The sequence below is a fragment of the Nyctereutes procyonoides genome, unplaced genomic scaffold, assembly GCF_905146905.1.
Source record: "Nyctereutes procyonoides isolate TBG_1078 unplaced genomic scaffold, NYPRO_anot_genome, whole genome shotgun sequence".
Taxonomy (NCBI): domain Eukaryota; kingdom Metazoa; phylum Chordata; class Mammalia; order Carnivora; family Canidae; genus Nyctereutes; species Nyctereutes procyonoides.
Genome location: NW_026575125.1, coordinates 11,191,329 through 11,335,507, shown reverse-complemented (window position 1 = coordinate 11,335,507; position 144,179 = coordinate 11,191,329). Strand labels below are relative to the sequence as shown.

Here is a 144,179-nt window from a genome sequence, read left to right as displayed (position 1 = left end):
GGGTGAATGGGTGACGGGCACGGAGGGGGACACTTGACGGGATGAGCACTGGGTGTTATTCTGTATGTTGGTAAATTGAACACCAATAAAAATTAATTTATATAAAAAAAAAAACAATGTGTTCTTCTGGCCACTATTCTGGTTGATGCACAAGTACATTGTAACTAAAGACCTACTCCCTTGTTCAGGATTTAATGTTTAAACTTCTTAAAGAGTCACAACCTTCATTGAAAAATCTCTTGTCACACTCAAGGTTATAAATTACAGTGGTAGAAGAAGCTGTCAAAATGGTATGCTAAGCTGTTTGCAGGAAATTTAGTTGTGGCCAAGTGTCTTATTTTTTCCAGGCCAGAAATCTAAATTAATGAAATTGCTTTTTACATACATCAGTGAGAGGAAGGTCAAGAGTTCTCAAGTTTGATTTTTGTGTCTATCCCATAGGCTCTAACACTAAGGGGCTTTCAAATGGATTGAATTTGATTTCTTTTATTTTCCTTCAAATAATAAATGTTAGAATTGCTTGGTCAGTAGTTTAAGGAACTTAATGAAAACATTCTTACAGGCAATGTGGAAAAAGCACAAAGAATAGGAGAGAGAAGTCAAGCAATTTTCAAACAAGCCAGAGGATAGAACTCAAACCTGACAAGGAAATTCATTAGCAAATAAAGTTCCTTTCAGATATAAGAGGTAGCTGGCTCTATTCAGTCACCTACATTTTTGTTCCTTTCATCTTTAAGTCCAATATTTTCCAACCATATTCTGTTGATAATTCTAACTAAGTAAAAGAAGTAGAACCTCCTTAGTCTTTGTTCTTTTTTTTGGCTCACCTGGCTTAAATTATGAACTATCTGTCGCACAGGCCCAGGTATACTGTAAGAATTTATTAAATAATTATGGCAGAACTAAACTCATCTTTCTGAAATACCAGTGAAGTAAGTTTCTTTAATATTTTATCTTGTGATACAACATACAAAATGTGCATTAGACAACAAATATTTGGTTTGACAAATTACAGATCTTCCTCAACTTATCATAGGGTTATATTCCCAACAAGCCCATCATAAGTTGAAAATACTTTTAAGTCGGGCAGCCGGGGTGGGTGGCTCAGCGGTTTAGCGCCGCCTTCGGCCCAGGGCCTGATCCTGGAGACCCGGGATCGAGTCCCACACTGGGCTCCCTGCATGGAGCCTTCTTCTCCCTTTGCCTGTGTCTCTGCCTCTGTGTGTGTTGTGTCATGAATAAATAAATAAAATCTTAAAAAAAACTAAAGTCATTTTAAAAAAGGAAAATACTTTTAAGTCAAAAATGCATTTAGGGTGGGGAGATGGGGTAATTGGGTGATGGGCATTAAGGGGGGTATGTGATGTGAAAAGCACTGGGTGTTACACACAACTGATGAATTATTGAAAACTACATCTGAAACTAATGATGTACTACTATATGCTGGCTCACTGAATTTAAATAAAAAAATTCTAAAACAATGCATTTAATATACCTACCCTCTTGAATATCATAGCTTAGCCTAGCCAACCTTAAATTTTGCTCAGAACACACACATTAACCTGCAGTTGGGCAAAATCCTCTAACACAAAGCCTCTTTTATAATAAAGTATTGACTACTCGTGTAATGTACTGAATACTGTACTGAAAGTGAAAAGCAAAATGGTTGTATAGATCCAGAATGGTTGTCGGTGTATTGGTTGTTAGCCCTCGTGATCATGTGGCTCACTGGAAGCATGGCTTGTTCCTGCTGTCCAGCATCACAAGAGAATAGTGTACCACATGTTGCTAGCCTGGGGGAAAAAATCCAAATTCCAAATATGATTTCTGCCAAGTGCTTCTGGCTATCGTGCCATTGTCAAGTCAAAAAAAAATCACACATTGCTCCATTGTAAGTTAGGGACCGTCTGCATTGAAAAACACCAATGTGTCTTCCCTGCTGGTCAAAGCAGAATGACATCTGCCTCCTAGAAGGCCTCCACCTGTCTCTTCCTGATCATAATCCTGACCTACCCCTACTGGTGACCACTATCCTGACTTTCATTGTAGTGCTGTTTTGCTTCCTTTGAAGTTGTATGGCATAATTATTATACATATATTACTGTACTGAATAATGTTTAATTTTGGCCTCTTTTTGAAATAAATATCACTGGCTTCTTTAGCTCAGTCTTGTGTTTAAGATTTATCCATGCTGCTGTATGGAAGGGTAGTTCATTCATTTTCATGCTGTATAGTATGGTATGGATCTACTCCATTTGTTTATCAGTTCTGCTATTGAGTCGTTCTTGTTTGGGGCTTTCTACTAACAGTGCTGTTGGAAGAATTCTAGGGCATGTTTCTTGGTGCATGTGAGCATGCATTACATGCATGGGGTTGTGCCTGTAGGAGTAGCCAAAAATAGAATTGCTAGGTCATAGACAGTGCACACTTTCTGCTTTACTGTCAGACATTGTTCAGAAGTATACATCTTACAATGTATACTCCCATCAATGGTGCATAAGAGTTCTCATTGCTCCATACCCTTGTTAATATTTGGCAAAGCCATATATTGGTAAAATTTTGCCATCCTAATATATATGGATAATCAGATGTTTTATTTTTGTCACTCTGATCCATATGTAGTGGCATCTAATGGTGGTTTCAAATTCCATTTACCTAATAGCCAATGAGGTTGAGCACCTTTCCATATGATTTTGACCACTTGAATTTCCTTTACTGGGATGTCCCTGTTTGGATGGTTTTCCTGTTTCTCCCCTGCATTGTCTGTCTTTTTCTTATTCATTTGTAAAAGGTTTTATATATCAACAGGAAGGTTGATCTTTATCATCTAGTTCACTCTCACCAGAGGCTGAAGGCACTGAGTGTACATTTTATCTATATGTTCTTTATGGTATCACTTTCCTTGGTGATTCACAGTAGGATACCTGTAAAATTGAAAAAGATTAAGATAATGAAACTAAAATTTATATAATTTTTTTTAGGTAAGCTCTTTGCCCAATGTGGGACTTAAGCTCACGACTCTAAGATCAAGAGTTACATGCTCCACCAACTGAGCCAGCCAGGTGCTCCCTTGCTATTTTAATTTTTAGGCAGTTCTATTGTCAGTGTTTTCCTTCCCTTTTTCATTATTTGTAACAAGGTTACTTGGCAATAATTTTATCCCTTGAAAATCCCTATCAGTTGGTCCATCTTCTCTTTCCTAAAGACAAATTAAAGTACATGTTTCAATGGAACCACGTTTAATAGTATGCATAATATCCAAAGAGAGAATATTCTAAAGTGATTAGCACATAGCAAGAGCTCAGTAACACTAGTTATTAGACTCTATTTAAGAACAAATTAACATTACCTTCCTGAATTCTGATTCCTTAAAATAATAATCTGTATCTTGTTAAATTTCTGGAAATTAGAACTTTGATTAATCTGAATACTTTATTTCATCTAAAATACTACATATATGTACTCACATTCAAAATCTAGAAGAGAGGGGCATCTGGGTGGCACAGTGGTTGAGCATCTGCCTTTGGCTCAGGTCGTGATCCCGGGGTCCTGGGATCAAGTCCCACATCGGGCTCCCCACAGGGAGCCTTATTCTCCTTCTGCCTATGTTTCTGCCTCTGTATCTCTCATGAATAAATAAACAAAACCTTAAAAAAAGAACAAAATCTAGAAGAGAAAAATCCTTAAATTCTTTTATATCTGACTTATAAAATTCTATTTTAATACACCTTCAACAATCCTTTATCTTTGCAAATGTTCCTTGTATTTTTCCTCCTCTGAGCTCTATCAAAAGAGGAAGCATTTATCTGAGAACAGTATCAGTTCTCTAGAGGGCTTGGTTTAATATGGAACCCTACCTCCTGTGGTTACTAACAAATTGCAACAAGATATTCGCATAGATGAAGGCATAACTCAAATTTCAAGAAATTATAAATTTCTGTTCATTTTGTAACTCATCAGACTGAAAGCTTGTAAGATTAAATTAAAAAATTTCGTATTAGCTGTAGATGATAATTTTTGGCAACTATCCTTGAAGTTAAAGGATTCTAATAAAGAATATTTCTTCTCCTTTCTGAAGAATTTCTGTTTGCTTTAGACCATACTTGGGACAGAAAGGCACCAACGGCTCCAATTATTGATGTCTCAGTGGCCTTATTTGAAACTGCTAGAGGAAATTTAGGGACTCCAGAACCTCCTTCTTTAGCAGTCACATCTTAAGGTGCCCTCTTAGGTATTTTACAAAATGTAAATGTTCAGTGCTTTGATAGACACCATCAGTCTTAGAGCAGTACAGGATCCTTTCATCATACATGGTTTTTGAAAAATCAAAGGTTCACCATCCTCAATGTGAAGACCTATAAGGCTAACACCTAAAGTGCTTTAGGAACTTTTTCTAACTTATTGCTTTAGCTCTAGGGCACTAGATTTTTTATTTCTCTTTCTTTTCCGAGAACAAATTTTATAATGGTTTTAAATATTATATCCTCATACAAATTCAGCATGACACAAAATGTATAGGGACTTTTGAAAAGCTTGGAATTTGATGGGATCCATTCATCAACCTTATGGCAGTTGATGTTAACAGCATAACCTATATTTTCACTTGGAGCTGAAGAATATATACGGTGATTGTATTGGGCCAAACTCTAGTAGGACACAGACAATCTATTAATAAATGACTAAACTGTGAGAAAATATCTTTGCTGAATTTACATTACTATTCTAGGTTTAGATATGATTTTTGTAATCATGAGAAAAATGTAATGGCCCAAATTCTTCCAGTAGAATTCATGAATTACCAAATGAACATGGAAATGTAATATTGAGATTATTAATTAAGTAGGGATACTTTAAAAAAAGAAAACTAAAATTAGATATTTCATGGTAAATTAACTCCTACACCTAACTTAATAGCCCATATCAAGGTCTCTTTTACTAACAAGCAGAGAAAGGTTGCCTATAAAACCTACCCAGAAGGGTCCACATATTAAAAAGAAAAAAAAAGGGGGAGAAACCCTTCATGAGGCACAAGTATAAAAGTTAAGAGCACAGGCTCTAAGAGTCAAATATTACTTCGCTGGAATCTCAGTTTCTCTGCTTGGTAAGATGGGTCTTCAGGCAAATTATTGTCTTCTGTTATTTTTTTCAAAAATATTTTTGAAATATGATAGAGATGCATAAAATAATATTAAAACATCATATACTCATTTCTCAAAATAAACATATATTAAATTTTTACATGCTTTTTATTTAAATGAAACTGTGGGTATAAAACTGAAATCTCTGTTCCCTTCCCCAGGCTGTCCCTGTCCCTCCCTCTCCATATATAACCATTTAAATGATTTGGATATATATTCTGTTCAAAAGTCTATATTCTATAATAATATGCTTTGGGGGGACTATATGTAAAACAACTGGCTATATAAGAATTTGAGTTTGGCATCAAGGGAGACTTTTGAGCTAGTGGATCACAGCCTGCTGGGAAGAAGTAAACAATATAGGGGCTGATGTACAGGGGCCATATTTGGCTCACTTATATAATAATGAGTCAAAAAATAAAACAAAACCCTGTGCCCTTTTCCTTCTTTGTTCATGGTCTCAAAATTTTTTCCAAAGCGGTTATTTTCTACATAAAACCCTTTGATGGCTAAGAGCAGGACCTTTGGATTCAATCAGTCTGAGTCTAGTTCCAGCATTTTTATTCTGGCACCTTCTAGCCATGAAACCTTAGACAAGGTATGTAAATAGTTTATGTTTCAATTTTCTTGTTGGGAAAATGCAAATAATAATAGTTACAGGTCTGATGTAAGAAAGAAATAAAAGAAAACACGCAAAATACTGGCCTAGTGCGAAGAATGTAGTAAGCCCTCAATAAAACCTAACTATCATTATTTTTATTTTTGCATATATATATATATATATATATATAAAGTTCAACAATATGAAGCTGCCATTTTTGCTTGCCAATAATGGTTAAATATCATCACTTTCATATAGTTCAACCTAGTACACATCAGGAAAATCTCTTTGATCTTAGTACCTGGTGGTTTACCCTCCAGGGCTTTGACTCAGTGACCTGGAAACCAGCACCTGCTTTCCTAACTCTTGGCTACATTTATAATTCTTTGAACCTAAAAGCATTTGTCATTTTGTACTATTTCTTCCATAATTGTGGGCAAAGATCTTTGTGTCAAATACCCCCTGTGAGAAACTGGGCTTTTGCTGCCCTCATCAAGAGATGGGCAAACTATGGCCATGAGCCAAACTGGTTGCCACCTATTTTTATAAATAAAGTTTTATTGGAGCACAGCTATGCTTATTCATTTATGTATTGTCTATGGCTGCTTTTACACTGTAATGGTGGAACTGAGCAGCTGCAACAAATGCTGTTTGGTTCACAAAGCAGAAAATATTTACTCTGTGGCCCTTTACAAAGCTTGCTGACCCCTGGTCTAGACAAGTGATCTGCAAAATAGAGTATACCTCTCAGGGTTGGACAAGATGTTCTATTGTAGTGCAGGTAAAAGAACTGTACCTGTTATTCATGGTTATTTTTCCCTTTAAAAAATTCCATCTTCTAGTCTGTCATATATGGGCTCACACTGGCACCTCCAATTCCTTCTATCCTGTCCCTAAGATATCTGGAGAAAATACTGGCATCCCATTTGGGGGAGGAGTAGACAGTGGCCCCTCTACCTTCATTTTCATGCTGTCAGTGTATTGTGGAATAATGGACTTGACAAATGCCCATTCATTGTGTCTACAGATTGTATTATCTAGTGGTAACAAACTTAAACCCCCCAAATGGACAAGTGACTTTAAAAGATACTGGTAAACAAGAATATGAATAAGATAATGCTAATAATGCAAGCAACAGGGGGAAGAAAATGAAATCTGTATTAGTTAGGAATGAAAACCAATCAAATCGAATTTTAAAAAATCAGCTAAGAGAAATCCAAAATTTCAAGAAGATTACTTGAAATAAAGGTTCTCATGCACTGCGATTAAGAATAAAGCTCACAGCTTTGTAATATAGCTTGAAGTCTGGCATTGTGATGCCACCAGCTTTGATTTTCTTTTTCAGCTTTCCTCTGGCTATTTGGGGTCTTTTCTGGTTCCATACAAATTTTAGGATTATTTGTTCCAGCTCTGGAAAAATGTCAATGTACTATATGTTGGCTAATTGAGGACAAACATTATATGGTCTCATTCATTTGGGGAATATAAAAAATAGTGAAAGGGAATAAAAGGGAAAGGAGAAAAATGAGTGGGAAATATCAGAAAGGGAGACAGAACATGAGAGACTCCTAACTCTGGAAAATGAACTAGGGGTGGTGGAAGGGGGGATGGGGGTGACTGGGTGATGGGCACTGAGGGGGGCACTTGATGGGATGAGCACTGGGTGTTATTCTATATGTTGGCAAATTGAACACCAATAAAAAATAAATTTATAAATAAATTAGAAAAAAAGAATAAAACTCACATTACGTATCTGTTGTGTTTAAGATATTGGTAAATGAAAATATGAAGTACCCAACTAGCAAGACTTTTTAAGATCTATTTTATTTCATCTGTGTCATAATAGGTTTGCAAATTTGCTTTCTTCTTTAATATATGCACTGTATGCAAAATATATGTATATAATTTAATAAATATATAAGCAAGCATATAACAATAAAAGGTACTCAAATTTCCCTTTATTTCCGCCTTAGAGCTTTATATAATAAATGGAAACTGGGTACCATTGGTCCAGGCTCCTGGATGATAGAACTCCTTTGGTGAACTACAAGCAATGCCTGTATTCACCACCCTTTCTGTGGGTGCCCCTCTCTTTTCTTCTCATGGCTGGGCTTGTACATATAATCTCCTTGTTCATTTCCTAACTTGCTGAAGTCTCCAGGCCCTACCCGATGGTTACTGATTAATTTTTTAATTCTTAATGAATTTCCTCCAGGAGCTCTTAAATAACTCCAGGGGGAGAAAAAAAAAGCTATAGTTGGTTGGAAAGCAGTGTGTTACAATAGAAAGATCATGCAAGTCCTAGGGATATGCTGTTAACATAACACAGTTTTCCATCTAGCCCAGTGCCCACATGTGCCAATATATTTATGTCCCCAGCCTCCAGGATGGAGAACAGAATCTAGGGCAGCCAGAGACTACAGGTTGTTGGCCTCTGGCCAGAAGTAGCCTCTTCCTCTGGTTATCCCAGTTGTGCTTATAAATATCATTTTTCTACTTGTGTCATGATACAGAAAAAGGTTAGGAAGCAATTAAAAACCACAGGCAAACTCCATGACCTCATGGAGTTCGCATTCTCATATATAGCCATATATAAAATAATTTGCATAGTTATTATTTAGGATTACCTTAAGTAATCCTAAAGTAAGTGCTAAGAAATCATGTAATAAGGACCTAACCTATCTGGGAATCAGGAAAGGGGGTTCTTGGAAAATAAACTGAGAGCTACATAACGAACAGGACGTTTTCTATGTTGGGGATGGAGGATAGTGGAGTGAGAACATGAAATACCATGGTAAGAATTTTGAATTTTATCCTAAAAGCAATTGGAAACCTTTAAAATGTTTACACATAACCATATTTGCGTTTTAAGATGATATCTTTAGTGAAGTGATTGAAAGGGACAAATTATTTTTATGAAAGTCTGGACTGTTTTAGAGCCCAGCGCGAGGGTGGGATGATAGGGATGAAGCAGAGTACAGTGTCAGATGTATGACTGTCTGGACTTGGGATATGAACGTGAAGAAAGAGGTATCATGAGTGATTCCTGGGTCTCCGACTTTTCCATACTGGGTGGATGGGTGATGGTGCCATTCTCAGAGTGGGGACTCACTAGGATGAGAGAAAGAGCACATGCCCAGTTGGCAACATGTCAAGAATGAGATGCTTCTGTGACAACCAGGTGAAAATGTGGAGTTAGAATCAGGCATATAGATCTTTAACCTGGCTAGGGGGTGTACATGGATAAATCAAGCCAGAGAGTGAATGACACAGGTAAAAAATAGAGAGGAAGAATAGGGAGAAGCAAAGAGGAGGGACTAAGCTTCAAGGTCAAATAGAAAAGACAAGGGGAGTAGGAAGGACCATCCAGAGCCTTAGAAGTACAACCAACAAAATTGGTTTCATGCCAGCAACATGAAGAGGATACTTTTGGAAGGGAGTGGTCATCTGAGTCTAATGATGCCAGGAGCTCAAGAAGAATGGGAGCAGAAATGAATATTGGAAATAAGTGTTGGGAAATGAATAAACACTGAAGGAAAGTTCAGACAGAAGTCTATTCTAAAGGAAGAGGGAAAAACCTTCCTCGAACCTTTTTCTACCTCCTCCAGAAACTGCCCTCTTAACCTTCTTTTTTCCCAGATGAAAGAGACTTGATTATGAATCAAAGCTAAAAGAAAGGTCATTTGCTCAAAAGACAACTGTGTTCTCATGTTAATGTGATCTTATTCACATCAGGAGCACTGGTCCCCTCTAAATGGCTAGATTAGTGTCACCTGGTCCCTATGTAGGAAGGTAGGAAATGGGTTGGGATAGTTAAATAATAGCACATGCTTTCAAGTGTGTGTGTATTCTAATCCCACTTCTCTATGCATATCTTACATCCATTCACTATTCAGCAAATATTTATTGAACATTTACTAAGCGCCTAACTCTAACAGAAGCTCAGGTTACAGAAATAACCAAAATCAAGCCCCTAGCATAGATTCTTGTGAAGACAGAACGTACTCTGATTAAGATAATTTTATATATTAAATCATTATTTACAATAATGTAATTTTATAATGTAAAAATAAATAACTTTATGTAGGGTTAAGTGCTCTGAAAACAAAGCAGGGGAAAGGTGTAGAGAGACACTGAGGTGGCGGGGGTAGGAGCATTTGATAAGGGTGGTCAGAGACCTGAACTGTAAGAAGGAAGAAGGTAGCCATGGAAGGACTTGGGAAGAGAGCATTCCCAGAAGAAGGGTCATAAACATAAGTCTAAGAAAAGTGAGTGAATGGCAGCAGATAAGACCCATGTGATGCCCCAACCTGTGACATACCACATAAGGCACAATAAGGGCTTTATTACACATGCTACTGGAGGTGACTGGAGGGTTATTGGCAGGAAAGTGACATAATTTTACCCACACTTCATTATAAACCTTGCTTGGCTTTTGCCAGTAACATGTTTGCCATGCCGACTTTAAGAAAGGATCAGCTTTGTTCCAAGGATCTAGCTGTCATAACAGATTTTACATGGGGTTAGAGTCTTGCTTTGGCTATCGTTGGTGTACAAAGCAAGGTCATTGTTGAGTGCAGCCTTGGAGAGAGGAATTACAGTATATGACTCTATTGTGATCTCTGCCTGTTTTCCAACATCCACTGAAGGCAGGGGTTTAAAGGGTGACATGAGCCACAGGGAACTGCCGTAGTGGTTCTGTATCTCATCAAGGCAACAGAAGCACACCTGGCAGTGTCACGCTGTCCATCACCTTAGATGTACTAATTAACTAGTTGGGGGGAGTACTTTCACAATGTGTAAATATGTCAAGTCATTAGGATGCATATCACAAATATCCTACAATTTATTTGTCAGTTATATTTCAGTAAAGCTGGGGGAGTAAAAAGATACCCATCACCTGCTTGCTAGCTGACATGGAAGGGAGAGAAGAATTAAACATGGCACTGAATTCAACTTGAGATTGTATCTGAATTCCAATGAGGTCAAATCTACTCCAGAAGGGATCCCTGAGACTCCCAGGCCAGGTAGCAGGTGTTTCTTAAGAAGCTGACCCCTCACAAAAAGACACATAAATCAGTGGAGTCGAAATTAGTCTTGTGGTCTTTTGGCATGTGGAATATGACAGAACATTTGTAATCATCTCCCTCCCCGGTCTTGTTTTGTTTTATTCATTTTGCATCAAAGTTTTGCCTTTCACTTTATATAAATCTATTGATGGGGAAGGAGGCCTCAGCGCTGGCTTCTGGCATCACTGTGTGGCTTTTACAAGGAAACCTCATAGTAATTGTAGTAAAATTTCTTCAGGACAATTACTGGGCCTGGAAATGACAGACTGGGCCTAGAAACCTCAACAGAATGCAGAGAGGGCATGTGACCACTCTAAGTTCAGCCTAAGAATGCAGATGATACTTCTAAGCCCAAGGTTTCTGATTCTCCATACAGAGCAAAAGGGGATTCTTCTGGAACCAGGCTCAGGGATCGATGTGTGCTTACTGGTGGAATTATTCAGTTAGATGATGAACAGAGAATGCAGTGGGTGAGGGAAATGCTTGAGGGGCAATCTCCTATAGATTGTGCAGAAGCTCTTTGTCCATTGTGAAAGATGATGGTTGATGTTTCTTGAGATGTTTTGTTGTTCAACTCCAAGACTCTTTAAGGTTTACCAGCCTGATCAGTTTGTTGCCATGAATTGCTTCTCTTCTTTCCTGGAAGATAAAAACTGCACTTTAGTTCCAACAGTCCTGATAATAGTCCTGGAAGAAATGAGTTGTCTGAGTGCTCTGTGAGAAATCTAAAAAGACAAAGGGGAAGGGAAAGTAGGAACCCCAAGAACTAAAGCAGGCTTGATATGGCTTTTGCCCTGAGAGTGTCTGGTGACCCTCAGGTTCTGTTTTAGAGGCTGCAGGGGGCCCGCAGAACAAAAAAGAAAGCCTAGAGAATGCTGTAGTGGAGACTTTACTAGGAGAATGCTCCGTAAAGCTAGAACTCTGAAGAGTTTCACCCTTAGAGTTGGGGCAAACAAAAACTCAACTCATAGTTGAAACAGGTCAAAAACTTCCCTGCCTCCATCTTTTGCCCAGATAGGACTGGGGGAATTAGACACTTTGCTTCATGGAGTAGTATACAGCAGAGAAAATGAACACACTACAGCTACACGCACTAACCTGGGTAAATGTCAAACACATGACACTGATCAAAAAGCAGCAAGTCACAGAAGAATCCATGTATGATTCCATTAATGTGAAGTTATAGGAGACCAGTCATATTGGATTAGAGACCCACTGTATTCCAGTATGAACTCGTCTTAACTACAACAACCCTATTTCCAAATAAGGTCATGTTTGAGGTACTAAGAGTTAGGACTTCAGTATCTTTTGAAGGTTATAAGTCAACTCAACAGCATAGGATGGTCCCCCACTACAAAAGGATTATTTCGTCCAAACTGTCAATAGTGCTGCTATTGAGAAGCCCTGGAGTAGGGCAATAAAGGAAGCGTGGGGGCCGAGGGTGGGCTGCCCCAACATGGGTCACTCTGGCATGTGGGTTATTTTGAGCCGAAGGCACTTGAGATCCTGCAGGCTCAGAAGAAACATCCACCCCTCCCTTAATCACCCAGAAGAATCTAAATTGAAGAGTCTTTCCAGAATAAGAGTTCTTACCAGAGATAAATTTTATCTGAATAACCCATCTGTGTGACGGAGCAAACTTTTGTTTATCGGACATTTACTCCTTTTCATCTTCCTGTGAATTGCATTCCTTCCCTCTGAAGTCCCAGATGCCTACCCCCTTGTCCTTAGTTCGGGATGACGTGTAGACCTCATTGTGTCTGCCTATCTTTGGAGTCTCCAAGTCTGTGCAGATTCCCCCATACATACACTTTTAAATTTGATTTTCTCCTGTTCATCTGTCCCGTGTCAATTAGATTTTTAGTCCAGCCAGAAGGACTTTTGAGGGGACAAGAGTTCTCCAACAAAAGCAAAGAGGTAAATAACATAATTCTGAATACCTTTGGGAGGTGGGGGAGTAGAAAAATAGGAGACTAGGGGGCAGCACACAGGGCACCTCCAAGATCTTGGAATGTTGTCTATCTTCGGCTTGGTGGTGGGTACACGGATGAGCATTTTGTTATCTTCGAATATACTTATACGTTACATATGCTTTTTTGCCTGTATAATTAAACTTGCTCAAAGATAACAAAGTTCCAAAATTATGAGGATACACCTAAGCCATAAAGTGTAGAGGAAATTTAGCCTATTCTGGTACATGCATACATGCATTCCTTTAAGGTTTACATGAGGTTGTGTGCAGATGTGTTACTTGGGGTCTCAGCCAGGAGCAGTGGTGAAAAATAGACTATGGCTGGTGACTATGACTCCACTGGATTATGTGTCTTTCTGTGAGGGGTCAGCTTCTTAGACTATTTGCCCAGGTGTGAGCTACCCGAGGGCTTCTTGTAACTATGCCACATGTGGGGAAGGTTCCCCAGTTCTTGGGGTTCCCTGATTCAGCAAGATACCGGCTTTATCTGGCTGTAGTTTCATTCCTGAGAGAGAGGAGGAACTGCAGGCACAAGCATACCCTTCACCAGTGGTTGGATCTTCTCTCCCTGACCCTAACCCCACAGAGTCCAAGGGTTAAGAGCGTGCGATCTGGAGGCAGACTGCCTGGGTTTGCGTCTTGGCTCTGCCACTTGTGGGCTGGTCAAGTTAATCTCTCTGGGCCTGTTTTTGCCATTGTGAAGTGAAAATATTAATAATACTTAATAATAGGGTTGTTGTGAAGAACAAATGAGGTAATGTGTATAAAACGTTATAACAGGGGTAGCATGTGTTCAACGCTTCAGAATATTAGTTAGCAGCCGCAGCACTGTTATCCCTGCCTTGTCTCCTTGGTGACATTACTTGGACAGCGTGTGAATCTGTTTTCTCATCATTCTCATTCCTAAAACCAAGATAAGAAGTAGACTTACGCAATCCCCTTCACTTCTCCTTGCTGCTTCTTTGGCTCCCCGTATCTCTTCTCTTAGTAGAAGGGCTCTCCCAAGCCCAGGTGCAGCAATCTAGCAGCAGAAAGGCACAGAGAGAGGGATCCATGACGAGGAAGAGAACCTCAACTCCTCCACAAACACCTTGCTCCCCGGGATGGGATGGGAGCCACACTGTGTGTCCTTGATGACTAATGATTCTCTCTACATCTCCCCACCTTCTGCATCTCCACGAAGGCTGGAGTTAGGATGGTTGCAAGGTATATCGATTAAAATGTGGCTACTGAGGTGGGCACTCGACGGGATGAGCACTGGGTGTTATCCTGTATGTTGACAAATTGAACACCAATAAAAAATAAATTTGTTTAAAAATAATAATAAAATGTGGCTACAATGAATCACAAAAACGTGCAATGGCACAAACACAAAGCAAGGGTATTTCTTCATAAAGTCAAAGAGAGAGGTGTTCCTAATCAGCAGCAGGAAGTTCCCCTTCTGTCTTGTGGCTCTGCCACCTGTGACACGTGGCTTCCCAGTTGCTGTGTTCATCGGCACCAAGTTGGCAGAAGGGAAAGTACTTGAAAGATCACATAGGGAGATACTTTTACGGGCCAGGTGTGCATGTGACACACATATTTCAACTTACATTCCGCTGGCTGAAATCCAGTCACACGGCCACACGTAACAGCCAAGGGGGCTGAGGTAGGCCAGGAAGATGATGGGATTTGGTGAACAGCTAGCATGGGAAGCAAGAAGGGAGTGTGTCATCGGATAACCTATGCCCAATGTGAATCACAGTTTACAGAATTGGGGGGGGGGGATGCTCGATTACCTGGCAAATCATTTGCAAGGTTTAGCCCCACGCACATAACGTGGAAGAGTATCCCGTCTGCCGAAAACGGATCTCACCAAGTGATGCTGAAGCAAAGGGTTGCTGAGGGTTGGCCGGATCCAACAGTCCATCCAGAGGGGCACAGTATGCTATTCTAGAAGATCCTGGAGCCGTTCACGTAGTGAGGCTAGGCAAGAGAAATGAAGATTTCAGCTGTTTCTGGAACTTCCTTGCTTCCTCACCAGAGACAGGATATTAACACTCTCAATGGTGCCGATTAGCAAATATTCTCCTGAATTTTCCGGTACTTGCCAGGAGTCCAGGCAAGCGGCAGAGTCGCAGCGCAGCACAACCTTCCCAGTCATTTTGCTACTTTTCTTACATGTGAGATCCACTGCAGCAGCAGCACATCGAGGAGCTGGTCCGAATGCAGACTCTCGGGCCCACCGCAGATTGCGTCAGAATCTGCGGTTTAGCATGATCCCCGGGGAAAGTCTATGCAATTGAACGTTTCAGAAGGGCTGCGTTAGAACACCAGCTCTTAAACTTGGCTGCACTATGGCATCACCTGGGAAGCTTAAAAAATGCCGATGCTTGGGTCCACCTGCAGAGATTCTGTTGTAATAGGTTTGGGCCGTGGCCCGGGCCTTGGGACGTGCAAAAGTTGCTCAGGTGATGCCATCTTCCAAATAAGTGTGAGAACTACCACTTTCAAATGGCCACCTCTTTCAAACCAAAGATTCCTCCTTGGTCAGTGTGGGCACTTGTTTATAAGAGTGTCCCAGCATCTGTCTGATATCTAATCCAGCAGTCTATACCCATTCACCTTAAACTCAGAAGGATTAGGAGTACTATGTGGACCCGGGTCAGCAGAGTGGCAGCTATGGTGTCACAGCTGGAGGCTATGTTTTTGCAAAAGGCTTGTGCAGGTAAACACACGTTTTGGTCCCCCCCCCCCCGCCCAAAGGCCACTACAGGTAACCCTGAGTCCTCCCCCCCTTCTCCCTGCTTGGCACAGGCTTGGATAGAAAAGTTTCCAGTGGGTTTTTTCCTGGTCCCCTGTATCATTTTCACAGAACATGCAGTTGGTGGGAAGGTCTGATAGGAAACAACCCCATATTTCAGTTTTGAAATCTGCACGGAAATAGATAACTTTATTGGCATTTCCCCCCATCTGCTCAAGGACATCCTGTGGGGTCTAATTGTGGTGTCTCTTGGATCAGATGGCGGTCCCTGAATGTGGGGCAATGACCGGGTGGGGAGAGGCCAGTGGCAGGAGGTGGACAGATTCACCCGAGGCAGAACAGAGATGAAAGTTTACTGAACACAGCTTGAGGGAGCAGAGGAGAGGCTCTCTGCCCTGACCTAAAGGGAAACTACCCTTAAAAGGAAAAAAAAAACATCCTGCTATTATCCACCACCCTGAAAGGAGCACCCCCCACCCTTTCCCATGTAAAGAAGTATCTGCTAGGTAGATGAGCACAAGGACAAAACCTGATTGGGTGACAGGTGCACGGAGGGTTAATCAGATTAAAACAGCCCGCCAAGAATCACTTAAAGCCCTGAGACTTAGAACCTTCAACGGCAACCTCCTGGGTCCCCTCCCTCTTCTGGAGCTTTCTACTATGGCCCAATGAACTTTGCTTTCCTGCCCACCACTCTTTGGTCTACCTCTTCATTCTTACGGGTGACCGAGAACTGCGGGCAGGAAAAGAAAAGCAATCCCACAACACTAGCAGAACCGTGGCTCACATATGGACTCAGAACCAGCAATAATTATTATCCCCTGGGAAATTGCCAGGAACGCAAATTCCACATCCCACTCCACGGAGGTGGGGGGGGGTTGACTAACCCTGCAGGTGATTGTGATGAACGCTCAAGTTTAAGAAATGCTGGCCTAGGGATCCCTGGGTGGCGCAGTGGTTTAGCGCCTGCCTTTGGCCCAGGGCGCGATCCTGGAGACCCAGGATTGAATCCCACCGTCGGGCTCCTGGTGCATGGAGCCTGCTTCTCCCTCTGCCTGTGTCTCTGCCTCTCTCTCTCTCTGTGTGTGTGTGTGTGTGACTATCATAAATAAATAAAAATTAAAAAAAAACTTTAAAAAAAATGCTGGCCTAGTGGTGAAGAGCTTAATTCAGGAAGCAAACCAAGTCCTGCTACCTTCTGTCTAGGTGACTTTGGGTAAATTTTTCAACCTTTGTGAGCCTCCGTGTTTGCATCTATAAGTAGTAACAATAATACTGTACCTCTTCTGTAGAGTTGCTGTGAGTTTCATACGTGATAATGCAAGAAAAGTAATTTTCAGGCATATAGCCAGTGTCCTGTGGACGTTGATCATCGTTACTTGCTATTTCTTGTTTAGGTAAGTAGGTAATCTAGGTTTTTATAAACAACGTCCTATTGAGCACATTCTATGTGCCAGTGGACTTGTCTTAGGTGAGACCAGTGCAAAGTAGGACAAGACCCTACACTCATCCACAGCACATTCCTGATCTACAGAATCAGGAAAAGCAGAGTTCCTAACGCAAGGAAATAAGGGTTGAATGACCTTCCCTTTGGGGAGCCGAAGGAGTGTGGAGAAGAGTGGGGAGAGGCATACAGGGTTTGGTTATGTGTATATATGGGGTGGTGAGGAGCAGAGTATGCCACCCCAGAATATGCCTCTTGGGCATAAGGATTATTTTGAGCTGATTATTTCAGGAACCAGCAGACACTGGAGGAGTGCTGAAAGCCAAGCAGAAGTTCCACTTGGTGAAGGACACTTAACGCGGATAAGGGAAATCTCCCTTTGTGAGGGTGTCCCCTGCTCTGTACCAAGGAGGGAGGGTGACTAAACCTTTAGAAACTCTTATCAGTGGAGAAGGCGCTGACTGAAATCGGCAGAACAGCCCTGCCCTTGTTACTGTGCCTTGCCAGCTAACCTCCCAGAAACTCTCCTCCCCGCTCTCCTCCCCCACATCTTTTGTCTTTAGCTGGGAATGCTATTTAAGGTGGCGTCCTGGGCCCTTTGAAGGGAGTTCCTTGTTTTTTTCTGGGTTTCTCCCACCTACAGAGAGGTCTGCGTGTTATTAAACTTCTGTTGGTTTACAGATGGAAAATGTGTTCCTACCCTACTAACAAGGCCTATAGCAGAATCTGGAAGCAGAAATTCCAATCCTGGGCCAGCCCCTTCCCCCAGCACTTGACTGTGAACCCCCCACCAAGGGCCCTCCACTTACTTCTGGGCATTGAGCTCTTCAGTATAAAATGAGTGGCCCAAGAACAGCACGGACTGTCCTCCTTGTAGAAACCACTTTGGGGCAGCAGGCTTGAGTGACAGGGACCTGGGCAAGGCAAAAGGGCCCACAGCGACCACCAGGCTGAATGCAGAGAGGCTCATTAGGTGACCTACCTCAAAATAGCCATAACCCTAACTGACCAATGGTCTACTTATAACGAGGCAGTTTCCATAAAAGGAAAAATCCCATATGTCTGCATACTCCCTCTCTCCCCCTCTAAGTATAGCCCCCCACCGCCCCCCTCCTGGCAGTCTCTCCTCTGCTGTCCTGCCCACTGCTCCCTTGCCCTGTTTTCAATAAATTTCCATCTCTTTTCTCTGCCTCAGGTGAATTCTTTCACCACCTGCACCGCTGCCCCCCCCCCCCGTCCAATTGGGACACCCCACACTCCTGGTAGGAGGGGGAATACCTAAGTTTTAAGACTCAAAACATTATCAGCAGATGCTGTAACCAAAAGACTAATCCAAAGAACAGACACATTTATAGATCAACAATATTAAAACAAATGTGCAACCGGGACTGTTGCGCAATAAGGAATTTGGCTACACTTTGTTCTCGTAGGTCCTGGGAGGTAACTTTGAAGCCCTCAGAGTTTCCTGGCAGAAATGTCTGTTGCCCAGGGTGGGCCCTTGGGCCACACCTGTATTTATGCTAAGGCCATGACTCAGTATGGGGGCCAATCATGTGATTAGATTGGCCAGTGATTAGAAGGCTGAGGCTGTGAAACCAGGTGATAGGGGACTGGCCTTCCAGCAGGGGCGGGGGCTGCATATTGAGTTCAGTTCTGTAGCCTAAGTATTGAGGCCCCAGGCTGGGCAGCCAACCGGTGAACTTCCGGCTTGGTGATGTGGGGGTGGAATGATTTTCTCCTCTTCCCTGCTAGGTTCTTTGGCCTAATAAATTGACATAAGACAGATTAACAGGAGAAAAACAAATTTTGTATATATGAGATGCCTATAAAAGTATGAGACCCACAGGGCAGTCAGGCAATTAAGACTTAAATTACCCCGAGCCCAGGAAAAGGGCCAGGGTGCGTGGCTACAAAGGGAAGAAAGGCCAATCACAGGAAGGGAGAGGAGATATTTGGCAAACAAAGGCTGCCCCATTCAGATGCCTTTTCACTTAGGAAACTACCTCTGGCAAGAACTCTCCTTTCCAATATAAATTTAGGCAGTTGGGAAGGAGGTGAAGAGCTTTTCCCGAATCTGCTAGGTTCTGACTGCATTTAGCTCCAAGTAATCCTTATATCAAAGTGACATGCTTTGGGATGGCAAAAATCTCCCCTTCAGGGAACACCTATGTGTGCCAAAAGGGTGGCATTCCCTGATTTCATGGGGAGAGGTCACCATCGTTCAGTGTTTGAGATCCTCTCAGACCTTACCCTAGGTGTCTGTTCTTTTGCTGGTCCTCATTGTACCCTTGACAATAAAACTGTAATCATAAGTGTAGAAGTTGCCTGAGTTCTGTGAATCATTCCAGTGAGTTATTGAACGTGAGGGGGTAGTGGGAATCCAATTTGTAGCCAGTTGGTCAGATGTGCAGGTGGCTTGGGGACCACCGAACCTGTAGCTGGGATCTGAAGTGAGAAAAGTCACGTGTGGACTGTGTCCTTAACCCACTGGAGTCTGCACTAACTCCAGGTGGTTAGCACAAATGTAGAGACAAAACCAGTCTCTTCCTGGGGCCCGTGGAGTTGATGGAAACTCCAGAGAGACAGAATTTGCATGTCTGTAGCCAAGCCCTGTTTTGCTTTGGTTGTCTACAGCATACAAGGGTGGGGAATCTTGTTCATAGACTCAGAATGAGATAACGGGGGAAGGGTAAGATACAGACAATGCAGAGCTTCCCATTGAGGCATCAATTCCTTTACATGTTTACATGAAGAAGAAATGGAACTCAAGATGTCATTAAATCCATTTTTCTGCATCTAGGAGAGTCTAGGTAAAACCAGTCCTGGCTGACCACTAAACAATGGCCAAGTCCCACATGTAAATCTTCAGGGAAGACAAACTCCCCCTCCACTGGCACCACATCCTAACATCACAAACCTCTCAACTAGGAAATTCTATCAGATGTGTAATGCAGCACAATCCCATGCACCCGGTGGTCATTAATAATAATGTATTAGTGAATAAATAACCAAAACTCTCCTGCTCAGTCTCGCAAGGCTGATCTGTCCTCCATATAAAAGACGAACATCTCATCCACAAAAGAATATTCCTTCATCTTCCCTGTCTCTTCCCACCCCCAACACACACCACTGCTTTCTGCATTTAGGGTTTGGTATTTCCCTTTATGTTCCCAACAGGCTTTCTACATTATTTGTCTTGTTTTGCTGTCAGCTGCTGTTTTGCATGTGAAACCAGAAGTTCCTGTCACACAAGTCCCATCACGGGCCTCCAGAGTCAGCATCTTCCTTGTGACTCCAAATCCTGTGCTAACTTGACCCACGAGGGATCTGAGTATCTACAGAGAAAGAGGTACTTGGGTTTAAGTCCTCAGTCATGTGTAAGTCCTCTTTTAAGGTTTAAAAAAAAATCCCAGAGTTATCCTCAGAACAGTGGCTCTCAGAGTGTCGTCCCTGGACCATCGGGAACATCTTCTTCTGGGAACTTGTTAGAGATGCAAATTCTCAGGCCCCACCTCAGACCCGCAGAGCCGGAAACACTGGGGGGGGGGATGTTTTAGCAGGCCCTCCAGGGGATTCTGATATGCACTGAAGTGTGAGAACCACTTGTACGGATTTCTTTTAAGTTTGCTAGAATTTGAAACAGTCCAGAAAAGCCAGTGTGTATGATAAAACACAGTTGCTTCTCGTCTGTTTCTGGACCTGATCTGGATACACAGCTTTGCAGGCAGAGTCTCCTGAGCCTTTAGGCTGAATATAACAGAACTGTGGGACTCCCCGGTTTAGTGAGCTCTTTACAGGACAGACTGTCCCTTGCGTAGGACACGAACCACACAGAACCCACAGGAAGTTGAGAGATGCCAATTTTCATTCTGAAGCACATTTTCATTGACTACCTATCACCATCGGCCTGTGGAAAGAGGGTCCAGTGGGCTCAGCTGGACAAAACCACCACAGCGTCTCCCAGGTGTTTTCAGTGTTTGCTTCTGTAAGTCACTTGGCCCAAGAAAATCTGGGGCAACAAGCATTCGTCCTGCCTGTTCTTCTACCATTACCAGGGTCCAGAGGGCCCCTGTTATATTCCCTGCTAGTGACACCCCCTCATCAGAGTGACTCGTCTTCTGGCACTCATCCCTTTCAGCAAGAGGATGGACTTTTAATCATAGTGCAAAGCATATGATTCTTTTATGACACTTATTTAAACTCCTTTTCCAAATCTCCCTAAGGATTGCTGCCAGGAGTGGTGGTTTCCTTCAGATGCTCATTTTGAAACTGAAAGTGCCCTCTGAAAGGGTGGAGAGGGTATTTTAACTTGGAAAAACGTCTTCCACTGTCGTGGAGTCTGGAAATGATTGCAAGCAGATATCTTCAAGACAAGGCTGTATAATTATGCACATCTGATGAAAATGGCAGTCCGCAGGTGGCACGCTGCTTTGGAGGTGTGATCACAAACACCAACTCCCTCAGGAGTTAAGGTAGAGGCAGTTAGTACTTAAATTAGTTTATCTTTAATTTGCATTTGATGAGGGTGTAACAGTTTGCCCACCAGGAGGTAGAAAGTTGATGAGTTGAGAGTCACTGTTTTGCATAAGAGCTACTTTCCATTCTGCACATCTGTAGGACTGGCAGGGCCGCGAATTCTGCATCGTTCACACAGGAGACTGTGGTACACTGTAGGGGCCTTAGCTGTGAGAGGGGGTGATCTGAGTTTGGAATACAGCTTTCCCAGTAACGATTCATCTACAAACATTCTCCTTTGCACTTGAAAACACTTCACCGTGTCGTAGGAGTCCTTAGCCTGAACATAAGACACATTCTGCACGACTGCTTACCTCGTGGACTATTTTTGTTAGGATCTTTTGGCACAAAGTCAGTTTCTCCTCACTAAATAAAGTACCACTTGAGCCAGTGGTTTTCAAATTTAGCTGAACATTCGAATCAGCAAGGACTCTAAAAAATCTCAATGCCCAGTTTGCACCCCAGACCAATCACATCAGACTGTTTGGGGGGTGGGGCCCAGGCCTTGGTAATTTTTTTTAAGCCTCCAAGAGATTCTAATATGCAGCAAATTTTAAGAACCACTGTCTTAGGCAATTTACATGGCAATTGGATGGGTGGTTAGGAAAGGTCTTGGGGGCTCAGAGTAGATAAATCCCTTTTTGTAGGGGAAAGGAGATACTGTGCTGTGCACTGGTAATGGTGCTAGGTGGGAAAGTTTCCCAGCCCTAATAGCATATGAAGTAATCAGCGATTTTTGAGAAACTAGATGGGACTCTCCCCAGTCTCCGACCTGTCAAGTTTTCCTCCTATTAAAGCATTCAGTCTTGAATCCTAAATACCTGTGTGGCAAAACATAGCTGATGTCTCTGTTAAAGAGAAGGGAGGATGAATGCCTAAACTCGTGCTTTTCAGTCTTGACTACATGTTAAAAGTACTTGGAAAGCTTTAAAAATCCCTGTGACCTAGGCACACCCCCCAGAACAAAGTCAGGATCTTTGGATATCGGGCATCAGGATATCCAAATTAAAAATCTCTCCCCTGGAGGGTGGGGGGCACCTGAGTGTCTCCCCCCACATCTCTCTCTTTAAATAAAACCTTTTAAAAATAAAATAAATCTCCCCCAGGTAATTCCAACGTGCAGGTGAGGTTGAGAGCCAGTGGCCTAAAACAGCGATCCTCAAATTTCCATCTCTATACAGGAGGAAAAATAATCTCCCCCATCCTTCTGTGTTCTTAGCAGATAACCCTTGTAATAAAAGACCAACAAAAGAAACACAAATACAAGTTTATTAACATGTATATACCTCATGTGTATATGGGAGATAGTCCAGGAAAATGAGTAACTCCTCAAGATGCTCACCACCTTAAATACCATCTTCAACTAAGGATAAAACAAAGAAAAGTGGGGAGGGGGCCAGTAATGAGAGATTACCAAGAAAGGCAAGAGGGGAAAAAAATAGGAGGTCTTATGGTACAGATCACCACCTCTTCCTTTATTGGCTGGAGAAGGGCCCATGGGGCTGACTCACTGGCGCTCATAATAAAATTCCTGACTGACCAATTAAGACTGCATTTCTTAAATTAGGTACTGAGCCCTGGTTTAGGGACTTGGCCTAAGTGATGCCATTTTGGACTTGTGGTTTTCTTTTTAACACCTTCTAAAAGATTGAAAAGTTAATGCGGGAAGGAGAGAGGTTATAGGAAGGCAACACAATTTCATCTACCCGATTAATTTGCCCAAATCTGTTCTTTCCAGTGAATAGTAATAGTTGAATCTCTGGCTAGATGCTGGAATAGAAAACCTCCTGAGAATAAGCTGTATTCTCTTATTTGGGGATTGAGTGTGAAGATAACCCTCAGTCAGCCCAAAGTCAGCACCTTCCTTCACCTGCCTTCAGGCTCTGTTTTATAAATTCCTATTAAGCTAGATTCTTTGTCCTGGAAGAATTGTTCTTAACCTTGGCTGCACATTAAAACCCTGAAAGAGAGGGAAGAGGGGGAGATTTTAAACTCTGAATGCCCAGGCCACACTCCAGACCATTTTAAATCAAAGTCTAAAGGAAGTAGGGGAATGGGAGGAGATGGTGTTAGTACTTAGTTAAATTGAAACTTGTATCTAGATCATTGTAAATCCACATGCACTCGTTTTAATTTGCATTTCCCTAATGGGTAATGATACTGAATATATTCGAATTAATTGCCATGTATGTACCTTCTTGGTGAAATATTTACCCATACTCTGACTAGATCATGTATTTTTCGCTGTTGAGTTTTAGCATTCTCGGGTTGTCTAGATACTTCATTAGATAAGGGGTTTGCTAGTGTTTTCTCTAATGTAGCTTATCTTCCCCTCCTCCTACGGGCGTCCACCGAGCTAAAGCTTTTAATTTTGATGAAGTCCCACTTGTCCATATTTAATCTTATGAGTTCTATTTTTGGCATAAAGTTTAAAAATTTGCTGCCTAGCTCTAGATCCTGAAGATCTTCCCTTATGTTCTTCTTAAAGCTTTACAGTTTTACATTTAAAACTGTTTAAAAAATAATTAAAATAGGTGATACAAACTTTAACACTTCAGAAAGTAGACTGTCTTGTTAAGTTGGAACAGAGTTTTGGAGAACTGCCTAGTGGGGCAAAAGGCAGAAAGCTTTTCTAGGATAAATAACAAAAGACAAATTATGTTTGGCTGGGGCCACATAGTCAACCTTGTTTGGGGTGAGAAAGCCCCAAGTTGGCTTGGCACGTGGGGATTGGCTGACTGGATATACTGCATGTTTGGTCAAAGGGAGTATTTACAAGGACATGAAAGTTATCTAACTTCTGATTTGCTGATGTGGCGACCTGGGCAGGAGCATCTTCATCTTGGGCCTAGAAATTTATTTCAGCAAATCTACAATCCATTTTGGGTTAACTTTTGTATAATATGTGGCATTTAAGGTCTAGGTTTTTGTTGTTGTGTTTGTGTTTTGTTTTGTTTTTGTTTTTTGCCTATGGATATCCAAACATCAGTATTTTTTTTAACAGTCCTCCAAGGTGATCTCAATGTGCAGCTAAGTTGAGAACCAGTGGCCTGCTGATTGAAGGACACATGTGTTAGAAATCTGAACTCTGGGGCACCTGGGTGGCTCAGTTGGTTGAGCATCCAACTCTTGACTTTGGCTCAGGTCATGATCTCAGGATTGTGAGATCGAGCCCCGTGTCAGGCTCCACGCTGGACATGCAGCCTGGTTGATATTCTCTCTCTCTCCCTCTGCCTCTCCCAGCTTGCTCTCTCCCTCAAAAAAATAATAAAAGAAACCTGAATTCTAAGGTCTTGAGAATCACAATAAGATTTAAAAAGAATGACAGAAGTGTGTGCTTTTAGAACATCATTGTCCAATGGTGTGGTTATATAATATATACGTTAGTATAATATTATATAGACATATGTAATTAAAAAATTTTTAGTAGCCACGTTAATTTCACCTATTTTTAATTTAATTTTAAGAATATATTTAATCTGGGTGCCTGGGTGGCTCGGTTTAAGCATTCAACTCTTGGTTTTGGCTTAGGTCATGATCTTGTGGCTGTGGGATTGAGCCCCATGTCGGACTCTGTTCAGTGCAGAGTCTGTTCCAGATTCTTTCTCCCTCTCACTCTCAAATCAAATCTTTTTTTTTAAAAAAGAATGTATTTATCCCAGTGCAGCCAAAACTTATCATTTCAACTTGTAATCAAAACATACTATCATAAATTATTAATGAGAACTTCTGCTTTTTTTTCTGGAATAAGTCTTGCAAATCCTTTGTGTACTTTACATTTATAGCACACCTCAGTTGGGCTCCCCACATTTCAGGTACCCAAGAGCTACATGCGATAAGTGGATACCCAATCCAAAAATACAATTTTAGACAAGAACAGTCTTGTTCCCCACCCCTGTTCTTTCCATGTTTGCTGACTGAACATTCCTGTACAATTTCTACCTGGTACAAATGGAGGACTACTCATTTCAAACAATATAGGCTGTATTTAGAAAACTTGGCTTCTGCTTACAGAGGGATGAAACGAATATCTTCTAGACAAATGCACTCAATGTGCAATGTGCTGTCATAAATATTTACGTTGGACTGACAGTGATGGGCCCAGAGCCCCGGAGCATGATGTCTTCCCCCTATGCTTTGACTCTTAATCTTATTTTCCCACCACTAAAGTTATTAAATTCGCATGAGTTTGCATGCTGTTCTAAATTCATGAGGGCCTTGTTTATCGATGGAGGTGTGCAGCAGTTGGGGGGGGGGGAACAAGGTAAATTTTATATGCTATTATTTAAACTGTCTGAGGAGCAAAGAGCTTGCATAAGACTAACTTGCATTCCACAAATGGAAGCACACCATTTAAATAAGTGTACCCTTCGCCAGATGGCACAGACTAGAACAGAGTTTCTCATTCTCCTCACTGTTGACATTCTGGATTGTACCACTCTCTGATGTGGGGAGCAGTCCTACACACTGTGAGATATTAGGCATCCTTTCTGGTCTCTAGTATCCACATATTTCACAGGTATGACAACCCCAAGCGTCCCCAGACATTGCCAAATGTCTCCTGGGAGCCAAAATCATCCCCAGTTGAATCACTGGGTTAGAATGAAATAGATTATATATGGTTTCTTTTTGGGTTTTTTTGGGGGGCCTAATTTGATGTTTTATAGGACTAATTGCATTCAAGTGGTTAAAAGATAAACTGAGGCATATTAAAATTTTTTGGAGTTTATCTGAGCAAAAATTGATTTGAACCAGGCAGTATCCAATTTGGCAGATAGAAAGGAGCTCTGCGGAGCAGTACAAAAATCAAAGACTTTTGTAGGCAGAGGGGAGTGGGAACAAGGAAATTACACTGGCAAAAAAGGTTAGTTATTGCAGGGTTACTTCCCTTCGGGGATGGCATGGGTCAATCAAGCATTATCTAACTAGTGCTGACCAGATGATTCCTGATTGATTTGTTACAGAATGATCTATCATAGCTGTTAACTCGGAAAACAAACAGGTGAGCCCTGCCTGGCACTGGCTTGGCCAACTGCTCTGTCATGGGGAATTCTGAGAGGGCTGATCAAATAGAAAGCGTAGCTCCTGTCCGGGTTTGCCAATGCTGTTGCCCAACAAACTCGGATAAATTCATTGCAAAAGAAGCCCAGAACTCAAGAGACAAGGGTTTGGGGGAAAAGAGATTTCTTTCAGGTCCTGACATCTGGGGGAGATGGCAGGCTCAATCCTTAACAACTGATCTCTCCTGGCAAGATGGGCACCTAGAGTTTTATAGAGAAAAAGGTTCAGGGGGTACATGCAAGAGAGCAGACAGGGATCATGTGATCATGGGCGAGGAAGGGGATGGAATGTGGTCTTCTGGCGTTCTGTTGCTTGCAGGGCTTCTCTGGCCTGGTGGTTAGAATGGTATAGTCATTGTAAAATATCTTTGTCAATGCCTCAAGAAAGTTCAATAACACATAAGAACATTTGGTTTTAGTTAGAGCACGAATTAAGTGGTCTTGTCTTTTTTCTGGTTTTAACTGTTGGGGTCTATAGTTGAGCAAGAAGACTTGCTGACAGATTGACTAGTTTAAGATTGTTTCTAGGAGAGCTGAAACTTTTTAATTAAGTCTCCATTTGGTGATCTAAGACTTAGCATAAGTTACTCCATTTTGGGCCTGTTGTCCTGTTTCTTCGACACTTCAATATTATGAAATATTCAACTCGTTTGTTTTCCTCTTGGAGGGGTGGGCAGAAATTAGGTTTGTAAAAGTTCATGTGACATTGGGGGAGGACCTCTCTTTTAATCGTTGAGACAATGGCACTCTTGGTTTTAGGTAATGGTACTATGGACTCCTCAAGACACAGAAATAGGACAGATTCTCACCTAATCTTTGATAGTAGATTTATCATTGAAATAGACTTCTATTCTCTGTTTGATGAATTCCTATTCCACCTGTGAGGCCAACTCAACTGCCTCCTCTTTTGTGAAGACTTTGCTAAAGTAGAGGAGGAAAAAATTTCTCTATTTCTGTTTTAGGTTCTTTGGCTGGTCCAATAATTGACAGAAGGCAGATTAATAGGAAAACAAATTCTTTTATTTTTATTTTTATTTATTTATGATAGTCAAACAGAGAGAAAGAGAGAGGCAGAAACACAGGCAGAGGGAGAAGCAGGCTCCATGCACCAGGAGCCCGACGTGGGATTAAATCCTGGGTCTCCAGGATCGTGCCCTGGGCCAAAGGCAGGTGCTAAACCGCTGCGCCACCCAGGGATCCCTGGAAAACAAATTCTATATCTAGGAGAGCCCTGTTAAAAATAGGAAACCCGACGTTGGTCAGGTAATTGAAACTTCTATAACACCCTGAGCTAAGGAAAAAGGATGCAGAGAGGGAGAAGGGCCAATCACAGGAACAGAGAGATCTTTGGAAAATAAAGGCTGGCCTGTTGTCCAGATATGTTTCTTAGGTAAAAAAGGTATCTTTTATAATACCTTTTTTCATGGTACAGGGCCCCTTTCTTTTCTTTTTAAGAAATACACATATTTTTATTCATCTATTTGACAGAGAGCACAAATGGGGAGTGGCAGAGGGAGAGGGAGAAGCAGGCTCCCCAGTGAGGGATCCCAGAACCCTAGGATCATGACCTGAGCCCAAGACAGATACTTAACTGACTGAACCACCCAGGTGCCCTCTGGTTCCCTTTCTGATAAGAATTTAAGCTGCTAAGGGGGGAAGTATAAAGAGATTTTCATGAATCTGTTGGGTTTTGAATGCCATTAGCTCCAAACACTCATTATGCCAAAGAAACATATTTTAGGGTGGCAAAATCTGTTCCTTTCACTAATGTCCCAAGGCAGAAAAATGACTTCTTGATCAGTGGTGGTCTTGCTTTTTGCCAAAGTTCTGCTAAAAACGTCTATTCATGATTATAGTCATCCCTGCATAGTGAGTGAATGAATGAATGGTTACAGGTGACATTACAGGTAGAAGCTGCAGGTTGAGGCACAGCCAACTCTGGTTAAACCAAGAAGCATGTGTCGTGTACACACAGACAATGGACAGACCAAAAGTAACTAGTAAGTAGGTGCTTGCTTGGAACATTGCCAAGAAGCTCTACAAAAAATTTTTAGAAATTAATGGAGGATTAACACCATCATAAAGGGAACTCCAGAGACCAAAGTAGTTATGAAAACCGTCATCAGTGCAGCTCATACCCTTAAGTAAACTGGAATCAATATTGTGAAGTTCTGTGATCAGTGATTTGTGAGATGTATAAATTGACATTCAAAGTGAGTGTCCTTTACCATCAAGAATCTTTGAATAAAAAGTTACTGTATTGATGCTGAAATACTCATTTACACAAAACATGACACTACTGTCACTGGACTGAAATTTTATAGTTTTACTTGAGCTCACTGCACACCCAGGAGAGGTCTAAATTCTCCGAGTGGGTCTGCTTGGCTAAATTGGAATCTTTGGAAGAATCATATATCAATTCATTTCCACCTGTGATAAAGAACAGGCTCCCAAACAAGCCAAATGTTGCTTTACTAAGTACCAAAGACAAATGCAATTTACCTTTAAGAAGAAATACTCAGTTCAGTGGATCTCCAACTTTAAGGCACTTAAGAATTTCAGATACTAACAAGCTTCCTGATTTCCTGAAGGGTTTGGATCTGGGGGCCTGAGTGAGGCTGAATAATTTGTTTTTTAAATAAACCCTATAGATACTATGGCAATAAATAGCTCAGTAAATTGCAGATGCTTCACTTCAAACACCAAGCTCTTTGCAAAGGAAATGCTAAAACCGAAGTGCATTGTTGCTTCAAATTTGGAGGAACCTGCTTTATTTTAAAGATTACTTCCTTAGCATGCATGCCTTTCTGTATCTTCCTTGCTTGCTTCAAGAACTAATTTGCTAATTAAACTCCAATAAAATTTTTTTTAAAAAAGACACAAAAAGAACTAGTTTGCCTCAAGAAAATACCTACAGAAACATGAATGAATGAATGAATGAATGAATGAATGAGCCATGTAAATGTTTCTGATATGGGCTGGCCTATAATCATTGCTGGAGAGATAATGATGAACTTTAACCCAATGGTTTTCAACTGGGGGTGATTTTTGCCCCCAGGAACATTTGGCAATGACTAGAGACAGTTTTGGTTGTGACATCTTGGGGAGGGGGTGTCATTGGCTTCTAGTGAACAGAGGCCAGATGCTGCTAAACATGCTACAATGCAAAGAATAGTCTCTCCCAATGAAGAATGATGCAGCCCAAATTGTCAATGTTGCCTTGCCTTGGTGGAGAAACCTTGGCTACATAATGGAATTATCTGGGAAGTTTTAGAAAATTCTTTTTTTTTAAGATTTTATTTATTTATTCATGAGAGACAGAGAGAGAGAGAGAGAGAGGCAGAGACACAGGCAGAGACACCGGCAGAGGGAGAAGCAGGCTCCCCGTAAGGAGCCTGATGTGGGACTTGATCCCGGATCCTGGGATCATGCCTTGGGCCGAAGGCAGACGCTCAACTGATGAACCACCCAGGCGTCCCTGACCTGCCATTTTCATATGGGGGCTGCTAAGCTTCAAATGGTGCTGATGACATGAAGAAAAGAAGAGGAATAGGAAGGGGGGAAAGGAGGAGGAAGAGAAGGGAGGGGAGGAAAAAAGGGGAGGAGGAGGAGGATGAAGAGGAAGAGGAGGGGAGGGGGAAGGGTGAGGGAGGCAGCTTAAGACTTCCCATCCAGGGCTGAACAGCAAAGCCAATCCAGATTTTGTCGTTTAGTCTACCTTGAACTTCAGTTCCCACCATGCCTGACAAAGACAAATAGGCAACTAGTGATAATGAGAGAGAGCACAGTACAGGATGTCCTCAGGGGCTTCCCAGGGAGAGACTGCATGGTTTTGCAGTTGATGGTTTCAGACCAAACTGAGGAATCACAAAGGGGGTGGTGAATAGGGGGGTGAGTGGAGAAGAACAAGAATGTAGGCTTCCAATGCGGGGCAAATCTACAAATACCAACTGACCACTTAATCTGTGGGAGGAACAAGGATTGGTAAAATGCAGTCTGAAAGACGTGGAACTTCATTACCTTAGTCACCATGCTGTGCTTCTCATGAAAACCCTGAAAGTACCCAAAAGTACCCAAATGATAGCTTTTGATTTCCTACTCTACTTGAATTTCTTGTTTACGTGACTTTTAACTTGCAAGAGAGGAAGGTTGGGTAGGATTACAGCTTCTGGATTCAGTGTGCTTGAGTTTAAAGCTTAACCCTACTGCTCACTACTTTTATAACCTTGACCAAGTTCCATAACTCTATGTGCCTCAGTTTCCTCATGTGTAAAGAGGCAACAATGATAACGTTTAATGTATAGGTTTGTCACCTTCATTAAATGATATATTGGGGCACCTGGATGGCTCAGGTCATGATCCCAGGGTCCTGGGATTGAGTCCCATGTCATCAGGCTCCCTGCTGAGCAGGGAGTCTGCTTTCCCTCTCCTTCTGCCTCTCCCCGCCCAACTCCTATTCTCTCTCATTCATCCTGCGCACTCTCTCTCTCTCACTCTCAAATTTTTAAAAAATCTTTAAAAAATAATACCAGGGAACAGCAAGAGAAGGAAGATTATTTTTAAGATGGCTTCAGTAAAGATTGCAAAGACCTCATTTATATAAAAGAACTTCAGGAAATATGTTGGGTTCAATTTAATTATTCACATACAGATATTAGCCCAGTTGCCAATGACCATATTTATCTACAAATAACCAGTTTGAATGAAGAAATGAAGAAAAAGGATCAAGTCATTGAGAACTGAAATTAAATAATTTCTAGTAGCAATGCAAACAAGCATAAGCAACAGTAGATACACTGCTTCATTTTTTTCTTCAGCAAAACTTGTGAGAGCCTATTTACGTGTGTTTGAAAAGTTATTTTCCAAAAAAAAAAAAAAAAAACAACTTGAACAGCAACTTCAAGTCCAACAGGAAGAGTTTTAATTTAATCCTATAGGAGATGGTGGCCAGAAGGGTCAGCAGAGAAGTTTTTGTAATATGAACATCTCCGCATTGCTTTCAAATTAGTCCTAACACACATTCCGAATGCAAGATTGAGAAAAACTGATGAAAGGGGAAAACAGGCATGAGACTCTGTTGCGGCAGAATAATCCGATTGTGCTTCTCTTTTTATTCAGCCATTAAGGAATCAAGGATGTTAGGAGGAAGAGGGAAGAATCCTTAACCCTAAGAAGAGCAGAAGGTTATTATTAAATCTAACTATGTAAGCATGTGAGCGAGCATGTGGCTTTTCTGTTTGTGGTTCTGATGGGAAGAAGCAACTCATCAGCTGAGAAGAGGCAAAAGAAAAATAGTCTTTACCCATAACCTGGTTTCAGATTCTGGGTTTAGATCTTTAGATCAGCATTTCTCAACCTCAGCACTCTTGCCATTTGGGGCCAGATCATTCTTTGTGGTGGGGGCTGTCCTATGGATTGTGGAATGTTGAGTAGCATCCCTGGTCTCTACCTACTGGAAGCCAGCAGAACCTGGCCCAATTCTCTGCAGCTGTGAGGATCAAAACTATCTCTAGACGTTGACAAATATCCCCTGGGAGGCAACATCAGTCCCAGTTGAGAACCACTGCTTTAGATGGTCTGACCCAAATTAGAAGATTTTGAGCTGTGCTTCTTGAGTTATCTGTAGGGAGGAAGAGTTTTGAAAAAATTTCTAATCTGTTGTGAACCAATACATTTTGAAGCATGATAAAAGTGAAATATTTTTAAAAACTAAAGTAACAAAAAGGCATAAAATACAAACGACTGTTTTTATGGTTGGTGTGAAATGAAATACAATTATTCTGTAAAGTTGGTGAAAAGGTTTCCAATTGCTTAGTCTCGATTTCTGTACTTCTCTCATGTGGACCAGTAATGAAGAGTAGATGGGCCCAGTCCTCAGAAACACTAATTTGGAGGACATTAGACTTAGAGAAAGAGAAAATGCATTAAATCAAGTAATCCTTGCAGCCTAGTAAGAAATAGTCCTTAAGTCTTTATGTTTCGTATGTTCAGCTCTTGTTAGCTTTAGATTATATGATTTGGGTCAGCTTTCATGGTTTTCTTGGTGACTTCTATTTAATTTTTAAAAGAAGTAAATGCCTGTTGGAAAGCATGATAATTTATAACTATGATCCATGGAAAAGCTGGCCATGGAGACTCCAGCTAAGGGACAGCATTTGGCTTGTAGATAGTGCATCATTTCTTTGATTCATTCATCGATTCATTTAACATGTATTTGTTCAATAAACTACTGTGGCCCAGGCCCTGGGGATCCAAAGATGATGAGGGAGAAATTCCACCCAGGAGGGAGGGTAGTGGCATACAGAACATCTTCCCGGAGGAAGTGATATCCACTGGACCCAAGGTATGGATAACAATCCCCCGGGTGAAGCAGGAGAGGCTGAGATCATGTTTCAGACAGAGGGTGCTTCATGGGAGACAGCAGTCAGTCATGACCCTTCAGGAAAATGAAAGTAAAACACAGAGCTGGGTGGAGAGAAGGAGGCAAAAGATGATGCTATAAAAATAACAGGAATCAAATCATGAAGCCCTTCTCAGTTCTTGCCAGGCCAGGTATGATGCCAAGACCAGTAATAATGGCATCACCTGGGAGCTTTCTGGAAATGCAGACTCTAAGGCCCTATCCCAGATAGGGGACTCTGCTGATAGGATAGACTCTGCTGAATCAGAGTCTTCATTTTTACAGGAGCCCCAGGGGATCCATAAATTCAGTAGAGCCTGAGAAGCACTGTTTGGAGACATATGAAGGCTAAATTTTTTATTGGCACATTTATCTTGAAAGATATGGTTAATTATTATAAGGTTTTTAGGCCCTGGAGGTTGGCTAAACCAATATCCCCTGGAACTCTTGCCTGCCTTTGCAATAGGTCCCAGGTGATGAGCATGTAGCTCAATATTGGCTTTTCTAGACTCCCTTGCAGCTGTAGAAGGGGTGGAGCACCTCACTGGCAATCTACTAGGGTGATTTTTGAGAAAGCTACTGCTTTCCTGATTAAAATAGTAGGTATGGCCAGCAGATCCTTTTGCCATTTCTTTCTGTCTTTAATGGGGATGTGATTCCTGGAGCTATGGCAGCCATCTTGGTTATAGGAGAAAGGCCAGTGCTAGCCCCGACTTGTTGGGCTGTGGAACCTAAGCCAGAAGATGATTCCTCCAGATGGCATTTGTTTTTTTGTTTTGTTTTGTTTTGTTTTTTGTTACTTGCAACTGAAAGCACTCCTATGACTAGCCCAGAATGGCAAATCATTAATACAGCTGTTAGTATTATGTTTGTACATAAGTAAAATTCAAAATATTTGCAGAAGCAAGATATACCTTTACTGCCTTCTCCCCTACAGAAAAATTCAGCAGTATGCAGCCTAGGCTAGAATGGTAGTTAACCACAAAACACCAGGAACTCTGTTTGCTATCTTTGCCATTCTTTTTTTTTTTTAGATTTTATTTATTTGTTTTAGAAATAGAGTGCAAGCAGGGTGAGGAACAGAGGGAGAGGGACAAACAGACTCTGCTGAGTGTACAGCCTGACACAGGGCTCCATCCCACGACCCTGAGATCATGACCTAAGCCGAAATCAAGAGTTGGGCACTTACGTGAGTCACCAGGTTCCCCATCTTTGCCATTCTTCCTGCAGGACTTCCATCCTCATGATAGTTGTGGCAATTCTGCCCAGAACATCTGCACTCCAGGTCAATAGGCCACTTACTAATTGTTAAGAAACCTTCCTTGAAGTCCCACACCTCACTTCTACATACAGCTCATTGGCCAGGTCTTGTTACATGTTTACACATTGCTGCAAAGGGGGATGTAGTTTTGTTTTGTTTTTCTGGTTTGCCATGGACTAACCTAAACATCAGAACTCTATGCCAAAGTAAGTGAGACAATAGATATTTGATATCCATATTTTTCTGGAAGATGCCACCATAATTAGATTTGCATATCAGGAAGATCCTTCTAATAGTATTGAGGAGAGCAGGTTGTGGGGAAAGAGGACTGGAAGTAGGCAGACCAGTGACGAGGCAGATGAATACTGTAGGAGTTGGCAAACTATAGACCATAAGCTGGTCTGATCAAATCTGGCCCGCTAATTATTTTTGTAAACAAAATGATATTACAACATAGGAAGGCCATAAACTTAGATATTGTTTATGTCTGTTAGAGATGGAAAATCATCTTCCCTTTAATCCTGAGTTCTTGGCTGAGAACACTATGATCAAACACAGATTAAGAGGAGAAGAACAAACAGTAGTTTCATAAGAGGTACACCTCTGTACACATAGGAGAGATGCAGGAGAACTGAGTAAAACTCCCTGAAATAGCCCAAACCACTAATTTTTAAATTATTTATTTATTTATTTATTTATTTATTTATTTATTTATTTGTGAGAGAGCGAGCACGCATGCATGTGAGCAGGGGAGAGGGAGAGAGAGAGAGAGAGAGAGAGAGAGAGAGAGAATGAGAATCTCAAGCAGACTCTGTCCTGAGTATGGAGCCTGACACGGGGCTCAGTCTCACGACCCTGAGATCATGACCTGAGCCGAATCCAAGAGCCAGATGCTTAACTGACTGAGCCAACCAGGTGCTCCCCTCCCCACCGCCAAGCCACTACTTTAAATACCAACTTCAGCTAAAGACAAAAGATTGAAGTTTGGGAAGGAAGCCAGTTATGGAAGGTTACCAGGAAAAGCACAATAAGCAATGGTCAGATTTTGTTATGCAGATTTAAGTCCGTGCCTTCTCCATTGATAAGAGTTTCTGGAGATTTGGAGTTACTCATCTCTTCCTAGTACAGAGAATGAGAACTTATAAATGGTGATTTCCTTTATACAGTAAGTGTCCCTGAGGAAAAGGTCTACATCCGTGTTTCCCAAGATTGTCCTGTGTCTACTGTTGCTCAAAAAATAATCAGCTCAAAATAATCCTCCCATCACAGAGGCACATTTGAGGGTGACAAATTCTGTTCTTCTCCAGCTGCATTCTGTCTATGACAGCAGAGTTGAGTAGTTTCAACAGAGACACTCTGGACTTATAAACCCTCAAGTGTTTACTCTCTGGGCTTTGACAGCAAAAACTTGCCAACTTCTACTCTAGAGGAACAGCAAGCCAGGTTTGAGAGAGTGAGCAATTTCAGATGACCTCAAGAAGGTAGAAAAGGCAGGTATTGTTTGATGTCAGGGATTAGAGGCAGAGTAGGGCTCTGGCTTAAGTGGACAGAATGATCCTGAAGTTCTAAGCAGTGCCTGGATCACTGTCTAGCAAATACAAGTTTATTTGTATTAAATTGAATCATAGTCGAACATTAAATTATAGTTGAACATACAATATCATGTTAGTTCCAGGTGTACAACCATAATGATTCAACATTTATATACCTTATGAAATGCTCACTACAAGAAGTGTAGTTACTGGCTGTCACCACCGAGTGTTATTACAGTGTTATTGACTATTCCCTATGCTTCTCTGTGACTTTCTTATTTTATAACTGGAATTTTGTACATTTGATCCCCTTCTCCCCCCTGGCAGCCTGGTAGTGGTGTGGGTTTGGGTTGGTTTTGTTTTATTTTTTTAGATTCCACATGTAAGCGAGATCATATGATATTTGTCTTTCTCTTTCTGAGGTATTTCACTTAGCATAATGCTCTCAAGGTCTATCCATGACAAGGTTTCATTTTTTATGGCTGAATAATATTCCATGATGTATATATATACCACGTCTTCTTTATCAATTCATCTGTTGGTAAATATTTAGGTTCTTCTATGTCTTGTCTATTGTAAATAATGCTGCAATGAATGTAGAGGTACACATATCTTTTTGAACTGGGGTTTTTGTTTTCTTCAGGTAAATACCCAGAGATAGAACTGTTGGATCATATGGTAGTTCTATTTTTAATTTTTTGAAGAACCTCCCAGTATTTTTCATAGTGGCTACATCAGTTTACCTTACCACCATCAGTGAACAAGGAATTCCTTTTCTCTACCACTTGTTATCTCTTGTATTTTTGATACAAGCCATTTTGACAGGTATGAGGTACTTTCTCATCATGGTTTTGATTTGTATTTCCCTGATGATCAGTGTTGTTGAGCATCTTTTTATGGACTTGTTGGCCATCTGTATGTTTTCTTTGGAAAAATGTGTATTTGGATCTTCTGTCCATTTTTTTAACTGTATTATCTTGGCATGGACTTATATGAGTTCTTTATATATTTTGGATATTAACACTTTATCCTTAGCAAATATCTTCTCCTGTTTCAGCGGGTTGCTTTTTTGTTTTGCTCTTGGTTTTCATCACTGTGCAGAAGCTTTTTAGTTGGATGTAGTCCCAATTGTTTACTTTTAGCAAAACAACTTAATATAGGAAGATTCTTTAGAGACTTCAGGTTTATCATTATTTGTAGTCCATAAACTAAAGAACCAGAAACAATAATTTAGGTTTTGAGATCTTAGCATTGATGAATAAAAATGAAAGGGGAGCAGTGTCCATTTGAAAAGGAAAGAGAATGAACATGGAAACATGAAGTGTCTGTAACATGTCAGACATGGAGTGTCTGTAACATGTCAGACATTATGCTAGAAACGTATTTATGCCATTTGTAATAGCCAGTGATAATTCTTTGTAATTTTGTTTTTTGATGTTTGGTTAAACATATTTTTAAGGTATCAAATAAGAAATTATATAACATAAGTTATAATTTGTTTCTATATATTAAACTTTTTAATAAAATTTTAGTGATATTGTAAACTAATTCCAATTTCTAAAAATTGGAAAAGAGAAAAAATGGAAAAAAACCATACTTTATTTACCATTAGATACAACTGCCATTAATTCAGTATGTTTTCTTTTTATCCTCCTCCCTCATCCCAAAAGATTAAACATGAAGTTTTAAATTATATTTTTCATATGCTTATATGTAGTTTTTTCACTTAAATATTTCACATTTTTTGTCACTATATGTTCTTTATATCATTTTAGGTTTTGTTAAAAAAAATTCAACTGACTAAATTTTTAAAATCTTACTGGCTTTTTTCAATGGTTAATGAATGGCAGCATCTAGTCTAGTAGAAAAGAGCTCCAAGAAGCTACACAAAATGAAAGACTTTTACAAGCAGAAGAAAGTATAAGTGAACCAATGTGAGTTCGCTCCTTGATGAATCACAGGCCAGATGGAGTGGTGCACAAAGTAAATTTTATTTGCAGCAAATAAGGGTATCACTGGAAGTAACTTCCAAAGCCAAGACTCCCTTAGCGAGGATAGATGGGTTCCTGGGGCACCTAGGTGGCTCAGTGGTTGAGTGTCTGCCTTTGGCTCTAGTCATGATCCTGGGGCCCTGGGATCAAGTCCTGCATCAGGCTCCCCACGGGGAGCCTGCTTCTCCCTCTACCTATGTCTCTGCTCTTCCTCTGTGTCTCTCATGAATAAATAAATAAAATATTTTTTTAAAAAGGATAGATGGGTTCCTTTTATTTAGGGTTAGGGTGAATATTTAAATAGGGGATCCTTGTCATCATATGTAGAGGCAGGCATAAGTCTGCCCATGCACATTAAGGAAACATGCCTATACATACACTGTATGTTATGTAAATGAGGCTTGTGCTCCTTCTTGGGTCAAGATTTTAGGTATGTATGTATGTTTCAAGTTTTTATTTAAATTCTAGTTAGTCAACATATAATGTAATACTGGTTTCAGAAGTAGAATTTAGTTGTAACACCCAGTGCTCATCACCTATTTAGCCCATCCCCCACCCATCTCCTTGCCAGCAACCCTCAGTTTGTTCTCTGTAGTTAAAAGTATCTTATGGGGGATCCCTGGGTGGCTCAGCGGTTTAGCACCACCTTCGGCCCAGGGCATGATCCTGAAGATCCGGGATTGAGTCCCACGTCGGGCTCCCTGCATGGAGCCTGCTTCTCCCTCTGCCTGTGTCTCTGCCTCTCTCTCTGTCTCTCATGAATAAATAAATAAAATCTCTAAAAAAAATAAAAATAAAAGTATCTTATGGTTTGCCTTCCTCTCTTCATTGGCTTTTTTCTTCCCTTTCCCTTAGGTCCATCTGTTTGTTTCTTAAATTCTACATATGAGTGAAATTATATAGTATTTATCTTTCTCTGACGCACTTATTTCACTTAGCATAATACACTCTAGATCCATCCACGTGGTGGTAAATGGCAAGATTTCATTCCTTTTGTTGGCTGAGTAATGTTCCATTGTATACATTATACCACATCTTCTTTATCCATTCATCAGTCGAGGGACATTCGGGCTCTCTCCATAGTTTTGCCTACTGTTGATAATGCTGCTATAAACATCGGGGTGCATGCACCCCTTCGGATCTGTATTTTTGTATCCTCTGGGTAAATGCCTAGTAGTGCAATTGCTGGTTTTCATAGGGTAGTTCTATTTTTAGCTTTTTGAGGAACCTCCATCCTGTTCTCCAAAGGAGCTGCACCAATTTGCATTCCCACCAACAAACAGTGTAAGAGGGTTCCCCTTTCTCCACATCCTCCCCAACATCTGTTGTTTCTTGAGGTGCTAATTTGAGCCATTCTGGCAGGTGTGAGGTAATATCTCATTATAGTTTTGATTTGTATTTCCCTGATGATAAATGATGTTGAGCATCTCTTCATGTGTCTGTTAGCCATCTGGATGTCTTCTTTGGGAAAATATCTATTCATGCCTTCTGCCCATTTTTTAACTGGATTATTTGGTTTTGGGGTGTTGAGTTTGATAAGTTCTTTATAGATTTTGGATACTGACCCTTTATCAGATATGTCATTTGCAAATATCTTCTCCTATTCTGTAGGCTGCCTTTTAGTTTTCTTGATTGTTTCCTTTGCTGTGCAGAGGATTTTTATCTTGATGAAGTCCCAAAAGTTCATTTTTTGCTTTAGCTTCCCTTGCCTCTGGAAACGTGTCTAGTAAGAAGCTGCTACAGCTGACGTCAAAGAGGTTGCTGCCTGTGTTCTCCTCTAGGATTTCAGTGGTTTCCTGTCTCATATTTAGGTTTTTCATCCAGTTTGAATTTATGTTTGTGTGTGGTGTAAGAAAGTGGTCCAGTTTTTCTTCTGCACGTCCTTGTCCAGTTTTCCCAACACCATTTGTTGAAGAGACTTTTTTTCTGTTGAATATTCTTTCCCACTTTTTTGAAGACTAGTTGATCATATAGTTGTGGGTTCCTTTCTGGGTTTTCTATTCTGTTCCATTGATCTATGTGTCTGTTTTTTGTGCCTATACCATACAGTCTTGATGACTACAGCTTTGTCATGTAGCTTAAAGTCCAGAATTGTGATACTTCCGGCTTTGCTTTTCTTTTTCTTTTTTTTTTTTATTTATTTATGATAGTCACACACAGAGAGAGAGAGAGAGGCAGAGACATAGGCAGAGGGAGAAGCAGGCTCCATGCACCGGGAGCCCGACATGGGATTCGATCCCGGGTCTCCAGGATCGCGCCCTGGGCCAAAGGCAGGCGCCAAACCGCTGCGCCACCCAGGGATCCCTGCTTTTCTTTTTCAAGATTGCTTTGGCTCTTCGGGGTCTTTTGTGGCTCAATACGAATTTTAGGATTGTTTGTTCTAGCTCTGTGAAGAATACTGGTGGTATTTTGATAGGGATTGCATTCAACGTGTAGATTGCTGTGGGTAGTATAGACATTTTAACACTATTTGTTCTTCCAATCCATGAGCGTGGAATGCTTTTCATCTCTTTGTATCTTCTTCAGTTTCTTTCATAAGTGTTCTATAGCTTTCAGAGTACAGATCTTTTCCTCTTTGGTTAGGTTTATTCCTAGGTATCTTATGGGTTTTCTGCATTTGTAAATGGGATTGATTCCTTGATTTCTCTTTCTGTTGCTTCATTATTGTTGTATAGAAATGCAACAGATTTCTGTACATTGATTTTGTATCCTGAGACTTTACTGAATTCATGCATCAGTTGTAACAAAATTTTGGTGGAGTCTTTTGGGCTTTCTACATAGAGTATCATGCCATCTGTGAAAAGTTTACGTTTGGCTTCTTCCTTGCCAATTTGGATGCCTTTTATTTCTTTTTGTTGTCTGGTTGCTGAGGCTAGGACTTTTAGTACTATGTTAAATAACAATGGTGAGCGTGGACATCCCTGTCTTGTTCCAGGAATAAATCCCACTTGATCGTGGTAAATAATTCATTTAGTGTACTGTTGCATTTGATCTGCTAGTATCTTGTTAAGAATGTTTGCATCCATGCTTATCAGGGATACTGGCCTGTAATTCTCCTTTGTAGCGGGGTCTTTGATTTTGGAATCAAGGTAATGTTGGCCTCATAGAATGTGTTTGGAAGTTTTCCTTCCATTTCTATTTTTTGGAGCAGTTTGAGAAGAATAGGTATTAACTCTTTAAATGTTTGACAAAATTCCTCTAGGAAGATATCTGGCCCTGCTTTTTTGTTTGTTGGGAGATTTTTGATTACTGATTCAATTTCTGTGCTGGTTATGGGTTTGATCAAATTTACTATTTCTTCCTGCTTCACTTTTGATAGTTTATATGTTTCTAGGAATTTACCCATTTCTTCCAGATAGCTCAATTTGGTGGCATATAATTTTTCATAATATTCACAATTGTTTGTATTTTTGTGGTGTTGGTTGTGATCTCTCTCATGATTTTATTTGTTTGGGTCCTTTCTCTTTTCTTTTTTGATAAGTCTGACTAGAGGTTTACCATTTATTAATTTCTTCAAAGAACAAGCTTCTGTTTTCATTGATGTTTTACTGGTTTTGTTGTTGTTTTTAAAATTTTATTCATTTATTTATTTTAGAGAGCGTGAGCAAATGGGGGTGGGGGCAAAGAGGGAGAGAGATTCCTGAAGCAGACAACCTGTTGAGTGCAGAGCCTGATGCAGGGCTCAATCCCAGGACCCTGAGATCATGATGTGAGCCAAAATCAAGAGTCGATCGCTTAACTGACTGTGCCCCTTTGTTATTGTTTCTATATATATAATTTATTTCTCCTCTAATCTTTATTATTTCCCTTCTTTTGTTGGCTTTAGGTTTCATTTGTTGTTCATTTTCTAGCTCCTTTAGGTGTAAGGTTAGATTGTATATTTGAGATTTTTCTTTCTTCTTTAGGTAGACCTGCATTGCTATATACTTCCCTCTTAGGCCTGCTTTTGCTGCATCCTAGGGGTTTTGAATTATTGTATTTTCATTTGCTTCCATGTATTTTTTTTATTTCTTTAATTTCCTAGTTAATAGGATGCTCTTTAACCTCTATGTATTTGTGGTCTTACTAATTTTTACTTGTGGTTGACTTAAGCTTCATAGTCAGAAAATGTGCATGGCATGATCTCAGTCTTGTTGTACTCATTGAGTCCTGATTTGTGACCCAGTATATGCTCTACTTTGGAGAATGTTATGTGTGCCCTTGGAAAAAAATGTGTATTCTGCTACTCTAGGGTGAAATGCTCTGAGCATATTTGTTAAGTCCATCTGGTCCAGTGTGTCATTCAAAGCCATTGTTTCCTTGTTGATTTCCTGCTTAGAAGATCTGTCCATTGCTTTAAGTGGGGTGTTAAAGTTCCCTACTATTATTGTATTTTTATCAATGAGTTTGTTATTAATTGATGTATATATATTTGGGTGCTCCCAAGTTGGGGCATACGTATTCACAATTGTTAGATCTTCTTGATGGATAGACCCCTTTATTATGATGTGGTGCCCTTCTTTATCTCTTGTTAGTCTTTGGTTTAAAGTATAGTTGATCTGGTATAAATATGGCTTCTCTAGCTTTCTTTTGACATCCATTAGCATGATGGATGGTTCTCCGTACCCTCACTTTTTTTTTTAAAGATTTTATTTATTTATTTATTAGAGAACACATGAGCAGGGAGAGGGGCAGTGGGAGAAGCAGACTCCCTGCTGAGCAGGGAGCCTGATGTGAGACTCCATCCCAGGACCCTGGGATCATGATCTGAGCTAAAGGCAGATGCTTAACCAGTTGAGCCACCCAGGTGTCCCCCATCCCCTCACTTTCAATCTGCAGGTGTCTTTAGGTCTAAAATGAGTCTCTTGAAGGCAGAATATAGATAGGTCTTTTTTTCTTAAATCCATTCTGATACCCTATGTCTTTTAATTGGAGCATTTAGTCCATTTACATTCAGAGTGATTATTGATAGATACAAATTCAGTGCCTTTGTATTACCTATTAAGGCATTGTTTCTGGAGATTTCCTTTTTCCTTTCCAGTCTTTGTTGCTTTTAGTCTTCTTTCTTTTCCCACTCAAAGAGTCCCCTTTAGTACTTCTTACAGGGCTGGTTTTATGGTCATGAACCCCTTCAGTTTTTGTTTGTCTGTGAAATTCTCTCACCCTCTATTGTGAATGACAGCCTCACTGGATAAAGTATTCTTGGCTGCATATTTTTTCCCATTTAGTACATTGAATATATCATGCCACGTTTTCTGGCCTGCCAAATTTCTGTGGATAGATTTGCTGCTAACCTTATTTTTCTTTCCTTGCAAGTTAGAAATTTCTTTTCCCTTTCTGGTTTTAGGATTTTTTTCCTTATCTCCCTATTTTGCAAATTTTACTACAATATGTCTTGGTGTTAGCTGACCTTTGTTGAATTTAATGGGAGTTTTTTGTGCTTCCTGGATTTGGATGACTGGTGCCTTCCTCAAATTAGGGACGTTTTCAGCTATAATTTGCTCAAACATTCTGCCCCCTTTTCCTTTCTTCTTCTGGGACTCCTATGATATGAATGTTATGCTTTATGGAGTTGCCAAGTTCCCTAAGTCTACCTTCATAATCCAGTATTTTTCCCCTCTTCTTTTCAGCTTCATTATTTTCCATAATTTTATTTTCTATATTATTTACTTGTTTGTCTTCTTCTTCCATCTTTGTGGTTATTACATCCAAATTGGTTTTGCATCTTGGTTATAGCATATGTTGTTTCAGCATGACTAGTTTTTAGGTCTTTTACCTGTGCAGTAAAGGACTCCCTGGCATCTTCTATGCTTTTCTCTAGCCCAGCTAGTATCCTTGTGATTATTGTTTTAAATTCTGGATCAGGCATATTATTTATATTTGTTTTTTTTATTTATAATAGTCACAGAGAGAGAGAGAGAGAGAGAGACAGAGACAGAGACACAGGCAGAGGGTTGTTTTTATTAGATCCCTGGCCGTGATCTTTTCTTCCTCTTTCTTTTGGAATGAACTCCCCCATCTTGGCTTTTTGTGTAGGCCTCTGTCATCTTCTCTGTGTTAGGAAAGCCTGTTATGTTTCTTGCTCCTGAGAGTAATGGCTTTATTAAGAAGAGGTCAAACTGTCCAGGGCCTGGACCTTCAGGTAGCATTTCTGGTGTATGCAGTGTGTACTCTACTGTTGTGTTTTGGCTACTCTTGCTCTCAGGGCAGTCCTCTGCAGAGAGTTTCTCCCTGCCTGCAGTGGAGAGTGTTTGGACCTTGTTCAGTGTGTGGCAAGTTTTAACTAGGTGTGCCTTGGTCTGCTTGTCTAAAGAGACTAGATCCTGTTTCCACTAGAGCTGAAGCTTTGCAGCATTTTTTGGTCAGTAGACTTGGTGTGTGTGTGGTGTGTAGACCAGGGTAGGTGGTGCTGGTCTTCTGGGGGAGTGGTCCGCTGCTAGCTCTGGCTCTCAGGCATAATTGCTCTAGTTAAAAAAAAAAAAAAGATACCTGCAGATCACAGGGGGTGGGGCTTGGTGTAAGTGGCTCAAGGCTTCACCATGGATGTTGTGCTGCTCCCTGAAGTCTGTCCTTGTTGATGGGCAGGGTATAAAAATGGCTTCAGCCCACTCTTACTTCCCTGGAGAGAGGAGTTTGTGCCCAGCCCTCCCAGGAGAGCAAACCATTTCCCCTCATGTGTCCTGGGCATTCCTCAGATCCCTGCCTTTACCCTGTCCATATCTGGGCTGTCTGCCCACCCAGAACATGGTGCTCCTGTGTTTTATCTCGGGCATGCCAGCTGAGTTTCAAATTTCTAAATTTTAGGGATCCAGTGCAGCACAGACCTGTGCTGATCCTCTGAGGAGGGTGTTGCCATATTGTGGCTGGTGCTGATTCATCTGAGAAGGGCAGTTGCATGAATGAGCAGGGGCTTGGAGTTTAGAGTAAAGCACAGCAAAAAGCCAGTGTCCAGGTTAGCTGCTCTCAGCAGGTGTCTCTGCCACTGTGCTAGGGAACAGGGCAGAACAGTGGTGCCTGCCAGCTCTTCTGTCTCCTGAGAGGCAATGCCACCTCTCCCAAATGCACTCCAAGAATGAGGACCCAGGGAATCCTCAGACCAAGCTGTCTGCTCCTAAGCCTCTGCCCTCCTTCTCCACAGGAGCACTGCTATGCCCAGCAAGCTCTGCACCTGCCTTGGTGCAAACTTCTAAAACCTCAGTCTTTGAGCTCCATTGCTTACAAAACCCCACAATCATCAGCCCCTCTCTTCCCAATCAGTGGTTTTGGAGGAGTGTTTTTCTTGTGTAATCCCCTGTGGGCGGCTCCCTGGCTCTCTTGCTCTCCCCCTCTCCACCCTCTGTGTGATCAGGGCTCCCTTTCCTCCATAGCACTCACGATTCTGTTCTCCCTCACATCACATCTATGCACCTCCTACCTTCCATGATGTGGTCTCTTTTCTCCCTCTAGTTGTAAAGTTTGTTCTCTCAGTCCTCAGATTGACTCCTTGGGTGTTCATAATGACTTGAGCAATAGAGGTCAGGTCTTGGGGCCTAGCTGATGACAAATCCGTCCTCTAGTTTTATCGGGCTCATTCTTGTGGGGCACAGCGTGAAGGTCTATCTTCTGTAGCTACTTCCTGCTGGACATGGACGTAGTCCTAGGGATCAATTGAGGTGCAGAATTTTACCTCAGCTAGTTTTAGCTATGTCTGCGAGTTACCAAGTTTAACCCCAAGGGGCTCATATCCTTGTGTTACTACCATTTGTAGTTTCATAGCCTCCATGTATTTGGATACATGATAGATACAGATTGTACCAGACAGTTAAGTATACAAGGTCTAAACCGCAATAAGAGCAGTGGAATTATTAGTGGGCCCAGGAAGGGGAGAGACCATGTCATACTAGGTAAAGCTGTTTTAGTAGCCTGCCAGACGTCATTGGGCGATCTTCTTTTTTGATTAAACATATATAGCCAGGCTGACTGGTCAAAGATTTTTTAAATATCTATTTCCATTTCACTTCAAGTATTAATCCAGGTGCAGCATGAAGTATTCATCACTGTACATACCCCTCCTCCTTCTTCTAATAAGTAGTCAAGAGCTAATGGGTTGTGCAGCATTATGTCAGCTAAAGAGTTTTGGAAAATTTTTAAGTTTTTGAGAACGTTTTCTGTATTTTTAGCCAAAGTTTCTCTGGCATCAGTTAGGTTCCTTAGAGCAACTTTATGACATATAAAACCTCCTCAAGGGGCAACTAGTCCAACAGCCAGTCCAACACCAGCCAGAATCAGTCCTAGGGCTCTTATTTCCCTATGCAAAGACTGAGTATGATTATCTATGGTAATTCCTCTGGGGCTCATTAGACCCAAAGTACATTGTCAAACAAATTGGACATCATCAATGCATACATAAGCCACAACAAGAAGGGGGGAAATAAAAGTTCCAGCTGGTGATGAGTCCCTTGGGAGTTTATGACGGGGTGATCCACAAAGACATACCCTGAGGATACACTGGCTATGTGGGCCTCTTTTGAGTTAAGCCAGTTAAGCAGTGTGGGCCTCCTGCTCAGAGTGCCTTCGCATGCAGGAGACAAGGGTCCATTACAGGTAACTACAAAATTTACTTGATTCCAGGTCATCATTCTAAATGCCTTGGGTGGTAAATAAAGAAGCTCCCCATATCCCCTAGGCTTGGCAGTCCTGTTCATGTTCCACATTGATTTTTTTGCATGTCCCGGAAGTACTGTGGTATTTCTTTACTGGATACCAATGGGTTTCTTTTGGAGAACAATTATCATTAACCTTAAAAGTAAGAGGAAATATAGGAGTTGGGTCTTGGCTGTCCTTACCTATCTCAGGAGTGCATGGGTAGCACAGCTTTTGCTTTGAGGTGCAATTGAAGTGTCCTATTCTTTTCCTCTCTGTATCATTAATAACTAGAGTAAGATGGATATGCTGAATTTCTCTGTGGGAATGGCTTAATTATATAGTTGTGGAGGGGGAGTTTTCAAAGGATTGATGGGAGCTCATGATGAAGTTAATGTTACGGTCATTTTGTGTCAGGTGGAATACAAGCCACCCAGTTTTGGTTTGTGGGTGCTGGTGACATATACAACAGTTCTTTAGTTTGTTTTTCTTTGCTATGATCCTACTGATATTTACTAGGGAATTCAGCTTTCAGGGATGCTTTAGTGCGTCTATGCTTTCTCACATTTTTAGGATAATAATGACTAGGACTAACATCAAGGAGGTATTCATTTTATTTATTTTTTAATTTAAGAATTTATTTGAGAGAGAGTGTGTGTTGAGTGAGCGGGGAGGAGGGGCAGAGGGAGAGAGAGAATCTCCAGCAGACTCCCTGCTGAGCACAGACCCTGACATGGGGCTCCATCCCAGGACCCTGAGACCATGACCTGAAAACAAGTATCAGATGCCCAACTGACTGAGGCACCCAGGTGCCTCAAGAAGGTGTTCATTTTAAAATCAGACCAACGTAGAAGTGATTAGAACATGATCTATTTTGCCATATATTAACAATAAGCCATGGCACTGATTACTCAACAGTCACAGAGAGAATGATTTAATCTATTTAAGGGGCCTGGAAGCCAACAATAAAGCTGAAGAAACCAGAAAAGCAGAACTATAGCATACAGATAGAGATTATTATAGTTTAAATTTGACAGCCTGTATTTAATGAGGCTCTAACCTTGTGAGTGTCTCTGGAAAAGAAGTTTCAAGTCAGCCAGTGAGTGGCTCCCAGGGATATTTGTTGCCATCTGGTACTGATAGCCCTTCTTCCTGAGCCTCTGGTGTATGTGCCTTTTTACTCTAGTATGGTAGATCCATGGTACAATTCTCTCTAGTTTTAAGGAAGAGTGTGTGGCTAGTAGTACTAGGCTGGGCCCTGTCCATACAGGGTATAGTTTGTCCTGGAGTGACCCATTTTTCTGTTTCAATGTACACCAAATCCCCAGGTCCATATGAATGAAGCTTAATTTCAGGGGGCAAAAATTTTTGTATTTGTTGAGTGTACCCACCACCTTTTGGAGATTAATTATATGCTTAATATTAGAGAAATCTCTGGAGGTGAAAAGGAGTCAGAGACATTTGGAAAGGGCCTCACAGAAGTCATTTCAAATGGGCTGAGCTTTTAGTTTGCCCTTTAGGGCAACTCTCTCATTCTAGTGAGAGGTGGTGGTAGTAACTTTAACCAATTTTTCCTATGTTTCCTGGCACAACTCTGCCAGGATCTTTTTTAGGGTTCTGTTAGCACATTTTCTCTTCCCAGAAGATTGAGGCCTCCAGCAGGCTGTAACGTCAACTTGACTTTTCAGGCCTTCGCTACCTCAGAAGTAATTTTGGTATGAAGGTTGGCTGGCCTGTCACCATTTTGGATTGGCCTTGGCAATCCAAATCGAGGAAGTATGTCTTTTTTTTTTTTTTTTTTAGATCTTCATTACATTATTAGCTCTTTCTGTCCTACAGGAAAAGATCTCAATCCATCCAGTAAATGTGTCAACAAACACCAAAAGGTATTTAAACCCTCCAGAGGCCGCTGACATTACAGTAAACTCTGCTTGCCAATCCTCCCTTGGCGTCATCCCTTGGATTTGAATTGCTCTAACTAGAAGGGGTAACGGAGGTCTGAGTTTATATAACATTTGTCTGGCAAAAGGCACATGCGTTTGTTATTTTTCCCGATTTCTTTTATCTCTGGGGTGCTTGTAATCATCATTAACCATAGGTATAAAAATTCTTTACTGAAATGGGTTGAGTCATGTGCATTCCTTTTTTTAAGATTTTATTTATTTATTCATGAGAGACACAGAGAAAGAGAGAGAGAGAGAGAGAGAGAGAGAGGCAGAGACAGAGACACAGGCAGAGGGAGAAGCAGGCTCCATGTAGGGAGCCTGATGTGGGACTTGATCCCAGGTCTCCAGGATCATGCCCTGGGCCAAAGGTGGTGCCAAACTGCTGAGCCACACAGGGATTCCCCGAGTCATGTGCATTCTTAAGGAGGCCCTGGTAGTCTGCTTAGGTACCTAGATTCTCCCATGGCTGTCTAGCATCCATTCTCTATCAGAGACCAGTGATAGCCCTATTTTACATCCTCTTCTATCTCCTCCTGGGTGTAGGTTGGAATAAACTTACATAGTGGTAGAGAGTAAATTAGCGGTAATTACAAACTCTCTCCAGGCCTGGCAGTGCTTTTTGTGGCTGCATCAGCTAAATTATTTCCCTTTGTTACTTTTGAATGTCCTTTCTGATGGCCTCTACAATGAACCACTGCCACTTTCTCAGGCTTATGTACAGCATCCTAGCAGCCTGTGGATTCCCTTGCCATGTTTAATTTATCTATTCTTGCTATAGCAGTCCTCTTTCCTTCCATGGGCATGAATTACGGAGAAAGCATAATTAGAATCAGTGTAAATGGTTAGCACCTTGTCTTTACCCAGTTCTAATGCTCTGATTAGTGCAATTATTTCTGCCTTTTTGGCTGAGATGCTTGGGGCCAGTCTTTTATCCTTTACAAGAGCATTTAGAGATTCTACTGCATAGCTTGCCTTTTTTTTTTTTTTAGTTCATTTCCCATAAAACTGCTGCCATCTATAAGCCAGATAATTTCTGCATTGGACAGAGGTTCACTCTGAAGATCTTTGAAGCTAGAGTAAATTTGATCAAGTACTTCATGATCGGGGAGCAGGATGGTAGCTCTATTAGCATGTCCTGATGTTGTGACATTCTGTTTGGGGACAGCCACGGATGTCCTTAGGTTTCCAGAAAACTAGAGACCTGATTTGGGGTCCAGTCATAGGTTGGCTCATAGTTTTTATAAAGAGCCATGTGGCTGCTATAGCTCTTAGGCAAGGGAGCCAAACCCTAGCCACCCTAAGTCCGGTTGTTTAGAAAAACAAGCGACTGTTCCTTTTTCAGGGCCATGGCATTTGGGTTAATACCACTGAAACTGTTCCTTGCCTTTCTTTTTTTAAGATTTTATTTATTTATTCATGAGAGACACACACAGAGAGAGAGAGAGGCAGAGACACAGGCAGAGGGAGAAGCAGGCTCCATGCAGGGAGCCTGATGTGGGACTGGATCCCAGGACTCCAGGATCACGCCCTTGGCCAAAGGCAGGCGCTAAACCACTGAGCCACCCAGGGATCCCCTATTCTTTGCCTTTCTTGTTCGAATGTCAAGTGATGACTTTATACCAGAACATATTAAACCTTTAGGGATTTCATATAATTTCTGGAACAATTAAAGCATTTACCCATACAACACAACCTAAGGCATATCCTCATTTGTTTGACAATGTTTCCCATGTAATTTAACATAGCAGGTAAACAGGCCTCATCAAAAGACTTCATTTATTTTTTCCATTTTTCATTTTTCATTTTAATTCCAGTAAACATACAGTGTTATATTAGTCTCAGGTGTATGATACAGTGATTCAACAATTCTCTGCATTTCTCAGTGCTTATCATGATAAGTGAGCTCTTCATCCCCATCTCTATTTTTTTCCTTTGCTCATTTGTTTTGTTTCTTAAGTTCTACAAAGGAGTAACATCATATAGTGTTTGTCTTTCTCTGACTTATTTCATGTAGTGTTATACTCTTTAGCTCCATTCATATTGTTGCACATGGCAAGATTTCATTCTTTCTTAGAATGGTATATACACCACATCTTTACCCACTCATCTATTGATGGACACTTGGGCTGCTTCCATAGTTTGGCTATTGTAAATAACACTGCTAGAAACACAGGGATGCATATATCCCTTTGATTTGGTATTTTTGTATTTTTTGGATGAATATCCAGTAGTGTGATTACTGAATTGTAGAGTAAGTCTATTTTTAACTTTCTTTTTTTTTAAATGTATTTATTTATGATAGTCACACAGAGAGAGACAGAGAGGCAGAGACACAGGTAGAGGGAGAAGCAGGCTCCATGCACCGGGAGCCCGACGTGGGATTCGATCCCGGGTCTCCAGGATTGCGCCCTGAGCCAAAGGCAGGCGCCAAACCGCTGCGCCACCCAGGGATCCCTATTTTTAACTTTCTGAGGAAACTCCATACCATTTTCCACATGGCCACACCACTGCATTCCTACCAGCAGTGAAAGAGACTTCCTTTTTCTCCACATCCTTGTTAACACTTATTTCTTGTGTTTTTGTTTTTAGCCATTCTGACAGGTGTGAGGTGATATTCATTGTAGTTTTGATTTGCATTTCCCTGATGATCAGTGATGTTGAGCATCTTTTCATGTGTCTCTTGACCATCTGAATGTTGTCTCTGGACAAATGTCTGTTTATGTCTTCTGCCCACTTTTTAATCAGATTATTTGTTTTTTGGGGTGTTGAGCTGTATCAGTTCTTTTTTTTGTATAAGTTCTTTATATATTTTGTATACTAACCTTTTTTTAAGGTTTTTTTTATTTTATTTATGATAGTCACAGAGAGAGAGAGAGAGAGAGAGGCAGAGACATAGGCAGGGGGTGAAGCAGGCTCCATGCACCGGGAGCCCGATGTGGGATTCGATCCCGGGTCTCCAGGATCGTGCCCTGGGCCAAAGGCAGGCGCTAAACTGCTGCGCCACCCAGGGATCCCTGTATACTAACCTTTTATCACATGTCATTTGCAAATATCTTCTCCCATTTAGTAGGTTGCTTGCCTTTTAGTTTTGTTGATTGTTTCCTTTGCTATACAGAGTTTTTTATTTTGGTGTCGTCCCAATAGTTTATTTTAACATTATTTTCCTTCAAGAGATCTAACTAGAAAGGTGTTGCTATGGCTGATGTCAGAAAAATTACTGCCTGTGCTCTGTTCTAGGGTTCTTTATGGTTTCAGGTCTCACATTTAGGTCTTTAATCTATTTTGAGTTTATTTTTGTGTATGATGTGAGAAAGTAGTCCAGCTTCATTCTCTTGCATGAAGCTAGCTGTCCAGTATTCCTAACACCATTTGTTGAAGAGACTTTTCCCATAAATTTGGTTTGCTAGTATTTTGTTGAGGATTTTTGCGTGTATATTCATCAGAGATATTGACCTTTAGTTCTCTTTATTTGTGGTGTCTTTATTTGGTTTTGGTGTCAGGGTGATACTGGCCTCATAGAATGAATTTGGAAGTTTTCCTTTCTTTTCTATTTTTTGGAGTAATTTGGAAAGAATAGGTGTTAGCAGTTCTTTAAATGTTTGGTAGAATTCACTTGTGAAGCTGTCTGTCCTGGAGTTTTTTGTTGTTGTTGTTGGGAGTTTTTTGATTACTGATTATCGGTGTCATTGCTGATAATTGGTCTGTTCAAATTTTCTATTTCCTCCTGTTTCAGATTTGGTAGGTTATATGTTTCTGGGAATTCATCCATTTCTTCTAGATTGTCCAATTTGTTGGCATATAATTTTTCATAATACTCTTATAATTGTATTTCTGTGGCATAGGTTCTTATTTTTTCTCATTTGTGATTTTGCTTATTTGGGTGTTCTCTCTTTCTCTGTCTCTGTCTCTCTCTCTCATGACTCTAGCTAGAGGTTTACCAGTTTTATTGATTTTTTTTCAAAGAACCAGGTCTTGGTTGCATTTATCTGTTCTATTGTGTTTTTTTTTTTTTTTTTAGTTTCTAGATCATTTATTTTCACATTGATCTTTACTGTTTCTTCCTTCTGCTGGTTTTGTTGTTCTTTTTCTAGCTCTTCTGGTGTAAGGTTAGGTTGTGTGTTTGAGATTTTTCTTCTTGAGGTAGGCCTGTATTGCTATAAACTTCCCTCTTAGAACTAACAAAAGACTTCATTTAGAATTCAAATCTTGAGAAGTTTTTTAAAAGCCTCAGAAGGTTTTAAAGGGCATGCCTAAATAGGATTACAGTGTATAATAAACTTTATATTTAATCAAGATAGCAATAAGAGATATTACAGAAGGTATTATAGTTGTGAGCAAAACTTAGCTCCTTTGATATTAAGAAGTGTTTTGGTGCTCCTAAGTAATCAAAGACGTGATAAAGACAAAACATAGAAACTTTGGCTTTCTGGACAGATAATGAATAGGAAAAATAAAACTTTCTTTATAATTCCTTATTAAGAGCATACCAATAATTCAAGAAAATTTTGTCTTTTTATTAATTTTTTAAATATTTTATTTATTTGTTCATGAGAGAGGCAGAGGGAAAAGCAGGCTCCATGCAGGAAGCCCGATGTTGGGACTTGATCCCGGGAACTCCGGGGTCACCCCCTGAGCCAAAGGCAGACACTCAAATGCTGAGCCACCCGGGCATCCCAACTTTGTCTTTTTAATAGAGCAAAAAGCAGAATTTCAATTTTATACCATTGTGCTTTTAAAATCCATTCGTTTCGATCTTACTCCTGACCACACATAAAGTTCTTTTCTAAAGCTTTTCATTCACAAACCTACAACTCTTTACATTCAGATATTGTCCTAAGCCTCTTTGTCTAAGTAATCAGTTTAATTTTAGGACAAAGTTACGTACTTTCCCTCAACAAAAATGTATTCCCATTCCTTATATCTTATCAAAAACACATCTAACTTTTCTTACTTACAGAGTTGCTTCCCTTATTGCTAGCGGTCTCAATTACATTTATCAGAATTTTTACTTTGAGAATCCTTAGTCTCAGTGAAAATTAACTAGTAATCAATTGCGAATTACTTGTTGTACCAGAATTCTTTAGATCAACAAATGAATATATTTCACAATTTCTACAAACATGCTTTATTCATAAGACAACTTTCAATAAAGCATAAAACATGTTCACTAACAGACTCAAGTGTCCTGTTTCTCTGCAACAAGAAGCCAAAAGCAGACAAACCTACATTCAGTAACCGATGCTTTAGTATCCGATCTTATTTGGAAAAGACTTAAGTATCCAGTGAATTCAACCCAATTTATCATTTTATTTAGCAAAACTTCAAAGTTTCAGGTTACCAAACCTTTTGAAAGTTGTTTAAAAGTTTACCTACAAACCACTTTTATCTATTCAGTGTACTCGTTCTTCGCCATTACCCATGAAAATTTCATGGGGCTGACAAAATCAACCATCCTTTTCAGTCATTTTTGCTGACAAACTGCAGTAGATACAACGTGGATGTAACTAATGAATTCAGATAGAATAAAAGTGTAATAGTATATTCGATATTGATAACTCCAAGAGACCTGTCTATTTTAATTAACCAAAGATTATCCCAGATCATGTGAAGCTGAAGAACATTTGGGTTAGCTTTTATCTTCCTCAGTTTTAAAATGACCAGTGTTTTACAACTGCTTGTCTTTTAACCAATTAAATAGAGCTCTTGCCCGCTTTTAGTACATGCTCCCAGCTGCTGCCTCCTCTGTCCAGGTTTGTAAGGGAAGGAGGAGATACACAAGGACCAAGCAGATGGGCTGGAGATTTAAACAGGGAGCAACAACAAACAGACCAAACAACCAAGTAGGACAGAGATTTCTTTTCAATCTCCCACGCCCTAGACTAGTCTGTCTTAGATCACTCCCATTTCGACCAGGTTGGAGCATCCAAGCCCCTGAATAATACCTGGATTCTTTGATCTTCTGTCACCTGGGGATGTCTAGATTTGACTCTGATGGAGTGTTCCGTGCCCCAGAGTGTTTACCAGAGGGGCCCTGTCAATTCTCCAGAGCATTCTGTTATGCCATCTTGCCTAGACTTCATGAGACAACTCTAGTTTTACCTCTAAGAGCTGTGCCGTGGACCTGTTGTAACTTACGGAACAGAAATTCTTCTGAGTAAAAGTAATCAGAGTGGCCATGGGATTTCCGGTGAGGACAGAATGCCAGGCTGGCAGTCACAAGTACCAAGAAGGGAGAGTTCCCTCCAAAGAATCTACCCCTTAGCCCCATTAGCTTGAATGGGTTAGCCTGGGTGAGCTGCCATGGCCCATTGCTCCATCCGGTGAAAACCAGAGCCAGGGGATGGAACTTCAGGATGACTGTCTCATCTGCGTCACTGAATTTGCTACTGAACCAACATGAGTGGGTTCCATGGTGAGTCACAGATAAACTAGAGTTGTGGCACAAAGTAAACTTTAATTTGCAAGAAATAAGGAGATCACTGGCAATAACGTCCAAAGCAACAACTCCCTGAGCAACAATGGATGAGTTCCTTTTATTTAGGGTTAAGATGTATGTATGTATGTATGTGTGTGTCTGTGTATATATATATTTATATTTTATATATAAGTAAATAAATATATGTATTGATTTATTTATATTTTTAAAATTGGAGTTCAATTTGTCAACATATAGCATATTACCCAGTGCCCATCCCTTCCAGTGCTCCCCTCAGTGCACATCACCCAGTCGCCCCATCCCCCCACCCACCTCCCCTTCCACTACCCCTTGTTCCTTTCCCAGAGTTAGGTGTCTCTCATGTCCTGTCTCCCTCACTGATATTTTCACTCATTTTCTCTCCTTTTCCCTTTATTCCCTTTCACTATTTTTTGTATTCCCCAAATGAATGAGACCATATAATGTTTGTCCTTCTGTGATTGACTTACTTCACTCAGCATAATACCCTCTAGTTCCATCCACGTCGAAACAAATGGTGGGTATTTGTCATTTCTAATGGCTGAGTGATATTCCGTTGTATACATAGACCACAGCTTCTTTATCCATCATCTTTTGATGGACACTGAGGCTCCTTCCACAGTTTGGCTATTGTGGACATTGCTGCTATAAACATCGGGGTGCAGGTGTCCCAGCGTTTCACTGCATCTGTATCTTTGGGGTAAATCCCCGGCAGTGCAATTGCTGGGTCGTAGGGCAGGTCTATTTTTAACTCTTTGAGGAACCTCCACCCAGTTTTCCAGAGTGGCTGCACCAGTTCACATTCCTACCAACCGTGCAAGAGGGTTCCCCTTTCTCCGCATCCTCTCCAACATGTGTTTTTTCCTGTCTTCTTAGTTTTCCCCATTCTCACTGGTGTGAGGTGGTATCTAAGATGAACATTTAAATAAGGGATCCTTGTCATCATATGTAGAAGTAGGCATAAGGTTGCACATGGCCTTAAGGAAACATGCTTATACATACATTGTATATTATGTAAATGAGGCTTGTGCTCCTCCTTGGGTGGAAATTTTAGTGTCATAATGGGGTGGGGATAATTGTCGGTCATTTTAGAGGTTACTCCATGGTCCATCTGTGTAGTCATGGGTCAGGGGTTATGCTCAAACTGGTCTAGGTGGTCTGGGCTGGCTGGAGGTCTTGTCAGAGCAGTCACTATTGCTTGAGGAGTGGTTTTGGTTTCCATTTGCCTGAGTTAAGAAATAAGTTATAAAGAAGAGCTTAAGGAAAAATGCGTGACAAAGGTCGGTGAGTATAAGCCAGTGGGCAATAAAGGTCAGGTCTTGGGGTCTAGGTAGTGAAAGGAGTAGGATTGAGGAAGTTATACCAGGCAAAAAAAAAAAGAAAGGAAAGAAGAAAGAAAAAGAAAAAGAAAGAAAGAAAGAAAGAAAGAAAGGAAGGAAAGAAAGAAAAAGAAAGAAAGAAAGAAAGAAAGAAAGAAAGAAAGAAAGAAAGAAAAAGAAAGAAAGAAAGAAAGGCGGGTTGGTTATTGCAAGTTTACTTTCCTTTAGGGGATGACAGAGGTGTCTATCAGGAAGTTTACCTAACTAGTGCTGAGCAGGCAATTCCTGATTGCCTGGTTTAAGATTCCATTTCTGGGAGAACCAAATTTGTAATGAAAGTTCTTGGTTTCATCATGTGTTGGCTTAGCATAAGCACCCCCATTTGGGTTCTGATGTCTTGTTTTTAACAGTTCAAAACCATTCTTAGTATTTATGGGAGGTGCCTGGATTTGCAGGCATATGTGATTTTCAAAGGTCCCATATTTCCATATCTGAACAGATGAATTTCTGACATAATATTCTGAACATCCTACTGTCTACTCAAAGGGCTTTTTGAACCAAGAGCCCTTTCCAGTACAACCCAGCACTTTTGTCATTTGAGAAGAGGGCATCTAATCTTTGTGTTGGCAGCAAAGCCTGAGAGTGGCTGCTTTTGTTCAGTGACTCTTTGTGGAATTATTTGTAGAAGCAAACTTGCCCTTTTGTTCTCACTTTACAAGTGGCAGGCAAAGTTGTTATACTACACAAAACAACTCTTCTTTCCCCATCTGCTTTCCAGTGGCATTTCTTTGGGTCTAATCGTAATCTATAAGCCCTGCCCTTTTCTCCCATCCTTGGAATCCTTGGTAGTTAGCCCTAGTTTCAAGAATCTTTTTTTTTAATACAAAATAGAGGAAAACAAGTTAGTAGAGTTATGATTTAGCTAACGGAGCTAAATAAGAAACTGTGATTTCACAGATCCAGCAAAGCAAAATCCATTTAATTAGCACCCAAATGAAACTTACTCACTTAATAGGAATGATTGATGGGAGAGTTTGGGTAGTATTTTCTGTTTCCAAGGACCATCCTGTTGTGTTAGGAAGCTGTAAATGGCACCTGTTGACGTGTCTTTTATATGTGCCCTGGAGAGCTTCAGGATGTTGAATAATTGGTCCCCAGAATAAACTCTCTTGTGCTAATGGTTTTCAAACATTAAGTGAATCCATTAATTCTCAGTGGAACATTAAACATCTGAATTAGTTTTGCAAAGCTAAATATCAAAGTGATTTTTGACATGAGAATAAACATAGAGCCATTTATTACTAGTGATCACACCAGCAGTTCTAACAACTGAATTCTGCCAAATAGAGATTAGGGCACACCCAGCATTTTTGACTGTGCAAGATGAACCATGCACAGGGGTATGCTCCTGACAGTATGTAAGTGGGTTAATCATTAATGTCCTCAAGACCCATGTTAGGGATGTGTTATGGTTAGTGTTTTAAGCTGTTTGCCCTAAGGCATATTTGCTTCTTCATTTATTTCACAGATATTTATTGAGTGCCTCCCCTGCTTCAGATGCTATACTTCCAGGATGAGTTTTTGTTAGAATAAGATCCGTTATTTTCCACATAAGCCTCTTAAAAATGTGTCTCCCCTATCATCTCAATTCTACAAACCCTGCACTCTAAACAGTACACTTCATCAGCTAGCTCCCAGCTCAATACATCTATGCAAGTGGGAAGAAAAGACCGACCAGATCTGCACTCCAGTTTTTCCCACCCTGGGGACACATCAGGGAGAAATGACCTGAGCAAATCTTATAGATTTGCTAGTTGGAATTCTTGGTGCTATTTGCTAATAGGGAGTTCTTACCTATGGAATGTTTTTACCAGGATGTACTAGGTTCATGTAGGATTACTTAAGGTAACTAGCCCTGGAATTTATGGATTTCTGGGTCATGACCAGTTGGAAAATGTCAGTATCATCCTTTAATTATCAAAGTATAAAATGAAGAAGTTTCATTACAAAATTATCTCCTTTTGTGTAAGTGATGCTTCATATATTAAATCTGGGTAGGGTTGCCCCACCTGAAAGCTGTGATTCCCTGAGGATGGAGACCACATCTTATTCCTCTTTGTGACACTGTGCCCAGGATAGCATATAGCATCTAGAGAACACTCAATATTTAATTCCTTTTAAAGAATATGCATACATAACACAAATGGCTACAAACCATTTAGTTAGCAAAATTCACAAAAAGATCATACAGCTCCTAGTCACAACTGTTGGAGCCAAGGGGATGATGAATAGTAAAAAAAAAAAAAAGGGGGGGGGTGAGTGAGGGGAGGCCCTTAGGAAAAATGACTTTGGAATAAAAGGTAGGAGTCCTTCAGATCAGTGCTTTTCAAACTTTAATGTGCATATGAACCACCTGGGGACCTGGGATCTTGTCTACGTGCAACTTGTGATGCAGCAAATCTGGGATAGGACTTGAAATGGTCTTTTCTAACATTTCTAAAGCCTTGTTAGCCAACATATGGACTGGGCGTTGCAGCATCAGCATGACCTAGGTCGTTTGAAATGCAGACTCTTCGGCCCTGTCCCAGCCTTTCCTAACCAGATTTTGGCTCCTTTTTCATTGAATCCCTGATTCCTTTGAACACACTTTGAAAAGGTCCAAGGACTCCTTATTGATTTCTCTTTAAGGTTACCAGGCTCTACTTCAAAAGTGGTCTTTTTTTGGTGCCTCTGTCTCCATCATAATCAATTGGCTTTTCTAAGCTCATTGCTAAGGGGCGACTGAGCAGATTTCTGTCCTTGTACCTATCTGAAACCATAAAACTTTGAACCTTTAGTCCATTTGATTCAAGCCATGTTTGTTTAGGGGCTGCCTGGCAAATAGTCTACTACTATTATGCACGCTGTTTACTGGAGGACAGGAAAATACAATACAAAATTTATAACCTGTGGGCAATAAAAAGAATTTCACCATAATCAAGTTAAAATATTAGATTCAGTAGGTATAGCAAGTTGTGCAGGGGGTAAATAAAATGCATTTATATATAGATAACTCACAGAGTCCTCTTTCTCTCCCCTAAGAATCTAACAAAACTGTGTCTTGATTTTTAAGCCATGAAATGGAAGGGTTAATAGGTACAAGGGGCCAAAGACCAGTACCAGCTCCACTGAAACTGAAAGATGTAAGTGAAGAAGAAAACATTACTGGCATGAAGTGAGATGCTCAGCAGAATTTCTGTCTTCAGAGAAATACCAAGATGGAAAAGAAGACTCAAAAAGGCAATGCCATTAACACAGAGAAGCAGGCTGAGATGAAAAGGATTAAGTGCAGTTATATCCAAGTCTGCCAGCACTTAGGAAATGCCATTAATTTTAAACTTACTTACATTTAATGTCTATAACAGAGTCCCCTAAATTAGGATTCTCATAATGCCCCCTGAGGTCTTCTTGGATTTACCCTTAGTGAGGGAAAGCCAACAGAGGTGTGTTTCCTGGAGGTGATAACTGCCTAGGGGTCATGAGTTAGGCCCAAAGCTATGTGTAGTTTGGCTAAAATCCCGCGGAGCAGAGGGCTGATGGGCTCTCCTGAGCTTCCATCCAAGTGAGTTGCAAACACGTTTCACATATTTAACTGATCTACAGAAAGGTAAAAGGCAAACATTGGGGCAGGCAGGGATAAGAAGGGAGGGAGAGTCAGACATAGGCAGTCTGGCTCTGAGTAAAATACAAACTAGCTGTAAGGAGTAAAATGGAATGTGGAAATGCGAATCCACAGACGGGTCTTTGAGATTGAAGGCAGCTTTTAGTGAAAATACACACTCTGCCATCTTTAATTAACTTTACAAATGGAAGTTAGGGAGAATATGAGGAGCTATACTGAGCTTTATCAGTAAGTACTCCCTCCTTTATTTACAAGTGTCCTGGCATTTGAACTGCGAAAGACCACCTTTGGCTCCAACTTAAATTTCTGTCGCAGGCTGTGCTTACAGGATCCTTTCAATGTGCATTAAAACTCCCAAACACAGTGTTTTCCAAGGCGTGTTCTCAGGATACTTAGTCCCAAAATATATTGCTTGAGAAGGATTCCATGTTTTTTTTTAAAAGATTTTATTTATTTATTCATGAGAGACCCAGAGAGGGAGAGAGGCAGAGACACAGGCAGAGGGAGAAGCAGGCTCCCTGTGGGGACCCCAATGCGGGACTTGATCCCAGGACCCTGGGATCACGCCCTGAGCCAAAGGCAGACACTCAACCACTGAGTCACCCAGGTGCCCCAGATTCTGTGGTTTAAATGATTGGGGAAATACATAATATTCTCAGATTTGTTATGCATATCAGTACACTCAAGATTCTGAGAAATTCTGTGGGGGAAAATTTTATTTTTAACATGGTGTTCCTCAAAATGATAAGACAATAGAAACCTTTTGGCCCAGAGTAAATGATGGAATTAGTAGTCTGAGGGATCTCCTCTGGGAAACGCGCCTGTAGACAGAGCGAATGGCACTTGAGAGCCCCTGTGGCGTGGTATTGGTGAAGCTGTAGTCCTCTCTGCTGTGATGTAAGGAGGGTAAGAAAAACTGAGAGAAGCTCCCTGCTTATTCAACATTTGGGTGAGCCCAAACACTCTCCTGCTCCAGTGAGTCCATGACAAATGACAGAAGGAACGTCTTTGCAAGGCTTGAAGAGAAAATGACCCTTCTGATGTACAGTTGCCAGCAGGGATGCAGGCCAGCTCTTCTAGGTTCTTTGGAAACAGTCACCATCTCTTCCACTGGATATTTTCTCTACAGCATCGAGTTATTTACTTTGCCTAAGCTGTGTTTGATAAATTTTAATTCACTGATGTATACGGGGGGGGGGGAATCTAGAAACAAGGAAGGGAAAGGCTAGCCTAGAACTTGAGAATAGTCTTTAAAACAAATTTTTTTTAAGATTTTATTTTGAGAAAGAGTTTGTGCAAGTGTGGGTGAGGGCCGGGCAGAGGGAGAGAGGGAATCTCAAGCAGACTCCATGCTGTGTGTGGAGCAACTTGGGGCTCAATCTCACCACCCTGAGATCATGACTGGAGCCAAAATCAAGAGTCAGACGCTTAACCGACTGAACCACCCAGGCACCCCCAGAGGAGGAAGTAATTGCTTCTCACCAGGTAGGCTCCAGCCGTGTGGCAGGTATGTGCTAGGTGCTGGAGAATCAGTGGTGAATACTATCCCTTCCCTTGTGAGGTTTATAGTCCAATGGAGAGAACAGTGTTAATAAGAATCACACAAGTATCTGAATACAAGCTGTAATAAGTGTTATGAAGAAAACGTGCTGGTATCATGGGAATATCTTTTTTTTGAAGATTTATTTATTTATGATAGATATATAGAGAGAGGCAGAGACACAGGAGGAGGGAGAAGCAGGCTCCATGCTGGGAGCCCGACGTGGGACTTGATCCCGGGACTCTAGGATCGCGCCCTGGGCCAAAGGCAGGTACTAAACCGCTGAGCCACCCAGGGATCCCCTATCACGGGAATATCTAATGGAACCTAACCACATCCTTTGAATGAGAGATACTTTTTTATTTTTTGTTGAGGTATAATTGACATAAAATATTAGTTTCAGGTATACAACATAGTGATTCCATATTTGTGTATATATAGCAAAATGATCACCATAGTAAATCTAGTTAACATTCGTTATCACACAGTTACAATTTTTTTTCTGGTGATGAGAACTTTTAAGATTTATTCTCTAGGGGTTCCTAGGTGGCTCAGTTGGTGAAGTGTCTGCCTTTGGCTCAGGTCATGATCCCAGGGTCCTGGGATTGAGCCCTGCATCAGGCTCCCTACTCCTTGGGGAGCCTGCTTCTCCCTCTCTGCCTGCGGCTCCCCCTACTTGTACTTTCTCTTTGTCAAATAAATAAATAAAATCTTAAAAAAAAAGATTTACTTTCTTAGTAACTTTCAAATATGTAGTACAGTGTTAATTAAAGCCACTCAGCTATATTATATCCCCATGACATTTATTTTATAACTGGAAATTTGTACCTTTTAACCCCCTTTACTCATTTTGCCTCCTCCATCCCCCCACCATCCACCTCTGGCAATCACCAATTTGTGCTCTGTATCTATGAGGTCAATTTTTCTTTGTTGTTGTTTGGAACAAATGATGAGCTAAGAGTCACCATGAGGAGGTGAGGCAGGGAGGTTGGGATAGAGAATTCCAGGCAGTGGTGGGACCTGTTCCATGAAAAGGAGGTATATGCAAAATGACCTCCGATGGCTGAAAGAGCAATAAGACTGAAGAAAAAGGCTGACAAATCCAGCTTGACAAGAAATGGCTTACTAAGGGGATTTATAGATAGAAGCACATATTGGGTGGCAGCAAGACAAGTAGATCTATACAACCTCACTTCCCATAAGACCTGCTTTTATAGCCCTAGAGGCTGTGGAGCAGATGCTAGGATACCATGTAGGAGGATAATGTTTGAGAATAGATGAGTGTCCTAGTCATATCTCCAAGGCAGATCAGAAGGGTATATATACTTAAGGATGTGCTTAAATAAAGGAAAGAACATGGCAATGGGGCTGTGCTTTAGAAGGCATTAGGTCAGAATGGTCAGCGTGGAGGATTTCATCAAGATGGTGTTAGTTTGATTCATATAGGACCAGACCATAAAGAGGGAGAGAGGGAGGAAGGTGAGGCTATGAAGTTAGGCAAGATCCAGATCTTCCAGGAGCTGGTAGGCCAAATTAGGAAGTGTAATCATGGGCTAAGAGCCATGGAAGCCGCTTGAGGGTTTTAATCTGGGGAGTGGTATGATAGGATGTGCATTTTCAATGAGTACTGAATGTCCGTGAATGCCACATAGAGAAAGGACTGCAGAGAGCCAAAGGGAATGTGCAAATATTGCCTGGGAGATTGTTGCAGAAGTCCAGAGAGAGATGCTGTGGGTTAAAGAAGGGGAGTGGCAGTGGAGAAGGAAGAGAAACGCAGAGTGGAGGGCCCCTGTGGGGTCAAGGGTGAAGGTCAGGTTTCTAGCTGGTATCAACGAATGGAGGGTGGTGCTGTTCATTGAGATGAGACTGGAAGACCAGGTCTGGGGGAAGATTGAGAGTTGTTTTTGACATTTTGTGATGGACATCTGGAACCGCTCAGTTGACAGTGGATATGTACGTCTAGACTTAGAACAAGAGGTCCAGTTGGAATGTCCAAGGCTTAATAGCTTACCAATGCTAATTGCAGCCCTGGATACTGGGGAGATCACCTATGGGGAGAAAGGAAAGGGAGCTCAGTTCTAATATTAACATCTTAAAGATGGTGGAGGAAGATAAGCTAGTAAAGGACACTAAAGGGTGTTAGTGGGAGAAGAAAAGCAGAAACCTGGTAGTTCATATAGCTAAACGCTGCCGTAAGAACTCACTTCAAATTCCAACTGAAGAAGGCCCATTGAATGAAGTGACAAGGAGGTCATTGTTGGACCTTCACAAGTGTTGTTTTTCTGGAGTGATGGGAATAGACCCCAAATCGGAATCACATAACAGGGAGCGAGGTGGAAGTGGAGATGTGAGGACCCTTCCTAAAGATGTTTAAGAGGGAGACCAGATTTCAGTTTGAATTTGGCTTCAACTATGTGAGAACCTTATTTATAGCTGGCCCTCAACTCGTAAAATCAAGAGGGTCTTTTCCACTCAATGTAAGTAGAATGGTAGACGTGAATGTTTTGGGGTTTTTTCTTTTTGCTCCTTCTCCTTTCTCTCGTGCCTCTTAAAAGAATCTCGCTGATAGTGATTCTAGTTTTGTAGACACAATATATGTATTTATTCTACTACACCCCCTTCCCGAATAAAGGCAACTTAATATTTTATCTGGTATTAAAATGAAGAGTTGGACTCACCAAGAGAAGAGTTACTATGTCCATCTCTATTGTGGCAACTTCCTCATGAATTTTCAGGGGAAATTCTGAGTATAGTCAGTTTTACTCTAAGCACTGACTTCAGATATAACTCCTCTATAAGATACACCTCCACCTTTAATGACTAAGCTCTTAAGTAGTTTAAGTGATCCCAGCGTAGTAAACACTGAATATGAAAGGAAGCTTTGCTTTTTATATCCATTTCCTTTTACCTTACCTTTTTAGCAACTTATTAGTTCAGCCACATTAAAAAAGTTAAATTTTGCGAGACTGTCATACTATTGTTACTGCTCCTAATAATAACCTCATCCTTCTTCACTCCCTTAAAAGGAAGTAGCTTGAGTCTTGGAGTTAGAAAATTGGAAAAGTACCCAAAACACATTTTTGACATTTAGTTTATGACTGAGAACAGTGATTTGGTATTTGACTCAAGTTGTTCAAGCATATTTGCCTATGAGCGGGCAAAAGTAATCCAGGGCAAATCTAACTGCAAATAGTAATTGTACTGAACAAATCTGTATGCTAGTATTAGAGTGAGGGTTTGGTGCAGAAAAGGTGGAGGAGTATTGGAGTGGGAAAGACAAGTGATTCACTTCTTTTTTTATCATCCCTGATCTAGCAAAAGGGGCCAGGCATAGTATTAGTAATTTGGAGGTTTCTTGCTGTCAGAAACAAGAAGACCTACACAGACAGAAGGGGAAATCAAGTCTGATTTTGTGAGGCAATAGCAAGTCCATGGAGGACCGTTTTAGATGACTTCCAAAAACTAGTGACATTTTTTCAACACACACACACGACCTCACAGCTCTAGAATGATCCACTCCTTGGGGGGTTAATGAACAAATGTGAAAAATACTGGTTATGTACTTTCCCTTAAGTTTATTGACAAAAGTTTGAATACATGTGTGCGCTGAAGCTATGAGACTGGAGAAAGCCAACTGGGATAGAGACCTACTGTCTCCATGCCTGTCATTCGGAGCTTAACACAATTCTGAGCTATTTTCTTTCATGTGTGGGGCATCTGAATTCTAAGCAGTCATTTAGACTGGATGAAGTTGGTTTAGTTTTCTGATTTTCTGTTCCCCGATCTGCAAAATGAGGGGCCAGATTGGATGAGCTTGCAGATCCCATGCAACATACCCTGCATAACCCTCTCCCCTTGAGTGGGGGGCCAGAGCTAGTGTCTGACGGGCTAGCACTCTCATCATCTAAGTTAGCTTATACAGCAGAAGGGATTTTGCAGATGTAATTAAGGTTCCTAATCAGTCACCTCTGAGCTCATCAGAAGGGAGATTGTCCTGGGTGGGCCTGACCTAATCAGGTCACCCCTTAACCGGGCCCTTCCTGAAAGAGATTCTAGGTGAGAACAGACATGTTGTGAACTGCCTATAGAGGAGGCCATTTAGCAAAGACCTGGGAGTGGCCTCGAGGGGGTGAGAGCGGTCCCCAGCTGATAGCCAGCAAGAACTTCAGGACCTTAGTCCTACAGTCTCAAGAAAAGGGATTTTGCCAGCAACCTGAAGGTACTTGGAAGTGGATCTTGATCCACTTGAGCCTCCAGGGAGATGCAGGCGGCTGACAGCATCATTGCAGTGTTGTAAGACCTTGAGCCAAGAACCCAGCCCCACTGTGGTAGGTTCAACATGTGCAAACTGAGATAATTTGTGTGGTTTTTCAGGTGGTAGATTTGTGGTCATTTGTTACATGGGAACAGAACACTTAAATGCTCTGATTTTATTGAACACAAGACTCCTTGAGGTCACTGGACTGTGGTTGAGACAACTCTGAGCCACACAGCTAGTGGGTGCCCTTCTCTGGAGTGCTAGATACACCTCTCATAAGGCTGAGGGTGCCCGCCAAAACCCTCCATCCAAGTAGAGAGTACATCAATCAACCCCTAGGTTTCAAACCTTTCTTAAAGTATGGTCTGTAGCTTAAAATACCAAGAAACTTACTTTCCCAGCCAAGGGTCTTGAGGGGCAATTGTGTCTTTTCACCTCTGCTTCTCTTTAAGGACTTTGTCTTCTCTTTTCCTCTCCTGCCATTTGGTGAAGGTAAAGTTCTCAGACTGTCCTTTGGACATTTTAAATTATCACTCAGATTGGCCACTCTCGGTGGTTGTAAAACAGATAAGCATTAGACTTGGGAGACGAGTTCAACTCTTGGCTCTGAAAGCAACCAGCCACATGACCTAGGGACAGAGAATTATTTCTCTGGCCCTCGGTTTCCTTAGGTGTAAAACACAAGACCTTATTCCATATTCCCAGACTGTTCAGGACAGAGGCACATGGAGCAACTGGCAGTTTGAAGGGCCACTCAAATTCTCCCTTCAGAAAGACTTGAAAATGTGCACCTATTTTGCCCCTATGGGTCAAGAAGTTCCTCTTCTTGCCAGTTGAACCAGTTGTCTCAAATACTTTCACATATGTAGGAGATTAGTTTTATTTTGCATGGCAGGGGACACCAGCGGAGAGGAAGAGAATCTTTAGACATTACATGGAGGTAATTTTACTCAATGGGAGGGCAAAATTATAAAGATGTGAAGGATCCTATGTGATATTTTAATTGAATTGTTACAAATTTAAGGGAAACTTATGGGTGGAGTATTGCAAGATCAATTCTGTGTGTGAGCATGTGCATGAGTGTGCAAGTGTGGCGTTTTGAAAGAGTGTGGGTGCAATGGTAGAAGGAAACATCTGACCAAGTGTTCTTCGGAAGGGATACTCCTTCACAGGATTCAAGGCAGCCTTCTAAATTATGCCCCTTTCCCTGGGCACTAGAATTAAGAGTGGAGTAGTAAGAAAGGCAAGGGTAGGAGTATAAAGTAGGGGAAGTTTGGAGAACTGATGATTGACTTTGAGTGAGGTGGGATATTCAGTAAGATCAACCCAAGTGTGGAAATTTCTAAAAAGCTGGGATGGAAGGTGGCAGGGGCAACAGCAGCAAAGCAAGGCCAGCCTCTGTATGGCTGCTTAAAGTGCATTATTTCCCCTCACTCTAACACTCGTCCTGTGCAGCACTAGGATTATCAGCCTCAGAGATGAGGAAACTGAGGCCCAGGGAGTTCAACTAACACTGCTGTCACACAGGTAGCAGGTGGTTCAGAGGGCAGCTGCATCCCACTGGCCTTACTACAGATCCCTCACTCCTAACCACCTTTGCCTCCAATGGAATGGATGGGACAACATTCATTCTGTCTTTCCGGGGCAGGAAGAGAAGAGGAGCCCTATGCTTCTGGGGGCTGGTGGTGCCGTGACATCAGTGAACTTTGAGTTGTTGGTGCAAACTTAGGGGAGGAAGAGGAAGATGGGTGCCAAGGAACCAATCCTACCCTAGCTGGAACTTTCCCCACAGGAGCTTTTGTTTTCTAGAAAATTCTTTTAGGAAAGGGGGGCCCAGCCTCACAGTCCTAGGTAGATGTGGTGCTTCTTGGTAGACTATCATTTTGTCTTTGTAGCTCTATTCTGAGTTTCTCATCAATTTGTATTTCTCCTTCTTTATCAGTTTAGAAGATGGACCTGTCGTGTTCCTTCTATTTTTATGGAGTGGTAGCTGCCCTGTGGGAGCTACCTTCCAGTGGTGGTGTAGGGGGGACTACACCAATAATCCTCAGGCCCCTTCCAACCATACCTACAGCCTGTGGGTGCTTTCCATGGGGACTTCCTTCCATGTACCCAGGAGCCGGGTGGGATGTTCTCTCCACAGCCTGCTTCCTGCTGGTACCTGGCAGGCTGGAAGGTATACTAGGGTTGAGGGGACTTTGGGCAATTCTCGGGAAGGTTCCATGATGGAGCCTCCAGTCATGACAGTGAGTCTGGTGTTAAGTTTGGGGAAAACGGAGAGCTCCAGTGAAGAGTAGCTAGACTCTGACTGGGGTTGAGGAGAAACGGGACACACAAAGGACAGGTTCACCTGATAAACACAATTGTAACTCTGGAAGCTTACAGCACTGTCCTTATAAAAATGCAAAGCAGGTCCAATAGAAATTAATGTGATCTTTGAAAGGTCAGAGTGTGCCTGAACATTGATTTTTTTTTAAGATGCTTTATCAATTAGAGACCAGAGGTTTTTCCTGATGATATTTATTTCATAAATGTAATTATTTTTCTAAAACATATTAAAATAGAAAACATGTACTTTTGATCAATTATACAAAGAAAATACCAATATAGTAATAAAAATACTGAAAATATATGAAAAGCACCAGAATATTAGAGAAATTACACTGGCAACAATTCTAGCAATATATTTTTTTTTTGCAATTGTACAATAAAGTGCTATTAAATCCAGTCAAAATTAGTGGCAAGATATAAAACAGTTATGGTATTGTTATGAAATTTGAGGCTAGGTTTAACCGCAATTGCATTTTTAGGCTACTTTTCAGATCAACCTAATGCTATTCGATTAATATTTTCATGGAATGTCTATTAATTTCCATCCTCAAGTGAAAACAATCTAAATCTAAATGTTGATCCTTGGTAATCTGGTCATGAACAGCTAATGACAAGATAAAAAATAAAATTATTATCAGAGTCCTCAAAGTAATAATCATACAAAGTGTGATGAAAGAAAATCAAAAGACAGTAAAATCAAATGTAAATATGTGATTAGGGCAAGAAAAAAGTTTAGATGCCTTTGATTTTAGAGTTAGTTTGCAGTAATCTTGCATAGGCACATTTAATAGACACACAGACATTAACAAGATAGGTTATTAAAATCAAACTGGCCAGGTATCAGGGAAGAACAATTTGGCGAGTCAGTCATTTTCATAGGAAACATTAAAGGGACACTGTTAGGACTGCACACTTCCAATTCTGACCAATGATTTCCATTCGTTTGCCAGGGAACAAAAAAACAGACACAAATACTTTGGGATTAGAGAATATTAAAGCCGGAAATGTAACATATAAGGGGAGACCGCTGTGCACACACACACAGGGAGATAGTACAGGTAGTACTTAGGGTGTATTGAAGTCATTTTCACGTCTGGAGGTGGCAAACTGCAACAGAAAAACCCAAATTAAGACAAAGTATCAGACCAGTGTCCTTTTAAGGTTTTATTGCTAGGCCAATTTTGAAGGGATTCTATTGATCTCCTTCTTCACAACTCCATTCTGGAATCCTCAGCTGCTCCAGATGAAAGCCGCCAACACTACACTTCAGAATAAAAAATTCTCCAAGCATGGCTCAATCAAAACTCAACATTTATTTAACAGGCAGACTTGTTTTTCTTTCATATCCAGTAGATTTACACGTGAACCAACACGGACTGAAACTGGCTGTATAAATGAGAAAACAAACTCCTTTCATTCATCTCTGCCCCTGCAAGTCGTTATCATTTTAGGAGTTTTAGGGATCACCCTTGGGATTACTGGGACAAGGGCAGAGTGTCAAGCAAGTCAATTAGCCCTGGCCTGAAGGTGGTACACATGGATCATGAGTTCTACTTTTCACTCTGAAATAGAGACTTGACACTTGATTTTTGATTTTTTTTCACGCTTATAGATACTCTAGCCTTTTGTCGAGTTTCCTTCTTGTGGCTAATTTTAACGAGGAATGGAAATGTAAATGCATCTCAAAACCAAACTCTTCAAAGAAATTTTAACTCCTTTCATTTAGAAAAGAGTTCGGGTGAAGATGGTACGATGGAGGAGTAGGCCTTTCTGATAAATGAGACAGATGGATCTGTGTCCAGCCACAGTGAGCAATGTGAAACCATGTAAAAAAAGACTGGAAGGTGGGACCCGAAGGATTTTTCTTCTCCACGTCATTAACAGAATTCAAAGAAAACCCAACCAAGCATAGTTTCCCAAACTCTACCTAAATGTGAATGTTCATTAAAAAGTCCAAGATTAATAAAAGGCAGACTGTTAAGGAAGACAGATAAGAAACAAAGGCTAAAGGTGGTTTGGCATTAAATAGTTTTACATACCCAAAGAATATTGACTAGCATCTGGAAGTAATTCTCAAAATTACAAAGTCATGTTTACAGAAATTACTCTGTATGTTTTTTTCCCCAATATACATGTTCTATATACATAGTATAGAAAAGCTAGTAAGTTGGCTCAGCTATAATGATTTTGTCATTAAAAAAAAGCAGATAACGTTTTTTGGCTGCGAGAAAGCTTGTTACTTACACTTTTCAGCTACTGTATATATATATATACTTAAACTTGAAAAGTAGTCAAATCAAAAGGAAAAAAATAAATTATATCTAAAGTATTAATTTACACACGGATATGTCTTGACATGGCTAACTACAGCTATAGTCTCTTATAATCCATTTCTCCAGTGTTTCCTTATGCTAACAGACTTTATTTTCAAGACATGGATTTGTTCCCCTCTAAGTGTTGCACATTTCCTTTCAGGAAGTACAGATGTGCGACACTTTTATAGTAGCATGAAGTCCTGGGTCTTTTTCCCACTAATGAATGAAAGAGCCATGTTTGCCACTGAATGCCACTTCTTTAACTGTACAACAAATAGAAGAAAGAGATGACAAAAGCAAGCAAGAGCATTGTTAACGAAAGCAGCAGCTGCTGGAACCAGATACAACGCTGAACTTGGTCTTCAAGCTTCCTATTGCTTTCTAGTAAACGATTGAGCTAAAGAGGGAGAAAAGGATGAAAGAGTCATATCAGTAAAACAGTACATGAATCATGTGAACAGCCCATAGGGATATTAGAAATCTAAACATTTCCAGGATGGGGTCCGTCTACCCTGAACAGCTGGGAGCTGGAAATGCGATGAGGGATCATATTTGTTTGGTGAGCAGACGTGCACCCACTTACTCTTGTTTCGGAAAGGTCTACTTTTCTAGTTGAGCAGGAGCAAAGCGATCACCTCCCGGAGGTACCGAAAGCAGCTATTCAGAAAGAGAGCCCCTCCATCTGTTTCAAACTGAAATGGTACCCCTTTCATGAGATCGCATTCTTTGCTACTCCCGCAAAGCACCAGACCTTGCCCAAATTAAAATGGCCAGAGCTTTTACAAAGTTAATAGATCTCCAAAAGTCATTTACCACTTACCGATTCGGATTTGGCTTCCCTTCACAAAGAAAAGAGCATTTCTGTCATGTCTATGCCAAAGGACTTCCTTACATGAGCGGGGAAAAGTGGATTTCTGATATTGGTTAGCATGAACCACTTTGTTTTAGTTAGGGAGAAAGAACACTTACCTGTAGATAAAGATCCTCACTGGTTTTATCAGACATGTTAAAAGCACTGTCTTTTAAAGTCAGGGTGGTTGGTTTACTGCTCTCAACAATATGGCATCTTAACCTATGAAAATCCAAAGGAAACAGAACTTAACATTTTTAATGAACTTTTTTATAGAAGTGAACTATAAAATGAACCACAGAAGTTTATGTAACCGAGATGAGAGCACTCCTCCTTCTCCTCAGATACATGTAAGGTAGCAGCTCAGTGTGTATTTATCTTGGAAGGGGAGCAGAATTTGCCACCCCAAAATATGCCTCTCTGGCATAAAAATTATCTATGAGCTGGTTATTTTTTTAAGAAACAGCAGACCTAAGAAAAGCTCTGAAAACCTTTATATTTATAAGGGAAGGAAATGTCCATCTGTAAGGATGTCTTCCTCTCCGTACCAGGAAGAGGGGATGACAAAAGTCTCTGGTCCCTTCTCCGTTAAGAGTTCTTGATCTAGATCTGCTTACCGATCTTACCCTTGTTGGCTGTAATATTTCCTGCCTCCCTTACCCCCCAACATCTTGTCTCAGCTGGAGATGGTGTTCAGCTGGAGGTGGTGTCTTGAGCCACTTTGGGGAGTTTCATTGTTTTCCTGGGTATCTCCCATGTATACAGGAGCTAGACATTTTATTAAACTTCTGCTTTGTTCCTATTAATCTGTCTTTTATTACGGGGGTGGAGGGTGCCTGCCAAGAACCTAGCAGGGTAGATGAGAAATGGTTTTTCCTCTCCTACATTTTGGCAACCTACGATGGGACCTGCTGAGATACTGTCCTCGCCTGGACGCCTACAGACGGGATCCTGGAAAACTAGCAGAAGCTGGCAAAGGTAAGAATTTGTAGGAAAGTCTGCTTTCCTGGATCTCACTCTAGTGCCAGGTCGAGAGAGAAAGGTAAAGATTTCACCTTGTCCCTTCCTTGCCAAATTTAGGTTAGCAGAAGGAAATAGGTCAAATGAGGTCTTCCTTTCATCATGTTCTAGGTCTTGAGAGCTGGGTTTTGTGACCAGCAAGAATATTCTTTTTGGTCTCTTTCAGCTGGAGGATGCATGTGTCCATAGGCATCCAGCACGTGGCTGACCAGGCTGGGGATATTGGAGGCACAAGGTGATAGGAGCATCCTCTTTGTCCAGCTGTGCCAGTTCTCAGGGTAGTTTGTCATTAGGGGCCCAGTCTGTGAGGGGTCTTTGTCATCTCAGCTTTTGTTGTCATTAGTGCTGGAAAAGTCCAATCCAGTAAGCACTTCCCTGATGCCATGGATTACAGGGTCTTCGACTGTGTGGGAAATTAGAGATATCCTTTTCATCACCCCATTCTTACCACTTGTGGCAATGGAGGTCTTTGCTTTCTTATGCCAACTCCCAGGATCCTGTCAGGACTGCATCTTTTGCAACATCTTTGGGGATGCCTCTTGTGTCCATGGCTACACCATAAAAAGGCCTATTGGCTTGAGTCGCTATTGAGATTAATATAAGACCCTACTTGTCAATGCCAGATAATGGATCTTTTGAATGGAAAAGCTGCTATGTTTAAAAAATTTTGAGAGAGCTCTCATCCTAAACCATAGTCTTACTGATATCTCTGGAAAGGCCAAATTGAAAGGAGAATATGAAGGAGTATGGCTGCTAGCCTGAGGGACTTCCTTAGCAAGATGAAATTATGAAATTCTTTGTACCTCCCTGCTCAGAAGATATGTAGCAAACTGAGAAAAGAGGTAAGAAAGATTAGTGGCCATTCATTCACCACTCACAGGCACTGTGACTTGCTGTTAATAAGGGTTGTTCTCTCTTCCCATCCATGATTATACTGTAGTTCTCAGACAAGCCACATGCCCCCCCACACCGAGGAAAAACTCTTCTTATCGGAAATGACCAGAATTTATCCTAGGCCCTCTTAAAAATATTCAGGAAGTGGATCAACTGAAGGCTGATGTTTGGGGGCTGCTAGAAGCAACAGTACAGCTCCCCACTCTGCCCATAAAGGCCTTTGTTGAATACTTTATAGAAACTTTTTAAAGGCATAGCGCATTAAAAACCCTGAAGCTTCAGAACACAGAAATCACTTCATTTCCATCTTAGTTGGAAATCTGCTACTGATATAGAGCAAATTGAAGAAAGTGTAGTTGTATAGGTGGTATCGATCCCTTGATACCATTCAGGCTGCGATGGAATTGAGTAATTAAAAGCAACTGTCTTTGACTTGCAAATCTTTACAAAACCAGAATAACAGCACTGGAAGCAATTCAAAAATCCACCTAACCTTACTAATCCTAAAACCTCTCCCAGTTATCTCAAAATACATGTAGGTATTGTAGAAGATCAGGATGCTGGACACAGAACCATCCTGTGCTTAAGAAAAAGAAGGAATACAGAAATAGTAATTCCTCTAGATATCTGATAATTGGCAAATATACCCCCAAAACTCCTTGAGACTTTCTCTGTGCCTTTGAGGTATGAATTTTCTACCCTATCTTCTCTAGGACTAGATAGCTAGCTCTTTGAAATACAAACTTTAGGGAAGTGATTCTCATCAGAAGGAAAAAAGGGAGTTATTTGGGAATTTGGCAAATGAAAACAAAAGTAGTAAAAAGCCTTTAGCCATCTGAGCAGGTAAACTAATTCCAACTGCCAGAGGTTTGTGTTACTGTACTTGATTCATGGCTGAAATTTTAGAGCTATAGCTGAAAGGTCTCTGTGTCTGCATGTTTGTATGTGTCTATGTATATGTATGTTACAGATGTGTATTCTTTACCTCCAGATAGTATTACAAAAATTAATTTGTAAAAGCTCGGATTGGCTTAAAGAAAAATAAGTACTTACCAAATTAACTATCCCTTAAACCTCTTATAAATATAAAAACCAACCTAAGTGTCTTTCAAGTTCATGTGATATAGATTAATCCTAGGTAAAATAAAAGCTAAGTTTGTTGGTTCAATTAAAATAGGCATGTCTTCAAAGTTATCCATATTAGATATAATGCAGACATGCAACTTTTTTTTCTACTGGAGTTTACTATTCAAGCAGTTCATGTTATCTTGGATACAAAATGTGTCAGCATGAAAAACAGCTTGGGATGATGGCTGACTGATGTTTCATGAAGCCATCATGAGTATTCAAGCATAATTGTTGGAAACAAGTGATTTGGATAGATCGAGGTTGGATAAGAGTTTTCAGGTAAACTCAAATATAGTTAAAAACAGGGTTTCAAATCTCTTTGGTAACTTGAAGCTTTAGTTTTGCTGAGTTAATCCCATTTATTTCCACAAAAGATAAAATACTGAAATGTTCATTACTGAACATAGGTTTATTTACTTTTGGCCTCTTACTACAGAACAACTAAAAATATTTAGTCTGTTAGTAAACATATTTTGTGCCACGGTGAAAAACTGTACTATGAGGAAGCCTATGCTTCTAGAAATTACGTATTGATAAATTTGCCAATCTACAGAATGCTGGTTTTAACTGACCACAACTGCTTGCTTATCACTTGGTTTTCACTAGAAATTACAGTTTCTAAGGGTTAAGAATTCTTTTTTTTTAATTTTTATTTATTTATGATAGAGAGAGAGAGAGAGGCAGAGACACAGGCAGAGGGAGAAGCAGGCTCCATGCACCGGGAGCCCGATGTAGGATTCGATCCCGGGTCTCCAGGATCGTGCCCTGGGCCAAAGGCAGGCGCCAAACCGCTGCGCCACCCAGGGATCCCTAAGGGTTAAGAATTCTAATTCATATATGTAATTACTAGAAATAATAATGGAAACAACTAACTCCATGTGCAAGAAAAGAAGGATGTGTTTTTGGCCAAGGAGAGGTATGAAGTATGCACACATATTTTCATTAAGAGGAATGGAGGTAATTTTGTCTTAAAGTAAAGCTGGTTATTTCAGAATAGGGAGGAGAATAAAGGACCAAACTAAATGTCTCTTTCCAACTGTCTATATCCAAACAGAAAATTCCACTTTGTATTAGTCAACCGGGCTAAAATTGAATGAATTTGTTATAAGGGTTATAAAAAGAAGCTTCAATATCAATAGTGTACTTAAACATTTCATCTGCTAAAAGGACAACCTTTTCTTGGACTATCAGTCAGCTACTGATAAGAGATGGTGAGAAAGTTTTTCTTTAGCTTTTAAGTAATCTGCCTTGAAAGCAAAGATGGTGCGTTTTATCAAAATAATTTCTCATGCTCCACGTTATCTTTATCATCAGGTCTTTGACTGCTTAGCTCTTTTAGTCTTCAGCAGACTATTTTCCTAAATCTTACAACTCTGTAACTTTCTGTATGTGCCTTTGATATTTTATTGTTACTATGGTTAAGTGGGTAATTAAGTATTATTTCATGATGATTTATGATTCCATTTAGTCAAGTGTCTAAAACCTCTTGACATTTTTGACAAACCCCAACTCAAATTCTAAATAAAGTCTGTTTTGATCTTTAACTATCTCTGGAATTTTTCAGAGGGCCTCTGGAACATATCAAAAGATTTGTGCTCTCTTCTTATAAAGAGATATAAAACTAATTAGGCTTACTTGCTATGTTAAATTACATGGGAAGCATTGTCAAGTAATGCTACACCTTCTTTGGATTATATTTGTATAGATAAGTGTTCCAGAAATTGTATAAAATTCCTAGAAATCTGTTATGTCCTGGTGTAATGTTCTAGTTCTTATCTTACAATGTTGTACGTTACAGAAATAACCAAATTTCCTTGTGAGAAGCATTACAATGAACTCTCATCAGATCTGTAACCAAGGCCATTTTTAAGTCTTTTTGTGTTTTACAGAAGCTATCATCCTTTTGCAAATGTGCTTCATCTTCAGAGATTCCTGGAAAGGACTCTGACAAGTACTCCAGAAAAAAGGTTTCTAATAACTTCCAGAACTAATAAAAAAAAGCAGCATTCAAGCAGACCAAGAATTAATGACCTGAGATTGAATGAACTGATGACTATACTTTTTATTGCTTGTTCTTTAATGTTTGGTTTTCCCAGATTTAAGGAAATCTTTTACTCTCTTCTCATAAGCTATCTATGACTGACAGCAATTTGGTAAACTATACCTTTGTAAGCAGAACTGAAACAATTTTTCTCCCTACCTGATTGCTCCAAAATTCAGAAACCCTTAGTATTTCTTCATGGAAAGAGGTTTTTTCTTTTGGCATAAGGATCTGTTCTCCTTGTAATAGGACACAATTGGAAGCATGGTTTTATTACCAAGGCTTTGACTGGAATGTCATATTTGAAAAATGATGTGCATATGACCAGACAGCTATAAGGAACTAAGATTGACAAGCCTTAACCTGTATCTGCGTTCCTTCCTTCTTCCTGAGTAAAGCTGATCCCTGCTTCAGCTTTCTCAGGAATTTCACTATCAATGATTTACTTTGTATAGTTGGCTTCTCCCATTGAAAAACCTACACCAAACAATCCCTCTGTCAATACCACATTCTTCCTTCCTCCAAGCCAAACTTCTAGAATAGAACCTGGCTCCTGCCAACTGAAAATGCTCTATATGAGGTCAGTGATGACCTCCATGAGGTCACAAAGGGCTGCTACTCACACCTCACCCTTTATGACTGGCATGGCAGCACTTAGTAGCACTGGTCTCTTCTTTCTTTGTGAAACACTCTTTCCTAGACTTGGATGACACAGCTCACCTACTGGTTTCCCTTCTGAGTCCCTACCAGACTGTCCTCCTGTGGCCACTAAATACTCCTCCAGGCTGGGTCTTTTTCCCTCTCTTGCTGGGACAACTGAAATAAAGCTCGTCTTCCCAGGTCCACACCTGTCCTCCTCCCATGTGAACAAGCTTGCAAACAGTGATCTTGTCAAACGTGAATCAGGTCAGGTCGATGCTCTCCCACCGGCATTACCATGGTGACCAAGCTCCTCCTCTGGGCCCTGCCTGCCTCTCCAGCTTTCTTCTTACCCTGGATCCTTTCATCTCTGTGTTCCTTCTTTTAATTCCTTTTGAAGATTTAACTCAGCCACGACTGTTACAAGGTTGCCCGTTGCCCGCTTCTCATTTATCACGGGGGACAAAGAACTACCTACCTCCCAGGGTCATTTTAATGACAAAGTGAATAACTCGAGGTAAAGCACTTAGACCAGTGGGGGCTTGCAGCGAGCACTATTTGTGCTAAGTACTATCACTCTTTCACCTGTGTCTGCTTACAGTCTGTTTTCCATACAGCCCCCAGAGTAAGCCTTTAAAAAAAAAAAGCCAAGTCACTTCCTCATTTTGCTTAGCACCAATTAATAGTTTTTCTTCTCAAAATCAGAAGTCCTCACTATGGTAATCACCCGCCTTCCTACTGCCTCTTTGACCTTCTCTCTCATGTTGTCTCCACCCCTCCTTACTGGTTTCAAGCTACATTGACCTCCTTGCTGTTCCTTACACAGACCAAGCACACTCCTTTTCCATTTGTGGTTCCTGCTACCTAGAAAGCATTTTTTCCAGTTATCTAAGTGGCTTACTTTCTCTTTCCCTTCAGGACGTACAAAAATGCCATCAGAGTGGCCATCCTTAACTACCCACCATTGAGAATCCTCAATCTAGGCACTATCGCCATTTTAAGCAAGATCATTCTTTGTCTTGGGGGGCTGTCCTTTCCACTGTGGGATGTTTAGCAGTGTCCCTAGTCTCTGATAGAGGCCAGAGTACCCCATGGCCCAATTTTGATAATGAACAAGGTTTCCAGACATTGACAAGTGTACCCTGGGAGACAGAACTAGCACACTCCAAAATAAAACAATACAGACTTCTCCTTTCTCCTTTTCTATATATCTTTATATGCACATACATATTTGTTTATGGCTATATAGTTACAGGATTTTCCCCCTAATGTATCCCAGGTATTTTTCCATGAGAACAGGTAGATTTCCCACACTTTGGAATAGCTGCAAAGTACTCCTGCACAGACTCAAGTGCATTTGACTATTGCTTCACTGGTAATCACTAGGTTCTTTCCCATTTTTTACTAGTACAAACAATGCTGCAACATACACTTTCTAGTACACAAGGTGAGTGTTCCTGCAAAGGCAACTGCTGGGACAGATCCATGTTTGTAATTTTGACACATCCAGATTTTTGCACTGGCCTGTAAGCAAAGCTGCTACTAGCAACCTCCTTGAGGAAACTGCATATCTCATTCATCTGCGCACCCTGGAGCCCTGCAGAGCTTGAGGCTCAGACTAGAAGCCTAAACGCCTGCCAAAATATAAGAAGGAAGACAGGCACCTCCCTAGTCCATGCAGGTAGATTCTCTCTCTCTCTCATTCCTCCCATCACATTTGAGTCTGTGAGTAGAAAGCATACCTATGCTCCATCACTTTGTTTCTTGGAACTTCTTTCCAGAACTGAGTCAATTCTGCGGGGCCCGTACCAGATGACTGTTCCATTTCTGCAGCCATTATCAGAAAACGGTCTTGGGCAGAGACTGTTAAACCTGCATTCCAAAAGGGTAACTTATATAAACAAGAACCTTTGCAAAGGGCTGGACATATGGTTTAAGGCATTATTCTAGAAAACAATGGAAAAAATATGGAACTACCTTAAAAAGGAAAAAGTTTTTCTAAAAAGGATTTTCTAAAAAATTCAATTTCAACTGGCATGAATCGAAACAATTTTATGTGTTAAACCATTTTTCCCATCTCATTTTTACACGAGAAAACAGATGCCTAGAGTGCAGCGAGGTGACTTGTTGACACTAGTCCAGCTCTAATGACTCATTACCCAGCCCCAGGTACCCCAGCACCCTGCTCTGAGGCCATCGGGCCAGCACTCACCCCCATGGGGAGACACAACTATATCAACTGAGGCTCCAGGGTCACAACTGCTGTTGCTTGGCTTGACTCTGTATTTTTCTGGAGCAGTTGTTCGCACCTGTTTTATAAATAGAGTAGTCATCTAATAATTAATAACATAATAAAAATGCTTCTTGGGGGTAAATAGCTTGAAAATGAGTTTTTAAAAATTAACAGTGATTAATAAAGTCAACAAAACAACCATGGTGGTTAGGCAGAGAACGTATTTTTCCCCATCAATAGGAGAACATCAATCTGTTTTAAAAAAAATACTTGTAAGTCCAATTGTCACTTAGCCTTCCTTTTAAATAAATAAAATTATGAAATAGCCTGTCTGGTAATTGCCTAAATTTAATAATACAAATTCAAAAAACTATGTACAAAGGACAAATTATAATAGCATTCACAAATTAAAACACACTAGATATTCAAAGAATATCCAGAGCATCCTAGTGGTTAAATCTAAATTAGATGATTTAAGAAAATAATACCTACAATATGGGGCAGTGGTAAACTGAGTGGTTAGGTTAGTATCCAATATAAACTATGTTCCAAGCTACATCATACAGTTTTTATTGTTTTATTTTTCACTGTTATTATGAATCATTTATATAATGACGAGTGATTTTCCTTGGGTTTTTATTTACAACCAACATTAAAGCCTGCCAATTACGGCTCATTAAAGATTGAAATACAGATCCCAGGGAAAACTGTCGATAAGCTATGCCATGTAGTCAAAAGTAGAAGGCAGTAAAACGTGCCTAAAAATATCATAAATAAAACCACTGTGTAAGTTAAAAATTCTCAATCTTTTCATTAAGATATGTCTAAAATCACATCCCCTGTCAGATTTCCACGTAGGATTTATTATATCTTTCAGATATTTACCTTAAATGCCACGACATTTTTCGTTACATTTGTCAACACTATCAAAGTTTTCTTCTCTCCAGATTCTGTACTTCCAAAATACAGTTCTTCCGCTGGGCTAGGTGGTGACAAAAATATAAGGCATTTGTATTATTCAGAATAAATGACAATCTAATCATTAGCTGGAAGAAAAGTATTCAGTTAGTATTTTCTGCTCATTTGTATAAGGAGATTTCATCAAAAAAAGATTACAAAACAACTATCTTATATAATTTGTGTTTTAATCTTACAAATTCATTGCATGCTGTTTAAAAGTCCTATGGTTTTCCCCAAGAATCAAAAGCAAAACAGGAAAAGGGTAGGAGAGAGAATTAGGAAGATTCTGAATTAGCCTATCATCAGCACCATCTTGAGGTGCATTTAAACTCTTTGGAAGGTTATAGATAATCAAAACAAAGAAGAAACAGCTGCTTCAACTTTAATTACAAACAATTAGAATGGTGCATAATTTTATACACCAACAGAAAAGTAGAACTTAAAATGAAAGGTAGAGATGTACTTAAGTCAGAGTAATTCCTTACATAATTCCTTAATAATAAAGACTTCTAAGTAATAGGGAATACGAAAAACACAAAATTTGGGGTGGGAAATATCTGTCAAACAGTAAAATCAGTGAACCCAAAAATGCAAATTTTACTGGCTACTGTAGTACTTATGACATAAAAACTACAAGATGGAGGCAAAGTTTGCGTAGTTCGGTTACATTAGTCAAATTGTATCAGATGCCTCCAAACAATGGGCAGAACAGTGTTTTTGTTTTAGATAAAAAGGTGAATGCTTCACATTGTCCTTCACTTTGAGAGTATATATATATATATATGTTTATTTTATATCAGGAATGGCTGCATATCAGAGACATTCATCTGGAGGACACAGATTTTTAAGGATGTGCTTTCCAGGGAGGGCTTTGCTCAATTTTGGACAAATTAGCATGGTTGCTGGCTTCCTTTTCAAACCCAATCTGAAATAGACCACAGAAAAGTGAAAGTGGTCATGAATCTCAGTACTGTTCTCAATACCCAGCACAAAAACCATGAAACATTCTGGGGAAACAGACGTTGGTTGGGTCCCTGTGCCTGTGTAGCAGGAGTGCTGCGACTTTTTCCTGGGGACAGAGGAAGGGAGTGGCAGAGCCAAACTGCAGCCCTAAAAGCCACCCTACTCTACTCTGGCTTTCTCCCTAGCCAGCTCTTCCAGCCAACCCTCAACATCTATAAGCCAAGACCTATGGTTTTGACAGGCTTCCAATGAAAAAACAGTGCATCACTCCTAAACCAATAAAGGGGAAAATGGCAAAGAAAAGCCACAACCAACAGAATATGTATGTATTGTCCCCTGCCTCCAGCAGCCCCCATAAACACACACATACACACAGATGGTAGAAATAAATCCAAATACATCAGTAATCAAAATATATGTAAACAAACCAGTCTTATCAATTAGAATATCAGATTTTTTAAAAAGTCTGGCTGTATTGTTCCTAAGAGTCATACCTAAAACAGTTACACAGAAAGATTTCAAGTATGGGATGGAAAATGATACATTAGGTCACAACTAAATAAAGTTGGCATAGCAATATTAACGTAAGGCCATACAGATAGCCTTTACCAACGAAAAGCATCATTAGTGAGAAAGAGATCTTTACATAATGATAATTATAAACGATCCTAAATCTTAGATTGAGTAACCCAGAAACAAAAATAAACATGTGCTGAAATCTGGCTTTGGTAAAAAAAAAACAAAAAACAAACAAAAAATCCTATTTTTCTAGTTTAGCTTTTAGAAGGTCAAACTGATAAATGTTTAGTTCAATGTCTTTTCTGGGATCCTCAAACCTGAGCAAGTCAAATAGTATCAGTAAAATGAGAAGAATTTATGTCATTCAGATTAACTGTTAATATATGAATATTCACTTTTATTACCTGATATGAAATGAGGGCCCTTTAAACACATTTAATGGAATAAATAACAAAAAGGTAGCTACAATATCTATTATGACTGGAAGCCAAGGTGAGTCTTTGGATAACCTTTAATTTTTGTACTTCCACAGTTTGAAAAACAGTACAGAAGTTTTATTAATTTTGCAGTTCCTTCAAGATAATTGAGAGATTATAAAAGCATAGCTAACAAAATCCTCAACTATTATTACCTGATGTGTAATAGGGGCCCTTTAAACACACTCAATGGTTTTTTGAAAGCTTTCATTTTGGAATCAACCTTTTCATTTTCTTCAGCTTTGGAAGTATGTTCACTCACATTAATCTAAAAACCAAAAAAAAAAAAAAAAAGAAGAAGAAGAAGAAGAAAGAAAAGATAAAGAAATTTAGTTTCATGCTGACAGCTGGGCAGTTCATTAGGTCAGAAAGCCAATATTATAGTAATTCAATCCAAATTATGATCTTTAACATATGTTTATCACACCTAAATTATATATTGAACATATATGAACATGATCATTAACAAAGATTTGAGTGCATACTTAAATCAATCACTACAGAAAATATAACATGGTCTCTCCCTTACAGTCTTTAAATTCGTTCTACATATTAATCTCTCTATCAAGCCCCTAATGACTTGTAAAAAGGTAACTGTTCTTTCATAACTGAAATAGAGGATGTAGATAAAAAGTTTTAACCTAATTTATTTTATCTCAGATAAACAATACTTTCACAAACAATTCCCTCAAAGTGCATTTTGCCTATTTTTACACAAATGCATGAAATAAGCCTTTTTATATAGCACAGTGACACTGCTGGTTAGCTAGTTCCATTCTTCTTCTTTTTATAGACAAAGATGTGGTAGGACAGCAAGTTCAGTGAATTGCTCAAAACTACCTAGCTAGTTATAGAACTGTGCACAGGCCACAGCTTGTGACTCAATTTCATTTTATTGTGAAAGTTACCTTTTTTAGAAGAGTTGTTTGTTCTTCATTAGAAACGGTTTCCAAGGTTTCTTTGCCATCACTTTCTATATCTTCTTTACTTGAAGCTTCATCCTCACTGGCAATAGGCCCATTTTCACACAAGGGTGTCTGGAAGTCATCATCTACTAGTGGTGGATAGCTATACTTAAAAGGATCCTAAGAGAAAGGAATTTTATAACAGCCTGCTAAGAGGTGGGTAGAGAAATAATTCTCTAAGTAAAATTAAAACCCACTCTCCTGGCAAATAACAAACAAATAAAAAAAAACCCAAAACAAAAAGAAATCCAAAACACACACAAAACCAAAACCTAGACTTAATTAGTGAAATTTTTAAAAAAGGAAGCATTTCAAAACAAAAAGGGAAAGAGCAGTAAATGGTGTGGACAACTGGCTAGCCATCTGTAAAAGAACCAACTTGGATCTTTAGTTCATACTTTGCACCAAAAAGAATTTCAGATGGATAAAAACTTGGAAGTGTGTATTATTTCTTTTTAAAGTTTTTTTTTTTTTTTTTTAGTAATCTCTACCTTCACTGTGGGGCTCAAGCCCATGACCTTGAGATCAAGAGTAGCACACTGTTCCGATGGAACCAGCTGGGTGCTCCAAAAGTGTGTATTTTTAAAAAACCATATAAGCTTTTTTTTTTCTAAAAAAAAAAAAAAAGCTCCAGAACAACACATAGATGGATTAAAAAATAGAAGACAAAACACAAAACCTAAGTAGTGAAGATGTTTCTAATCATAGCACAAAACCTCACAGGCATAAAAATATTGGTAAAAATTGAGCACACTAAAATGAAACATTTCTGAATTGCAAAAAACAAAACCCAGCCATCAACCAACCAACCACAATGCTCTGCCAAGAAAATCCCTTAAAAAAAAGCAAAGTTTTTTTTTCTTTAAAGCCACAACTGGGAAAATCACATACCACATGTATCAGAAACAAGACAGCTTTTGTTAATATATACAAATCAACATGAAAAGAATAACAACACAATAAAAAATGAAAGTACAATTCACAGAAAAAGAATAGACTACATTTTAAATCATAAAAAAATGCTCAACATCACTTACAATAACAGATGCAAATTAAAACCACAGTATTTTTCGTCCAAGACTGGCAAAGATTACAAAAATGAGAGTATGTGGTGTTGGCATGGATGTGGTTCAAGTATTGCCACACATTATTGGGAAATGAACACAATCTCTTTAGAGGGAAACTGGCAACGGCTATTAAAATTTCAACTACAAATACCCGTTGACCTGATGATTTTAACTTTAGGAGTTCATCCTCTACTTACACTGCTGCACTCATGTACCAAGATTTATTTACACGGATATTTACAGAATCACTATTAATAATGGCAAGAGTAGGAAACAACTAATAGTTCTTCAAAAGAGAATGGATTAAACACATTATGTCACATCCATATAATGGAATATTATGTAATGGTTTAAAAAATCAGGTAGACCTCTAAGAATCAGTATGGCATAACCTAACAAGAAATGATGTAGAAAAATCAGTATAACAACATATGTGGTACATGATCTATGTAGAAAAAAATAGAGTATCTCCAGGAGCGAAAACTTGGAAACAGTGACTGATGGCAGTGAGCAGTAACCTGGGTAGGGAGACATACTTTTCATCAAACTGTTGTAATTTTCAGTCTTTTGGTACTGTTTGCTTAAAAACAAAAAAATTGTGTATGTATTATTTTGGGGAAAAGTTATGTTAAAGAATAGTAGTCCTACTACAATTCTGAGTACAGTCCTGAAAAAATATACCATTAATGACAGCGAAGGGAGATAATATTTTCTACCCCTAAAATAAAACTAATTTTTACTAGATGCCATTAATTTTAAGATATAACAATACTATGGGCAAATTATTAAAAGCAAATCAGTCAAATAGCTCACTTAACTTGAGGTAGTACCGGAAATGAACCATACTGTGTTTTTCTAGGTTAAAATATAAAACTTCAAAATAGGAAAGTTGCAAACTTCAAATTAAAAATACTGGTTCAAGTTTTTTCTAATGAAAGAAAACAAAAGAATATACCAAAACTTTTTATTTTGCTAGTCACTTGAATCTGGTTGAATACAATTTTACCAGATGGACAGTACAGGAAGTAGGTTGTAAAAATGAAACAACTGAAATATTATCAATCAAGTTAACCCAAAGCATACCAAATCCATAGGTTTTCACAGTTTATTAGAAAAATCATTATCACAGTATGTTTCATTGTTATGTAGTATTAAAAATTTATTTTATTTTTTTGGTATTAAAAATTTAACACATAACTTACTTATTCCTGGTCTCTTATTTGTAAGTAGTGAAACCATTTAAAAAAAACTTGATAATATGTTATCCTTTAAAGTGAAAAGAATGTTCAACAGTAAACAAACAGAAGCAAAATAAGGCACATAAAAATCAGTAACTGATGGTTACAAATTAGATAATTGATGGTTCATCTCTAGATACAGAAATACTATGTACCCACAAATAAAACAGTTTGTCCTGTTGATTAGGAATGATCTCTAAGACATGCTGTAAAGAAAAAAGCAGGGTGTATAATGGTGTGAAAATACACTACTTGTTTAAAAGAGGAGGAGGAAGAGTTACATATATTTTTGCTTATGTGTCTTACATATGTACTGTAGTGCTTACATAGGCAATACAGATCCACGGAAATAAATATAAGAAATGGAATTGGGGATAAAAAAAAGAAATGGAATTGGGGAGACGAAGGGAGTGATTGGGATAGCAGACTTTTTACTGATTATTTGTTTCTGAATATTTATACTGAATACTTTTCAGCTTAGAACTATGTAAATATAGAACCTACTCAAAAATGAAATTTAACAACTTGAAAACTTATATAAAAATGTCTATAGTGGTGTTATTTTGGAGTATCTATGATCTCTCTTTGGATGTTAAGATATTGCTTTTTCTTTTTTCCTTGAGTAAAGAATACAGCCTAATGTGCCATGATCCAATCTTATTTTAGAAACATATTTCAAGGACTATACTTACAGTTCCACCCATGTGGGGAGGCAGGTATTCTACGCTGACATAGTCTTGGACTTCATTTTTACTTGTAAACTTCAACAAACTCACTGCTTCTGGGCCAAGCCAGGATTTCACAATTTTGAAAGCAGCTGAAGAAAAAAACAGTCACTTCATTAAATTCATTCTCTTTTGCAAGTAATTTATTGTATGTGCTAATGTAGGTCTTCTGAAATGAGTTTGGGCTAAACTGTTCATATATATCTTTCTGTGGTACGATAATTAACATTCACTAATTCCTATAGGCATTTACACTGTGACTATCTGTCATGGGTTTCAAATGTCCCATCAAGATTCAGGAAGATTAAATCACCTCGATGTGCATCAATAAACGTATCAAGGTTTTGGCTTCTGTACATATCTGTCAATGATCCCCACTACTAAGATTCCCAGACACAGAATCAAATAGCACTGTGGTTTGAGGAAGAGTCATTTTTCCTTACACTTCTGATAAACCTCCAACCTGAAAACCCTTCTCAAGTAGGAAGTCAAGAAGAGAAGAAAGTAGCCCTCCTCGTTGTGGGTTTGAGCTGGACTCAAACTTCATCCTAACCCCTAAACTTCTCTGCCTTTCTCCCAAGCCCTGCAGCTTATATAATTGTGAGGAATTTATTTATGGAATCTACAAGAATACACTGTTACCAAACACAGCTGTTTAGTAATTACAATCTTGTTCTTTCATGCTATTCTAATTTATACTTAATTTTTTAAACCTTGTTTCCATTCTGACATTCTAAACACATTTTAAAGAAATTAAGAGAGGAATCCTACATTAAATTTGCAAAAGCATCAATGAAAAAAATCAGGAAATAAAACAGGATGATAAAAATTAAATAGTGGTTCAGAAAACTGCATTTTTACTTTGGCTAATTATGCTTGAATTTTACATAAGATTTATTTTCATTAATTTCAATTTTAAAAGTCTGTGAGTTGACATGTTTGAAGCTATGCTACTTGAATTAGCTAAAGTGCTAAATCTTATTTTTTATAACAGCTTTATTGAGATATAATTTACATACCATAAAATTCGCCCTTTTAAAGTATGCACATCAGAGGTTTTTAGTGTCTTCAGACAGTTGTATAACCATCACCACTATCTAATTTTAGAACATGTTCATAGCAGCAAAAAGAAACCCCTACCTATAAGCAATCTCTCCTTATCCTCCCTATCCTATTCCCTGGCAACCACTAATCTACTTTCTGGATTTTTCTATTTTGGATATTACATATAAATGCCATTATACAGCCATGCTTTTTTTTATTGGCTCTGTTCACTCAGTATGTTTTCAAGGGTCATCTATCATGTAGCATGTATCAGTATTTAATTCCTTTTTTAAAAAAACTTTTTATTTATTCATGACAGACACACACACAGAGAGGCAGAGACATAGAGAAGCAAACTCCTCACAGGGAGCCCGATGTAGGACTTGATCCCAGGACCCCGGGATCATGCCCTGAGCCAAAGGCAGATGTTCAACCGCTGAGCTATCCAGGTGTCCCATTTAATTCCTTTTTATGGCTGAATAATTTTCCATTTTATGGATCTACAATGTTTATCCATTCATCAACTGATAAACATTTGAGTGCTTTCCACTTTTTTACTATTATGACCAGTACTGCTGTAAACATCTGTGTACAGGCTTTTGTGTAAACATATGCTTTCAATTCTCTTGGGAACATACCTAGGAATGGAATTGTTGAATTATACGGTTATTCTATGTTTAACTTTTTGAGGAACTGCCAAACTGCTTTCCAGAGTGGCCATACCATTTTATATTCTCCCCAGTAATATATGAGGATTCTAATTTCTCCATATCCTCAACACTTGTTACTACCTTTTTTATTTTAGCCATCCTAGTTGGTGTGAAGTAGTATCTCATTTGGTGTTGACTTGTAGTTCTCTAATGACTAATGATGTTGAACATATTTTTATGTGTTTATTGCCCATCTGCATATCTTCTTTAGAAAAATGTCTATTCAAATCTTTTGCCCTTTTTAATTGGACCATTTGTCTTATTGTGCTGTAAAAGCTACTTATATATTCTAGATGTAGGTCCCTTATCAGATGCATGATTTGTAAATACTTTATTCCATTCTAAGAGTTGTCTTTTCACCTTCTGGATGGTGTCCTTTGAAGTAGAAATTTTAAATTTTAATGAAGTCCAATGCATCTATTCTTTTCTTTTGTTGCTTGTGCTTTTTGGTGTCCTATCTAAGAAACCACTGCCTAATACAAGGCCACCAAGATTTATTCCTATGGGTTTCTTCTGAGTTTCAGAGTTCCAATTCTTACATTTAGGTCTCTGATCTATTTTGAACTTATTTTGGTATATTAAGGGAGGTAGAGGTCCAACTTTATTCTTTTGAATATGGATATTCAATTGTCCCAGTATCATTTATTAAAGAGACTGTTCTTTCTCAAGAGAGATCTTGGAAGACAGTGGCAGAGTAGGAGGACCCTAAGGCTTGCCTCGTCCCACAAAGAGAACTAGATAATTATCAGATCATCCTAAATGCCCCAGAAATTGAAGACTGGCACAATAATCTCCACAGCTAAAAGTAGAGAAGAGGCTACACTGAAGAAGGTAGGAAGTGCAGAGACGTGGCTTGGGAGAGGAATGGACTGTGGCTGCTGCAGTGGGGAGGGAGCCTTGGTCATGGAGAAGGGCAAGAGATAGGCTAGCACACAGGGGAGCACGTGGGGAAAACAAATCCCCATAGCAATTGGCTTGGAAAATAGGAGGGCCTGAATTTTGTGAGTGTTTGCAATCAGCAGGGCTTCAAGCCTAGAGTTTTAAAGGTCAGTGTGTGCTTGGCTCTGGGAGAGCTCAGAGGACATTGAAGCTATTCTTGGAGAGAAGGCAGGACAAATAGCCCACAGACATACAGTATGGGAACAGCGATCTGAAGAGTGCCTGGGGCACACAGTGCAGAGGTCATTTGCTCATCTTGGAGCATGTCCCAGACAGGCAGCATTCATGGAGAGACTCCTTGGGGAACAAAGAAACTGGCAGGTGCCATTTCACTCCCCCACCCCTCAGCATAAGCACAGGGCCATCTGCAGGAACAAGCGCAGCACTGACACTTGCTACCTAACTTGCTTATGTTAAGCTCTTCTATACCCCTGTGCTCTAATAGAAACAACCTTCCCAGTCATGCTTGCCTCAGTCCCCAGGTCTACAGGCCTTCTCCCCCAGAAGATTGGACCAAACCCTTGCCAACATTGCATTTCCTGACTCAGGAGTTTTGTGAGGCCTTGGATCCTGGGGCAACACTGATAAGTCTCACTTCACACAGACTAGAGCACATCTAGTTAAAATGTGCCATATGAAGGCCAGGCACCAGATACTGCCCCGAATAGGCAAAGACAGCCTCTGCAGATGACTGGCCTGAAGGATGAAGTGGCCAGGACACAACAGCAGAGCATGTGGAGCACACATTGGAGACACTCCCAGAAGTGCCAGGCCCTGGGGAAGAGGGGACACTATGCAGCAGGCCACTACAGGACCTCTTCTTCACAAAGCCATTACCCTGAATAACAGGAGATGGAGCTGCCTTTACTAACACACAGAAACAGGCACAGAGACTTAGACAAAGTAAGAAGACAGAGGACTTTGCCCCAAATTAAAGAACAGGACAAAGCCACAGCAAGAGATCTAAGTGAAACAGATATAAGTAACATGCCTGATGGAGAATTTATTTATTTTTATTTTTTAAAGATTTTATCTATTTTAGAGATAGAGCAAGCAGGGGTAAGGGCAGAGGAAGAGGGAGAAATAGAGTCTCAAGTATACTCCAGGCTGAACGTGGAGCCAAATATGGAGCTTGATCCCATGATCCCAAGGCCACAACCCAAGCAGATCCCAAGAGTTGGATGCTCAACTGAGTCACCCAGGTACCCCCTGATGGAGAATTTAAAGCAATAATCATAAGGATATTCACTGGACTCGAGAGAAGAGTGGAAAGCATTAGTGAGACCATTAACACAGAGATAAGGAATAAAAGCAGAGATAAAGAGCTCAATAAACAAAATGAGAAACACACTTGATGGAATGAGCAGCAGGATGGAAGAAACAGAAGAACGAATTAATGACCTAGAAGACAACAAAAGAGAGAGAAAAGAATTATGCAAAATGAGAATAAACTTAGAGAACTCTGTGAGGGGATGGAACAACATTTATCATGCAAAATGATGTCAAAAGAAAGCCAGAGTAGCAATACTTATATTGGACAAACTAGACTTTAAAACAAAGACTAACAAGAGACAAAGAAGGACACTAAATAATCATAAAGGGGATAACCCAAGAAGAAACAACAATTATAAATATCCACCCAGCATGGGAGCCACCAAATACATAAAACAGTTAATAAGAAACATAAAGGAACTAATCAATAATAATACAATAGAAGACACATTGATGGACAGATCATCTAAACAGAAAATAAACAAGGAAACAATGGTTTTGAGTGACACACTAGATCAGATGGATTTATTTATTTACTTTTAAAGATTTTATTTATTTATTCATAGAGACAGAGAGAGAGAGAGAGAGAGAGAGAGGCAGGAAGAGACACAGGCAGAGGGAGAAGCAGGCACCATGCGGGGAGCCTGACATGGGACTCGATCCCGGGTCTCCAGGATCATGCCCCGGGCTGAAAGCAGCACTAAACTGCTGTGTCACTGGGGCTGCCCCGATCAGATGGATTTAACAGATACTTTCAAAACATCCCATCCTAAAACAGCAGAACACACAGTTTTTTCAAGTGCACTTGGAACATTCTCCAGAACAGATCACCTATCAGGCCATAAAACAAGCCTCAACAAATTCAAAAAGGTCAGTCATATTATGTATTTTTTCTGCCCACAATGCTATGAAACTAGAGGTCAACCACAAGAAAAAATCTGGAAAGACCACCAATACATGGAGATTAAATAACATGTTACTATACAATGAATGGGTCAACCAGGAAATCAAAGAAATAAAGTACATGGAAACAAATGAAAACACAATGATTCAAAACCTTCAGGATGCAGCAAAAGCAGGTCTAACAAGGAAACTTTATAGCAATAAAAGCCCACCTCACGAAGCAAGAAAAATCACAAATAAACAACCTGACCTTATACCTAAAGAATCTGGAAAAAGAACAACAAACCTAAAACCAACAGAAGGAAGGAAATAGTAAAAATCAGAGTAGAAACAAATGATATAGGAACTAAAAAAACAACAGAACAGATCAATGAAACCAGAAGCTGGTTTTTTGAAAGAAAAAAAAACAAGAAGATTGATAAATCTCTAGCTAGACTTATCAAAAAGAGAAAGGATCCAAATAAATAACATCACAAATTAAAGAGGAGAATTAACAACAAACACCACAGAAGTACAAACAAGTATAAGAGAATATCATGAAAAACTATATGCCAACAGATTGGACAACCTAGAAGAAACTTTTGTGGAAACCTATAAATGACCAAACCTGAACAGGAAGAACTAGAAAATTTGAACAAATTATCAGGAAAGAAATGCTGGGAAACTAATGTGTTCCCTGTTTGGTATCCTGGATTCCACCCTATGTTTTTCTTCCCTTGGTTGATTTAAATCATTTTTTCCTGTAATAATCCTTTTCCTGTAATTAACCAGAACTCTAATAGCTTTCAGTGAGGTCTATGAGTAATTCTTGTGGATCTGAGGGTGCTTTTGGAAACCCCTTGTACTTACAGGTAGTGTCAAGAAGTGAGGGTAGTCTTGTGTGGACTACTGTAGTCTCCCTAAATCTAAAGGTGTTACAATTCTTTGCACCTTTTATTCCTAGTTTCTTGAGTGCTTTTATCATGAGAACGTACTAGGTGTTGTCAAATGCTTTTTCTGTATCTGAGGTGATCATGTGCATTTTTCCCTCTAGTCTACTAATGTGTTGAATAACACTGATTTTCATATGTTGAACCAACTTTGCATTCCTGAGATAAATCCCATTTGGTCATGGTGCTAGGTTTGGTTAGTACTTTATTGTGGGTTGGTCCATCTATATTCACCAGGGATACTGGTCTCTAGCTTTCCTCTCCTATAATGCTATTAGAATATACTTGTCTCATAAGATGAGTTGGGAAGTGTTCCCCCTTCTAATTTTTGGAAGAGTATGCAAAGGTTTAGTGTTGATTCTTCTTTATATGTTTGGTATAATTTACCAGTGAAGTCATTTAGGCCTGGACTTTTCTTTGTGGGAAGTTTTTTGATTACTAATTTAATGTCTTTCATCATACTTCTATTCAGATTCTTCTTGAATTGTTTCTGTATTTTGTCTTTCTAGGAATTTGTCCATTTCATCTATATTCATCTAATTTCTTGGCAGACAAGTGTTCACAGTAATCTCTTATAATTCTTTTAATTTCTATAAGGTCAGCAGTGATATCTATTTCATTCTTGATTTTAATCACTGGGGTCTTTCTTTTTTTCTTCATCAGTTTAGCTAAAGTTTTGTCAATTTTATTTAACTTTTCAAAGAACCAAGGTTTAGTTTCATTGGTTTTCTCTACTGCTTTCTGTATAACAACTGACTCTCGCAAACATAAATGAAAATGGACATTCTGAAAATAACATTAAATTTATAATCATGTTAAAGTTGATAGAGTGTTTTTCAATGCTTTTTAGAATAAGTTTTTACCAAAAGTGTATCATGACTGTCTTATATAAGGGTAATGTGCCTACAGAGATTTTGAGTAAATTTCAGATTCATCCCCCTTTTTCCTCAAAGCCCAGGAGAAAATCTAGCCAAGGCCCGTGTTCTGTGACATGCCCCATCTGTGGGTGACAACCTGAGGCATCTGGCTCTAGTTTTACCTGAATGGCTGAACATCTTGATGCTGTTTTTAGAGAAGACTAATGCATGTCCCCAGAGCCTTGGGGCAGAATGTTAACCTGGTTTGCTTAGGAACAGCCTTTGAGTGTTCTAGCTCCAGCCTCTTGAGAGTACACAGCAAGCACTAGATAAATATATTTTTAAACAACCACAGAAATATAGCTAAATTGGGAAAAAGGGAATCAAACATTTTGTTTTAGCAAAGTATAAGTAATATACTCACCATTCATTATCCAAGGCATGTCAAAGATCACCATTTTTGCTGAAAGACCAAAAAAAATTCATTCAATGTGATTTAGTACCACTATAGTAATATCACTTCCACCTACCTGGTCTAGAAAAAGCTGGCGATCTAAACCAAACTAAAAACTGAGCTGGTCGAGTCCGTTCTAATTCAGTGAAGTGTGAGTGGTGCTCAAAACAAATTAACTTCCCACACTGATGAGGGGCCCACCCAGGGTAGCTTTTGGGAAATGACCAATGCATTATCGCTGTCCTTTGGCAAATAGCCTGTTCTTTTGTTGCTTGTGTTGTTTGCAGAAAGGTACAAAAGAAAATAGTTAAGTGGTTAAGTGGAGTCTTTGGATGTGGCATGTCATATTAGTGCTGAAGTTCAGTGAACTTTAAAATGATTTCAATGTCTATATGTTGATTAACTGAATTTAAGTTTAAAAACTAAAAAATGACTTTGATGTCTAATTTATTGGTTTTAATAATTTCCTAGAGATTATATTGTCAAACCACTCACACATCCCACTCCCCCAGTTTTAATATATCATTATGTTTTAAGGAACAAAATTTATCCTTTTCTTTATAAGTCCCAGGAAGCCAATAATTTCCAAGTATACAGAAGTATTATCTGCATGTTTAGATGAAGACTTAAATAGCCCTAGTAACAATTATGAAAAAGAACCAAAAAGGGAAACCTCTACAAAGTGAAGTTTTGGGGTTTTTTATAATTTTATTTTTTATTTATTCATGAGAGACACACAGAGAGAGGCAGAGACATAATAGGCAGAGGGAGAAGCAGGCTCCTTGAGGGGAGCCTGATTCAGGACTCGATCCTGGGACTCCAGGATCACGCCCTGAGCTGAAGGCAGACATTCAACCACTTAGCCACCCAGGCATCTCTACAAAGGGAAGTTTTGACATCCAATTCATTGTTCTATTCCAAATGAATCAAAATGTAATTTCATTCTTCTCTAGGCAGAGAACCACCTAGAATGATTATAAGTAACATAAGATGAGTAAAGTACATGTAAGAAAGAAAGAATCTTGAAAGAGGTATCCTGATGCTTAATATGTCAGCCTTCATCTATGGTAGCCTAAGAAGATTTGAACTTAAGTTTTTATGAAAGAATGGTTGGATTTCATGACAGATTGTGAAGCATAATCAATTTAAGATTCTACAAAACTTAATGTCTGCAAAACTATATTATGTAGGTAGAATATATATACATTACCTAGAGATAATTAATTGGAATGAACAGTGTCCCAGTTCATCTTTATACAGACCCATGAATTTATCAAAAGTTCTCTCAAAAGAATCTTAAATATGTTTTATAAGGTAATAATGATATTTACTATTTAGAAATGGCTCTTCACAAACTTTTAGATCTTTCAATAAACAAGTGGATATTTTATTTTCATTTTGTATGTGAGAGGAACAAGCTAATAATATGAGGTAGAGATTCCCTATTGATCACTGATTGGTACTATAAAACTTAATGAATCAGGGTACATACATGGTGGATCCAGGAAGAATTCAGAAGGAATAGAGATCCGCCAGATTTCCCAACCAGACATTCTCTTTACCTAAAAATGTTCATGAATACTCCCTCTGAAGACATGAGAGCATAGGGGTAGCAGTGGCACTGATCCTTGATATCCATCATGCTTGTTTTCTGTTCCTTATTTCACATTAATAATAGTGTGAAAGCATGCCAAAGTAAAATGATTTAGGGATTTTAAGCTTTAATGTCACCTAAATCAGGAGTCTCAAAAGACCTTAATTGTAGTATTTGCCAGGGGTGTGTGTAGGCAGACTGTGAGCTTCCATTTTCTGATATCCCCCTTGTGTCTCTTCTCTTTTTTTTTTTCACTTTTCGTTCACTGGAGTTAAAATATATGACTGTTTATGAGGGATAGAAATCTTGATTTCTCCAAAGGGAAACCATCAGATAAATCCACTAAATCACAATTAAAAATAAACTCTAAGTGCCAGATTCAAATGCAGTATATGCTAGTCGAATGTTTTCTTAATGACAATTTTTAAATAGTAATTAGTAACACAGAAAGTGTTTTTTATGTATGAGTACTGCTTATCACACAGTATACTTTATCAATATTGTTTATCTGTTTCTTACATGTAATAGGTTACATATAGTAAATATTCTTTTAAATGAATTTTTTATTGAAAGATGAATAAAAATGGGATAATCTTGGAAATAAAGGTATATTTTTATTTCCCTATAAATGTATGTGTGCTATAGGATGCCATCTATACAGTTTAGAACTTAAATTCTTAAAACTACAAAGGACAATGATTATGAAAATTTCCTTTATTATCTACTAGGATATGTACTTAAACTTCTATGCACACACTTAAGGTCCTCATCAGAAAATAACACTTCAAGCATTAAAGTCTATAATAATATAAAACAACCTCAGCTATTGTCTATAGTTTCTATATATTGTATTTTTATAAAGGAGTAAGTTACTTACAGAGGTATTTAGGATAATAAACCTTAAAGCAGTTGATGATAAAGCGTACAAAGTCCATGTCCTAAAACAAAGATTATACATTAAAATCTTTAAGACTATCTACATCAGAGAATTTTAAATTGCACATTCCTAAAGGTAATAAACTATTAAAAACAAATTAAAAAATTAGGAAATTCTTTAACAAATAAGTTCATATATAAATACATATCTATATTCTAAGGTGTTAAGTCATTAAGCTACTTATAATAATCAGTCCTAAAATCAAGTAAAAGAAATCAGGTGAAAAAAAAAAGAAATCAGGTGCTTGAACAACACTCCTGTTACCTCAAACTAGTGAGATATTTGAGGCCGCTAAAGTAACATGGCATTATAAAGTGGATCTAAAAGCAATCCCTATAGAGAAATTCTAAAAATCTGTTTAAAAATTAAGTTTAATGTAAATCAATACATTTTACAACCTCACTACTTGGAGTGATAATACATATATCAATTCTGTTATATTTGCTTTTAAAACCTGGTTTCTGCACCTTGTAATAGTTTCAATAAAATGTTTTATCAATCTTTTACACAACAGCTAATCTGAACATATTAGTGTGCTAGATCTACTTTGCTTCTAGCTTCTTTCCTCTTATTTAGAAACCTAGAATTTTTTAATTTATATTCGAGTGTTTTCATTGACTCCAAGTCCTGGGAAACTTTATGAACACAACTCTCCTTTGGTTCTACTGCACTGAACACAGCAATGTGAAATTCAGTTATGAGGGTCACTATTCACATGGATCACTTCATTCCATGTTATTCCATGGCCATAAACTGACTTAACTAATCCTGATCAGCCATCTTAAAAGGACTGTAGGATGAAAGATAATCAGGCAAACTTAAATTCATCAATTACTGAAAGGTGAGTTGTCCCAGAGATGAGTCTATAGAGTCACTCCCAGCATGTGAGTTGTAGCATCTTTAATTTTAGTAAACTGGAAGTAAGCATCCTTAAGTGTCTTACGTATTTTTTTTTTATGGAATAAATCCTAGTATATAATAGTACCTTTATAACTAATCATTATATCCACTGTGCACTGAGTTTAATAATTTGTATTTAAGAGTCAAGTATCTCAAAATAACTAGTTCTATAAACTGTGGCCTCCGGAGACTTTGCCTAAAAAGTCTCCATCCAATATTCTTGTTTTCATCTTTTAATTGAATAGCCTTGCTTTTAAATCCCAAGTTACTGCTAATTCAAGTGGATTTGATAGGATACCACTGGTGTAAGTATATTAGTGGGTACTATATTAAAGCTCCGTGAAACCTATTGCTCTGCATTCTGTGAGGAAATCTTCAAGGACTATTTATTATCTTATAAAATGTCCTCCCTTTGGGGACCCATGAAATACTTTTCTCTCTAGTTCAAGTATCAGGAACAAATAGATTTCTTTTAAGACACTGGTTTTAAAGTATGGCCACTGAGTAATTGTAAATGATTCCATTTCTTTCAGGCAGGCAGATGAAAGATTAGAGCCCAATTAGTGGCCCAACTCTAACAAATAATTTTTAACTTTTTTTGCCTTGCAATTCTGCATACATGTTTATAACCAACTTAAATCCTTTGTGAATCATAAGGGAGTCATATATAAAAATAACTCAATTAGGATTTGGTATTTTAAAACAGTAATGATTTAAACAGTTAGCAATGCAAATAAGCCTTATTTATAAATTAAAGATAAAGAGATAGCATATAAGTAGTTGGCAAAAAAAAATCAGACAGTTCAAGTCAATTCCTTGCCCATACGTTTGGCAATAAAAAGCATTTGTTTATGATTCTGGGTTAATAATTAGAAACAATCATACACAAAGGATGACAGAATCATGATTAATTTTTATGGAATACCTATTTATCTAGGTATTTTGATTTAGACTTTGGGTATAAAACAATTTACTCTGTAATCTAAAAATCACGGAAATGGCAACTAGATTGAAAAAATTGAGGGCAATGGAATCCTAAAATATAAAAAGAGATAAGGATGAAAATAAAAATGTGTGATCCCACCACCCAAAAAACACTTATTCTCTCTAGGCTGTTGTGGTTTTTTTTTTATTATTCTCTCTAGGCTGTTGTGGGTGGGTTTTTTTTTTTTTAATGTCTAAGAGTTCCTTTTTTGGTGGCTGGTATCACTAGGACATTTTTTTTTAAAAAAGATATTTTCTAATATTACCAGCACTTATTTAAAAACACCATTTTATATAGCTACATATACTCAATTTACACACCATATTTTACCATTTGGCCATGCTGGCATTTACATTTTTTTCTAAGTTTTCACTTTTTTAAACGACACTCTGAAAAAAAAAAAAAAAGCACTCGGTACACACTGCTTTTTTCTGTACTCGGGAGTATTTATTTAAAGTAGATTTCTAGAAGTTAGTTACTAGGCAAAGAATACGAATACAAACACCTTAAGCTTTTTAACATGCTTTGCCAAGTGGATTTTCAAAAAGGTTTCACTACTGCTCCAGGCAGGTATGTGAATGCCACTTCACTGCTACCAGAAGTAGCTAAGGTTCAAATGCAAGAGACAACAGCTATAATAAACGTGCCAAAGGATCCCCATTGCTGCTGAAGGGTTTGTAGTTACTAAGGTCACAAGGGCCCAAATTAAAGACTGGTGGGTTTTACTTATTTCTTAAGTTTGACAAAATCACCTGAAGAAAGCTGGTTTCCAAAGCTAACCAGATCAAGCAAACACCTCCCCCCCCCATGTCTCGCTATTTACTGAGTGCACTATTATGTGCCAGGTACAGGTTAAGTGCTTCAGGTTATTAGTTTTGACAGTAGATGTCTCACCTTGACATCTTACATATCACATGAGGAACATTTCTAGGAAACACACAGTTTCAATGCCAAATACTGAAGCAAGTGTATTTCTTTGCCAATCCTATTTCATGTCTGACTTCACTCACAACGGAGGAGGAAAAGAATCAATCCCAAACAGAACTAGGTTAGCTCAAAGTTCCCACAATATTTGGTTGGGAGGAGTGGCGGCGAGGACATGACAATAAATAATGTTTGTGAATTAAAGAAATGCTTACGATGCTATTTATTCCAGTCTCTGACAGGTCGAACATCACTGTTACGGGTTTCCCATTTTCTCGTTTAGCATAACGTTCCAACCAGAATGCGATAAGCTTCTTTTTGTCCAACATGGTTTTATGGTCTTTTACATGATACTTCACCCTGATCCAGACTTTTAACAGAATATTGAATAAGAAGGAGAAAAATATCTGTCATTATAATATTATTTTACACATACATCATTCCTTTCCCTTAATATTGTTCTTCATTTACAATTTATTTCCTTTCTCAGATTAAAAACGGCTCTTCCTTCTTTTAAATGAGAAACAGTGAAATAAGTAAGTAAGTAAGTAAGTAAATAAATAAATAAATTAGAAACAGTGTGCACAGGAGAACCTTAGAGAGGTGCAGACTCCTGTATATGATGCCCTCACAATGCCCACCTTGGGGAAACAGACAGACTTCTCCAGGAAGTAAGAGGGAAAAGAAGATGCAGGTGAACAAACAGTATTTGGTAATCATCTAAAAGTGCTCTTCGCGGAACTCAACAAGAGGGCAGGCCAGTGGTTCTGTCAAGCATGAGAACAAACACTCTCCACGCAGCAGCAGCCTCACTGGAGGCACGAGGATGGCATGCGCCAGGGGCAGGAGTGCGTGTGGGGCGTGGGCACAGGGTGCCGCAAACCACTGGGAGCAGGGCAGCTGGGGCAACATGGGGCCAGTGCTGTGAGGAGAAGCTGAAGGGCTGGGCTGGACGGCCTCCAGATCAAATGCTAAGGTGTGATTTTCCTATTGAAGACATCCCTTGGAGGCAGCAGCACTGAGTGAAGCACGGAAGGGACAGAGGAGGAACTCCAACTGGCTGTGCCCTGGGAAAGCAGCTAGCCTCTGAACTGAGGAAGGGCTGATGGAAATGGAGAAGGGGCTCCACTGAAGCCATGGAGGGTAAGGGCCCATGGTGTGGGCTGGGTGGTGCAGAAGGAGGGTAGGCCGGGGGATGCGGCCCAGAGGCACTTTTGTGTTGAAGGTGGCCGGCCATCAACCCGGTGGCACCAATCAAGTAGGTAGCTGGGCATATATGTGCCTGTAGCCTGGACAGTGTGGGGTCATCACTGTTGGTGGGGAGGCAAGGTCCTTGAGATCACCCAAGGTGACTGTATCAGCTGGAAAGAAAAAACAGCAAAGAAAGGCATAAAGCCAGGGAAGCGCATGTAAGGACGGGGATAGGGGGGCGGGGGGAGGAATGAGAGAAACAAGAACTGAATACTGGGAAAGAGAGCTGGCAACAGGAGGGAAATGCAGAGAGAATACTGTTGAGACAGGAGTGGACGACGCACTGCAGGGGGGCGGTGGCGGGCAAGCAAGCGCTCAGACGCAACTCTGACACTCCTCCTGCCCAGTTCCCAGCCTTGCTACAAATGGAGCTGGATTCCGGACAAGGGAAGGGAGGAGTGATAAGGGAGTCACTGGGACAGAGAGATGGTGGTGGTTACTGTTCCTTCTGCAATCACAGATTTCACAAGGAGCTGAGGGGAGAAGACCGGGGCAGGGGGGGATCAGGGACAGTGGGACCTTGGACTTGAAAAGTCCACTTAACACCCCTCAGCGACTGTTGAAAACATTTTCCATGAAAATACTGGGTTGAATTTTAAGATCAGTAAATTAGAAGAGAGCGACTCTAAATTACATGATTTTGGCTGTGTTACAGGATGTGGCATTTGCCTTTACTGCCTACTTTATCATAATGCAAACAGTACATACAACTAAGGGTCTGACACCCTGTCAAGATGGCCTTAATGATCCCCAGTTGTAGGAAACTTAATGTGTGCTACATATGGAGAAGGTTCTGCCTATTATTCAGTTGAGATAAATGCATCTCAAAACCTTGAAAAGCCAGTACATCAGTTAAACATACTTACACAACTTGTTGCCTTCTTTGTCATAACCGTGGAGATAAATACCACCAATTTCCAATAACCATCTGGGAATGGAGGATTCAGTCAGGTCTAAAAAAGGATAAACCTGATGAGTAATTGTAACAGAGGGGCCTTTGAAAAAGAAAACTTATGACGTAAAGGTTAATGTTATGTAGTAGGTCTGATGTAAAAAAAAAAGATAAGCTCCTTTAAGTATCTGGAAGGAGCCTCTGGCAATAAAAAGTGGTGTTTCTTACTAACGAAACAAACTACATAAAGACATGGATGAGAAAAATGGGGGAAAAAATCCATTTCCCTTGACTCATCAGCCATTATTATATGGACACATTTCCATGTTTTGGTTGTATTTCTCATAATAGCTTTCAACAAATACCATCACTATTGGACAATTTCAAGATAACATGCTAGTAAATATCCACATTACAGCCTCAGGATTGACTTAAAACTCACTTAGGGTTTCTCTAGTAAAATATTTTCTTACCAAGGGTTGATACCTGGTAGTCTAACACATTTTATAATCTTGGAGCAAATGGAAAATATTTTTTAAAAAAGCCAAATTTTTAGCAGGAGTAACAAAACAAGGTCTGTCCAGTCGAGTGAGAACATAGCAAGGCAGCAAATACCAAGCCTTTTGTATCATTCACCAGTTGTTCCCTGAGGACTTTCAAAGATTCTTCACTTTTCCGCACCACCCTTTTACCATATCTCTGCTGTGTGCCACTAGAAACTAGCAATTCCACAGAAGAAAAAAAAAACTATTGTTGAGTTTAAGAGTTCATTCTGTACCTAAATGAGTTACATTTCTTTGCTTGATTAATAAATGCTTCACTGTTTGTTGAAATGACCTATGGTTTTTATACTTCCAATCAAATTATTTCTTAAATACTCCTCTTTCTCAGGGATCCTTTCTACAAGTATAAAGACTGGGGAGAGTATCTGCTCTGAATTTATTTGTGGACTTTTTTCTTAAGTCTCCAGACTCACTCACTCCAGAGTTTGTAACCCTCAAGGTCAAGAAATCCTTCTTTGTACCTCATCAAAACCAGTAGTTATGCCAGATTCCTCCTGTTAAATTTTTAGGAGAGAGATAATGGATAACCTTTCCTGTGAAGAGTTCTTCATATACTTGAAGACTATCAAAAAAAAAAAAACCCTTCTAAGATTTAAAATTCCTCTTTGGCGGGGGGGGGGATGTCAATCTAGAATTGGGTCTTGAAATCAAGAAGTTAAGAAAACGCTGCCATAGGCATCCTTGGGGATAAGCCTACTTTTTTAGGGGACCCTCCCAATCTTTTAGCACTGCTACAGGGAGTACCTATTAGCACAAGGGACCCTGGGAATAGAGAAAGACATTAAGGAAACATCTGAAAAACAAAACAAAACAGGAAAAGAATATCTCTGTGTCTAGGCCTAGTAGTAATGATGCTATCTTGGTATGGTTCAATGGTATTGAACTAAACCAGGACAGATTAAGAGATTCTGCTCTGAGTGAAAGAATCTGAATCTAATTCTGCTCTCTGGTGATCCGATTTCCCTATGAATGACACTACTCTTAAGACATTCATAAGATGCTCCTTTCAAAGCATGAGTTTTTTATAAACCATTATATTTTGGTGTTTATGATGATTGCCAAGAATATCTGCAAATACACTATTTGGTAAATGTAAAACTAACATTTATACGTGAGGCAGTATACTGTCAAGGTTAAATTGAATGCATTACCGTTAACAGACATTTCTTTCCTCCACTGAAAACTCTCATCAAGCATCTTCAGAGTTTCATCGACAACATTATGTCTCCAAAGTAAGTAGCTTTCAACCCAGTTATCATCTTGTTGTAGCCTTTCAACATCACGTGGATCATATTTATCTGGCTTATCTAGGGGAAAAGCAGTATTAAATAGCCAAGTCAGATAAATTCTGCAGTGAGTAATAACATTGATGCCAGGAGAAAAAAAACAGACAAGAGTAAGCTAAGCTACAGAACAAAGCTACTTGAAGGATGCAGTTCAGATGAAAATGCAATGTAAAGGATTGATGGAATTTCTAATTCAGAGGAGAAGAAAGTTATCCAAAGATAGCAAGTTTACTTTGAATAAGCCACAGTAAAATTAAAAAATAAGACCACAGTAAATATTTTACATGACCCTCTCTAAAACTATAAACCAACATCTAGGAAGATCATGTTGCCTGAATTTGAAACCCTTACCCTGGTCAATGAAAAAGGAAATTTTACATGTGAAGGAAGAAGTTGTACTCAAGAAGACATTTGTTCGGCAATATTATTTTTATCTTTTTAAAAGATTTACTGGTTTATTTTAGAGGGGGGAGGGGCAGAGGGAGTCTAAAGCAGACTCCGCACTGAGCACAGAACCTAAGGTGGGGCTCGATCTCACAACCCTGAGATCACGACCTGAGCCAAAACCAGGAATCAGACGCTCAACTGACTGCGCCACCTAGGTGCCCTGGCAATGTCATTTTAAAAAATGAGATGCAAAATGGAAAACTGACCATGTGTGCAGCAGTCAACAGTTCCCATAATGTATTGGAATAATTGTTTCTAATAATTTATTATCTGCTTACACACAGGCTATGGTACTTGGTACTCCTTCCACATCTTGCTCCATTTTTCTGTAACTGAACCTGGTCTCCTCACAACCACCTCTGTACATTCAGATTCTACCATTCTGCAAGGCTTTCAAATGCTTCCTCTTCCACAAAAATTTCCCTGAGTCCAAAAGGAATTCTGTCCCTCTGTGAACAGCCCCAGGACTTAAACTAAGCCTTTCTTGAGGCACTTAGCATTTTTTCCCTTTAATCAAAGTGCCATAACTTCCCATATAGAGACTGTATGTAATAGCACAGTCTGAACATTTTAGGACTCCTCCAAAGCTGGTTATACTAGTGCCAGTGAAAAGGCTTTCAAGATAACTGAATCTTTTCCTTCTCTATTTTTATTTTCTCTCCCAGGGACCCAAGTGGGAACTTCAGAAAATTCCCTGGCTCCTTCATCTCCATTTTTTTTTTGCATCCAGTTAGATGCCAAGTTTTATAGATTCTTTCTCCTATTTGCTCTTATTTCAAGACATCAGAGATAATAGCCAAAAGAGCAAGAAAATATAAAGTGCATTCAAAGGCTCTTTGTTGAGTCTCAATTTCCTTATCTTTACTTTTTATTTTTGTAAAAGATGTATTTATTTGAGAGCGAGCGTGCATGAGTACATGAGCAGGGTGAGGGGTGGAGGGTAGACAGACAGGGAGAAGCAGACTTCCCATTGACCAGGGAGCCCAACATGGGGCTCGATCCCAGGACCCTTGAGATCATGTGAGCCAAAGGCAGATGCTTAACCAATTCAGCCACCCAGGCGTCCCTCAATTTCCTTATCTTTAAACTGCTTTAGATAATCACAGGGTTGTGTGAAGATCAGATGAAAATGTATATATGAAAGTACTTGAAAGTTTAAAGCACTAAGATTAGACCATGAATCATGCATTTGTACAGTGTTACCTTGGGTATCTGGGCTCTATTTTTCTAATCTATATGATGACTGATTCTATAGTAGGTAAACCCTGGAAAATGTTCCTTAGAAATTCATTGGTATTCAAAGTACAAATTTTCTGTAATTTATAAATACGAGTTGGATATAAAAGAGTTGACACTGTTTCACATTAAGAGGGCTCCTGAGAGTACCTGTCCCCTGAAGAAGCACCCTCCAGTCTGGCCACACTGCACAGCCTTCTCTGCTCCACTAATACAGCGTTTTCCTCGAAATTACAGGCTGATTTCTTCATTTTCAAGAAAATTTCTGCTAAATACCCAAGTCTGAATAACCACAGGTTACTCACCATGAAAAATGTGACTAATTCAGCTGGCAACTCAAACATGTATAAGTGTTTAATGTGTCCTGCAGAACAATTTTGTTACACAGAACATTAAAAGGACATGTACAGAAGGGTGAAGATTTAATATCATTTACTGCTTTATCAGGAGCTTTCTAAAATAAAATTGGTTTCTTCTCCTTTTTTAAAAATTTTTTTAAATTTATTTATGATAGTCACACACACACACACACACACACACACACACACACAGAGAGAGAGAGAGAGAGAGAGAGAGAGGCATAGACATAGGCAGAGGGAGAAGCAGGCTCCATGCACCGGGAGCCCGACGTGGGATTCGATCCCAGGTCTCCAGGATCGCGCCCTGGGCCAAAGGCAGGCGCCAAACCGCTGCGCCACCCAGGGATCCCTCTTCTTCTTTTTTTAAACTGAGAGTGCCCACAATGAAGACTACAATGACCACCGGCCTTGATTTGGGCTGACAAGCCAGTTTTGCCCATCATTCCTTCTATGTAATCAGCTCAAATGTCAACATGATTAAAAAAAAAGACAAATGGCTTCTTAGCATTATTGTGAAAATAGTTTTGACCTCACAGGCTCCTGCAGAGTCCTGGGCATCCCCCAGGGTCCAGACTAAACTCAGAACCACTTACCTAGAACAATACATGGAAAATGGTAAAAACCCAATAAAATATTAGCCATAGTAAGAAGAATAAACCATGATTGTTATTACTATCATTAGTAATACCACTGCTGGTATTACTACTAGGGATACCTTAAAAGAAACAGTGCCTGTTACTACTAAATGCAAAGTAGATATAGCTTTGTGCAGGTCTTTGAAATTAGAAATCTCCATTTATACTAAAATGACTAATTACTGTTATTGTCAGAACGTGTACTTATATATGAAATGCCTGTTAAACATTTACCCCTAGATGGACAGACGGGGAAAGAGAGAGCAGGGAAAAGACAGAGAAGGGAGAGGACTGGGCAAGAGGTCCTGTATGGAGGGAGGGAAGCAGGATGAAAGGGCAGAAGAGGACACAGAGGAGGGCTGAGGGGAGGAGGACAATGACTACAAGGGGCGGGGTAGGGGAGGGGGAGAGAGAGAGAGAGAAGGAGACGGAGAGAAAGAGAGTCAACTGAACATTCAAGATAAGGAAAGCATGGTCAAGTGCAATAAGGGTGCTTATGACAACACAATTTGCTGCTTTCAAGCACAGCCCCCAGACAACCAAATCCTCAAGTGTGAGGTGGTTTTCAGAAAACCAGTCCTTTGGTAAATCCAGATGTTACAGGAATAAACTAAAGAGGAACCCTCAAAAGGTAACTAAAGCCAATAAACACATATTTGTGCCCATACACCTCTGTCCCCACACCTACTCATGACATCATTTTGGCTTTACCTCTCCATAATTAAAGCATACAAACAAGGAAGAGACTAGTTGTATACACAGACACGTATGTATGTCTATATTCTGGTAACACCTTAACCTTACTACTTTCATCTTGCTGCGAACCAGGAAAACTTTGAGAACCAACATTAATCTCAAGTGATGAGCTTTTAAGCCTCAAATCTGCAGTTCTTCCAAACAGCAAAAAAGCTCATTTTGGCTACTTCTTTGTAAGAAACCTTAATGAACTACCAACACACCACCTGTGGTTCACTGTGTCTAGCTACAATTTATTTCTTCTTATACAAATTTTGCTCTGTAGATTGGTGCTCTAGTTATACAGTGCATCGCCACCAAACACATACTATAGTTCAGAATTTGGCAGAGAAAGGACTGAAGATAAATGGCAATGGAGGTTCAGCTCTCAGATGGTACTAAATGCTTCAGGGTAAAGATGACTTCTCTCTCTCAGCTGTTCATCTCTTTCTCCTCTGTGTGCACAAACACACACACTCATTCACACCCCATTCACACTGTCTCTTACATACTTTTTATACACTTTTTAAGTTTTGCAGGATAATTACAGGTTTTACTTATAAAACGGTGAACTTCATTATTAACTTTTCTTTTTCTCTCTTGTACTTGTCAGCTGGTGAAATTACGAACATGTCAGAAGTGCATTTGAAAGTTAACGAATATGAAAACACATCTAGCCAGATTCAGGATATGGGGGCAGGGTGATGGAATGAGAAGACCCATACTACTATGTATGGGGACTCAGCAAGTCACTCTAGGCCTGATTCTCTTCTCTGTAAAATGGAGATAAGGTCTGCCTACCCACAATCTTATGAAGATCAAGAACACTTTGCAAATTTTAAATACTATATAAATGAATTTTCATTAACATAAGGTAGAATGCTATTCATGAATCTAAGATTAAATTCCAATTGACCTATTAATCAGTTGAGAAAATCTTGTAAGTATAGTGTAGTTATTATAAACGTGCCCAAAATTTAGATAAGGGTTGGAAAAAATACAAAAGTACTCTGATAATGAAAACCAGAGAACAGTTATTAACTAGACATCATAATGATGTTCAAAAGCAGCAAATATGCAACTGGCAAACATGATAGTAATTTAAAACCTCCTTGACCCTCTTATTTCTCCAGGACTTTGAGCACTAGTCCACTTAAAGTCAAGGCAGGGCCCTGGAAGAGCATCTGCATTGGCTGGACCATTTCTATTGGCCGGACTGTGTTAATGTCAACAATGGAAGTGATGAGGCTGAAATATCAAAATATTTCTTTAAGGGCATCCTCTGTTAGTAGGCCACAACCTACCCTAAATCTCCAATTGCTGTAAAGTCATCTGGTGAGAGACTGAGAGGCAGGTGACCTTTTAAGATGGGATTAAGCCACCTGCCTACCGCAGTGATTCTCAAACTGCAGCACCTGTCAGAATCACCAGGAGGGCTTGTTTAAAAAGGGACTGGAGGGTATTATGCTGAGTGAAATAAGTCAATTGGAGAAGGACAAACATTATATGGTCTCATTCATTTGGGGAATATAAAAAATAGTGAAAGGGAATAAAGGGGAAAGGAGAAAAAAATAAGTGGGAAATATCAGAAAGGGAGACAGAACATGAAAAACTCCTAACTGTGGGAAGCGAACTAGCGGTGGTGGAAGGGGAGGTGGGCGGGGGGTGGGGGTGACTGGGTGGTGGGCACTGAGGTGGGCACTTGATGGGATGAGCACTGGGTGTTGTTCTGTATGTTGACAAATTGAACACCAATAAAAAATAAATTTATTAAAAAAATAAAATAAAATAAAAAGGGATTAATGGACCCCACTCCCAGAGTGTTTTTTTTTTAAGATTTTATTTATTTTTTCATGAGAGACAGAGATAGAGAGGCAGAGACATAGGCAGAGGGAGAAGTAGGCTCCGTGCAGGGAACCCAATGTAGGACTTGATCCCAGGACCTGGGATCACACCCTGAGTCGAAGACAGAAGCTCAACCACTGAGCCACCCAGGGTTCCCCCTGAGTGCTTAATGCATGGACAGGAACCAAGAATCTGCATTTGTAAGAAGTTCCTACAGGATGCTGACTGCTGCTGGTCCAGGGATCACACTGAGAACCACTGGTTTATTACAGGTATTGGAAAACTTTCTGTAAAGGGCCAGATGATAAATATCTAAATATCTTAGACTTTGAAGGCCACAGATTGCTAATTCATTTTTCTTTCTTTCTTTCCCTTTCTTTTCTTCTTTCTTTCTTTCCTTTTCTTTCTTTCTTTTTAGTAACCCTTTAAAAATACAAAAAACATTCTTAGAGAGAGGGCTGTACAAAAACAAAACTTTGCTGACCTATGGTTTGTTGTAGAGAGGGGAGGTGCTTTCTATCTTAGATGATATATCTCTCCATTTATTTATTCAGGTCTTCTTTCAAACTTTTTCAGTAACACAATTTTCTTGTTAAAAGAAAAAATGTTGCAAATTTCTTCTATTAGATTATGAGGCACTTTTAGAGATTTTTGTGTTGCTATATGAGCAAATAATAACAAGAGTTGCAAACCCTATGCCTCTTTTCCTTGCCATATTGATAACTAGGTTATTTCATATAGTGTTGAATTTTAGAAATTATAGCAGAGATCACGGTCTTTCCCTTGACTTTATGGGAGTTATTTTGAAGTTTCACAATTAAACCTAACATTTGTAGGTTTTTAGAAGATATACTTAGAGCAAAAAAAGTTTTTCTTGTTTGTGCAAAGTTCTGTTTGCTTTACACAAAGTTGGATAGCCAGTGTGGTTTCTGTCTTTGGTGAAATAAACATTTTTCCTCATTTGATTTTGTTAATGCGTATATATTTCTGTTTGCTCAAGTAAGCATAGAAAAAAGAAAGAGAAAACATATATAGTTAGCTAAAAAGAAAAGAGAAGGGACAGAAAAGGCACATGAAAGGCTTCTCAATGTTTACAATTTTTTAAAAGATTTATTTATTTGACAGAGAGAGAGAGAGAGAGAGAGAGAGAGAGAGAGAGAACACAAGCAGGGGGAGCAGTAGGGAGAGGGAGAAGCAGGCATCCCGCTGAGCAGGGAGCCTGATGTGCGGCTCAATCCCAGGACCCTGGGATCATGATCTGAGCCAAAGGCAGATGCTTAACCAACTGAGCCACCCAGGCGCCCTTCAATGTTTACCTTTTTATGTGGTTTTGATTGTTGAAACCGTACCTATTCAGAAATGTCATTGAGAAGCATGTTGTTAATGTGGTAAGTTCCTCTGCTGCATTTTCTGATTATTATCTTTGCATTCCTGGGACTAGTCAACTGTTTGGGCCCTATTTGCACACAGGTCTCTGCAAGGAGGAGAGTGGTAGGGACCTATGGCTGCTGGACTCAGTCTCTTTAATTGATCTATTTAGGGCTTTAATTCTCATTTAAACAATGTGAGATGATCTTTCTCTTCTCCACAAAGTTTTCTATTTAACCTAAGTTTTATAACTTACCGTGATAAAGCTGGTGATTGCTTTCTCTTATCATTTAAAAAATTTATACCACATCTTTAATTTTATGTCTGCTTTTTGCTCCTCCTATGTCTTTGCATTTTCCCTTTGCTCTTAATCAGTTATCCTAGGCTTGTCTGCTTCACTTGTCCTTTCAAAACACCAGCTTATGTTTATTGTATCGACTATCTTCTTTCCTGCACCATGAATATCTGCTGCTACTTGTTTCCTTCTACTTTCTCTGTATTTACTTATGTTCATTTTGTAGAAGTGAATCTGTAGCTGATTTTTATTTAGGCCTGTTTTCTAATGAATGAACATAAGATCATAGATACTCTGTTGCTCAGCTTTAACTATTTAGTAATTTCCATTGTGATATCCTCTCTAACCCATGGGTTATTTAGCAGAGGTAAGAATTACACACATGACAGGGAAGGGAAGTTGTTAACTGGTGGGTTAGAGGTGTGTTATTTCAGTTTCCTAACATTTGATTTGTTTTTAAGTACCTGCTTATTTTGACCTTTTTTTCTTTTTCTTTTTTGGTGGCAAAACCTGGGACTGACTTCTAATATAGTTGCTTAATGATGTGAAAACATGGCCTGTTATGATGTAGCTGCTTTGGAATTTTTGAGACTTCCTTTATGACTTAATGTGTGGTGAATGTTTGCAAAAAAGCTCCAAGAGCAAATATATTTTCCAAAGTATGTATATGTATATATATATATATATATATTCTCCATTTGTTGGGCAGGAGAGAATACATTCATATACACACATACATATATATCTTTGATCATCTTTGTTCATTGTGTTAAAATCTAAAATCTTGGGGCACCTGGCTGGCTCCAACGCTAGAGCATGAGACTCCTGATCTCAGGGTCGTTCGTGAGTTTGAGCCCCATGTTAGGGGGTAGAGTTTACTTAACAAAACAAAATTTTAAGAATCTCTTGCCTGCTTGCTCTGCGTATTTCTGAAAGAGGTTTGTTAATATCATTCAACATGTTTGTGGATTTCTTGAATTTCTTTAATAATTCTAGGACCTTTGCTTTATATATGTGAAGGCTATACTGTGAGATATTTATGTTGTTAGTTCTAAATGTTATATCCTTTCTGGGTTCCATTTAATAACAGTATAATCTATTTTTAAATGTACTAATGTTTTCCACCCTAAATATGTTGTCTAACAAAAGTGCAACCAACACAGTATCACTTTTGGTTAGTACACCCTGTTTTGTACACTTTTTTACATCTCCTGATTTTCAACCTTTCTACATTAATTTATTTTAGGTTAGTGTCTTGTAAGTACAAATGCAATTAAGATTTTTAAAATTCTGCTCTGTTATTAAGTATAAATCTGTTTATATTTATGGTAACTTGATAAAGTTGGGATTCTTTCAGCTGTCTTACTCTGTGTTTTCTAGTTGCTGTGCTGCTTTTTTCCTCCTTTCTTGCATCCTATTGGAGAGGTGTTTTTTTCATTTGCCTTTTCATTCCTCCACTGGCTTGGAAATTATTCTATTTCTGTATTTCAGTGGTTACCCTTATTTGAAATATTCACATTTTACTGACAAAACCTAGAATTAGTATCTCTACCCTCCTTCTAAATAATACAAGTCCTTCCAATCTCTTTACCTGCTAATACTGTCACAATTCTTTTTTACTATTAACTCAGATTTTTTTCTTTACAAATTTGCTTTCCCATTTCTTTGCTTTTTATTGTTTCTTGATCTTTCTGCCTTCTGTGTTTTGTATACTTATTCATGATGTAGTCTAGTACTTCATTATTAGGGACAGTCATCTTTGCATACCTGGAAAAAACACTGCCTTCAATTTTGACTAAATATTCTAGAAGAGGAGCTATTTCCCTTGGCACTTGCAGGAGATTATTTCCCTGTTGCTGAGGAGAAATCAAGTATCAGTCTGATTTCTGTTCCTTTATAGATAATCTGTCCCTTCTTTTTGATTGTTTGATTTTTTTTCTTTGTGGTGTTCTCACATTTTCATTACGATATGCCTAGGGACTAATTGCTTTTTCCTTCATGATGCTCAGATCTTGTTAAGCTTTTTTTTTTTTTTTTCAATTTAAATTCCAGCTAGTTAACATATAGCATAGTTCTAGTTTCAGGAGTAGAATTTAGTGATTCTTCATTTACTTATAACACCCAATGCTCACCCCAACAAGTGCTCTCCTAATGCTCAACACCCATTTAGCCCATTGTCCCCAACCACCTCCCCTTGAGCAAACCTCACTTTGTTCCCTAGAGTTAAGAGTCTCTTACGGTTTGCCTCCCTCTCTGTTTTTATCTCATTTTATTTCTATTTGTCTATTTCACTTAGAATAATACACTCTAGTTCCATCCAAGTTGCTCCAAATGCAAAAAGAATTTCCTTCTTTTTTCATGGTTGAGTAATATTCCACTGCGCACACACGTATATAGATATACATACACACCACTTTTCTTTATCCATTCATCAGCCAATGGGTATTTGGGCTCTTTCCATAATTTGGCTATTGTTGCTAGTGCTGCTATAAACATTGGGGTATGTGTAGCCCTCTGAATCAGCACTTTCTATCCTTTGGATAAGTACCTAGTAGTGCAATTGCTGGTTTGAAGGGTAGTTCTATTTTTAACTTTTTTTTTTTGAGAGAGAGTGAGAGGGAGAAAGAGAAAGAATCCTAAGCAGGCTCCACACCCAGCATGGAGCCTGTCATGGGACTTGATCTCAGAACCCTGAGATCATGACCCAAGTCAAAATTAAGAGTTGGATGACTGTACAAAAACTTAAAAAATTGTTTATGAATGTCCTACATCAGTGAATATATAGTAGTATGATGGTAAAGGTAAAAATGTAAATCATGGCCCAACTACTAAATATAAAGTAACTAATATAAAACAAATTCTATAGATATATGCCAAATATTTACAGTCAACACAAATTCAGCTAAAAATAGTTTAGATTGGAATGTAGCCATTTTTTGTCCTTTCATTCCTTGATAAATGGCTACCGGGGAAATATTTTAAGTTCTGTGAGCTCTGCTCTACCTCCTAGAGGTCAAATTAAACCAAAACTCTAGTTAGAGATTAAATTTTCAGTAAGGAAAAATCATTCATGCACTCTACCATCCAGAGGACACAGATTTTGTAAACCACTGTTCTCGTGCAAGTTTTTCAAATAACAATTGACTAAATACAAACTGATATCCTAGAAGTGACAGTATACTAGTAACAGACTCTTTAAAGTTGCATATCTGACTTAACATTCATGATAAACATATGGGAAGAATAGGTATCAACAACTTAAAGAGATAAGTCAAAAAATATTTGCCAGGCACTGATAACAGTCATTACTGAGAATAAAGATTCAAAAATAAGCAGGTCTACCAATTCTTAACCCCATAACCAATTTACCACTCAAGACTTCATGTAAAGTTATAATCTTATATGAATGGATAAAGAAGATGTGGTGTGTATACGCAGACAGACACAGACACACACACACACACACACACACACACACACACACACACTGGAATACCACTCAGCCATCAAAAAAAAAAATGAAACCTTGCCATTTTCAATGGTGTGGATGGAACTAGAGGGTATTATGCTAAAGGAAATAAGTAAATCAGAGAAAGACAATTATCATATGATCTCACTCGTGGAATTTAAGAAACAAAACAGAGGATCATAGGAGAAGGGAGAGAAAAATAAAACAAGACGAAATCAGAGAGGGAGACAAACCATAAGAGATTCTTAATCATAAGAAACAAACTGAGGATTGCTGGAGGGGAGGTGGATAGAGGGATGGGGTAACTAGGTGATGGACATTAAGCCTTGATAGCTTGATATAATGAGCACTGTGTATTATTTAAGACTGATGAATCACTGAACTCTACCTCTGAAATTAATAATACACTACACATTAATTAATTGAATTAAAAAATAATGTAAAAACTTACAATCTTATATTCTCTATGATAGAGGCTTGGTATCTTTAGATATGTAAAATAAAGACAAAAATTGATAAACTCCTAAAATCTTGTCCTTTTATTCTGATCATGACTTTATTTTTTTTTAATTTTTTTATATATTTATGATAGTCACACAGAGAGAGAGAGAGATTGGCAGAGACACAGGCAGAGGGAGAAGCAGGCTCCATGCACCGGGAGCCTGATGTGGGATTCGATCCCAGGTCTCCAGGATCGCGCCTTGGGCCAAAGGCAGGCGCTAAACCGCTGCGCCACCCAGGGATCCCTGATCATGACAACTTTAAAAGGTTAAACTTGAGAAGGTTAAAGATGGAACAAAATTTAAGAAAATCAAGTGTCTATCTACCTATCTTTTAAAAGCTTTCACTATTGGAGGCTAACACATAATTCATTAACTCTGAGAGCTAATTTATGGTCTCCCACCAAATGCTAGCTCAAAATGGAGCTAGGTTATTAAAGATGCAAAGATGAATAAAACTTGAGTGGATCCCTTGGGTGGTTCATAATCTAGAGAGCTTATGTAAAACTTCCAATAGTGTAGTTACACTTTAAATGTCATTTTCCTTCCATTCTTCCTCTCCAGAGAAGGCAGTTGGTAAGGACAATCCCTGTTCTATGTACCCTTTACCTACAGAGGTTCCTTCCAGTCACTGGTAATCATCCTGTCCTTGAAATTCTCTCAGAGATCATCCTGGTTCTTCTACTTCTCTAATCACTTTTTCTCTTTCAGCCTAATAAAATGAAGGCATTCTTCAAGGTTAATTGCTTAATGGAAAAAAGAGAAGACAAAGACATTAAAGAAAATCTGTAGGTTATACTTAAGATGAAACAATAATGATCCCAGATGCAAGATCTGAAACAAAGGATAAAACAACAAACAAAAACCCAAACTAGCAAACCAGAAGTAGAAGAAAACTTCTTCATTTTTCATAAAGGATATCTACAGAGATATTTGATGGTGACATGTTTGAGGCTATCTTTCTCAGATCAGGAATAAGAAAAGTTGGCTTTTATTACGGCTTCAATTCAACAGTGTTCTAAAGGATCCAGCCAGTGTAAAGTGAAAGCATTTAAAGTTGTAAGAATTGGGAAGTCAGAAAGAAAATTGTCATTATTTCAAGGTGATATCATGGTCTACACAGAAATTCTAAACTAATCTAGGGATAAATTATTGAAATTAATGAGTTGGTAAGGCTTTCCAATTAGATATTAATGTAAAAAAGTCAAATGTACTTTCTGTTAACCACAAACAATCGTTTAGAACAGAAATTCTTAAGAGATACCATTTAAGCAACCGCAGAAATAAAACATGTAAGTACCCGGAAATAAATTTAACAAAAGCGAGTTAACCTTTAGGAAGAAAATTACAAATCTTTCAATACAGAAGAGTTTAGCAGATACACCAGGTTCTTAAATAGGAAGACACAACCCTGATGATGTCAAGCCTCCCAGCATTGGTTTTCTGATTCAACACAATTCCATTTGAAATCCCAACAATAGTTGTTTTATTGCAGAAACATGGTAAACTGACTGTATAATTTATATGGAAGAACAAAGGGACAAGAGCCTGAAGAAGTGATTTTCACGGAGCAGAAACCAAATGGTCCATAAAGATATGAAGAAATGCTCAATCTCATTGGTACCCAAAGAAATGCAAGTTAAAACCAAAATGAGATATCCCTACACCCTAATCAGATGGGCAAATATTAAAAAAAAAAAAACTACCACCATCAAATTTTAGAGTGTGGAAAAACAAGGACACTCACAAATATCTGGTTAAAATGAAAACTGGTATAATCACTTTGGGAAATAGTTCAGTATTACCTAGCAAAGTTGAACATGTGCCTCATCTATAACCCACAGATTTCACTGTTGGGTGCAAACCTTAGAGCAGCAGCAGTTCTCAAATTTCTTGGTCCCAGGGCCCCTTTTACACTCTTGAAAATAACTGAGGACTCCAAAGAACTTTTTTTATTTATATGGGTTATATTTACCAGTAGTTACTCTATTAGGTATTAGAATTGAGGAAAGTTTTAAACATGAGAACACACAAGCACACATTCTATCAGCTGTCAGAGCAATGACATCACCACATGCCATGTGAACTCTGGAAAATGCCACTGTATGCTTGTGAGAGAATGACAGTGAAAAAGGAAAATGATACTTTGATGTTATTATAAAAGTTGTTTTGACCTCTCAAGCTCCTTGAAATGGTCTCAAGGAACTACAGTTCCTAGACCAACTTTGAGGACCACTGCCCTAGAGAAAGTCTAGGCACCAGACATATTTAAAAATGTTTGTAGTAGTATTGCACATGACAGCAAAATCTAGAAACAATCCCAAATCCATCAACTGATATTTTCATTCCCCGCACTACTACACAGCTATAAAAAGCAATCAATTCCATTTATGTTTGACAATATGAATGTCTCTTGAGTAGTAGAAGCAAGTCATGGAAAAATACATTCAGCTTTTATTTAAAGTTAAAAAACAGCTAAACTTAATGAAGTACTGGTGAAGGATACATCATAGGTGGTAAAGCTAATGAAAAGCAAGAGAATGAGTAACACCAAATGCAGGACAAGTCACTGCCCCTGAATGGCAGGGCTAGGAGTACACAGGAAGCTCTATTTCTTTGGCTGAGTGATAAGTATATGGGTATTCACTTTATTCATGTTTCATACAGTTTGTACTTAAAAAGATATTTCAAGGGGCGCCTGGGTGGCTCAGTTGTTTAAGTGTCTGCCTTCAGCTCAGTTGGGTCCTATGGGCTTCCTGTTCAGTGAGGAGTCTGCTTCTCCCTCTGCCCCTCCCCCTGCTCCTTCTCTTTCTCTCTCTCCACCCCCCCTCTCAAATAAATAAATAAATAAATAAATAAATAAAATCTTTAAAATGAGATATTTCAAATTGTAAAAAATAATAAATCAAGACAAAACAAAAATGAAAGGACTAGGAAATTATCGGACGAGAGAAAATTATTTAACAGCAATGAAAGAAACCACAAAGGATTGGGTAGTTTTCAATATATTAAAAACATGAAAAAAGTGGAAGTGACATAAACAAGAGAAGTTCAAACCAGCTGTAGAAGCCATAGTGATGAAAAAAAATTTTAACTACAAATCGATGTAAATACATGAAAAGACGTTTACTCTCACTAGTAACTAGATGCAAACTAAAACAAAGAACCCTCAGTTAAGGAATGACGACGACAAGACAAATGGGTAAGGCTGTGGTGAGGCTAACACTATCACACATGCTGGTGGGAATGAATCTTGGTGCAACTTCTGGGCAGGAAAAGGCAACACATATATGAAGTATCTTAAAAATATTCATACTCTTGAAACCAATGATTCTACTTCTAGACATGAATCTTAAGGAAACAATCTAAACTACTGCACAAAAAACCATATTAACAAAAAACTGGAAAGAATCTAAATATCCAAATAGGGAGTATTTAAGATAAAAGAAAATGATCTCTTATGTATTGAACTAAGTATTAAATAGTAATGTAAAACAGTTTACATCATCAATACCGGGAAATAAAATTGTGTCAATTAAAAAAGGCAAGCCCTAAAATTACATACACAATAGTCTTTTAACTACTCTTTAAATTTTTAACACATAGGAAAAAAAGACTGAGGGCACCTGGCTGGCTCAGTTGGTTAAGTGTCTGACTCTTTTTTTTTTAATAAATTAATTTTTATTGGTGTTCAATTTACCAACATACAGAATAACACCCAGTGCTCATCCCAAGTGTCTGACTCTTAATCTTGGCTCAGGTCTCCATCCCAGGATCATGAGCTCAAGCATCGCATTGGGCTCCACACTGGGTGTGAAGCCTATTAAAAAAACAAAAACAAAATGGAAAAAATGCATCCACTGTTAGCAGAGCTATCTCTGGATAGTAAGCTTATGGGGGACTCTTTGGGCTTTTTTGGTATCATCCAAATTCATTTAAATGAATTCATATACTTGTAAAGTCAAAAAACAAACCTAAAATAAGAAAGCCCACCAACCCCTCAACTGCTTTCCAAACTCACTGAAGTAGAAACATCGCTTTTGTTCAAAGCTCTCTACACTATATTCCCAACTGTCTTTAGTGGGTGTGCTTACTTACCCTCCTTAAGGTTCATCAAGGTGGACCCCCCATGGCTTCCAGACCATGTTCTGTACCTTCTCACTACAGTGCCTTAGCTCAGAATATCTGATCCATCTGTATCATATTTTCTACCTGGCCAAATTCAAACATTTTCCAAAGTTCATGAGAAACACCACCTTTTTTTTTCTTCAAGATTTTATTTATTTAATAGAGAAATAGAGACAGAGAGCACAAGCAGGAGGAGCAGGAGAGGGAGAGGGAGAAGCAGGCTCTCCAGTGAGAAGGGAGCCAGACTCTGGGCCCAGGACCCTAGGATCCTGATGGGATCTGAAGGCAGACGCTTCACCAACTGAGCCACCCAGGTGCCCCCAAAACACCACCTTTTCTATGAAGTTTTTTCACACTCCTTGCTAACCCAATCACCCCAACCACATGTGATTTTTTTCCTTGTCTTTGACTTCTACGGAAATGATTTTAGCACTCTTACTCCTCTTGATACAATTTGCCTGAATTCTAATAGCTCTGTTTTAACACCTCTACTAGATTGTAGTAGGTCAGGAAGAGGCTCTATCCTTCTTCACTTCTTTCTCCACTATTAACACACTGCTTCCCAGAATTAAGCACAGAATGAGTATTTGAGGAACCAAATAAACTATTGTCACAAGAGAGTAGTCTCTTGCCTTGGCCACCAGAAGGAGGAAGAGAGAACGGGAAATGCTCCTCATTTGAGACTCAGCATGGAATTTCTCACAGAAACAAGGAGGAAAAAAAGGACCATTTGTAATGCATAAAACAATTATGCACTTTTATTCCTTTTGCCATCTATCCATAATTGGTAACTTAATTTTAAGGAAACAAAAATGTGCTTGGAATTCCCAAGAACCTACCTCCAAAAGGGTTTCTGGAGTACAGCCAGTGTTTAAAGTGACATATTTGCAGATAATTATTTTCCTTCAGGAAAAACATCACATGTTTGCTCAAGTCAGCTTAAGCCTCTTTTGAAACAAAAAAATTGGTAGCGAAAATAGAAAGGGTGAAGTGAAAGACAAAGGAAGAAGGAAAGTGCAGGTTCTCTAAGCACTTGAGTTAATTTCTAAAAAGGAAACCTGAAAGGGTGAACACAAGCAGATCAAAACCACCTTTTTACCATTTTTCCTACTTTCCTACTTTGAGATGCAGTATCTCAAGAAACAAACTTTAAAGGGAGAAAGTCTTCACAGGTTTTTATTTTTCTTTCCCGAGCAAGTCTTTAATTAAATTAGTATTTACAATAGCTGTTCAGATAACCTGCTCACATGCATTCACACGTACCTGAATGTGTATATTTCAGGTCAAAACCCTCCTTATACTTAATGCATTGAGTGCTTTCCTTTGAAAGAATGCTCATCTTTATGAAACATATTGTGAGGGCTGCTCTTTGCCAGACTTTGGGGAGAGGGGTGGAGAGTCAGGACGACTCATAGTGCAGACTTGGATTAATCTCCCTATATATGTATTTAAGCATTGCTATATTGAGTATATATTGAAAACTGTGCAAGATATACAGAGGTGAGTCAGTCCCCGCCCTTAATGTCCACAGGTTGCCCCAGACCCATATACATTCTACTGGAGGAAATGAACAATAAGCAAGTAAACAAATGAACACAATAATTACAGGTTATGGAAAGAGCTGTAAAGGAGACAAAATAAACAAGACAGGGAGGCTATTTGATAATCAGTAAAGGCCTCTCAGATACATTTATGCCAAGATGGAAAAGAAAAAAAGGACCTAGCTGTGCACACTTATCTGGGCAAGAGCCTTCCAAACAAAGAGAAGTGGAAAGGTCCTAAGATAAAAACAGATTCAGTCTGTTGGAAGAACATAAAAGAAGCAGTATGGCTGGTCATGTTTTTCAAACTGTGGATCACTGCAACAAGGAGTCATAGGTTTTCAGAATAAGTATTCTTTAATGAACTTTTGCTCCAGTTATGTGTATATGTGTGAGTGTGTCCTAGTTTGCAATGTGTGATATGTTTCTTACTGTGGGCAGCGGTGAAATCTGTACTAAACAAGGAGAGTAGTTACAGATTAGGATGGAAGGGTGAGCAAGAACTACAGCATGCATGGCCTTGCATTGTAGGCCACCATAAGGAATCGAGATTTTTATTCTAAACACAATGTGATTGTATTGAAGACTTTCATGTTGGGGAGTGATATGATCTAATTCAATACAATGGTGTTGCCCAAAGATTTTCACTACAGTGAAATTCAGAAAACTAGCTCAGGCCTAGCCACTAAGACCAAGGATTTGGAGCAAATCACTTAATCTCTCTAGATCTTACTTTCTTCATTTTAAAAATGAGAAGGCTGGACCAAGATAACTTACTATCTTCTCTATTGCTAAACTTCTATAACTATATATATATATAATATATATATATATGCACACACATATATGTATACATATATACATACATACACACATATATGTATACATATATACATACATACACACATATACATATATCCTGCTTCCTTTGTTGGGCATAAGTACATGACTATTGGGAAGACGCTAGTGCATTAGGTCAAGTTTTGGGTTACTTCTTAAAATACTATACACCACGTAACTCTTAGAATTATATTTCTATAGAAAGCCATTTTAGAATTCTCTCTTTCCTGGAACCAGCTATATTATTTAAATGAGATCTCTGGGCTAAAAGTGAATCAAGTGCTTTTGCAACTCTCTAGTGCAAAGTTTGGGATGTAAAGGAAATTGACAGGGAGGATGAAAAGATTTAGTGACCAGGTTATCTGGAACACATTTCCTTATTTGTTCTAGGTCATCACTGACATTTAATCTAGGGCATTCTAAAGTTGCAGAGCCCTAAAGTTAAGATGCAGAAGCTTAACCCCATCTACAGCAACCAAAATGACTTGAGACAAAATATTCGGTGAGAGCCTACAATAGGTTAACCGCATGCTAGACAGTCAGATATGTTTTTTCAGTTAATTGTCCTAATTATTCATATTTCACAGATAAGAAACAGGGGCTTAGAAAAGACAACAAAGCTATTAAGTGGCAGGGTCAAGATTCAACATTTCACATTTATAATAAATTATCCTGCAAGTTTAAAAAAATCACTATACAAGGATTAAGCCATCAGTTTCAAGTATCTGGGACATTTGTCCAACCATATGAACACATAATGTTCAACCAATAAATCAATTCTGGACTTTGGTATAGGTGCTTTAGCTAGGTGCAGTGTGGGATGAAAGAGAACTTGTTCCAGCACTGGAAGGCCTACTCCGTGGGTAGCATACTGGGTTGTATGAAGTGGAATCAGGCAAAATATCTAAGGAATTTGTATTCCCAATTAAGTACACGTGAATAGCATTATGGCCGTTTCCAGATTCTTTTTCTCTATTGTTGCTGGTGAAAGGTCAGCAGAGAAACTGTGCACTGGACAGTGTCACCTGTGCCGTGGGCCTTGAAAGTGTCCTGCAAGTTCCATAAACTCGAGATGCTAGAAACTCACCAATTTCCAACTTACATTAACCCTTTAGGAAGCAGTGGGCGTATCACCTGCCCAATTGGAGCAGCGTGGATGGCGTGTTACGAAGAAAAGCTTGGGAACGTGGAGGGCATTATCCGTGTGAGGGGCGGAATGGTCCCTAAAGCCTTTCCCCAGAGACACCTGCAAACACCTTTGGAAAGTTAGGGACCGTCGCTGCACAGCTGCCTCAACGTCGAGAACGCGGTACCCACCTGTCACATATTCGGCTTCGAATCTCCGCCGGGTCTCAGAGATGAGCTTGGCTTTATTCTGGGCGTGATACTGAAAGGGAGACACGAAGGGACGCTTAGATACCACGCGCACCATCCCGCTTCCCTTCAGCCCAGCCCACCTGCACCTGGGCGCACGGCCCCAGGCTTCAGAGGAAGCTTCCGGGTCTGGGGGGCGGCCGGCAGCTGTGTGGTCGCCTCCTCACCTCGGCCATGGTCGCGGGCGTGGACGAGATCTCGATCGCCGTGGCCACTTGCCCACCTGTCCGAAAATCTCATCACTGGCCCCGCGGGCCGGGAGGTAGAGAGGGAAGGGCGGGAGGTGGCGACGGTCGCGTGACACCGGGAGGCGGGCGGAAGCGTCGCCGCGTTGCCCAATCCAATGTGGCCGCCTGGGTGTGGAGGCGGAACCAGGCCCCAGCCTGGCTTTCCATTAGCTTCTCGTTTGCGCTCCGTTCCCTCGACGTCCCCTGCACTGCGGACCCGCCTCCGCCTACCGCCGGATCACGGGAGCTTCCCGCGCCCAGCTCCGCCCGAGCAAGCTCCGCCCGAGCAAGCTCCGCCCGCCCTTAGCTTCACAACATTCCCCGGAGGCCCCGCCCCCTCAGCCTCCCTTGGCAACCGTCTCCCCGCAGGCGGGGCCGGCCCCGCCTCCTCTGCTCTCGACGCAGCCTCCGGCCCGGATCTCCCAGGATGCAGCGCGCGGGCGGGAGGTTTGGAGCCCCGGGACCCTGCGCCCGCCCAGGGCGTCTCGAACGTGGCGGCTCTGGGACGCAGGTCCTCGCGCGGTGAGGTAGGGCTGGCCCGTGGTCCTTTACCTGTGGCTGGCGGCGGAGCTGGCTTGACTCCCATCTTTGCGGGATAATGGGAATGGAAGCGAGCCTGCCGGAGCCTGTGTCCATCACTCTTTGGAATGGTGACTAGGTATTAAGGGCTTGCCGTGTAGAATTATTTCTCTTGAAACTTTCTTCGCCCTCGCCTCATCTTTCCCACTTGCAGTGTGAGAAACTTATCGAGGATTATAAATTTGAAATCTGTAAACTAAGGCAGTTGTATAGAAAGTTAAAAGATGTAATTAGCATCTTACAGTTTATTGATTAGGGTAGTTCTCACCCTGGGGCAATTTTGTCTCCCTGGGGACGCTTGGCAGCTTCTGGAGGGGAGGGGAGGGGAGGGGGCCGTGCTGGCATCTAGTGGGTATTGCTAAATAGCCTGCAACGCACGGCTCCTATGACAGTTATCCAGAGCCAAGTGACAGGAAGTGCTAAACTTGAGAAAGATTTAGGTTTATAAAGGCACTGGAGCAATTTTACGGTTGTCGGCTAAAATATTGAAATCGTTTTGAATTCAAGAATACAGGTTTTGTTTTGTTTTTTAATTGAGAGATACTGGGATTGCCTGGGTGGCTCAATAGGTTAAACATCTGTCTTTGGCCCAGGTCATGATCTCAGCATCCTGGGGTCCAGCCGCATAGGGCTCCTTCCTCAGCAGGGAGTCTGCTTCTCCCTCTCCCCCTCCCCCTCCTCCTGCTCGCGTGTTCTCTCTCTCTCTAATAAAACCTTAAAAAAAACTACAAAGAAATTGCAGGAAGAAAAGCCCCCAGATTTCCCCCATCCATAATCGACCATAATTGATACTTTAGAATCTTTGTCCAAGACTTTTTGATATGCTACACCTTTTTATGGGAAAAATGGACACATTGTTTGAAAATAATGGAATACATTGTTAAAAATACCATTACAGCTATGGTTAAAGTCTCCCTCTGGCTTCACTCCCCTACCCTGATTGCCTGTCTCTCTCTCCAGAATAAACACTGATCGGAATTTGCATTGAATCTTTACAGAATCTTTGCTTTTGAAATTTTGGACGAGGATGCCTGGGTTTGAATCCTGGCTCTGTCACTTCCTATTTTTAGGCCTTTGAGAAGATCCTTAAACTCCATGCCTCAGTTTCCCCATCTGTAGAATGAGATACTGTTGCCTACAGCATAATAATGTACTGCGTAATAAATGAGTCCAAAGTGCTTAGAATAGTACCTGGTCGGAGAAGCACTCAGGGAATGTAGCCTTTGTAGGTAAACAGAAAATATGTAATGTTGTTTTAAGTGTTTTGATTTAGATAAATGTACTGGAGAATACATTTTTCTGCAACTTAATTTTTTTCCATTTGATTTTTGAGATTTGGCCATAGTGGTATGCATACATCTAATTTGTTTCTTTTAACTATACTATGATATTCCATCTGTATTTATTCATTCCCCTACTGATGGTCATTGAAGTTTTTACTTTTCTTACTATCACAAATAGCACAGTAACCATTCTAGACCAATGTCTTTGTCCATTATTATGTAGGATTATTTCTCTGGGTTCATATCTAGAAATGAAATTGCTGGATATATGTATTTCAGGTGCCTGCCAAATTGCCTTCCAAAGTTACCTCTCCCTTTAATTACGAGCTCATAATTATCTCCTAATTGATGGCTTTGTCACCATTCTCACCTCACCCCATCTTTAACACTGTCACTAGGATCTTTTATAATTCAGAAGTACAATCTTGTGATTTCTATTTTTGCAATCTTTCAGGGGTGTATCCTTGCTTAGAGAAAGTTAGAAGTCCTTAGGATGACATCAAAAACCTTTAACTTAGTCTTTCCTAACTCTCTTAGTGAATCACCATTCCCCAACATTCACCTACATTTCAGATACACTAAGTGTTGTTGGAAAAGGGAAAATGGAGCTTGATTATGGGTAGGCCCTAACAAATGATTTCCAGTTACGTAGGTAGAAAAACATTTTAAAAGCAGACTTATTCTGTAGCCAAGTTAACTTACTTAGGTAAATAATGTTCTGTATGTTGTGAGAAGTACCTATATCGGTAATATGCTTATAAAATTATGTTTAATATTATTATTTGAAGTTTTTAGTTGAGGGTCTTAATTCTACCTTTTTTCCAAAGATACTCTCTATTGGTCACACTTGATACAGTTTCTTAGCCATATTTTTTAGATTTTATCTGCAGATAATGTAGTGCTCTTTTAGGATCTTCCTCAACCAGATAGGTAGTTTATATGAAGAGTTCTGAAATTTATGACACCCAGAGGAGTTTATTAGCATTTGAAAGGAACACTGTTTATTTGATAGGAAGATGATAGGAAAGAGTGGATGAGGGTGATCATTTATTGCTAACCTACTATTATTTGTTAGCATGTATTATTTCCCTACTATACTCATCTGTTTTCTTTTTATGCACAAAATACATACAGTCAACTTTGATATATGGTAATACAGAACAGGAAAAGCTCAAATTGATTATGTAGTATTTTATAAATAATCTGTTTCCAACCCCCTCCCCACCCCATTACCTGCAATAGGAAGTAAAGCTTAACTGGTTTAAGTTATGTTTTTTTTTTTTTCTGTTGTAAAGGTGTAAGCCACAACAGTGTAAGCCACTGTTGTAAGGATAAGTAAAAAGTCAGATGACCAATAGGCTGGAATAGTAAGCCTGGTGCCCTGATAATCAGGATATGATTAATCAGAGCTTGTTTATATTGGTTTTAGAACCCATAAATTGATCTTAGTTTCATTTGTTTCCATATTATTTCTATCTAAAAAAAGAATATTACCATTTATTCTGTAGGCTTAAAGATTTGTTTTATGACATATGCTAAGAACTCTTCTCTTAAAACAGATGTTTTATCAGTATAAAATAAAATATACACAGGTATGCAAATTCAATAAGCCTTAAGATTATAGAAAGTTTGAGGGAAAAATTTATCTTCATAAATATATTAATGACTTCTACTTCTAATTTTTAACTCCAAAGGTGATCAATTTTAAATAACTTACATTTAAAATGTGCCTGGAAAAAAAAATGTGCCTGGTTTTGTAGTATTTAAAAATAAAGACCTTTCATATAACAGTCATTTAAATCTATTGGAATCTAAACTCATGAGAATAAGTTTGTTTTTTGCCTAGAGCTCACACTAAAAGCATGTTGGGTTAGGATTATATCAGGGCTTTGAATGCCACGATTCAAACTTTATAGCAGTGGTTTGCGATCTTTTGTCTCTGTGTCATTCATATGTTCAATTCAGCTTTTAGCGTCTATCTTTCTAGGAAGTAATTCAGGGATCATAGATGTATTGAGAAGGGGGAGAGGGTACATGCAAGGTTTTTGAGGTAGGGGACAGGTACCAGATCTGAGGGGAGAGAGACTAGAGTAAGGAAGATCAGTTTAAGAAGCTTTTGATACTCAGGATCTCTCTCCAAGAGGCTAAGAGCTTTTGATACTCAGGATCTCTCTCCAAGAGGCTGAATCATCTGAAGGCTTGACTGGTGCTGAAAGATCTGATCCTAAGAAGGCTCACTCACATGGCTTTGGCAAAAGGCCCCAGTCACTTGGTGATTGTTGGCAGGAAGCCATAGTTCCTTGCTGTATGCATATTTTACGGGGCTGCCTGAATATCTCTTAATAATATGGCAGATGGCTTTCCACATTGCAGGTGATCCAAGGAGCAAGTCAACAAGGAAGCCATAATACTCTGTGACCCAGTCTCAGAAGTCTCACGTCCCTTCTGCCATATTCTGTTGGTTAGAAGTGAATCATAATGACCAGCCCTCACCCAAAGACAGAATTAAGTGCCACTTCTTGATGGAAGGAATTTCAAAGAATTTGTTAACTTCATTTAAAACTACAACAAATGATGTATTTGGAAATCAGGCAATAAGCCACAGCATCTCCAATTTGAAAGTAGATGCTGACTAATCGAGTCTGCATTTTAATTGAATTGCCTCTAAATTAAAGTCATTTCTACGAAATGCTACATTAAGTTAAATTTGTAGATGATTCAGTGATAAGTTTTTCTAATTGGACTCTTGGTAGATTTTTATAAGAAAAGAACAAGACCTAAGCCTTTGCAGTTTGTTTTTCATTCAACAGAGGAAAGCATTATTACCTAATGGCAAATGACCTAGTTTTATTTCTGAAGTAGTTGAATTTCCTGGTGTAAATGATCCACAGTAGGAGAAAAGAAAGAGTATGAGTTAGTTACTTATAGTGGAAAGGGACCTTTCAGCATTCACAAACTGCTAAGTATGTGACTATTCTGAGGTTTCAAAGGTTAGGTACTACATAAACCAGAGCTGGCCATGATGATCATGATGATAATGACAAGGGTAGTAGCTAACCTTTATCGAGCACTTTCTGTGTGCCAGGTTCTATTTTAAGTGGTTTATGTTAGTTAATTTCAGTGCCTTGTGGGGTTATACTGTTATTATATCCCATTATATGTGGGTATGAGGCACAGAGGGATTAAATAACTTGCCCGAAATCATTTTTCTATTAAAAGGCAGAGAAGGCTCACCATTCACATGGTTCCTTAGGCTCTCCAACCATGTGCAGTTCATAGCATATGCTGAGATTTCGGTAGCTGTTAAAAGAGTGACTCTGCATGTATAGCCACTGAGTAGAAATCAGCCTCTTTCTCTTATATGTGTGTTCACTGTAAGGGGTGTTCCTTTGTTGTTGTAATTTTATTTTGCAGTTAGATATGGCATGTATTCTTTTTTAAACTTTATTTTTACTATTGAAGTATAATTGACATGTTACATGTTTCAGGTGTGCAGCATATTGATTCAACAATTCTATACATTATTCAGTGCTCACCATGGTAAGTATAGTTACCATACACCTTTATTATAATATTATGGACTACATTCCTTGCACTGTACTTTTCATCTCCATGAATTATTTATAAGTGGAAGTATGTACTTCTTAATATCCTTCATCTATTTTGCCCGTTTCCCCACTAACCTCTTCTCTGACGGATTATGCTCTGTATTTAAGAGTTGGGTTTTTTTGTTTGTTCATGTTGTCTTTTAGATTCCATGTGTAAGTGGAAACCTATAACATTTATTTTTCTCTTATTTCACTTTATATAATGTCCTATAGGTCCCAGGTGTCTATCAATAGATGAATGGATAAAGATGTGGGGTGTGTGTGTGTGTATGTATGTATGTATGTATGTGAATATTTAAAATGGAATATTACTGAGACAAAAAAGAATGAGATCTTGCCATTTTTGATGCCATGGGTGTTCCTTTGTTTTTCATTCTACTTTACTATTTCTCTCAGGTTGCCTTGCTTATAACCAGAGTTCAGTGTAAGGGGATATATGCCTGGACAGTGTGGTAGTTAAAAGTGTTGGCTTAGGAATCAAAGGGCCCCTCTTCCAAATCGAGTGCCCCTGTCAATTAGTGTTAATAACCTTGGAAAAATTTATGGCCTTTGTTAAAATAAGAAAGTTTTCTCAGTTGGAAGATGTGATAATAAAAGTGCTTACTTTAAAAGAACAATTGTAAAGATTAAATGAAATTATGTGCTGTGCCTGGCCTATAAGCCTGAAAAACTGATAGCTATTATTTACTTCTTGTGTTCATTATAACGTTACTAATTCTCTCGTTTTTTGTACTTGGAATAGGAATAGTGACTTCCTTAAGGTCCTAACGCTGCACTGCTTTTACAAAGTAAGATTTAAAATTTATTTCTATTACTCCTATGGAGATTCTTTTAAGCCATGGTATAGAATCTCTTATTTTTCTTTCTGGGCTTTTATTTTGGTAATAGAGTCTGTATGAGTTCCTGTTTCAGGAAAGCATGATCTCAAGTGCCTGGCTGTGGTAGCAGTCAATTTGAGTCACTGACTGATTACTGAATTGTCACTATAGAGGGGGTAAGGCTGAGAGGAAAAAACCAGGGTTGAGTCAACAGGGTAGAAAATTGGGGGGAAAAGAGAAAATGGGAAAACCAGATTAAGTTGGTAGGTTTGAGAGAGAGACATAATTAGAACCCTTAAGTAATCCCCTGAACCAGAAAGAACGCCTTTAGGCACTTTCAATAGACCACCCACAGTTTTTAATAGATGCTGTTAACACATTCGGTTATCTTATGTGATATGGTTATTTGCATTGTTTGCAAACTGTGTCTTTTAACTGTACAGAAATGATATTTGGGATGTGTTTTTTTTTTGATAAGTGTAACATTGTTAAGATAGCATAAAAAACTTAAAAATGTTCATAAAATTTATAATTTATGTGATAGTTTTTAAAGAGAAATGTGTTTTCTTTTCAACTGCCTACTTGATGGTAATTTTCCTCATTACATTTTTAGGTTTAAAAGCATCAGCTGCGGGATGCCTTAGTGGCTCAGTGGTTGAGTGTCTGCCTTTGGCTCAGGGCATGGTCCTGGAGTCACAAGATCGAGTCCCACATCGGGCTTCCTGCTTGGACCCTGCTTCTCCCTCTGCCTATGTCTCTGCCTCTCTCTCTCTCTCATGAATAAATTTTAAAAAATCTTTTAAAAAAATCATCAACTGCAATCAATTTGCATTCGAAAATTGGACCAAAAAACAAAAAAAAAGAAAATTGGACCAACACAAAGACTTGATATTGTGGAATGACTAGCAAACAAGCAATGTCATTTGACAGACAAGAAATGCTCATGAGTTATAATGGGGAAGTCCTTATTTTTCGATTGTCTAAAGGAGATTTTGCAAGTAAAGGGCTTGCAAAAATACCCGTATTACATGTCAGGAGAATGGTATTTGACAGAGGAACAAGAACATTTGTTCAGAAGTCTACTGGATTCCTTATGCTAAAAGAAGAAAACTCTCATTTAAAAATTATGTGTTGCAACTGTGTGTCAGATTACAGAACTGGAATCAATCTCCCTTGTATTATGATACAATGCAATAAGAATAATGTCTTCAAATATTTTCTTCTATTTCTTCACAGAACCAATAAATTTGAAAAGCGATTGAGTTTTAAACTAAGGCATGAGTTGAAGGATGGTGTAAGAGTCCTTGATGGCCCTTTAGTTTTATGGAGACACGTGAAGACATTCTACTGTATCTCTTCCCAAACCAGCAGAATTATTACTGTGTCTGTTAATATTGCCTCTGTTGAGTGGGCAGGGGAGATTGAAAATCTAGGTATGGTTTTATTAGGAGCAAAGGCAAGTTTTTTATCTGAGGAGGACTGCACCAAAAAGCTTTCAAAATCAGATTATGAAATTTGGAATACCAAATTTTGTGTATACTCCCTTGAAAATGAAGAAATAATAAGTGATACATACATTATCCCTCCTGCTTATAGCAGTGTAGTAACTTATGTGCATGTCTGTGCAACTAAGATTGTCGACAACCAGTTAAGAATGTCTGTGATTGCCCTTACTCGGAAGAATCAGCTGATTTCATTTCAAGATGGGACTCCTAAAAGTATTTGTCAGCTTCCATTTGGAGATCCTTGTGCAGTTCAACTTATGAATTCAGGCAGAGGAGGAGACCTTTTCATCGTATCCTTTAGGTCCAGTGATGCTTGTGCCATTTGGAAAAAGAACTTTCAGGTATAGTACTTATAATCATTCAAATGGTGTAGCCTTAGACCTATTTAGGATTTATATGTTTCAGAGAGTTTATCCTGGAGTCTTATTATCCAAATCAATTTTTAGTGCTGCACTTATAATCATATATTGCATCATTCTTATTTCTTAAAGTTATCTGAATACTACCTGATAAAGGTTTTGCCTTGCCGTTTTGAGTCATAAAACCTTTGGGTTGTTTGGAAATATATAAATATATAGCTACAATTATTATATATTTATTTGTCTTTTAATATAACTATTTCTAATTTTTTAAAAATTTTATTTAGTTAGAGTGTGAGCAGGGGGAAGAACAGAGGGAGGGCGAGAGGGAATCTCAAGCAGACTCTGCACTGAGTATGGAGTCTGATGCTGGGCTCAATCTCTCTGGCCCTGAAATCATGACCTGAGCCTAAATCAAGAGCTGGACCCTTAGCTGAGTGAGCCACCCATTTTTTTTAGGTGAATTGTTACTTTGTGTATGTGTATTTCTGTTTGTGTGTGTGAAAATGTCAGGTTGAAATTGTGTTTTATCTCAGAGTCATGAGATTGAGTTCTATGTCTAACTCTGCACTGTGTGCAGAGCCTGCTTAAGATTCTCTCTTTTCCTCCCACTGCCGCTCCGTGTGCACTCATGCTGCTCGCTCTCAAATAAATAAATTTAAAATTTCCAAAGAATAGTAATTTGAAAGTACCCTATTTTATTTTGAAAGCAATCTTTTAAAAGCATATTGTGCTTTTATTTGAAGGTTATTTGGAAGGTAACATTTTCTGCCTTTCTCTACTCTCTTTTCCTTTCCAGAAGTGGTAGCAGGGAAACATCTAGTATAGCCTATAATTGTTATTGGGGTCAGGGTAATGGAAAGAGCACACTAAGCCTGGGTTTGACTCCCAACTGAGCCACTTACTAGTTTTACCTTAAGGAATATGTTTAATTTTGTGAACTCATTTTCTGTCTTTATGAAATTGGGATCATCCTACCTCTGAGACGAGAGAATGAAAGAAAATGACATTGTAAAGTGTCTTGCACAGTGCTTGGCACACAGGGGAAGCTCAGTAAGTAGTTATTATGTTATACGAGGACTAGGGCTATCATCACGGACTTGCACCTACCTGAGGTCCCTTATTCACCTGGATAAGGAAAAACTATTCTTTTGTGCCTCATTAATTCAGTGTAATATAGTTCTCATACACTTTAAGTGGGTCCCCTGTTTGGACCCTGTAGAACTCTGCCAATAACACATTACCCAAAGAGGGAGACTATGCCACTCTGAGTGAGCATGTAAACTGTTGGCTGGCCTTCCTGCCTTGAAATTGTGTTCTAGGGTTCTTTCTCTACAAAGGACCATCATCCTTTGCACAAGTTGCTTACCTAAGTCCCTACTGACTTACCTCTTAAGCTACTTCTTCAAGATTTCTGTATGTCTAAGCAGTTTTCAAATGCCCTGTATTGAAAACTCTGGAATTACGCCCTGATATCCACAAATTAAGTGCTCATAAATTGCTTTGGTAATCATGCCACTCTGGGAATTTTGTAGCTCTTGCCTTTGCTTTACCTTGGTGTTATATTTATATTCATCTGCTTTTAAAAAATATATCTTAGGGTAAAATATGCAATTACTTTAAAAACAGGAATAAAAGCTAAGAATATACAAATAAAGAGGGAGGAGCGATGACTGTGTCAGAAAACCTGGGTTAAGGGAAGTGATTGCATTTGAACAATTATACTTAGTTTAGTAGTTAGGACAAAGAAAGCAAATATAGCAGATTTTACAACTGCATGGAAATATACTATCATACTATTCCTCCATTTCCACCCTCTTTCTTTCAGGTTGCTGCTAAGTGGGAAAAAATTAGCTCAGTACTGATAGATGACTTTCTAGGACTTGGAAGTGAACAAGTACTGCTACTTTTTCAGGACTCCTTGAATTCAGGTTGCTTGAGTTCATTTATAATAACAGATCTTGGCGACATAAACTATTCAGTAAGTTCTGTATACTTTTTATATATTACTTTAAGAACCATCTTAGGAAGTTGGAACACTTTAAAGCTATTGACCCACTGTTTCAGTATTTGTAATTTCTTACAGTAAACATTTTAAACTCTTAAAATACATAGATTGAATTTTTGAAATTATACATTGAATCTCCTTTCAATAAATATTACACAAAGTGACTATGCTTTTTGATGTAAATTTGGAGTGTAGTGATAGTAACACTTTAACTTTATTGTTGCTTCTGAAAATCACGTTTTATACTAGTAAACATAACATTGGACTAATTAAGGAATAAAATAAAATGAACCTGCTTTATTAAAAGAAGTAACAGTTCATAATATCTTAAGATCTTGGGCAGAAGGGAAATAATACCCCTGAAGCTTCAGATCTCCATAAGATATCTGAGTCTCAGTAATTTTTTGTAGTTACGAGAAATGATGGGGAAAATACATATTTTTTGTCTCTTATATAACAGTGTGTAACATGGAAAACTGCCCTTTGGATAAACTTTAATTGTATTTTGTTAATCTTATGAATTTTCAGTTTATTTCAAAATCTCAGTTTTAGTATATTTTTTTCTTAGAGTGAAACATTGGATTGCGATGAAGATGACTTATTTGAAGACAAAGAACAGAATTGTTATTTGATGATTCCACCTCTGGAAAGAAGATTGAAAGTTAGTGTCTATGTTTGCTTTTTGTTTTTGCTTTTTTTGGGTTAGTGCTCAGTGTTTGGGAAAATGATATTTCAAAGTATCTTTGCCTTTTTAGTACCTCTAAAAATTATTGTGACATTATTTATAAATGTATTATCTAAAAATGATACTTTTTACAATAGGACTGTGAATTTAGTGAGTCATAAGATAAAATATATGAAGTTCACTTTTGAAAACACATTTTTTCTGGTCTTAGGGATCAGTATACCACAATATCTCTTTTACTTTTTTATTTTATTATTTTTTAAAGATTTTATTTATTTATTCATGATAGTCACACAGAGAGAGACAGAGAGGCAGAGACACAGGCAGAGGGAGAAGCAGGCTCCATGCAGGGAGCCTGACGTGGGATTCGACCCCGGGTCTCCAGGATTGCGCCCCGGGCCAAAGGCAGGCGCCAAACTGCTGCACCACCCAGGGATCCCACAATATCTCTTTTAAAGGAGCATCAAATATGATGATTCATAACATGTTCCAAAAATGAACAATTAGCCCTCAAATTTTCAATATAAAGCTCTCTGAAAGAGAGTGTTTTTTTTTCCAAATGTATAAAGGTAATGCATATTCCCTCTAAAATACTTGGACTATACAAAGAAATATTAAAAAGAGACTAATAATTACCTAGGAGTCCACTACTGAGATATAACCCATTTTAACACTTTGGCATGTGTATTCTTGTAGATTTTTTTAAATGAATATATGCAAATTTATGTAGAAATGTGATAGGATGCATATTCTTTTGTAACCTACCTTTTTTCATTCATAAAATTTTTAAATATTCCAAAAAGTTCAGAGAATAGTACTGTAGTTATTTCTAGTCCTTATGTGCATGCAACTATTTGTACTTTTAAAAAAATTCTATTTCCCTCATCTGTACTTGTGAGTGTGTTTGCATATGTGTATGTACATTTTTGTAGGACCATTTGAAACTTGCAAATACTATAACTTCTATGTCTTTCAGCAGGGATTGCCTAAAATAAGGATATTCTCCTATGTAAACATATCATACTATTATTACAGTTAGAAAATTAATAATAATCTCTTAATCTTATTTACTATTCATTCCATATTCAGATGTCTTTTTTTTTTTTTAAAGATTCCATTCATTTATTTGACAGAGAAGGAGAGCACACTCCGGGGGAGTAGCAGGTGGAGGGAGAGGGAGAAGCAGGCTCCCTACGGAGCAAGGAGCCCAATGCAGGGCCCAACTCCAGGACCCTGGGATCATGACCTGAGCCGAAGGCATCTGCCTAACCGATGGAGCCACCCAGATACCCCTCAGATCTCTTTAATTGCCACAAAAATATTTTTTATAGGTGCTTTTTTTCAGGATATGGTCAAAGTTTACATTTGCACTTGATTATTATATGTTATTGGTCTTTTTATCTAGAGTAATGCCCCTCCCCACTTTCTTATAATGATACTAATGAGGAGGCCAGGCCAGTTTTTCTTCCTTTTGGATTTGTCTGTTTCCTTGTGTTGTCATTTAGCTTTTTCCTCTACCACTGGCAAACTTTTTTTGTAAGGAGCCAGATAGTAAATATTTGTACTTTGTAGGCTCTTTAAAATTTTTTTTGCAACTATATTAATTATTAAAGTAAATTTACTAAATGCTTATTGAATGCGGATATGAATGTGGGCAATAGAGAATAAAATATTGTAGTGGGCATAGAACCATAAAGGAAAAGATTGATTAAAAATTTTTGTGCTCTGAACAAAGTAAAATATATAGAGACAGATTATTTAGATAGAAATTGTAAAAAGTGACAAAACATGATTTTTCTTAATGTGAATATTCATTCTGAAACAGTATTCTTGAGAATGTAAAGTCTCCCAACCTCTTCAGAAGGAAAATTATTATTGCTATTAAAATGTGAATTGGACATATCTTTTTACTCTCACAGTTTTACTTCTAGGAATCTATTCTAAGGATATACTTGTAGAATAAACAAAGATGATTTTATGGGAATGTTTATATAGTATTTATAGACAATAAAATTCAGTCATTCTAAATATATATCATTAGGAGTTTGGTAGATCAGTTATAATATACTTGAACTATGGAATACTATGTAGCTGTCAAAAATAAGGTAGGTCTTTTTTTTAAGGTAGGTCTTTATACTAATTTAGAAATGATGCCAAAATAATTTATGAGAGCATGATTTTTAGAAATATCACCTCATTTATTTGGACCAACTCTTCTGATAAAAACAAGTTAAAATCATATTTGAAATATGTTCTTAAAATCTCCCTAAAAGCTTCGGGGCACCTGGGTGGCTCGGCCAGGTAAGTGTCTTTCTTTGGCTCAGATCATGATCTCAGAGTACTGAGATCAAGCCTCGCATCAGGCTCCCTGCTCTACTGGGAGCCTGCTCCTGCCTCTCCCTCTGCCTGCCTCCCCCGCTGCTTGTGTTCTCTCTCATTCTTTGTCAAATAAATAAATAAAATCTTAAAGGAAAAGTCTCCCTAACAGCTTAAAAAAGCTGAAAATATAAAAATAAATTATCAGGCCAAACTGTAAAGGCTGGAACCCAGAGAGAACCCAGAGAAACTGATGCTACTTTTGCCTTGGGAGCATTTGTGTTTAACCTAAAGCAGTAGTACTCTAGACAGCTGACAGAAAGAAACATAAATTCCTCTCTCAAAATACATATTTTATCCTAGGCTTCTTATAAATCTCACAGGCAATTTTTCAGAGAAAATGAACAACTCACAGATTAAGCACATAAAGAAATAAGGCATCATAAGCAATTATTCACAGGAAATAACCAAATAGCATGTCTATGAACTAAAAATACATTGAAATAAAAAGTCTCATCAGAGGAGTTTAAGAGTTGACTGAAAGAGATGCAGAGCAAAGAAGCAAACCAAACTGTGTTAGAAAAAATTACTCAGAAGGCAGTATAGACATAGAATGAAAATAAACACACAGAGAGGGCAGGAGCATATGGAAGTGGTGAATAAGGGATAGTTGGATGTCCATTTTGTTTCACGTATCCACATGTTATCACTAGTTCTCAATTTAGATAAAAATACTTCCAAGTGTTAGAAGGCCTTTTGTTTTATTTTTATTTCATTTTTTAAGATTTTATTTATTTACTTTAGAGAGAGGGAGCTTGAGCCGGGTGGGAGGGGCAGGGGAAGAGGTATAAGCAGACTCTCCACTGAGCAGGGAGCCTGACATGGGGCTTGATCCCAGGAGCCCTGGATCATGACCTGGGCCAAAGGCCGATGCTTAACCAATTGAGGTATTCAGGTGCCCCTGGAAGGCCGTTTAGAGATGAACAAGTCTACACTCTCTCCCCCATTTTACATATGAGGAAACAAATAGCCAGAAAGGTTAAGTGACAGGCAGAGCTAGAACCAGTGTCTGTTTCACTGTTCTTTCCCCAACGGAATTTATTTTCCAACTGGTTGGAACCAGTTGGAGGGGAAAAGAGGAAACCAGGATCTTGGAGAAACTTGTACATGTGTACAGAATATTCACAGCAGCAATGTTTGTAATAGTCCATGCATGTCTGGACATAACCCAGATGCTCCTCAGTAGGAAAATGGAGAAGCGAGCTGGTATGGTCATATGATGGAATACTACAGAGCAATGAAAGTCACAGCTGACAGCTACTAGTGACAGATGAGATGACTCTAAAACCTAGCACATACAGAATGACTCTATTCATAAAAGGTTCAAGAACAAAACACAAAAAAAGTAAAAATATTCTTTAGGACATACAATGATAGTAATATTATGAAGACGAACAAGGAAGTTACCTTAAAAGGCCGGGGTAGTGTTGCCTCCATTAGAAAAAGAGAGGTTCGTGACCGAGCAGCACCCATAGACAGTAGACTGCATATGGTTACTTGGGTGTTGACTTCATTACTAGTTTATAGACTGTTTTTGTATTATGTCCTCTTCTGTATATATGAGAGAGATCCCAGTAAAAAGACCAACAAAGTAAGATTTGGTGTCCTGCAGTGCAGTATGCTCCTGTATTTGGTTTGGGATAGGTATTATTTGTTTGTAGAGAAAGAAAGCATTCCTTAATAGAAAATTTCTGGAAAGGTAAACAATCTATTGGCTCTGCAAATGGGATTGAGAGTCTAGAAAGAGAAGTTGAGGAGTATTTTCATGCTGTTTAAATATTTTGCCATGTGGTTATTTTTAATGTATAACAAAACTTCACAACATGGAACATTTAAGTAGACTAGTGATTCACCATTTAGTCCTGGAGTGGGGTGAGGAGCGTTTTGAGGAGAGTAGGAAAGAGAGAACACGGATAATTTTTGAGGGTGCCTTCATTGACAGTGTGCCCACATATCCCTCTCTTCTACTCCCTACCCCTCCAGCATTCTCCCATTGGGCTTTCCCCCTCTCATGTGTACAGCTCCCTTTCACAAATTACTCAGCAAATGAGTGTGAATAATGTGGAGCCCACAGAAATAGGTCAACAGATGAAGTTTGAAAATATTAGCTAGACATTTTACATATTTTGTGCAATTGAAGTAAGGTATAATTTAGTCTTCACTTTCCAACTTCTGTTCACCAATACAAAGGAATTTACCTGACTTAAACTGTAATTTGAAAGAAAGGGATTGAAAAATAGGATGCATTTTGTGTTTTCAATCTAGAAAAGATGTTAGATTAAGAGCTGGATTAATACTTAAACAGTCTCAGATATCCATCTGAAATGAACTGCTTCTTGTCAGTTCAATGACATGGCTTTATATTTTCAGTAGCAAAATACATTTCATGAATGTTTCATCCTTAATAGTGAAATCTGTTTATCTGGTATAATAAAAGGAATGGATTACTCTCTGCCCAGCTTAGAGCAAAATTTTGTTTATTTCTTATAGTTAAGAGTCCACCCAGACACTGAGTTTATTAGCATAAAAATAAACTTGTGACAGTTTGGGTTTGGGGGCTATGTGTTATCTTTAACATTTGCTATAGATGTTATATGAACAGGATTTCAAATAGTATCAAGTTAAAAGTGACCATTTCTACTCATAGTGATTTCTTTGCTTTTGGAAGCAGAAATTATTTCAACAGCAAGAAAAATAGTTTTCCTGTGGAGTGTTGGTTGGCCTTGATTTTTATTCATAGTGATTAGACATCCATATTCGTATCAATTGATTACTTAATTCAGTGGTGAAATGCGTGCTCATACATTGGCATTCTCGGGTTTGATACATAAACTATTGTAGTTACTTGCTGTATTATTTTCCTTTATAATTACTTAAAATTTATAAATAAAGTAGTTTTGCTCTGAGAAGTATTTTCTGCTTTTCTATGGAAAAATGAATTAATAAGCAAATTTGGTGAAAATACGTTCTGAATTAACAATATTGTCAGGTTTCATTTAAAACGTCTCTGGCAATGGTTTTTCTTTCTACTTTACAGGTTGGTTTGGCTTCTGTTCAGGAATTGAAGCAGCATCTCTTGGTTAAGGAAAAAATTATTTCAAAATCTTACAAAACTTTAATAAACCTGGTTCAAGGGAAAGATGATAGTACATCATCTACAAGTGCAGAGAAGGTAAAATTAATCATGTGACCATTTTATCATTTTTATGAATTGGAAATCTACAAGCTATTAAAGATTTACTTAAATTGGAATATTTGGATATTTTAGAAAATGCTACTCAGTGGATCCAAGAAGCAAAGTGGCAGGGATTATAATGCTGGACTTTTATGACTTGAAAATATTGGATTAATAAGGAGCCAATGTTTTACCAATTTGCAAATTATTCTATAGGATATTAAAATCTTAGTTATCGGGAACCTTGGGGGAACAAGTCGTCTTGTTCAAAAGATTTAACTATTAAACTTTTTTATTTGTATAGTTTGCATAGCAATTATCCCTAAGTGAATTATGTATTTTCTTCTTAAACAGAATATGCAGAACATTATTCAGCCTTTTATTAATGAATACATAATTTCATCCGTATTATAATTGTTCTTTTTGTTTGTTGCAGTGTTCATTTCTAAGGGTATTTATTCCTCTAGTTGAATTGCTATGCTTTTTTAGTGTTTATATCTGCTTTTTATAATTTTACGCTTATTTTCCTTGTGGTTGACCAGAATAAGAACTCTTTAGGTACCTTGCAAGTACCTTGCAAGTACCTTGCAGTTGCTTATGTCAGTACAGTAATGTAGAAAGTTAGCAAAGCCTCCCTCAACTTCATAAAAAGTAGTGTTTAGGCACATTAATTTCATACAGAAAAAGACAACATAGCAAAGTCACAAATAAATCAAGAAAAGGTGGCATAGAGAAACTTGATACTACATTTTTTTCCCTCAAGTCACCTTAGTGCCTAGCTCTGTATTCCTTGCAGATTGTTCTTATAGCAGTCTATGTCTTGTGTCTATATTTTAGTCTTAGCAATATGAGGACTTGGATCCAAAATATGATTCCGTTAATGTAAGAAGCATGACAAAGGTACATCATGTTGCATTTCTATATTACAGTTCCAGTGTCTTGGGAATGCTCATGAAAGTCATTGTTAAAAGTCTCCCATTTCCCTTCTCCACTCACCCCAACTATTTTGCCAGTATTATTATTATTATTGTTATTTATTATTATTACTATTATTATTATTATTTTTAGACCTGGAGAGAGAAGGAAGGAGGGAGAAGAAGGGGCATAGGGAGAAGGGAGAGAGAGAATCTTTTTTTTTTTAATTTTTTTATTGGAGTTCAATTTGCCAACACATAGCATAACACCCAGTGCTCATCCCAAGTAGCCCCCCTCAGTGCCCATCACCCAGTCACTCCAACCCCCCGCCCACCTCCCCTTTAGGAGAGAGAGAATCTTAAGCAAGCTCCATGCTCAGTGCTGAGCCTGATACAGAGCCCAACATGGGGCTGTGAAATCATGACCTGAGCCAAAATCATGAGTTGCACGCTTAATCAACTAAGCCACCCAGACACCCCAATTTTGCCAATATTAAAAAAGGGAAAGAAATGTTTAAAAGTTTCTGTACTGAAACTACTGTGTGGAAGGTACTATTTAGGGCTGTTTACATGATTATTTTTAAAAACAATTCTGGCAGGGAGTAAAAATTTCCTTAGGTTTCAGATGAATGGCCTGCCTCAAAGCTCACAGCTACTGGCACAGGAAGCTGTTTAGTTCACTAGAATATAAGTGCCCATTTTTTTTCAGTAATTATTATGTAGTGGGGCAGTATTGAGTAATGATTTAGTTAGAGGATGGGCTCTGGAACCATTCTGCTTTGGTTCAGATCCCAACTCTACTACTTGCTAGCTATGTGACTTTGGGCAAGGTTCTTAGCTTCCTTTTTTTTTTTAAATTGGTCTTCAATTTGCCAACATATAGAATAACACCCAGTGCTCATCCCATCAAGTGCCCCCCTCAGTGCCCGTCACCCAGTCATCCCCACCCCCTGCCTACCTCCCTTTCTACCACCCCTTGTTCGTTTCCCAGAGTTAGGAGTCTCTCATGTTCTGTCTCCCTTTCTAATATTTCCCACTCATTTTTTCTCCTTTCCCCTTTATTCCCTTTCACTATTTTTTATATTCCCCAAATGAATGAGACCATATAATGTTCTTAGCTTCCTTGTATTTTGTTTTCCTTATCTGGAAAATGTAGGCAATACTACCGACCTAGGGTACTAGGGTTTTTTATGAAGGTTAAGCTAATTGAATCACAAGCAGCATTAAGAACAGTGCCTGATACATAGTAAGCATTCAGTAAGTGTTGTGAATTATGATTATTGCTCCTCCTCCTTCTACCATGTCTATTGCTTGTTATTATAAATCCATATATGTGTAGAAATGAATGAGTATGGCCTGGACTTTTAAGAATACAGTTTTAGGGCAGCCCTGGTGGCTCAGCGGTTGAGCACCTACCTTCGGCCCAGGGCGTGGGCCTGGAGTCCCAGGATCAAGTCCCACATCAGGCTCTCTGCATGGAGCCTGCTCCTCCCTCTGCCTGCCTCTGCCTCTCTCTCTCTGTCTCTCAAGAATAAATAAATAAAATCTTTAAAAGAAATACAGTTTTACCCATAATTGGTCAGCAGTCCAAAGATAATCAGTTTTATTCATACAAAATTTTACAGTTATAGGCTTAGTATAAGTCACTTTAATAATGATTGGATTATTTTCAGCATGCCTGGGACACATGTCAGATTATTTTTCAAGATGGATTCCAAGCTTATGTGCTGGCTGGCTCTGTGTTGGATACCCCATCTTGTTTCCAATCAGGTCGTGCTTCTTAAGCTGAGTAGATAGTTATTACATAAAAGTTCTATAAATTTTGTTTTAGTGATTTATATATAATATGTAATGTAAAATATTATAGAGGACAATTTATTTTAAGATTTGTAAGCTCTGAAGCCTAAAAGCTAACTTACATTATTTTTGTCGTTTTGCCACATTTGGTAGTTTTTTTGTTAATCAGTTATTAAACATGTTTTTTCTATAAGGCACATCTTGTTACTCTTTGTGGTAAAGAAGAAAATCCTGTCTGTACCTTTGATGAAAAGATAGCAGACTGTTTTCAAGATTCAGAACAGCTAGTAGAGAAGATATGGTATCATGTAATAGATGACAGTTTGGTTGTTGGAGTGAAAACCACATCTTTGAAGCTGTAAGTATCATGATAGCATTATCTTGATGGTCTAGAACAGCACTGTCCAACAAAAATATAATGTAAGCTACATAAATAATTTTAAATGTTCTAATTAGCCATGTTAAAAAATATAAATAGAAACAAATGAAATTAATTTTTACAGTTTTATCTCAAACATTATCATTGCTGAGGGATAAACAATGTTTTGTATTAAAAAGCAGATTTTATTCAAATCATTTAGGGGAGTATAAAATGCAGTTTTTACTTTAGAGTCATTTGCGTTCTAAACTATGACCCAAAATAAACTCATTAAAAGTTTAACTCTTGGGGATCTCTGGGTGGCTCAGCAGTTTAGCACCTGCCTTTGGCCCTGGGCATTGATCCTGGAGTCCTGGGATCGAGTCCCACATTGGGCTCCCTGCATGGAGCCTGCTTCTGCCTCTGCCTGTGTCTCTGCCTCTCTCTCTCTCTCTCTCTCTCTCTCTCTCTCTCTCTCTGTCTCTCATGAATAAATAAATAAAATCTTTACAAAAAGTTTAACTCTTTAACTCTTTTTTTCTTTTTTAAAAAAGAAGGGGTAAAAACCTATCTTAAAACCTAGCATTATTTTACCATTCCTTTCTCTTAAGAAAATTATTTTCCTGAAGTTGAGTGTATTTAGTGTTTTTGCTTTCCTATTTCAAGAAAAGTGCTATTACAGGATCTTTAAAAATGTGTTTGGCTTATACACTTGATTCTCTGCTATACTCTATGCTTGAAACGATGTTTATTAGGAAAAGAGAATAAAGTGTTGTTTGTGTAGCATTTAATCATCCTTTTGATTTTAAAGAATGAGGTTTTAGACTCAACTCAACTCTGAATTTTTTACAGGTCCCTGAATCATGTGACTTTATCACTGTTAATGGATCAAGCTCATAGCTCCAGCTGTCGGCTTATTAAATGTCAAAATAGGGTGATCAAGTTGAGTAGAGAATTTTTCCCAGCACCATGCTCAGTGCCATGTGAAATAGGATCAGAATCCAAAAGGATCAAGTTGACTGTTGATAGTGAGGAAGAGGAAAAGGAAGAGGAAAGTTTTGTTTGTGAACAGTCATCTAAGAAAGAGTGTGGACAGGTCATTACTGCTGTCACATCTCTTTCACCACTTTTAGCGTTCAGTAATTTTTGTTGCACCGTGCTGCTACAAATTAGGGAGAGGGAAAATGGTAATTCTTCTGAAGATCATTATATTCAGTGTGGCAGACTTTTTTTAAGTCTAGAAGATCTTTCAAGTAGGCAATACCTGCTGATATTTCCAAAGAAGAAACCTATAGGTAATTTTTGTTGGTACTTTTTAATATACCTAATTGAATTAGAAAATTTTAAGAACTCTTTTTATTTGATAATGAACAGTTAAATGACAGAGCTTGTGACATGTTTTTTTTTTTTTTATAGAACACGTGGAAGATCTCTTTGCACTTCTCACAGCATTTAACAGAACTTGTTTTCAAATCACATCATCCAGCTATTCCCTGACTTCAATGAAGATGTGGCTTCTAGAACACATGAAATGTGAAGTAATCAAAGAATTTCCAGAAATTTGCTTTTGCAAAAGGCCAGGAAGTTTCTATGGGACACTCTTCAAGTGGAAACAAAGAACACCATTTGAAGGGAATTTAATAGTCTATTCCAGGTAATGCATATCAAATTGGAATATGTTTGGAGAACTTAGTGCATATGTGTTTGGTCCAAGAACCATCTCCACAGTAGAGATCTGTGTCACTGTGGGACATGTCCAGGTCATTGCCTGGTATGGCATCAGTGAACAGGTGGCCTCATGTGGAAACTAGAGCTGTTTTAACTTGTTTGTTTTTGATTTTTTGTTGTTGTTGTTAATTAGGGCCTAATAATTATTTTACGATTTCCACTCACCTTTCTCCTACAATGACACTTTTAAAAAATATAATAATCTTATTACTCAGAGAAAAAATTTAATCAGGAAGCAAGTGATGAATGTTAACTGACTTGGTATAGGATATGTACATTTGATTGCTATAGTCTGAATAATATCAGAGATCACATGGATGCATTATTGCTTTTATTCATCATGAGAGGGTTTATAAGTGAGTATTAATTATTACAGTAAGTTGTATACAACTGCTTTGTGCTGTCCTAAGTTTTATAATATTGTGTTTATTTGTTATTTTTTTTCAGGAATCAAACAGCTTTGTTCCAGTGCCTTCATAATCTCATCATAGCTCTCCCTATAAACTGTTTCTTCAAAAACCTAAAATTAGGAAGTGTCGATTTCCTAATTGATCGTTTGGCATTAACTTTGGAGAAGGAATTGGTTACCCTTGGTTCTCTTTCTTCTGCCTTAGTTAAGGTTGGAAACAACTTGGTGCAAAGTTGTGAAGCAAGCAAAGAAAAGAGTAGTGGTGTGGCGGCTTTATCAGACAGAAAGGAAAACATCCATCCCTACAGAAAAGAACTTCAGAGAGAAAAGAAGGAAACGTTGGGGACGAACCTAAAAGTGAGTGGTGCCCTTTATAGAGAAATGACTTTGAAATTAGCTGAGGTTCAGCTGAGATCAGACCTTGCTGCACAGAAACTGGCTGGTTTATACTTATAATCTTAATTTGATTATATTTTAAAATATGTTTTCTCTGCCAGGACATTTTGGTTCCACATTTGTTTTCACTTTATATTATATGCCTCCTTGGCAAAAATAAAGACCGAGGCTTGTAGAATTATAGGTAGCAATACCCAAAATAGCATGCCTTAGAGCAGCAGTTCTCCGCTGGGGACATTTTGCTTTCCTTCTGCCTCCACCCCTACCCGGGGGCATTTGACTGTATCTGGAGGCTTTTTTTTTTTTTTTTTTGGTTGTGAGAAGTAATTGGGGTTGGGGAGGGTAAGGTAGGGTGCTATTTGCATCTAGTGGGTGGAGCCCAGGAATGCTGCTAAACATTCTGCTGTGTGCAAGACAGTTCCCACAGCAAAGAATGATCCTGCCCAAGATGTCAGTAATGCGGAGGTTGAGAAATCCTGCCTTAGAGTTACCACTTGAGTGAAGGCAGAATTGATCTAACATTATTGTGGTCTAAATTTTCAAAAAACTTAAATAGTCTTTTTATTGTATCATATTTAGTAAAACCTAGTATAAAAAAATTAGCTTCAAACAGATAAACAAGGTTGTCAGGATTCACAAGTCTCTGTAAATATGCAGCTCCTGTGGAAATTAATTGCAGAGCATCTGGGTGAGACCATTAAAATGAAAGTCTTTGAGCCCAATTTTAATTTAAATTTTATTAGAGAACTTCTCTGAAATTTTGTAAGTCTATAGGAATATGAAAAATTTTAGGGCATTTCTCTGAAAAGCATATTTCTTTCAATAAGCTAGGCATGCTGCATAGGCCAGTAGTTGAAAATAATTGAAAATGCC

The 144,179-nt window shown here is 39.0% G+C and overlaps 2 protein-coding genes across 4 annotated transcripts; one reads left to right on the top strand and one right to left on the bottom strand.

The window, feature by feature from the left end:
* Positions 1-68,018: 68,018 nt before the first annotated feature.
* MOSPD2 (motile sperm domain containing 2) lies at positions 68,019-121,509 on the bottom strand. Of its 2 annotated transcripts, none has more exons than XM_055338430.1 (15): positions 121,249-121,509; positions 121,025-121,094; positions 102,175-102,330; positions 100,435-100,521; positions 98,533-98,687; positions 95,449-95,509; positions 92,948-92,986; positions 85,837-85,961; positions 82,783-82,959; positions 82,030-82,142; positions 79,842-79,938; positions 78,936-79,032; positions 78,466-78,595; positions 71,121-71,223; positions 68,019-68,943 (listed from the first exon to the last, which is right to left on the bottom strand). In XM_055338430.1, exons 1-15 carry the CDS (start codon positions 121,255-121,257, stop codon positions 68,902-68,904), a joined length of 1,461 nt encoding a protein of 486 aa, XP_055194405.1. In that variant the 5' UTR covers positions 121,258-121,509; the 3' UTR covers positions 68,019-68,901. The 2 variants fall into 2 exon arrangements, with proteins under 2 accessions (XP_055194405.1, XP_055194404.1); XM_055338429.1 differs by lacking the exon at positions 68,019-68,943 and adding an exon at positions 69,131-70,548.
* Positions 121,510-121,726: 217 nt separating this feature from the next.
* FANCB (FA complementation group B) lies at positions 121,727-143,586 on the top strand. Of its 2 annotated transcripts, none has more exons than XM_055338970.1 (11): positions 121,727-121,835; positions 126,659-126,710; positions 127,521-127,566; positions 128,210-129,442; positions 131,289-131,441; positions 132,037-132,129; positions 137,567-137,701; positions 140,610-140,773; positions 141,626-142,068; positions 142,190-142,427; positions 142,949-143,586. In XM_055338970.1, the coding sequence occupies exons 4-11, from the start codon at positions 128,495-128,497 to the stop codon at positions 143,364-143,366; spliced, it is 2,592 nt and encodes an 863-aa protein (XP_055194945.1). In that variant the 5' UTR covers positions 121,727-121,835; positions 126,659-126,710; positions 127,521-127,566; positions 128,210-128,494; the 3' UTR covers positions 143,367-143,586. The 2 variants fall into 2 exon arrangements, with proteins under 2 accessions (XP_055194945.1, XP_055194944.1); XM_055338969.1 differs by having other exon boundaries at positions 121,727-121,966.
* The last annotated feature ends 593 nt before the right edge of the window (positions 143,587-144,179 follow it).

Coding starts and splice junctions, on each gene's coding strand:
- FANCB (XM_055338970.1), top strand. CDS start 128,495: ATGACTAGCAAACAAGCAATGTCATTTGACAGACAAGAAATGCTCATG. Junction 137,702..140,609: donor CATCTACAAGTGCAGAGAAG/GTAAAATTAATC, acceptor TTTTTCTATAAG/GCACATCTTGTTACTCTTTG. Junction 142,069..142,189: donor TCCAAAGAAGAAACCTATAG/GTAATTTTTGTT, acceptor TTTTTTTTATAG/AACACGTGGAAGATCTCTTT.
- MOSPD2 (XM_055338429.1), bottom strand. Junction 98,688..100,434: donor CAAAGAAGGCAACAAGTTGT/GTAAGTATGTTT, acceptor TTCTGTTAAAAG/TCTGGATCAGGGTGAAGTAT. Junction 85,962..92,947: donor CATGCCTTGGATAATGAATG/GTGAGTATATTA, acceptor TTTTTTCTTCAG/CTGCTTTCAAAATTGTGAAA.